This window comes from Thalassophryne amazonica, chromosome 10 (assembly GCF_902500255.1).
Source record: "Thalassophryne amazonica chromosome 10, fThaAma1.1, whole genome shotgun sequence".
Taxonomy (NCBI): Eukaryota; Metazoa; Chordata; class Actinopteri; order Batrachoidiformes; family Batrachoididae; genus Thalassophryne; species Thalassophryne amazonica.
Genome location: NC_047112.1, coordinates 114,591,664 through 114,713,559, shown reverse-complemented (window position 1 = coordinate 114,713,559; position 121,896 = coordinate 114,591,664). Strand labels below are relative to the sequence as shown.

The 121,896-nt window shown below is 43.6% G+C and overlaps 2 protein-coding genes across 3 annotated transcripts; one reads left to right on the top strand and one right to left on the bottom strand.

Annotated features, from left to right (window-relative positions):
• Window positions 1-15,456: 15,456 nt before the first annotated feature.
• Window positions 15,457-64,975, bottom strand: med8 (mediator complex subunit 8). 2 transcript variants are annotated; one of them, XM_034180732.1, is made up of 7 exons: window positions 64,955-64,975; window positions 51,075-51,196; window positions 42,878-43,022; window positions 33,732-33,872; window positions 20,980-21,067; window positions 20,665-20,904; window positions 15,457-15,579 (listed from the first exon to the last, which is right to left on the bottom strand). In XM_034180732.1, the coding sequence occupies exons 1-7, from the start codon at window positions 64,961-64,963 to the stop codon at window positions 15,509-15,511; spliced, it is 816 nt and encodes a 271-aa protein (XP_034036623.1). In that variant the 5' UTR covers window positions 64,964-64,975; the 3' UTR covers window positions 15,457-15,508. The 2 variants fall into 2 exon arrangements, with proteins under 2 accessions (XP_034036623.1, XP_034036624.1); XM_034180733.1 differs by lacking the exon at window positions 33,732-33,872.
• A 48,587-nt stretch (window positions 64,976-113,562) lies between these two features.
• Window positions 113,563-114,687, top strand: LOC117518193 (zinc finger protein 648-like). Its single transcript, XM_034179250.1, has one exon. It carries the CDS (start codon window positions 113,563-113,565, stop codon window positions 114,685-114,687), a length of 1,125 nt encoding a protein of 374 aa, XP_034035141.1.
• The last annotated feature ends 7,209 nt before the right edge of the window (window positions 114,688-121,896 follow it).

Below are 121,896 nucleotides of genomic sequence, written 5' to 3'. Positions count from 1 at the left end.
ACCTATGTTTTGTGGTAGGCAAGCTATCACAACATTTTGCAAACCCCACAGATGAAAACTGAATTACATTGAAACATGTACTGCGTTATCTAAGAGGTACCACAGACAAGCAGCTGACTTTTAGGAAGAGCAGCGATGGTTTAGGCCTCTGGGCATATAGTGACGCAGATTGGGGGGCAGACACCAGCGACAGACGGAGCACGTCTGGTTACTGTGTGAGCATGAGCGAAGACAGCGCACTGGTATCCCGGAGAAGTAAAAAGCAACCCACAGTAGCGTTATCCACATGTGAAGCCGAATACATGGCTTTAGCTCTGACAATACAGGAGTGTATCTATTTGGAGCAATTACTGAAGGGTATCAATTCCTATGAATATGCAGGGATGAGATTTTTCTGCGGATCCGCGGATTTCCGCAGATTTGACAGTCCTGGGGGTCGATTTTGTGAAACATCCAAATCCGTTGAGAAAATTTTAGGGGGGGGGAAGAATGCAAAAAAAAAAAAAAAAAAAATTTATGCCAGGAGTACCTTTAGGGGCTTTCACAGTGGCGTATTCATAGAGCTGCTCATTGCAGCGTTGTGTTTCATTTAAATACAGCCGAAATACGCACGTACTCAGCCTTTAACAGTGTTCGTTAAAGTGTATTATTATTTATTTTTTATGCAGCGAGTGCACGTTTATTTTAGAGTCACAGCTCTTTTCAGCTCTGATCAGACTGATCGATCAGGGCGTTTGATGAGCGCACCGACATGCAGCGAGTGCACGTTTATTATAAAGAGTTGCAGCTCTGATTAGACACACAGAAAGAGAGACACAGAGAGAGAGAGAGAGAGAGGGTTTATTTTATTTTATGGAGTCTGATAGAGGAGCTCTAATTTCCTGCTTTTAAACTCAGATAAAACTGAAGTTATTGTACTTGGCCTCACAAATCTTAGAAACATGGTGTCTAACCAGATCCTTACTGTGGATGGCATTACCCTGACCTCTAGTAATACTGTGAGAAATCTTGGAGTCATTTTTGATCAGGATATGTCCTTCAATGCACATATTAAGCAAATATGTAGGACTGCTTTTTTGCATTTACGCAATATCTCTGAAATCAGAAAGGTCTTGTCTCAGAGTGATGCTGAAAAACTAATTCATGCATTTAGTTCCTCTAGGCTGGACTATTGTAATTCATTATTATCAGGTTGTCCTAAAAGTTCCCTGAAAAGCCTTCAGTTAATTCAAAATGCTGCAGCTAGAGTACTGACGGGGACTAGAAGGAGAGAGCATATCTCACCCATATTGGCCTCTCTTCATTGGCTTCCTGTTAATTCTAGAATAGAATTTAAAATTCTTCTTCTTACTTATAAGGTTTTGAATAATCAGGTCCCATCTTATCTTAGGGACCTCGTAGTACCATATCACCCCAATGAGCGCTTCGCTCTCAGACTGCAGGCTTACTTGTAGTTCCTAGGGTTTGTAAGAGTAGAAAGGGAGGCAGAGCCTTCAGCTTTCAGGCTCCTCTCCTGTCGAACCAGCTCCCAATTCGGATTAGGGAGACAGACACCCTCTCTACTTTTAAGATTAGGCTTAGAACTTTCCTTTTTGCTAAAGCTTATAGTTAGGGCCGGATCAGGTGACCCTGAACCATCCCTTAGTTATGCTGCTATAGACTTAGACTGCTGGGGGGTTCCCATGATGCACTGATGACTTTCTCTTTTTGCTCTGTATGCACCACTCTGCATTTAATCATTAGTGATTGATGCTGAAGCTTCTGGGGAAAACCTGGTCTTGTTAGGAGAGACGGCATCCATCCCACTTTGGATGGAGCAGCTCTCATTTCTAGAAATTTTATTAAACCCTCCAAATTGTGACTATCCAGGGTTGGGACCAGGAAGCAGAGTTGCAGTCTTACACACCTCTCTGCAGCTTCTCTCCCCCTGCCATCCCCCCCCATTACCCCATCCCCGTAGAGACGGTGCCTGCTCCCAGACCACCAACAAAGTAAAAATCTATTGAAGCATAAAAATTCAAAAAGAAAAAATAATATAGCACCTTCAACTGCACCACAGACTAAAAGAGTTAAATGTGGTCTATTAAACATTAGGTCTCTCTCTTCTAAGTCCCTGTTGGTAAATGATATAATAATTGATCAACATATTGATTTATTCTGCCTTACAGAAACCTGGTTACAGCAGGATAAATATGTTAGTTTAAATGAGTCAACACCCCCGAGTCACACTAACTGTCAGAATGCTCGTAGCACGGGCCGGGGGGGAGGATTAGCAGCAATCTTCCATTCCAGCTTATTAATTAATCAAAAACCCAGACAGAGCTTTAATTCATTTGAAAGCTTGACTCTTAGTCTTGTCCATCCAAATTGGAAGCCCAAAAAACAGTTTTATTTGTTGTTATCTATCGTCCACCTGGTCGTTACTGTGAGTTTCTCTGTGAATTTTCAGACCTTTTGTCTGACTTAGTGCTTAGCTCAGATAATTATAGTGGGCGATTTTAACATCCACATAGATGCTGAGAATGACAGCCTCAACACTGCATTTAATCTATTATTAGACTCAATTGGCTTTGCTCAAAATGTAAATGAGTCCACCCACCACTTTAATCATACTTTAGATCTTGTTTTGACTTATGGTATGGAAATTGAAGACTTAACAGTATTCCCTGAAAACCCCCTTCTGTCTGATCATTTCTTAATAACATTTACATTTACTTTAATGGACTACCCAGCAGTGGGGAATAAGTTTCATTACAGTAGAAGTCTTTCTGAAAGCGCTGTAATTAGGTTTAAGGATATGATTCCTTCTTTGTTATGTTCTCCAATGCCATATACCAACACAGTGCAGAGTAGCTACCTAAACTTTGTGAGTGAGATAGATTATCTAGTCAGTAGTTTTACATCCTCACTGAGCACAACTTTGGATTCTGTAGCTCCTCTGAAAAAGAGAGCCTTAAATCAGAAGTGCCTGACTCAGTGGTATAACTCACAAACTCGCAGCTTAAAGCAGATAACCCATACGTTGGAGAGGAAATGGCGTCTCACTAATTTAGAAGATCTTCACTTAGCCTGGAAAAAGAGTCTGTTGCTCTATAAAAAAGCCCTCCGTAAAGCTAGGACATCTTACTACTCATCACTAATTGAAGAAAATAAGAACAACCCCAGGTTTCTTTTCAGCACTGTAGCCAGGCTGACAAAGAGTCAGAGCTCTATTGAGCCGAGTATTCCTTTAACTAGTAATGACTTCATGACTTTCTTTGCTAATAAAATTTTAATTATTAGAGAAAAAATTACTCATAACCATCCCAAAGACATATCGTTATCTTTGGCTGTTTTCAGTAATGCTGGTATTTGGTTTGACTCTTTCTCTCCAATTGTTCTGTCTGAGTTATTTTCATTAGTCACTTCCTCCAAACCATCAACATGTTTATTAGACCCCATTCGTACCAGGCTGCTCAAGGAAGCCCTACCATTAATTAATGCTTCGATCTTAAATATGATCAATCTATCTTTGTTAGTTGGCTATGTACCACAGCCTTTTAAGGTGGCAGTAATTAAACCATTACTTAAAAAGCCATCACTTGACCCAACTATCTTAGCTAATTATAGGCCAATCTCCAACCTTCCTTTTCTCTCAAAAATTCTTGAAAGGGTAGTTGTAAAACAGCTAACTGATCATCTGCAGAGGAATGGTCTATTTGAAGAGTTTCAGTCAGGTTTTAGAATTCATCATAGTACAGAAACAGCATTAGTGAAGGTTACAAATTATCTTTTTATGGCCTCAGACAGTGGACTCATCTCTGTGCTTGTCCTGTTAGACCTCAGTGCTGCTTTTGATACTATTGACCATAAAATTTTATTACAGAGACTGAGCATGCCATAGGTATTAAAGGTACTGCGCTGCGGTGGTTTGAATCATATTTATCTAATAGATTACAATTTGTTCATGTAAATGGGGAATCTTCTTCACAGACTAAGGTTAATTATGGAGTTCCACAAGGTTCTGTGCTAGGACCAATTTTATTCACTTTATACATGCTTCCCTTAGACAGTATTAATAGAAAGCATTGCTTAAATTTTCATTGTTACGCAGATGATGCCCAGCTTTATCTATCCATGAAGCCAGAGGACACACACCAATTAGTTAAACTGCAGGAATGTCTTACAGACATAAAGACATGGATGACCTCTAATTTCCTGCTTTTAAATTCAGATAAAACTGAAGTTATTGCTCTCAGACTGCAGGCTTACTTGTAGTTCCTAGGGTTTGTAAGAGTAGAATGGGAGGCAGAGCCTTCAGCTTTCAGGCTCCTCTCCTGTGGAACCAGCTCCCAATTCGGATCAGGGAGACAGACACCCTCTCTACTTTTAAGATTAGGCTTAAAACTTTCCTTTTTGCTAAAGCTTATAGTTAGGGCTGGATCAGGTGACCCTGAACCATCCCTTAGTTATGCTGCTATAGACGTAGACTGCTGGGGGGTTCCCATGATGCACTGAGTGTTTCTTTCTCTTTTTGCTCTGTATGCACCACTCTGCATTTAATCATTAGTGATTGATCTCTGCTCCCCTCCACAGCATGTCTTTTTCCTGGTTCTCTCCCTCAGCCCCAACCAGTCCCAGCAGAAGACTGCCCCTCACTGAGCCTGGTTCTGCTGGAGGTTTCTTCCTGTTAAAAGGGAGTTTTTCCTTCCCACTGTCGCAAGTGCTTGCTCATAGGGGGTCGTTTTGACCGTTGGGGTTTTTCTGTAATTATTGTATGGCTTTTGCCTTACAATATAAAGCGCCTTGGGGCAACTGTTGTTGTGATTTGGCGCTATATAAATAAAATTGATTTGATTTATAGTCGTTTTTAATATCATTTTAGTGCAATTTACATGTTTTAAAACAGCAAAAATGCTTTGGCTCCGCCCTGGACCCGCGGCCCCTGGACCCTGGCTTATTTTCCTCTGAAAATCTAATTTGCCAACCTCATCCCTGAATATGTGAAAACAGTTGTTCATGAGGATAACCAGGGCACTATTGCACTTGTTAGGAATCCTGTGTGCAAAGGTGCAAACACGTTGACATCAAGTATCATTTCATTAGGTCAACCATTAAAGAAGGGAAGATAACACTTGTTTACTGTCCAACAGATGAGATGATTGCAGATGCTATGACCAAGCCTGTCTCAAAGGTTAAATTGATGAGATTTCCGGGAGTCATGTTTGGTGTAAGTTTCTGATGTAGTGTATGTTAAGTACATAGGTATGTACTATAAATGTTTTGACATCTGTCATTTATTTTTTTGAGTCATTTTGATTGTTAAAAACTGTACAGTATACAAGTCATTCATAAGTGGGAGTGTTGACATATGTATGTATGACTGACAATGTATTCTGTACACGGTATTCCTGTTCCTCTCCACAAGAGGGTGCTATTGTTTTCTTTATAAGGTAAAAGTTACTGGTGACGTCACACCTCATATAAAAATGAGTGTTAGGCTTTTTGAGCTCTCTCTCGGTTCTCTCTCAACATGATGGCTCATGAAGAGCAGTGAGGTATTGTTTTGCCTAAATAAATATGCCAGAAAGGCTGAAGAAATATTTCGTCTCATCTACCTTTCTATGTTGCTAACTGTTGTCCCGCTGCTGTTAGTAATACACCTGCTAACACTGTTCCCTATGATTTGGTCTACCAACCTCTAGACCAAGGTTCTTTTTAAGTTTATGCTTTACATCGGTGTCCTTTAACAAAGCCTCTCCTAGTGCACCCAACTATACAGCATACTGGTTTAATCTGGGGAAGTAACCTGTGATGGACTGGTGTTCTGTCCAGGTTGAGTCAGTCTCTCAGCTGCATGCACTACATTCTGGAACCAAACACCAACCCAACAGGCCTCAGCTCCTGGACAGGAAGAAGCAAGCCCTATGTACTGTAGTGTCCAGAATAATAGTAGTGCTATGTGACTAAAAACATTAATCCAGGTTTTGAGTATATTTCTTATTGTTACCTGGGAAACAAGGTACCAGTAGATTCAGTAGATTCTCACAAATCCAACAAGACCAAGCGTTCATGATATGCACACTCTTAAGGCTATGAAATTGGGCTATTAATAAAAAAAAGTAGAAAAGGGGGTGTTCACAATAATAGTAGCATCTGCTGTTGACGCTACAAACTCAAAACTATTATGTTCAAACTGCTTTTTTAGCAATCCTGTGAATCACTAAACTAGTATTTAGTTGTATAACCACAGTTTTTCATTTCTTCACATCTGTGAGGCATTGGTTTGGAACCAAGATTTTGTTCGTTTACTAGTGTGCTTGGGGTCATTGTCTTGTTGAAACACCCATTTCAAGGGCATGTCCTCTTCAGCATAAGGCAACATGACCTCTTCAAGTATTTTGACATAACCAAACTGATCCATGATACCTGGTATGTGATATATAGGCCCAACACCATAGTAGGAGAAACATGCCCATATCATGATACTTGCACCACCATGCTTCACTGTCTTCACTGTGAACTGTGGCGTGAATTCAGAGTTTGGGGATCATCTCACAAACTGTCTGCGGCCCTTGGACCCAAAAAGAACAATTTTACTCTCATCAGTCCACAAAATATTCCTCCATTTCTCTTTAGGCCAGTTGATGTGTTCTTTGGCAAATTGTAACCTCTTCTGCACGTCTTTTATTTAACAGAGGGACTTTGCGGGGGATTCTTGCAAATAAATTAGCTTCACACAGGCGTCTTCTAACTGTCACAGCACTTACAGGTAACTCCAGACTGTCTTTGATCATCCTGGAGCTGATCAATGGGTGAGCCTTTGCCATTCTGGTTATTCTTCTATCCATTTTGATGGTTGTTTTCTGTTTTCTTCCACGCGTCTTTTTTTTTTTTTTTTTGTCCATTTTAAAGCATTGGAGATCATTGTAGATGAACAGCCTATAATTAGTCTGGGAAAATACAATAAACAGTCGTCACTATAAGCACAGCTTCATGGTTTCATTTGAGCTCCACTGTGTGGTTAGAACCCAAATATGTTCTACAGTGGAAATTCTTCATATTGCATATAGGCAAAGATTGACCCAGAATGCATTGCTTTGTAAACCGCCAGCGTGTTTCTTCCCGTTAGCTGATTTTCCCGTCGCATTCTTGAGTGCATGACCTACGTTTTGTTACGTGTCTATGGGAAAGCTGTGCAAGTTTATCCAATTTTGCAAGAGTGTGACCATGAAAGCTTCAAGAGGAAGTGACAGGACAGTTGCAGCGTGGACATGGGGATCAGAAGTCACTAGAAGTGACTACTTCAGCGTTAACCAGTTTACTGACTGTTGTCAAACACATCAAGCAGATGTTTAATCAAATCAATTTTATTTATATAGCGCCAAATCACAACAGTCGCCCCAAGGCACTTTATATTGTAAGGCAAAAGCCAAACAATAATTACAGAAAAACCCCAACGGTGAAAACGACCCCCTTTGAGCAAGCACTTGGCGACAGTGGGAAGGAAAACTCCCTCTTAACAGGAAGAAACCTTCAGCAGAACCAGGCTCAGGGAGGGGCAGTCTTCTGCTGGGACTGGTTGGGGCTGAGGGAGAGAACCAGGAAAAAGACATGCTGTGGAAAACAGCAGAGATCAATCACTAATGATTAAATGCAGAGTGGTGCAAACAGAGCAAAAAGAGAAAGAAACACTCAGTGCATCATGGGAACCCCCATGATGCACTGATGGGTTTAATGACCATCATGTGGAACCTGGAACTACTGAAGTTCCCAAAGCACTCATTGGACAGCAGGACAATGTCCGCCATGGCTGCTGTGGACCGCTTCAGGTAAAATCAGTGGGTTGTGGTTGTGTTTGAAGCTATTTGTTACAGTTTGTCCAGTCTGGGTGACACTTACTTCATGTATTTTTAAACTTTGTCTGTGCTTTTAGAAAAATGACTGCAAATCTCAGCAAATTCAGGCTAACAGCAGTGTGACAGAATTTACCTGTGCACTGCTCAGTGTGTGTGATGTGCACATACTCAGGGAAATGTTGCCATATGAAAGATCAATCAATCAATCAATTTTTTTTTTATATAGCGCCAAATCACAACAAACAGTTGCCCCAAGGCGCTTTATATTGTAAGGCAAGGCCATACAATAATGATGTAAAACCCCAACGGTCAAAACGACCCCCTGTGAGCAAGCACTTGGCTACAGTGGGAAGGAAAAACTCCCTTTTAACAGGAAGAAACCTCCAGCAGAACCAGGCTCAGGGAGGGGCAGTCTTCTGCTGGGACTGGTTGGGGCTGAGGGAGAGAACCAGGAAAAAGACATGCTGTGGAGGGGAGCAGAGATCGATCACTAATGATTAAATGCAGAGTGGTGCATACAGAGCAAAAAGAGAAAGAAACAGTGCATCATGGGAACCCCCCAGCAGTCTACGTCTATAGCAGCATAACTAAGGGATGGTTCAGGGTCACCTGATCCAGCCCTAACTATAAGCTTTAGCAAAAAGGAAAGTTTTAAGCCTAATCTTAAAAGTAGAGAGGGTGTCTGTCTCCCTGATCTGAATTGGGAGCTGGTTCCACAGGAGAGGAGCTTGAAAGCTGAAGGCTCTGCCTCCCATTCTACTCTTACAAACCCTAGGAACTACAAGTAAGCCTGCAGTCTGAGAGCGAAGCGCTCTATTGGGGTGATATGGTACTACGAGGTCCCTAAGATAAGATGGGACCTGATTATTCAAAACCTTATAAGTAAGAAGAAGAATTTTAAATTCTATTCTAGAATTAACAGGAAGCCAATGAAGAGAGGCCAATATGGGTGAGATATGCTCTCTCCTTCTAGTCCCCGTCAGCACTCTAGCTGCAGCATTTTGAATTAACTGAAGGCTTTTTAGGGAACTTTTAGGACAACCTGATAATAATGAATTACAATAGTCCAGCCTAGAGGAAATAAATGCATGAATTAGTTTTTCAGCATCACTCTGAGACAAGACCTTTCTGATTTTAGAGATATTGCGTAAATGCAAAAAAGCAGTCCTACATAGTTGTTTAATATGCGCTTTGAATGACATATCCTGATCAAAAATGACTCCAAGATTTCTCACAGTATTACTAGAGGTCAGGGTAATGCCATCCAGAGTAAGGATCTGGTTAGACACCATGTTTCTAAGATTTGTGGGGCCAAGAACAATAACTTCAGTTTTATCTGAGTTTAAAAGCAGGAAATTAGAGGTCATCCATGTCTTTATGTCTGTAAGACAATCCTGCAGTTTAGCTAATTGGTGTGTGTCCTCTGGCTTCATGGATAGATAAAGCTGGGTATCATCTGCGTAACAATGAAAATTTAAGCAATACCGTCTAATAATAGTGCCTAAGGGAAGCATATATAAAGTGAATAAAATTGGTCCTAGCACAGAACCTTGTGGAACTCCATAATTAACTTTAGTCTGTGAAGAAGATTCCCCATTTACATGAACAAATTGTAATCTATTAGACAAATATGATTCAAACCACCGCAGCGCAGTGCCTTTAATACCTATGGCATGCTCTAATCTCTGTAATAAAATTTTATGGTCAACAGTATCAAAAGCAGCACTGAGGTCTAACAGAACAAGCACAGAGATGAGTCCACTGTCCGAGGCCATAAGAAGATCATTTGTAACCTTCACTAATGCTGTTTCTGTACTATGATGAATTCTAAAACCTGACTGAAACTCTTCAAATAGACCATTCCTCTGCAGATGATCAGTTAGCTGTTTTACAACTACCCTTTCAAGAATTTTTGAGAGAAAAGGAAGGTTGGAGATTGGCCTATAATTAGCTAAGATAGCTGGGTCAAGTGATGGCTTTTTAAGTAATGGTTTAATTACTGCCACCTTAAAAGCCTGTGGTACATAGCCAACTAACAAAGATAGATTGATCATATTTAAGATCGAAGCATTAAATAATGGTAGGGCTTCCTTGAGCAGCCTGGTAGGAATGGGGTCTAATAAACATGTTGATGGTTTGGATGAAGTAACTAATGAAAATAACTCAGACAGAACAATCGGAGAGAAAGAGTCTAACCAAATACCGGCATCACTGAAAGCAGCCAAAGATAACGATACGTCTTTGGGATGGTTATGAGTAATTTTTTCTCTAATAGTTAAATTTTGTTAGCAAAGAAAGTCATGAACTCATTACTAGTTAAAGATAATGGAATACTCAGCTCAATAGAGCTCTGACTCTTTGTCAGCCTGGCTACAGTGCTGAAAGAAACCTGGGGTTGTTCTTATTTTCTTCAATTAGTGATGAGTAGAAAGATGTCCTAGCTTTACGGAGGGCTTTTTTATAGAGCAACAGACTCTTTTTCCAGGCTAAGTGAAGATCTTCTAAATTAGTGAGACGCCATTTCCTCTCCAACTTACGGGTTATCTGCTTTAAGCTACGAGTTTGAGAGTTATACCATGGAGTCAGACACTTCTGATTTAAAGCTCTCTTTTTCAGAGGAGCTACAGCATCCAAAGTTGTCTTCAATGAGGATGTAAAACTATTGACGAGATACTCTATCTCCCTTACAGAGTTTAGGTAGCTACTCTGCACTGTGTTGTTATATGGCATTAGAGAACATAAAGAAGGAATCATATCCTTAAACCTAGTTACAGCGCTTTCTGAAAGACTTCTAGTGTAATGAAACTTATTCCCTACTGCTGGGTAGTCCATCAGAGTAAATGTAAATGTTATTAAAAAATGATCAGACAGAAGGGAGTTTTCAGGGAATACTGTTAAGTCTTCTATTTCCATACCATAAGTCAGAACAAGATCTAAGATATGATTAAAGTGGTGGGTGGACTCATTTACTTTTTGAGCAAAGCCAATAGAGTCTAATAATAGATTAAATGCAGTGTTGAGGCTGTCATTCTCAGCATCTGTGTGGATGTTAAAATCGCCCACTATAATTATCTTATCTGAGCTAAGCACTAAGTCAGACAAAAGGTCTGAAAATTCACAGAGAAACTCACAGTAACGACCAGGTGGACGATAGATAATAACAAATAAAACTGGTTTTTGGGACTTCCAATTTGGATGGACAAGACTAAGAGACAAGCTTTCAAATGAATTAAAGCTCTGTCTGGTTTTTGATTAATTAATAAGCTGGAATGGAAGATTGCTGCTAATCCACCGCCCCGGCCCGTGCTACGAGCATTCTGACAGTTAGTGTGACTCGGGGGTGTGACTCATTTAAACTAACATATTCATCCTGCTGTAACCAGGTTTCTGTTAGGCAGAATAAATCAATATGTTGATCAATTATTATATCATTTACCAACAGGGACTTAGAAGAGAGAGACCTAATGTTTAATAGACCACATTTAACTGTTTTAGTCTGTGGTGCAGTAGAAGGTGCTATATTATTTTTTCTTTTGAATTTTTATGCTTAAATAGATTTTTGCTGGTTATTGGTAGTCTGGGAGCAGGCACCGTCTCTACGGGGATGGGGTAATGAGGGGATGGCAGGGGGGAGAGAAGCTGCAGAGAGGTGTATAAGACTACAACTCTGCTTCCTGGTCCCAACCCTGGATAGTCACGGTTTGGAGGATTTAAGAAAATTAGCCAGATTTCTAGAAATGAGAGCTGCTCCATCCAAAGTGGGATGGATGCCGTCTCTCCTAACAAGACCAGGTTTTCCCCAGAAGCTTTGCCAATTATCTATGAAGCCCACCTCATTTTTTGGACACCACTCAGACAGCCAGCAATTCAAGGAGAACATGCGGCTAAACATGTCACTCCCGGTCTGATTGGGGAGGGGCCCAGAGAAAACTACAGAGTCCGACATTGTTTTTGCAAAGTTACACACCGATTTAATGTTAATTTTAGTGACCTCCGATTGGCGTAACCGGGTGTCATTACTGCCGACGTGAATTACAATCTTACCAAATTTACGCTTAGCCTTAACCAGCAGTTTCAAATTTCCTTCAATGTCGCCTGCTCTGGCCCCCGGAAGACAATTGACTATGGTTGCTGGTGTCGCTAACTTCACATTTCTCAAAACAGAGTCGCCAATAACCAGAGTTTGATCCTCGGCGGGTGTGTCGTCGAGTGGGGAAAAACGGTTAGAAATGTGAACGGGTTGGCGGTGTACACGGGGCTTCTGTTTAGGGCTACGCTTCCTCCTCACAGTCACCCAGTCAGCCTGCTTTCCCGGCTGCTCGGGATCTGCCAGGGGGGAACTAACGGCAGCTAAGCTACCTTGGTCCGCACCGACTACAGGGGCCTGGCTAGCTGTAGAATTTTCCACGGTGCGGAGCCGAGTCTCCAATTCGCCCAGCCTGGCCTCCAAAGCTACGAATAAGCTACACTTATTACAAGTACCATTACTGCTAAAGGAGGCCGAGGAATAACTAAACATTTCACACCCAGAGCAGAAAAGTGCGGGAGAGACAGGAGAAGCCGCCATGCTAAATCGGCTAAGAGCTAGTAGCTACGCTAAGCTAGCGGATTCCTAAAAACACGCAAAGTGAATAATGTGTAAATAATTTAGAGGTGATTCAGCAGAATGAGTGCTTTAGTTAAGGCACGTAAAGATTACACTGGGAAACAAATCGTAATCTAGATAACTAGATCAATCTAACTGCGCAGATTAAACAGCTAACAGATACAGAAAAACACCGCTGTGCTCCGGAACAGGAAGTGATACAATACCGCAGTGAGAGCCAACCACCAGTAGAGGCAAGATTTAGTCATCTTCAGCCTAACAACTGTCCCACTAATGTGAAACACACACAGTTCACCACGGCCTGTTTTTTGGAAGCTTTCCATATGTTCTTGCCCGTGGGCTTTCTTCAGAATGTCGACCTGGTCTGCGGATGCTAACGTGACCTTGTGCAGCTTTGAGCTGTCTCCACAGCGCATGTGCACGTGGCAGCTGACATGGCAAGATGTGTGTCCGGCTGGGGACAAAGGGGCACATATAGGTCAGCCATTCTGTGACAGCAACGCGTCCGCACAGAGCCAGGTCCCCCTCACACGTCAGCACGGATACTAACTCTTCTCTGTTTTTAAGCACTCTGACATTATCAGGCCACATCACGCTCAGCGGAACACAAACAGCAGCACGCTGCCTGGACCGCTGGGATCACAATGCTTTCAAATGCTGATTATAACAACAGACACTACCTCGGGTCCCAGACCCTCAGCCGCGCTGAACGGTTCCCCTGCTTCTTCACGTGGGTCCCATTTGGAGCATCAGAACGCCCCCTTAGCTGTTTGTCAGCACGCGGTCACACAACTCAGTTACATCTGTGGATGGCAGGCCTACAGATCAACAGTTGTTGAGGCAGCACTGGATTCAGGCTCTGACTTCACTTCACATAAAAAATAAAAATAAAAAATGACACTGCTGGACCTTGACCATCAACTTATCATGGTGGAGAGGTTTGTGTGTCCCTATGAACCTGTCTGGAGCCTTCATGCTCCTGGTAGGGCCTCCCATGGCAAACGCCTTGGTCTCAAGGGAGGGGCCAGACTAAGAATGGTTTGCAATGGCCCCATGAATAAACAAGGAAGAGGAAACGTGACCCGGCATGGAGGAAGCCCGGGGCTCCCGTCTGGCACTAGGCCTGGACAGAGGGCCCATCAGCGAGTGCCTAGGAGCCAAGCTTGCCACAGAGACTGGTTGGGCACAACCCAAAAAGACAACGTGGACTTTCCAGTTCCACCCTGTGGGCTCACTACCCACAGGAGTAACCGCTGGAGTCTGGTGTGCTGTCCCATGGGTGACAGTGAAAGTCGAGGGCCTCGATGGACAAAACCTGGGTGGCAGAGGCTAGCTCTGGGGGTGTGAAACATCACCTCCCTGTGGGGGAAGGAGCCAGAGCTTGTGCAGGAGGTGGCGTGTTACCAGATTGAAGAGGACCAATGCAAGTTCCGTCCTGGCCGTGGAACAACCAACCAGCTCTTCACTCTCACAAGGATCCTGGAGGGTGCCTGGGAGTATGCCCATCCAGTCTACATGTGTTTTGTGTACTTGAAGAAGAGATACTGTGGGAGGTGCTGCGGGAGTATGGCATGAGGGGTTCCAATCTCAGGGCCATCCAATCTTTGGACTCACAAAGCGAGAACTGTGCTCGAGTTCTTGGCAGTAAGTCGGACTTGTTTCCAGAGGTTGGCCTTCGCCAGGGCTGCACCTTGTATTGTTACCAATCCTGTTTGTGATATTCATGGTCAGGATATCTAGGCGTAGTCGGGTTTCCAGTTTGGTGGGCTCAGGGTCTCATCACTGCTTTTTGCAGATGATGTGGTCCTGTTGGCTTCATCAGCCGGTGACCTCCAGCACTCACTGGATCAGTTCACAGCCGAGTGTGAAGCGACTGGGATGAGGATCAGCACCTCTAAATCTGAACCCATGATTCTCAGCAGGAAGCCAATGGATTACCTAATAAGGGTAGGGAACGAGGTCTTGCTCCAAGTGAAGGAGTTCAAGGACCTTGAGGTCTTGTTTACGAGCAAGGGAAGAATGGAGCGTGAGATTGGCCGGAGAATCAGCACAGTAAAGACGGTATTGCATTCACTTTATTGTACTGTTGTGATGAAAAGGGAGCTGATCCAAAAGGTAAAGCTCTCAATCTACTGGTCAATCTTCATTCCTACTCTCACCTATGGTCAAGAGGGTTGGATCATGACTGAAAGAACTAGATCACAGGTACAAGCTCGCCAAAATGGGCTTCCTTAGGAGGGTGGCTGGTGTCTCCCTTAGAGTTACAGTGAGAAGCTCTGCCATGTGTGAGGAACTCAGAGTAGAGCTGCTGCTCCTTTGTATTGAAAGGAGCCAGCTGAGGTGGTTCGGGCATCTAGTAAGGTTGCCCCCTCGCTGCCTCCCTAGGAAGGTTTTGCAGGCACATCCAGCTGGGACGAGACCCTGGGGAAGACCCAGGACTAGGTGTATAGATTATATCTCCACACTGGCCTGGGAATGCCTCAGTTACGCACACAGTCAGAGGTGGTTAATGTGGCCCGGCAAAGAGAAGTCTGTTGTCCCTTGCTGGAGCTATTGCCCCATGACTTGGTCCCGGATAAGCAGTTGAAGATGATGATGATGATGATGGGCCCTGACAAAGGTCATTACCTCAAACATAATAGTTTTAAGAAGCTTTTATTTTGAAATACTGGCAGAGGACCTGGTCAATAAGGGGTTGGGGTCCTGGTGCCCCCTGCAGTATGCACTTAGCTGATCCAGATTTGTTTCCCGTCCGTTTGTGACTGTCCAAACTCAGTGGCACAGCTCATCAGGTGGAGCAGGACAAATGGAAAACATGCAGTCCTTCATGACCAGGACACAAACATAACTCTACTGCCATCTACTGGCTGAAATAGTGCACTTGAAGGATGCAATCAGGATGAAATCATTGTCTCAGTTTCATTAGTTAGTTTCATTTTGAAAAGAAGTAAAATAACATCACAGAGAGGTGAAGAACAACAACTATTGACAAATAACACAAAGGAGAAATATCCACGCTGGATAGGTGAGGGGTTGGAGGAGTTTGGAGGGGGCTCGGGTGAGGTCACCGGGTGTAGGGATGCATGGAGGCTGAGGCAGACTTTATGTTCGTCTTGATGCTGCTTGGCATTTTTCCTGAAAGACAAACACAAACACATCAACACTTCTGAAATCTTCAGACAAACACGATGAAACCAACAACAGTACGAGAGCAGTCACAGAAACAAGTGTGGACTCGTTGTGAGCAGTTACGCCAAGTGTGGGTTGGACACCAAAACACCTCTTGTGGAAACACCAGAGGACATGTCCAGCAGTTAGCTCTGTGGCAGCCTGATGCTGTAAATGCAGTCTGTGACGTGTGCTGACATTTTGTGGAAAACCGTTTCCGTCAGCTGTTCTAATTTTGTGACTGAGAACAGACGAGAGTAATGGTGAGTAGAATGACTGAGCTGGATGTGTAGAATGCTGAAAACAGTGCTAACTGAAGGAGCAGAGACCAGTTAGCTGTCCAAACTGACAGGACAGTCTGATGGCTTGTGCTGTAACCACGCATACCCGCCTGCCGAGCTCCGCCCACCAGTAGTCTGAACCACGACTTTCTACTGACCCAGTGTTGGTTTGATCACTTTGGACTCTCGAGAACAATGATCTGTGCCTCTAGTCCTTAAAGTGGGTGGTCCTTAGAGGATCTTGGTGACACCTGATCACACTCAAATTCAAGCTCGTCATCGACACATGAATTAGGGATGTCCGGTTCGAATTTGGTGAAAATCGATCAAGTTTCTTCAAACTATCGTGGGCACCAGAAGATACGACTGACGCACAGACAGACGGGATGCATTTCTACACCCTCCTCCTGGTCTTTGGCCCGGCTTTGGAATACAAGTACAGTCACAAGACAGTACATCTGGTCAGCTTCACCTCAGATCTGTGGGTTTCAGACTTCTGGCATTTACAACCAACAGTAACAATTTACTTTACTGCTGAAATTCTGGCCAGTTACTGTAACCCCCTTAAAAAAAACAAAACAAAACAAAAAAAAAACAATGGGGGGGGGGGGGGGTACACATTTGTTTACAGGCTGGTTAAAAAAGGCCATAAAGTTAAGCACACTTAGGGGTGTGGTCACTTTAAGTGACAGCCAATGAGCTGAGCTGCTGTGGGGTGTCGTTGCTATTGGACATAATATGGTTTGTAGTCTTAATGGATCATCTCAGATGTCTGTGCGGCAGCATTGGCATTGAGTGATATTAGCGTGCGATTTAATTTTGGGTGCTAAATAAATACTGTTAGCACTTTTAGTAGCGATCAGTATCTTGATCTATTAGGCTCCATTACTTAGGAAATAAGCAGGTCCTAATTTTTTAAATGCCCAAATAATTATGGTAACCACCACTCATTCCCCCCAAAAACATGATTTAAAATATATACTTTTGTTAAACTTCGGCCATATAAAGTTAAGTTTGCTGTAAGTTTGTCAGCTTAGCCTGTCAGTAATTTGTAGGCCACAGTTCTTGGATTTATTGGTTTACAGATTTTTCTGGGAGTCGAGGGCTAGGGTTAGTAGAAAAATAAATGGTCTGAAGAGTTGGTCAGTAAAAAAAAAAAAAAAAAAAAAAAATCATCATCATTAAATTATTGACCAGGTCCAAAGTTTTATGCATTTACTCTAATGAAAAAACAAAAATCTGCTGCATAGTTGTGGCATTTCATCTGAACGCTCCTTGATTTTTTGCCAGCTTTAAAATCAACTCAGTGACACAAAATCACAATTACGAAATCTTTGCAACTAATCCACAGTTCACACCATAGAAAAATGTGGAAGACTGATTTAAATGTTAATGTGTCGATGCAGCTTTTGGCCACCTAAGAGGTTTTCAATTTCAAGTTCAAGAGGTCAGAACAATGCATTAATGATGTGGGCCAAGTGTGTGAAGGCAGTCATTCCTGGTGGAGCCATGGAGCTATCCATGGATACACATGATAGAGGGAAAAATCAGATTGTTGGGCTGAAAATGAAAAAAAAAAAAAGAGGAAATCTACGTATCTGCAGAAAACTTGCATATCTGATGATGTCCAGGAGCTGAGTCTCAACTTCCACTGACATCCTCATCCCAATATTGGGGCTTCAAAAAACCTGCAGGTGATGTCTCACAGGGACAAAACCACATTTTCTCTCTCTCTTTCTCACTCTCACTCTCTCTCACTCACTCACATGGCAAACACGGTACCAGTACATTCAGCAGATTCTCACAAATCCAACGACACCAACCATTCATGATATGCACACTCTTAAGGCTATGAAATTGGGCTATTAGTAAAAAAAAAAAAAAAAAAATATATATATATATATATATATATATATATATATATATATATATATATATATATATATATAAGGGGGTGTTCACAATAATAGTAGTATTCAGTCAGTGAGTTCGTCAATTTCAACAGGTGTGAATCAGGTGTCCCCTATTTAAGGATGAAGCCAGCACCTGTTGAACATGCTTTTCTCTTTGAAAGCCTGAGGAAAATGGGACATTCAAGACATTGTTCAGCAGAACAGCGTAGTTTGATTAAAAAGTTGATTGGAGAGGGGAAAACTTATACGCAGGTGCAAAAAATTATAGGCTGTTCATCTACAGTGATCTAACAATGCTTTAAAAGGAAAAAAAAACAAACAAACAAAAAAAAACAGACACGTGGAAGAAAATGGAAAACAACCATCAAAATAGAAAGAAAAATAACCAGAATGGCAAAGGCTCACCCACTGATCAGCTCCAGGATGATCAAAGACAGTCTGAAGTGCTGTGACAGTTAGAAGACGCCTGTGTGAAGCTAATTTATTTGCAAGAATCCCCCGCAAAGTCCCTCTGTTAAATAAAAGACGTGTGCAGAAGAGGTTACAATTTGCCAAAGAACACATCAACTGGCCTAAAGAGAAATGGAGGAATATTTTGTGGACTGATGAGAGTAAAATTGTTCTTTTTGGGTCCAAGGGCCGCAGACAGTTTGTGAGACGACCCCCAAACACTGAATTCAAGCCACAGTTCACAGTGAAGACAGTGAAGCATGGTGGTGTAAGCATCATGACATGGGCATGTTTCTCGTACTATGGTGTTGGGCCTATATATCGTATACCAGGTATCATGGATCAGTTTGGATATGTCAAAATACTTGAAGATTGTCATGTTGCCAAGGACATGCCCTTGAAATGGGTGTTTCAACAAGACAATGACCCCAAGCACACTAGTAAACGAGCAAAATCTTGGTTCCAAACCAACAAAATTAATGCCTCACAGATGTGAAGAAATCATGAAAAAACTGTGGTTATACAACTAAATACTAGTTTAGTGATTCACAGGATTGCTAAAAAAGCAGTTTGAACATAATAGTTTTGAGTTTGTAGCATCAACAGCAGATGCTACTATTATTGTGAACACCCCCTTTTCTACTTTTTTTTACTAATAGCCCAATTTCATAGCCTTAAGAGTGTGCATATCATGAATGCTTGGTCTTGTTGGATTTGTGAGAATCTACTGAATCTACTGGTACCTTGTTTTCCATGTAACAATAAGAAATATACTCAAAACCTGGATTAATCTTTTTAGTCACATAGCACTGCTATTATTCTGAACACTACTGCATATATTTGCATTAATAGAACAAAAACATAGTTTTATGTCATATTTGCCACAGTCACCAGATCGCAGGTTTAATGCAATAACGTGACTGTCCTGAGTTGTAAATCTTGTCCACAAAATGGTGGGTCACAAATTCCTGACAATCCCTTTCAAATGATGACAGAAAACAGAAAAATACAGGGCTGTGAAATGAAAATTGTGAAATCCAAGGAAAATTTGTAGGGGGTCTGGGGGCACAGCCCTCCCTTTTCAGTATCAACAGGAAGAAAAAAAATCTCAAAAAAGTGCCTATTTAAATTATTCTAGATTCAACCTTTCATTGAATAGTCAATGATAATGTTGAAATAACAAAATATGACGTGGAAGTAGGACCTGGAATGATTTTCCTTTTAATTGTAAACCAAATTATGCATTAACTCAGAAGAATTAAACTACATGAACTTCATGACAACTGAAAACACCGTTAAAGCATTTCAAAACCACAGCTAAAGCTTGTAGAATATTTTTAGAATAATGGTAAAATATCAATAACATAGCTCATAGCAAAAAAGTTCACTTATGTTGTGTAAATTCCTGTAAGTCCATTCAAAGCCACAATGTCTTTATTTCAATGCAAGAAAGTCTACAATAATAAAATAATAATAATAAAAGTCACAATCTTGTCTAAAATCCTGTTTGAACAGCACAATGTTTATTTACCAGGGAGAGAAAAATTCTTACCGTGTTTCCTGATGACACAAGATGCAGTTTCGCTTTTCCTGTTTTTTTTAATCTTTGGGATGTGTTCATGAAGCCAGGGACAATTCCATGGATTCTTGTTTCCTTATCACACTTTTTCAAACAGTCTTTCTCGCCATCTTCCCTCTGTCTGATGTCGCTCCATGACACAGACATGCTGCAAAATTATTCTTTTAAACACTTGAGAGCTGTAAAAGTTTGTGATGTTCACAGGCTACTTTTTAGCTTAAGCATCTTGCAGCAGCCACACAGCGTTGTCGTAGCAACCAACTAGTCCCGCTTTACGACAACTGTCATAACAGCCACACTTTGAGGGAGACATTTTTCTCCGTGGAGTTCCGCAGACACTGATCTGTATCTGTTATACAGATCAGTGTCTGCGGATTTATAAAACTTGCACGATGTAAAAAAAAACAAAACACTTTGCGATAGGCATTTTAAAAACTCAGTGATGATCACAATTACAGAGTACAACACTAACAACACCCCGCAATGATGAAATCCACGGAATTCCTTGAATCCGGGGAGTTTTCACAACCCTGAAATACTGTGGAAAGGATCTCCGTGTTCCCCTCTAGTTCTTATTCATCTCTCTGTGTGGCACAAGCAGTTAACAAGAAGGATCCTAGTTCCAGGACACCCTTTCCCTATTCTCTTTGTGCCAGAACAACATGAGAATCCATACTGGATCCAACCCACTGTGGTGACCCAAACAAAAAGGGAGAAGCCAAAAGCAATTAGCAACATCAACACTAGCAACACCAGCAAAACATGTTTTTGTTTTCTACCATTATATTTCACCAAAACCTAACTGGGGAGTGTGTTATAGGTCTGCTACCTGGTTGTCCTTGCTGTTGTGGAACCACAGGTCCTGCAATCCCTGACTGCTGCCCTGAGCCACCACCAATGGTGACTTGTTGTAAGGTTGGACCGCCACTTATCATTGGTCCTTGTCCCGCATGACTAGGGGCCACTGGTCCTGGGGGTCTACATTTTGAAAGCCCCTTTCCAAAGGCAACTGCTCCAACCAATGCACTGGTGTCAGCGGGGTTAAAAGATGGCTTGTTTTGCCGTAGAGCTGGGAAAGAAAAAAAAAGTATAAAAAAATATTTTCACATGCAAAAACAGGTTAAGATGATGATGATCCATTTACCTGCAGCTTCCATGTCTTTGTCATCACGAGGATTGTTCAGCTTTTCCAACAAATTAGAGCACAGCTTATTCAACGTCTGGATCTGTTTCTGTGGAGGAAAATGTCACCAGAAGACTTAATAACATCAATAACATATATTAACTGATGTACATAAAGTGTACATCAGTTAATGAAGGTATGCTTCATTTACCAAGTCCACATCACCAGCCAAGGTTTTGCTTTACGCTAACTCAAGGACCACAACTCTGACAAACAATGCACAAAGTCTTTCAACATTGACCAACGCCACCAGATGAATGAGAAGCCTGCAAACACTCATTTCATTTGTTTCAGTATCACTAAAGCTTCTCCTGGACAATCCAGAGGGATGCACCAAAAGATTACCAGAAGGATAAACGGGACAAATTCCAGTATAGTCCAGTCACACAACATGGTGAACAAAGCACAACCCCAAAATCAGAATAAGATTGGACAGTATGGAAAATGGGGGGAAAAAGAGCAGCAGTGATTCTGACGTTGACATTTATTTAATTACAGACAGGACAACACAAAGAGGTTTCCTTTTTTTTGTGATCAACTTATTTTGAGCCGTTCTGTTAGGCTGATCCTCCTGCTGGGATGTTAGACATTTCAAGTTCTCGTAGGTGATTCTCCAGTCAATTGTGAACCACCAAATGTAGGCTGTGAAACAGCAGACGGTGGGGAAAGCTCCAAGGGTTTGCAGCACTGGAGCTGAGCTCCTCCAGGCAAATGGAGATGCTGTTCTCCTGGCATTGCAAGCAGTTTTTGTTTCAATTTGGGGACAGAGGTATCATCCCAAAAGACTGGAAGAAAGGAGTTGTTGTCCCAGTCTGGAAAGGAAAGGGTGATCTATGGACTGGAACAACTAAAGTGGTATCACACTGCTCTCTGTGCTGGAGAAGGTGCTTGGGAGAATTATTCTACATAGGATTTTATTTCCAGTTACTTGCTGCTCAGTCTGACTTCACACCCAAAAAGTCAACCATCAACCACATTTTAATAAGTGTGATTTTGGCCATGGTTCTTTGCAGCCTATGTTGATTTGTATGATTCAGTTGATTGGACTGCTCTATGGGAAATCCTGAGAATTTGTGGGATCTCCAAGAACACTGAGTGCTGTAAAGAGTGGAGGCAGAGACACTGAATTTCTCCCAGGGAAAACTGGCGTTCATCAGGGTTGTGTTCTAACTCCTACACTGTTCCAAGCATGCATGGACTGGATGTTGTCAGGTTGTGGAGACCAGTGCCTTAGGTGCTTTTAAAGTTTAAATGACTTCGACTTCATGGACAATACGGTGATCTTTGCAGAATCAAGGAATACTTAGACTGCAGTACTTGAGAAGCTGAATAAGGAATCAGAGTGTGTGGGTTTGCAAGTTTCCTGGTGAAGATTCAGGCTTTTAATGGCTTACTGGGCTCAACCATCAGAAGTGTATCTGTATGTGGTAAAAGTGTTGAACTTGTTGTAGAGACATTCACTTATCTCAGCAGCAGCTTTCACATCTCCGGGTCCTCAGCCTTTGAGATCGAGATGTGCCGAGCCGAGGGAGGACTGAACAACATGACGTGATTGATCGGATCATGACAGCTAGTACAGTCTCACAGCACCCGGGGGTTTAGGCCACAATCCCGGACTGAGCGGGTACGACGGTCAAGGGTGATGGCACAGACCTAACTGATTTGAAAATACCCACATGTACGGACATGTACAAGCACCCAGCTTGACCAGCAGAGCGTCTTCTGTTAAGCTGTGAGGAAGTGGCAGGTGAGAATTTAAAAATAATTTGTGATGCTACAGCACTGTGAATGTTCGGCTAACATTAGCCTAGCCTGTTAGCTGCTCAATTAACCGAGCTGGTGAACGCCTTAATTTGAATATGGGTCTCGGTAGACCTCCAGTCTATTTTTTATTCTTTACCAACTGAAGCTACAGCTTGTTTTGTTACTCCTGAGGCCATGAAAACTCAACTTGAAATAACTTAGGTCCGGGGGTGTTTGTCCGTTTCTTTTCTTTTTCTTTTTAAATGTTTATTGTTTTTTATATTCTAAGAAATATATACATTTTTTATTTGTCCTTTCATTTGTCCCACAGACACACTTCAGAAACTCCCAGTGATACATCTGGAGTCCAGCTGGGACACCAGAGGCCAAAACCAACAGAGAGATATCTGATTAAATGTCTCGAGCAAACCAACCCCTGTTTTTAAATGAATTAAAAGGTTTTTAAATCGCAGTGTATTGTATTAATTGTTCCCTTAAAGACTTTGTTTTAATTTATATTTTAACATTAAATGAATGAACCACTAAACATGCCCATGAGGTCAAAGGTCAGTCAGGAAATTTGTACAGGCAAAAGCCTGCCCCTGCTGTCCATTTTAAAACATTCATGCTCACTAGTTAATTACATATCAACAGCTGGAACAACTGAGAAATCAGTTGTTCCAGCACAGCCTCTTAAAAAGCATTGATAATTAATACAACTGTCCCCTTTTTTATAGTTTAGTTTTAGTTCACTTTTGAGGAGTCACGTACTTTTTTGTTGTTGTTGTTTCTGATCACACTGTAATTGGTTTGAATGTACTCTGAAGGCATAAATATTCTGTCTCAGATAACCCACGCGGATCCTCTTTGTCTTAAAACTTTATTTTAGTGTACGTTGAGTGGTTGTAAGATGGTAGCATCAGCAGCTACATCATTTAGTCCTTTTACTCGCACTGCGCATGCCCTGTCGGCTTGTTCTCTAGTTTCTAAGAGAGCGTGACAGCGTCGCGAACAGGCCTGGCATACGTATTACAGTGTAAAGTGGAGGCTCGTGTACAAAGAATTCACTTAATCATTTCAAACCCAATGCAAAGACCACAATTAAAATACAGATTCATGTCTGTGGATATGTGTGTCAAAAAAAAGATGCAGCTGATCAGTGAACTTAAGTCCGCACCGTCAGGCTGCTTCAAAATGCTGTCACACGCGCGATGTCTCATTCAATCAATCAATCAATTCAATCAATTTTATTTATATAGCGCCAAATCATAACAAACAGTTGCCCCAAGGCGCTTTATATTGTAAGGCACTTGGCGACAGTGGGAAGGAAAAACTCCCTTTTAACAGGAAGAAACCTCCAGCAGAACCAGGCTCAGGGAGAGGCAGTCTTCTGCTGGGACTGGTTGGGGCTGAGGGAGAGAACCAGGAAAAAGACATGCTGTGGAGGGGAGCAGAGATCAATCACTAATGATTAAATGCAGAGTGGTGCATACAGAGCAAAAAGAGAAAGAAACACTCAGTGCATCATGGGAACCCCCCAGCAGTCTAAGTCTATAGCAGCATAACTAAGGGATGGTTCAGGGTCACCTGATCCAGCCCTAACTATAAGCTTTAGCAAAAAGGAACGTTTTAAGCCTAATCTTAAAAGTAGAGAGGGTGTCTGTCTCCCTGATCTGAATTGGGAGCTGGTTCCACAGGAGAGGAGCCTGAAAGCTGAAGGCTCTGCCTCCCATTCTACTCTTACAAACCCTAGGAACTACAAGTAAGCCTGCAGTCTGAGAGCAAAGCGCTCTATTGGGGTGATATGGTACTATGAGGTCCCTAAGATAAGATGGGACCTGATTATTCAAAACCTTATAAGTAAGAAGAAGAATTTTAAATTCTATTCTAGAATTAACAGGAAGCCAATGAAGAGAGGCCAATATGGGTGAGATAGGCTCTCTCCTTCTAGTCCCCGTTAGTACTCTAGCTGCGGCATTTTGAATTAACTTAAGGCTTTTCAGGGAACTTTTAGGACAACCTGATAATAATGAATTACAATAGTCCAGCCTAGAGGAAATAAATGCATGAATTAATTTTTCAGCATCACTCTGAGACAAGACCTTTCTAATTTTAGAGATGTTGCGTAAATGCAAAAAAGCAGTCCTACATATTTGTTTAATATGCGCATTGAATGACATATCCTGATCAAAAATGACTCCAAGATTTCTCACAGTAGTACTAGAGGTCAGGGTAATGCCATCCAGAGTAAGGATCTGGTTAGACACCATGTTTCTAAGATTTGTGGGGCCAAGTACAATAACTTCAGTTTTATCTGAGTTTAAAAGCAGGAAATTAGAGGTCATCCATGTCTTTATGTCTGTAAGACAATCCTGCAGTTTAGCTAATTAGTGTGTGTCCTCTGGCTTCATGGATAGATAAAGCTGGGTATCATCTGCGTAACAATGAAAATTTAAGCAATGCCGTCTAATAATACTGCCTAAGGGAAGCATGTATAAAGTGAATAAAATTGGTCCTAGCACAGAACCTTGTGGAACTAAATATGATTCAAACCACCACAGCGCAGTGCCTTTAATACCTATGGCACGCTCTAATCTCTGTAATAAAATTTTATGGTCAACAGTATCAAAAGCAGCACTGAGGTCTAACAGAACAAGCACAGAGATGAGTCCACTGTCTGAGGCCATAAGAAGATCATTTGTAACCTTCACTAATGCTGTTTCTGTACTATGATGAATTCTAAAACCTGACTGAAACTCTTCAAATAGACCATTCCTCTGCAGATGATCAGTTAGCTGTTTTACAACTACCCTTTCAAGAATTTTTGAGAGAAAAGGAAGGTTGGAGATTGGCCTATAATTAGCTAAGATAGCTGGGTCAAGTGATGGCTTTTTAAGTAATGGTTTAATTACTGCCACCTTAAAAGCCTGTGGTACATAGCCAACTAATAAAGATAGATTGATCATATTTAAGATCGAAGCATTAAATAATGGTAGGGCTTCCTTGAGCAGCCTGGTAGGAATGGGGTCTAATAGACATGTTGATGGTTTGGATGAAGTAACTAATGAAAAGAACTCAGACAGAACAATCGGAGACAAAGAGTCTAACCAAATATCGGCATCACTGAAAGCAGCCAAAGATAACGATACGTCTTTGGGATGGTTATGAGTAATTTTTTCTCTAATAGTTAAAATTTTATTAGCAAAGAAAGTCATGAAGTCATTACTAGTTAAAGTTAAAGGAATACTTGGCTCAATAGAGCTCTGACTCTGTCAGCCTGGCTACAGTGCTGAAAAGAAACCTGGGGTTGTTCTTATTTTCTTCAATTAGTGTCCTAGCTTTACGGAGGGCTTTTTTTATAGAGCAACAGACTCTTTTTCCAGGCTAAGTGAAGATCTTCTGAATTAGTGAGACGCCATTTCCTCTCCAACTTACGGGTTATCTGCTTTAAGCTGCGAGTTTGTGAGTTATACCACAGAGTCAGGCACTTCTGATTTAAAGCTCTCTTTTTCAGAGGAGCTACAGCATCCAAAGTTGTCTTCAATGAGGATATAAAACTATTGACGAGATACTCTATCTCACTTACAGAGTTTAGGTAGCTACTCTGCACTGTGTTTGTATATGGCATTAGAGAACATAAAGAAGGAATTATATCCTTAAACCTAGTTACAGCACTTTCTGAAAGACTTCTAGTGTAATGAAACTTATTCCCCACTGCTGGGTAGTCCATCAGAGTAAATGTAAATGTTATTAAGAAATGATCAGACAGAAGGGAGTTTTCAGGGAATACTGTTAAGTCTTCAATTTCCATACCATAAGTCAGAACAAGATCTAAGATATGATTAAAGTGGTGGGTGGACTCATTTACATTTTGAGCAAAGCCAATTGAGTCTAATAATAGATTAAATGCAGTGTTGAGGCTGTCATTCTCAGCATCTGTGTGGATGTTAAAATCGCCCACTATAATTATCTTATCTGAGCTAAGCATTAAGTCAGACAAAAGGTCTGAAAATTCACAGAGAAACTCACAGTAACGACCAGGTGGACGATAGATAATAACAAATAAAACTGGTTTTTGGGACTTCCAATTTGGATGGACAAGACTAAGAGTCAAGCTTTCAAATGAATTAAAGCTCTGTCTGGGTTTTTGATTAATTAATAAGCTGGAATGGAAGATTGCTGCTAATCCTCCACCTCGGCCCGTGCTATGAGCATTCTGGCAGTTAGTGTGACTCGGGGGAGTTGACTCATTTAAACTAACATATTCATCCTGCTGTAACCAGGTTTCTGTAAGGCAGAATAAATCAATATGTTGATCAATTATTATATCATTTTCTAACAGGGACTTAGAAGAGAGAGACCTAATGTTTAATAGACCACATTTAACTGTTGTAGTCTGTGGTGCAGTTGAAGGTCCTTATACCTGTATCTCTCATTCCCTTATCTCTGTTATTCCTTGGCGCGCCTTAGCATTGTCTCACGCACCGTTTACCAGGACCACAGCTCGCCGCCCGTTTCTTCTCTTAATCCCTAGGGTCTAATAACGTCAGCATGTACCGTTAATAGCCCAAACAGGACACCGACCGTTGTATTCTTAAACATCTTTTTCTTTTTTCTTAAACATCTCACAACTTAACAAAAAACATGCACTGTCACCAGCAACACAAACAATAACAGTAGCAACTCCCTGTTCAGCAAAAGTTCTATTAGGAAAACCTCATCAACATCAGTCTGTTAATTTACGCACCAGAACCTTAAGAGCACCTCCATCAAACTCTGGACTCCAATTTCATGAGCCTAAGCCCGGCAGAAATGTAAGAAAAAGGTTTTCTGCTCACCTTTTTAGTTGTGGCCACGACAGTCCAGAGTTGAAGGAACCACCCGTCAGATTCAGTAAAACTGCCGTGGATTTTCACCAAATCTTACTCAAAGTGCACGTCTTCCTGGATTTCGGCACCACTGTTTTGGGTCAGAATTCTCAATTTTTACCAGGCTGTCAGAGGGCGCACTCAGAATACTCAAAAACTGATGGAAACAGGCTACAATTTTAGATGTTGTATTATATAGATGCCTTCATTGGGGAGGTGATGGTCTAGTGGTTAAAACGTTGGGCTTGAGACCAAATTATTTCAAATCCCAGCCTGACTGTAAAATCAGTTGCTCCCGGTGTGTAGTGGGCACCTCACATCGGGGTGAATGCGAGGCACAGATGTGTAAATCGCTTTGAGCGTCTGATGCAGATGGAAAAGCGCTTTATGAATGCAGTCCAATTACCATTTCACTGAATAGCTCATGACTACATCAGCTGACAACCCACCCACTCTGCCTGCTGCTTAGGACCTGCACTCCAGCTCCGCCTCCAGATGGGCAGGCCATTCCCCTCAATGTGGATCAGTAAAGTCGTGTGATTATGGTTGAAAGATGCTGCAATTTGACCTTTATCTGCGGTGAGTGCACACGCTGTATTAAACGGTACATATAAAAGTAAAACTGTGTTGTGTTCGTGTAGCGTGATAAGGATATCAATAGGCTTTTTGCTTAACGATTCCCTTATCGGTCCTTCAGAGCAGCCATTGTTTTTGAGGGTCTTTGTCAGGAAAATGATCATTTCTCTACGCTGATTGCAGACCCTGCAGTAGATCTGTAATCCACTGGGCCACTGGACTTTATCTTAATTTTTCCCAGCTAAAACCCTAAAGAACATATGTCTGTGAGTAATATTTACCTTTTTTACGTTAAACCGACCTGTTATGGTCTTCTGAAACAGTTGATAGATGTATTCTATAACTTAAAAACGGGACCAATGCTAGCGCGTTAGCATGTCTATGGCGTTTTCAATGTTAAAGTTAGCACTAGCGGTTGGCATTTCAGCACGTTTGTGTGCATTTGTTTTCTGTATAATAATTATTGGCTCAGCGCTTGTTGTTGTTGTAAAAGAGTCAAATGTATTAAAAATTGTAATTTTTTTTCATATAATAGCAATAGCAACAACAACAACAATAGTAATAATAACTCTTCAGAAGCAGCAAGCCCACTTCTTAACTCCTCCCAAAGCCATTAAAATATGTCAATTATGACTGAGTCACTTTTGTGCAGATTAAAGTCACTAAGTGGGATCTTGTCTTGCGGCAGTCAAGAAACAAGAATCATCCTCCGTTCCGTTGGCACAGCTTCAAATGCTACGCGGCTCCAGTCAGAATTAATAACTTCAAAACAAATATCCCCTTTAAATAAAATGACACCTCTTTCCAAACACTGTACAGAAAATAAACTACAATCGACTAAAACTTTTTTTTTTCTTCCCAAAATGAGACGTCCTGTGTTCTTTATGAATTAAACTGACGCTGACGTGCAGCACAGCCAGCTGCAAGAGCTCAGCTCAGAGGTATGGAAAGACATTCATGCCAATGTCTGAAAGTAAATGCTTTTGACAAAAAACTACAGATTTTGTTTTTCTCTATTTATATTCAGAGAGCCACCATGTAGACTTTATTATGTCCAGAGTTTAAGGATCCAGTGACCAATTTCATAATTATTTACTTTAAGACTAAAAATGTTGTTGACATAGAAAACCTTTAAAACCTATTCACAGAGAAAATTCACAAGCGGTATTGATAAGGGAATCGATAAAGAATCGCATCAATAAGGGTATCGATATTGATAAAATCTTATCAATACCCATCCCTAACCACGTTCCATGCTCCCGCAGAATCTTGCGCACATTGAAATGTATGTTGTCAATGCGTGGAGCATGCATTTGGCCGTTTCCGTCACCGATCTTCGGCAATGTTCTTTAGCATCTTTAAATGCGTGGGAAGCTGCAGGAAACAAAGACGAACAAGACGCAAATCTTACAGAACACTTTGAAACTCGAACTGAAATATGTTCAAACTACAGTAGTGTTCAGAATAATAGTAGTGCTATGTGACTAAAAAGATTCATCCAGGTTTTGAGTATATTTCTTATTGTTACATGGGAAACAAGGTACCAGTAGATTCAGTAGATTCTCACAAATCCAACAAGACCAAGCATTCATGATTTGCACACTCTTAAGGCTATGAAATTGGGCTATTAGTAAAAAAAAAGTAGAAAAGGGGGTGTTCACAATAATAGTAGCATCTGCTGTTGACGCTACAAACTCAAAACTATTATGTTCAAACTGCTTTTTTAGCAATCCTGTGAATCACTCCTCTTCAGCATAAGGCAACATGACCTCTTCAAGTATTTTGACATATCCAAACTGATCCATGATACCTGGTACATGTCCTTTATTTAACAGAGGGACTTTGCGGGGGATTCTTGCAAATAAATTAGCTTCACACAGGCGTCTTCTAACTGTCACAGCACTTACAGGTAACTCCAGACTGTCTTTGATCATCCTGGAGCTGATCAGTGGGTGAGCCTTTGCCATTCTGGTTATTCTTCTATCCATTTTGATGGTTGTTTTCCATTTTCTTCCACGTGTCTCTGGTTTTTTGTCCATTTTAAAGCACTGGAGATCATTGTAGATGAACAGCCTATAATTTTTTTGCACCTGCGTATACGTTTTCCCCTCTCCAATCAATTTTTTAATCAAACTACACTGTTCTTCTGAACAATGTCTTGAACGTCCCATTTTCTTCAGGCTTTCAAAGAGAAAAGCATGTTCAACAGGTGCTGGCTTTATCCTTAAACAGGGGACACCTGAGTCACACCTGTTTGTTCCACAAAATTGACGAACTCACTGAATGCCACACTACTATTATTGTGAACACCCCCTTTTCTACTTTTTTTTACTAATAGCCCAGTTTCATAGCCTTAAGAGTGTGCATATCATGAATGCTTGGTCTTGTTGAATTTGTGAGAATCTGCTGAATCTACTGGTACCTTGTTTCCCATGTAACAATAAGAAATGTACTCAAAACCTGGATTTATCTTTTTGGTCACATAGCACTACTATTATTCTGAACACTACTGTACATCCACCCAAACCCGGACAACAACCAGGAAAGAGTTTTGCTAAAGGAATTGGCCAGAAGAGGAAGCTTAGTGATGATGAGTTAAGGGAGACAGACAGGCTATATGAAAGAAACATGAGGAAGAGAGGTTTTGTACCAACCTGGCCACAGAAATGGCCGTGGCTTGGTCATGACCAAGAGAAGAATGAGGTTTTCTGGCAAATCTGCAGGGCCTGTCCGTCGTATGCTGACAAGTATATGCTTGGTCCTGGTAGACCCTGGCTGTTTTGAAACTAGTTTAAAAGTCTAACCAGCTTGCCTTTGTAGAAACCCCACGGTGACAACATTAGCAAAGGAGCCAAGCATATTTTTTTTTCAATTTTTAGATCTATAACTCTAATCCAGACAAGGCATACTTTTTAGTTTTGATATGGACCTACATGTGTATTTTACATTTCTGACTGTGAGTTAGCCAACTCTAAGGGTTGCTAAAAAATGGCCTCTAAATTTTATGGGAGTCACTATTTTTTACACTTTCATTCTTTTTCTGGATTGGTTTATATTATATAGGCAGTTTTATTTGCAGGAATTCACGGTGGACTATCATGAACTCTCACGTGCAAAACCATGGGCCAGTGCTCCTACACTGTGGGCCACTAACTTCTAAATTCTATTGGCCCTGTGGGCCAGTGGGGCAAACTGGTTTATGTCAAGCTCTGAATTATGTTTTTAAATGTTTGGATGACATAGCCATCCTTAGCCTATTGCACAAAGACACATGTACACCAGCTTATCACTCAGAAATAGAGAATTTCGTTCAGTTGTGTGACAGCAACCATTTATCTTAAATATTTCTAAGACTAAGGAGATGGTCTTGGACCCTAGGTCTGTAGGGGACCAAAGTCTGGTGGTCATACACAACACACATATAAGCCAGGTTTGCTCATACAAGTACCTAGGAGGAGACATGAAGGTATTATTAGTATTATATGGCGGTCGCAAATTAGCCATGAGACATACTGCCCCAACAATCTAAGCTCCCCCCCCCCACACACACAGACACACACACAGTTTATTTTAATATTTTTTACTTCAAGAAGAGTGAGTAAGTATTGTCTTGATATTACAAATGACCCGTATTGCCATTTTTTTGAAGAACAGTAAGTGATTTTACTGAACTCATGTAATTATTGACCCAGATGTCTACAAAGTAATTCATCCGGTAAGACAATGGAACATTATAGGATGTGGAGTGATTTACTATTTTATGATCCAGAACATGTTTTGCTTTGTTTAACATTGAAATCCTTCTTGATAATTTGTTGTTGGTTTATTGATTTTCTCGTCTATTCTTACCCCAAGGAATTTATTTTTATGAATCCTTTCAATTTGCACCCAATCTATCTGTATTTGCACTTCCTCATTCCTTCTGCAGTTCCCAAATAACAGTTTTGTATTAAGTTTAATGACAATTTGTTTGTGATATTCATGGACAGGATATCGAGGCGTAGATGGAGGGGGTTTCTGGTTTGGTGGGCTCAGAGTCTCATCAATGCTTTTTGCAAATGATGTGGTCCTGTTGGCTTCATTGGCCAGTGACCTCCAACACTTGGCTTCATTGGCCAGTGACCTCCAACACTCACTGGATTGGTTCGCAGCCAAGTGTGAAGCGGCTGGGATGAGGATCAGCACCTATAAATCTGAGGCTATGGTTCTCAGCAGGAAAACAATATACTGCCTACTCTGGGTAGGAAATACGGCCTCGCCCCAAGTGAAGGAGTTCAAGTACCTCTGGGTCTTGTTCACGAGCAATGGGACGATGGAGCGTGAGACTGACCGGAGAATCGGTGGGGAGCTCAGAGTAGAGTCGCTGCTCCTTTGCATTGAAAGGAGCCAGCTGAGGTGGTTCGGGCATCTGGTAAGGATGCCTCCTGGGCGCCTCCATCTGGGAGGAGACCCCGGGGAAGACCCAGGACTAGGTGGAGAGACTATATCTCCATACTGGCCTGGGAACGCCTTGGGATCCCCCAGTCAGAGGTCGTCAATGTGGCACGGGAAAGGGAAGTCTGGGGTTCCCTGCTGGAGCTGTTATCCCCGCAACCCGAAAAGCAGTTAAAGATGAGTGACAATTTGTTTCAGTGAAAACACATTTTCAGTTTGTTCATTTCTTCATTGATTTCCTCCAGCATTTCCTCCAGAACTATCTGCCAAGCTACAAAACTGCTCCATCCCAGTAAAGGCAGAACACTACTAGAGGAATGATTTTGAATAAGCCGAGGTTTTTTTTTTCTTATCAAAATGGGTGCTGCACTCACTGCACTTTATTGTCTGGAATAGCCTCAAGATTTCCCAGTAATTTTGGATTACAGCTTTTTTGTTTTTCACCACTTTCATCCCTGATATGTTTAGAAATACAACTGAACTTTCTTCTGTTGATTCTTGGCACTCTAGGGAAGTTTTTTTGTAACTCACTGCTGGCTATCTGGCTCCATTTCCGGGCAAGTGGAAGAGGCGGGTGATCTCCTGTGAGCTTTGGGATGGCAACACCCGCTTCTCATTGAGGAGAAATATATGCTTTCACGCCAGACACTCCAAAAGTCTCTAATAACACCAGGAAAAGCTGCTAGATTTCTTGCCAATCACTTTATTGGGAAAAACGTCACCAGAGGGGTCTGAATAGTTGATCAATGTAGCGACAAAGTCGCTCTTCTTCTATGGTATTTCTTCTTTAGCATTTAATGGCAGCCGGCATCATTACTGGTGCATTGCTGCCACCTTCTGCATCAGTCCATTATAGCAGCACTTAATCCTCTCAATGAGTCCAGATTTTTTTTTATTCTTTCATGCGACTGACTGGAACTCAGCCTGTGATGGACCAGTTGATCACAATCGACCAGTTGGACACGCCAGTTCTAACTCAATACTGGACCGATTATCATGGTTCCAAGTCCCAAGAAAAAGTTGAACCAAAATGCCAGAGTTCCTGATTAACACTCTGGCTCAAACAGCTTGGCAGAAGAATCCACAACTGACCTGTGCAGCTTCAGGACCAATCCGTGCAGCCTCAGCACTGAGCTGTTTCTCCTGCTCCTCCACCTCTGGATCAGGTTTGGTACGCAGGTAGTCTGGCACAATCTCATGGCTGAACACAGGTACCCGTTGCTCAGTTAGTTTCTGTGTAATTACAAACACAGAGGGAGTGAACAGCAATACCATAAGAAATTCTTTTTCTTCCCCATTTATTATAATTTTTCATAAAATGTGATGTTAATCAGTGAAATGACCTGGTGGAGTGGGTGGTTGCAAAGAAAACCTGCACCCTCTTGGCCCTTTCTGGAATCAGTTTGAGTCCTCTGCTCTTGAGGTTGGTAAGGTTTGACCTTACTTGTGTGAAGTGCCTTGAGGCAGCTTTGTTATGATTTGGCATTATATAAATATAAGAAATGTAAATGTAATGAGTCATTACAATTATTTTGATGCTTCCATGAGAGGCATATTAAATGTTATTATTAATAATATTTAAATTTGTTACATTATTTTGATGCCCCGTAGTGAGGCATAGCAATATTAAAAATGTTAATAATAATGTTTAATAACAAACTTAATAAATTTATTACATTATTTTGGTGTTTTGTGTGATGCCATTTGATATTAAATATTAATAAATCTTAAAATTGTTACATTATTGGGTGCCCCGTGTGGCGCAATATTATGAAAATATAAATTTGTTACAGTGCTACCAGTGAGGTAAAGGCAACTGCATCTGCCTGCGAGTGAGTAAGGGACACAGTGGAGAATCCAGGAACTCCAAAAATAGTAATCAGCAGACAAGGCTCCAGCCTGACTCCAAGAACGTGAGATATAGTAACATCAAAATAAGAAATACAAAAAAGCTGAAGTTTGGGGCAAAGAAAAAAATGTGACTTAAATCACAGTGAGAGGAGTTTCTATCACACAGATCATAAACAGTGATACATTTGGGATAATTTCGACTTTGATAAATGCAGCTCGTGTACTTTAAATTGAATAAATGAAGGTCTTGCCCAAGATGATGACGTATAAATTCTGCCAATTGCTCCCACAAGCCTTCCGTGAACTCCAGACCCTTATTCCCGATTACAGATAGTTTTATTGACTGGATGATTGTCCATAAGTTCAAAGAGGTCCTCCCAAGGATGTTTAGGGGGCTGCATGCGGAGCTCCAGACAAACAGTAGATGCACAATGTCAAATTTGAAAGAAACAAAGTAAACAAGATGGAGGCAGGGTGGCAGGCCATAGTAGGAAGACATATACATATACAGTGCATCAGGAATTCACAGTGCTTCACTTTTTCCACATTTTATGTTACAGCCTTATTCCAAAATGGATGAAATTCACTTTTTTCCATTAAAAAATCCAAACACACAATACCCCATGACAATTTGAAAAAGTTTTTTTTTCTTGATATTTTTGTAAATTTATTAAAAATAAAAAAGAAATCACATTTGTACGAGGTCTGTTAGAAAAGTATCCGACCTTTATATTTTTTTCAAAAACCTGACGGATTTGAATCACGTGTGTTTGCATGAGCAAACCTTGAACCTTCGTGCGCATGCATGAATTTTTTCACACCTGTCGGTTGCGTCATTTGCTTGTAAGCAGCCCTTGGGTGAGGATGGGTGGAGTCTCTCATCGTTTTTTTTGCAAGGAAATGGCGGAACGGCTGGAGCAGCGCGACTGCATCAAATTTTGCCAGAAACTGGGCGACAGCCAAGTGGAAACCATTCGGATTATTCAGACGGCTTTCAGTGATGATCCTATGGGCATCACACAGATTAAGGAGCGGTACAACTGGTTTAAAGACGGCCGCACAACGGTGGAGAGCGAGCCACGCTCCGGGCAGCCATCAACATGCTGAAATGACTAGATCATTTCCAAAGTGAATGCTGTGGTGATGTGGGACCGTGACTATCCAAGAAATTGCGGAAGAGGTGGACATCAGCACTTTTTCAGTACATTCCACTGTGACAGAAGATTTTGCCATGAAAAGAGTTGCAGCAAAATTCATCGGCACAAAGCTGATGGCGCAGCAAAAGCGCCTTCGTGTTGAAGCCTCACAGGACATTCAGGTGCATCCTGTTTTCTACTGATCATCCTTGACGATGATCAATGGAAAAAGCATTAACTGGATTCCACCTGGTGCAAATTCAGCTGATCTGACATGATTTGGAAAGGCACGCACCTGTCTACATACGAGGGCTGTCAATAAAGTAACGGTCCTTTTTATTTTTTTCAAAAACTATATGGATTTCATTCATATGTTTTTACGTCAGACATGCTTGAACCCTCGTGCGCATGCGTGAGTTTTTCCACGCCTGTCGGTGACGTCATTCGCCTGTGAGCACTCCTTGTGGGAGAAGTCGTCCAGCCCCTCGTCGGAATTCCTTTGTCTGAGAAGTTGCTGAGAGACTGGCGCGTTGTTTGATCAAAATTTTTTCTAAACCTGTGAGACACATCGAAGTGGACATGGTTCGAAAAATTAAGCTGGTTTTCAGTGAAAATTTTAACAGCTGATGAGAGATTTTGAGGTGATTGTCGCTTTAAGGACTTTTCACGGTGCGAGACGTCGCTCAGCGCTCTCAGGCGGCGTCATCAGCCTGTTTCAAGCTTAAAACCTCCACATTTCAGGTTCTATTGATCCAGGACGTCGTGAGAGAACAGAGAAGTTTCAGAAGAAGTCGGTTTCAGCATTTTATCCGGATATTCCACTGTTAAAGGAGATTTTTTTTAAATGAAAGACGTGCGGACGGGTCCGCGCGTCGGGACGCAGCCGACGCGGTGCGGCGGCACAGGACAAACACCTCCGTGTTGATAACCATTTGTAAAATCCAGGCGGCTTTTGATGGCTTTCAGTGGAGTGAGTATATGAGAAATTGTTTAACAGGCAGGACATGTTCCAACTTGTCCTTAAGGCTTTCAACAGAGGTGTTTTTCCTGTGGCGGAGCGTCGCGGCGGCTGCGTCCCGACGCGCGGACCCGTCCGCACGTCTTTCATTAAAAAAATCTCCTTTAACAGTGGAATATCCAGATAAAATGCTGAAACCGACTTCTTCTGAAACTTCTCTGTTCTCTCACGACGTCCTGGATCAATAGAGCCTGAAATGTGGAGGTTTTCAGCTTGAACAGGCTGATGACGCCGCCTGAGAGCGCTGAGCGACGTCTCGCACCGTGAAAAGTCCTTAAAGCGACAGAATCACCTCAAAATCTCTCATCAGCCGTTAAAATTTTCACTGAAAACCAGCTTAATTTTTCAAACCGTGTCCACTTCGATGTGTCTCACAGGTTTAGAAAAAATTTTGATCAAACAACGCGCCAGTCTCTCAGCAACTTCTCAGACAAAGGAATTCCGACGAGGGGCTGGACGACTCCTCCCACAAGGAGTGCTCACAGGCGAATGACGTCACCGACAGGCGTGGAAAAACTCACGCATGTGCACGAGGGTTCAAGCATGTCTGACGTAAAAACATATGAATGAAATCCATATAGTTTTTGAAAAAAATAAAAAGGACCGTAACTTTATTGACAGCCCTCATATAAGGTTTCACAGTGAACAGTGCATGTCAGAGCACAAACCAAACATGAAGTCAAAGTGTCTGTATACCTCCAAGACAGGACTGGTTCAAGGAACAAATCTGGGGAAGAGTACAGAAACATTTCTAAGCACAGTGGCCTCCATCAGCAAACTGAAGAAGTTTGGACCCACCGGGAGTCTTCCTAGAGCTGACCACCTGTCTAAACTGAGCGATCAGGGGAGAAGGGCCTTAGTCAGGGAGGTGACCAAGAACCCGATGGTCATTCCAGCATTCCACAGAGGAACGCTGGAGCCAATCCTTAGTAAAAAGCACATGGCAGCCCGTCTGGACTTTGCAAAAAGACACCTGAAGGACTCTCAGAACATGAGAAACAAAATTCCCTGGTCTGATGAGACAAAGATTGAACTCTTTGGTGTGAATGCCAGGCACCATGTTTGGAGGAAACCAGGCACCATCCCTACAGTGAAGCATGGTGGTGGCAGCATCATGCTGTGGGGATTTTTTCAGCAGCAGGAACTGGGAGACTAGTCAGGAATGAGACAAATGAATGCAGCAATGTACAGAGACATATTGGATGGAAACCTGCTCCAGAGCGCTCTTGACCTCAGACTGGGGCAACTGGGGCAACGGTTCTTCTTTCAACAGTGCAACGACCCTAAACACACAGCCAAGATATCAAAGGAGTGGCTTCAGGACAACTCTGTGAATGTCCTTGAGTGGCCCACCCAGAGCCCAGACTTGAATCCAACTGAACATCTCTGGAAAAATCTGGAAATGGATGTGCACAGATGCTCCCCACCCAACCTGATGGAGCTTGAGAGGTGCAAAGAGGAAAGAACAAAACTGCCCAAAGACAGGTGTGTCAAGCTTGTGGCATATTCAAGAAGACTTGAGGCTGTAATTGCTGCCAAAGGTGCATCAACAAAGTACTGAGCAAAGGGTGTGAATACTTATGCTGCGCTTACACATAATGGTAACAAGCCACAAATGCCACTAAGTATACATTCTCGGCCGCTGATCACGAATGTGAGGATTTGAGGCAGAGGCGTCAGGTGTCCTCAGGAACTGCTGCAACCGGTTACCACGTGATACGATTAATGGCACGTGTTGCTGGCAAATTATCAGGAACCATTACGCACGGTCAATAATAACGTTCCGCACCGTTACGTTGCCACGCTGTGAATGAGGCGAATTATCTCCACACACACGCACACGCCCACCAATATTCATCTTACCATCAGCTGCTGAACAATTCAGATGGCTCCAGTTTGCGCCTCAAAATCTAGATTGATCCACAGCAGAAGAACTTTGTGATTGCATGCTTAGTTGGGCTCTGTGCCATGGAGTGGCACAGAGAGGAGGAGGAGATGGAGAGAGCCAGATGTGTGGCTCCACACGGCTCTCGTCTCGCTCATTTTTCCAAACATCAGGCACAGCAGCAGCAGCAGATGGAACACCTGCAGGAGCGAGCTGAGGAGCACTGGAACGAGACTTTTTGGAATCACTGTCCTCCTTTAACATACTGCAGCAATGAAACTGAATGTGGTGCAGCAGGGTTTAAGAAGAACGCAGTCATGCTCTATTAAGGATCACCACTAATCAAGATGGATCAATACGCTCAGTTGCAACCTCCATGACATGAGGTGAAATGAAGGTGGTGCGTGACATTTGTAGAAGATTTTTTTGACCGCCAAAAACATGCTCCATGAAAAATCACAAATATCGCACCAACATGCACTTTATTCATGTTGCCATTATGACATGTCAGTAGAATTTTGAGGGGAAACATCAATTTACTCCATTTTGTGAACTGGCAGAACCGCGCTGCTTGTCCAGGGCAAGAAGGATAATCAAGGGCACTTCATATCCCTTTAACAAACCGTTTTCCCTCCTGCCCTCAGGTATACGGTACTGTAGCCTGAGGTAGAAAACACGCAGATTGAGGGGGAACTTTTATCCAACCGCCATAAAACGGTTACAGTTGTGCTCAAATGTTGACATACCCTGGCAGTAGGGCTGCTCGATTATGGAAAAAAATCTGTATCACGATTATTTAGGTAAATATTGAAATCACGATTATTCAAGCGATTATTTTTTTTAGTTACACAACGCATTTATTCAGCATTTCTCTCACGCTAAAAAAAAAAAAAATTGTTATAGACAATGTGCGCAAAACCTCCAAACTGAAAATGTACTGTACCGTACCTGTATAAAACATAAAATGAATAAAATATTAAAAATATCATATTATATATTATTTTCTGTTTTCCTCTCCCTTCCCTGTTGTCACTGACCAGTTGGTCAGTGTCTTTGGGCATCTCCCTGACTTGTGCTACTAGGACATAGTGCGGCTGCATTGTTTTTGTTTCAATTTATGTTCATTAGTTTGTGTTTTTGTCATCATTCCCTTGACCACGTCTCCTTATCTCCTTTTGGAGAAATTTATCCGTTCATTTATTGTTAAAATATTAAATGAAACAGCTTTTTTAAAATAATAAAATAATTGCTGTTGAAAGAACCTTTTATTTAGTTATGCTGAATTCTCGGGACCAGATGGTCTCTTCTACAGCTTTGAACTCTGGTGCTGTTTCTTTCAACTGGACGTGGTGTTCAGCTCATCAATGGAAGTTTGGTTGTCTGCATAGCAAATGTTCCTGATTAGCACAAATAAAAATATTTCTTTAACTATAAAGAAACACTAAAGTTTATATATAAAAAAGGGAAAAAAACGGGGAAAAAACAATGGAAAAAAACGCCTGAAAAAATAAGTTATTTAAAGTTAAGCTTTTGTGGTGTCTGAAAAAAGCTGTAGCTTTATTTGATAAAAACAAAAAAGTCTGAACCATTTACAAATTAAAGCGTTCACTCAGATCAACTGTGCTAAAAGGCTAAGCTAATGTTAGCCGATCATTAAACTTTCACAGTTCAGTAAACGTCACGTTTTATTTTTACATTATTCTCACCTCGATAAAGCTGCAGAACTAAACTCCGTTGGTCAAACTGGGACTTCGCATATATCCAAAAAGTGGGAGATTTCGGACTGAGTGGGTTTGCTCCATCCCTCCAGCTGCCTGCCTCGGTCTACCCAGGAATGATGCCTGAAGGTCGGCTTCTCCGTGCGGATTGGCTCGCTGTCGCGGTTCGATCGATATCCCACCAAGTCGGCAGTCCTCCCTCGGTCGGCGTCACTCCGAAAAGTAGCTGAAAAAAAGTTTCTCCCAGCAGGGTGATGGGAGAATCGTTCTACTGCTGTTTTTTAAAGCTATTTTGTGGTTCAGGCGACACACATTCAAGAAGGCGATCGCTAAACTTTTTTCAGGTTGTGGAAACAGCCAGAGTGTGACGTAGCCCCCCTTGCCGCTTCCGAAGCGACGCGTCTGACGTCATGCATCTTGGGACACGTTGACGGACTGGCCTGACGAAAGGCCCTTAAATCGTTTCACTCGATTATACGTGTTTGGAGATCGTTTGATACAAATATCAATATCGCAATCGAAATTCGGTTAATTGCACAGCCCTACCTGGCAGAGTTTGTTTTTCTTTTCTTTTTTGGCCATTTTTAAGAGAATATGAAAGATAACACAAAAGCCTTTCCTTTCACTCATGGTTAGTGGTTGTGTGAAGCCATTTATTGTCAAACAACTGTGTTGAGGCTTTTTAACTCATAACAACAGGTTGGTAACGGTTGGTAATGAACCAAATTACCCTGAACAAAAGTTTAAAGACCCTGGTAATTTTGGCCTGATAACATGCACACAAGTTGACACAAACAGGTTTGAATGGCTACTAAAGGTAACCATCCTCATCTGTGACCTGTTTGCTTATAATCAATGTGTGTAAAAAGTCAGTGAGTTTCTGGGCTCCTGACATCTTTGCATCTTTCAACTTTTGAGCACAACTGTAAATACAAATTGATATAAAGAACTGGTATACATAGAATGTTGGACATCGAATACACTATAGCATCTGGGAGCAACTTTATCCTTGTAGCATGGACATATGGGCAATATCTTGTCCTTTATTTATTTCTTGTATGCTGTTTATATACAGATACAAAGAGTTATCGATTAGGTTTAGTTCTTTTTTAAACCCAATTCATCACTATCATACACCTTGGACTTTTATTCTGTGCTTTCATTCTGTGTTTTCATTTATTTGTGCAGTGCATCAATATTTTTTTATGTGACAGCATCTCTGATGTTTTATAATGAACAACAATAAAAATGAGTAGAAGTCTTTGGAATAAGGCTGTAACATAAGATGTGGAAAAAGCAAAGCGCTGTGAATACTTTCTGGATGCACGCTGACTAAGAAGGAAAGAGGTGATTATTAGGTAAAGGACCAAGAGCAGAAGTGGAAACACATTTGAAGCGAAGTAAAAAATGATACCATATTTTAAGAGAGGCGACTACAACAGAATCATTTGTGTATGAGACAGGAACACAGGGAGAGATGAAAATAATAAGGCAGGCAGAGAGGTAGACAAACACGACTGAGCTTCTAACCTTCTAACTGACACCAAGTTGCATGAGGAACTTTTAGCCATTAAATGTATTTTTGAATGTTAGCTGCCCAGGAATAAAACATCAAATTACATAAAGACAGACCTCCACAGAGCAGACATTTTTACACAATGATTTGTGCACTCTTGGACTTTTACTGCGCCACATAAATGAGGAAATCATTTGATGGATAGATTTAAAAGAAAGTTTTGGGTAAGAGAAAAGGAATACACTGAAAAAGGTATAACGACCTAGGTGAAATATTCATACTGAAAAGCTGACCTTATGCTGGCCAATAAAGGGGTCATATCTGAAGCCTGCGGAGCCTGAGGTGAACCAGTTACATTCACTCCCAAATACTTAAAACCAGAATGAGTCAGATGGAAAGGAAGATCGGCTTGTCTGACTTGTGTTTATAAGGAAACAGTCACTTTGATTTGTGACATATAAAAGTAAATAGTCTGCATACAGAACAACCCTTTGGTCTATACAAGGGACGGGTTACGAGGGCTGAGACACCGCAGGTTTTCCTTGAAACAAATCTTCTCAGTAGGTGGGTTTGCTGATGAATTTCATCCCTGAACATAAACACCTGATCATTAATGAAATCACCTGCTGAGGTGATTGGTCGCAAGGAACACATGCAGTGTCTCGGCCCTTCATGGCACATGACTGCCCACCCCTGCTCTATACTCCCACGAGTCACATCCTGGAACAAGGAAGAGGTTCTGAGACTACCTGATAGTGGCAAAAAATAAAGGGGAGAGGGGACAACCTTGGTGTGTACTACGTGACAGAGTAAAATAGTCTGATTTTACATTATTGGTACAGACAGAAGCTGGGGGGCAGGGGTATACAAGAGACGAACACAAGAAATAAATCTATTGCCTAAACCAAATTTCTTCAAGACTGCAAAAGGTACTTCTATTCCACTCAATTAAATGCTTTTTTAGCATTCTATGAAATTACCACCTCAGGGAGCTGACTATGGTGTTTGGAGTACAGTAAAAAAAAAAAAAAAAAAAAAAAAAAAAGGTATGTATATTAAGCAGAGGAATCATTTTAAAAGGCTAAGGTGATGGGAAATGATTTGAGATACCCACGGCTAAATCCTCATCTCGGTCAGGACACAGAAGCAACGGTATGATGACCTGGTTGCGAAAAGACGGCGTTTTCTCATTCCTGAGCAGTTTGTTGATAGTGTTCAGCTGACCAGAAAGAAGTGCAAAGTTATCCAAAACTGACGGCCTGGAGAACAGAAAGAGATCACATCTGAGCTTGACATTCTGAAATATTCACACAAGCCTCGGATCATTGACTGAGATTTTTAGTCAGAATTAAATAAATAATTGAAATAATGTGGCAATGTCCATTTCATAAAAGCTCTCTCAGTGACACACACACACACACACACACACACACACACACACACACACACACACACACACACACACACACACACACACACACACACACACACACACACACACACACACACACACACACACACACACACACACACACACACACACACACACACACACACACACACACACACTAAAACTGTCATATAATGGATTCAGGTGGAACAGTGACTTTTGTCCATTATAATCAAAATCAGTTTATTTATTTATATGGATCCCCATTAACTGCAGCAGAACTGCAGCTATTCTTCCTGGGGTCCACACAGATTTACAAACACAATGAACATAAAACACAAAATGCATTCAAAAGTATAAAAGTAAATCAAATAAAAAGTAAAAGAATTCCAATCAAATTAATCATCATACATGGTCAAGTCTATACACATATGAAAAAAATAGTCTATATATGTGTAAAGGTACACCAATAGATACGACCTCACCATGTATAGATAAGATTATTAAACCCAGATTACTTGTTATGTTAATAAATGCAGTTTTAGAAGTTTAAAAAACCAAAACAAAAAAAAAACATTCATTTGAAGTGACTTTGATATGATCTGGTAATAAATTCCATTCATCTATACCCATAAACATGACAGTGTTCTTAATGGCATTAATTCTAGCTACAGGTAGTGTAAAGTTTCCACAGCACGTCTGTGGAAACTTATGTTATCTATCTATGATTTTCTGAACTAAAAGAAAAATTCCTAAACAAAATACAAGGTGACTTAGTGACAATAATCTTTCTAGTAAAAATGATCAGCGAATATAAAAGTCTGTCTTTGACTAACAGCCAGTTTAAATTTTTATGCATTGTAACAATATTTGTCCTATAGTTGCACTTAAGTACTATACAAGCAGCCCTGTTTTGAATAATCTGTAATTTATTTATCATTTCTCCAGTGGCATTTGACCAACCTGCTGGGCAATAGTCCAGGTATACTAATATTAATGCTTTAATAGCATTATTCGTTGTAGTACAACTTAAAAACCTTGCATGTCTTCTCATAATCGATATACATTTTTTACAAAAATATTATTTATATGTTTTTTCCATGATAATTTTGAGTCTACCATTACACCCGGCAGCTTGGTCTCATGTACTTGGTCTCATGTACTTGATTTATTATCATGTTATAAATTGTAATGTTTAATATGGGTTTTTCATAATAACACAACTGGAGCCAATAATCATACAGTTAGTCTTTACTGTATTTAACACTAGCATGTTAAATGTTACCCAGTCAACTACATTGTGCAATTCCATAGTTAAAACAGTTTCTAATTCATTGCATGAGCATGCTGATGTGTAAACGGTTGAATCATCAGCATACATCACTACACTAACTATCTAAAATATATGGTAAATCATTTGGGAAAATTGTAAATAATAATGGACCAAAGCAACTCCCTTGTGGCACTCCACATACTATACTCCTGCTGCTAGAGAAGCTGCCATTAAAAAGCACTGTCTTTGTTCAGTTAGATCGATAGTTATAAAAACAAGTAAGAGCTGATAGCTCAAAACTGTAACAAGCAAGTTTTTCCATTAACAAATCATGGTCAATGATATCAAAAGCAGCAGAGAAACATGAAGGCTCTCAACTGTAAAATAAAGCCTATAAATGAATTTCTGGAGCTATGCAAGCAGAAGGAGCTCTTTTTATTGGAAGACTGAGTTTTTTTCCCCACTGTGTGCTCTCTGAGCTGCAGCGCTGTTCTGCATGAAGGGGCAAGGGGGCAGTTCAGCACAAACAGCCTGGCTGCATTTTAGAAAACTACCTGAGAGCAGAGAACATTATAATAGCATAACGCCGTTGTTCCATTGTCTGGGGAGAACCCTGAATACCTATAAATATTGGGGAAAAATGGCAGCTTTAAAAGTCTGAGAACTGATGGCAGGGCACAGAAAAAAAAAATGCACTGATCTTAATGAAAGCAGAAGTCTGAAACAATTGTGAAATTGACTATAAGTCAATAGCTGCATTCGAAGATGCTAGCGAAGTTGCGGTAGGCCGCTTGTGCGCATGCCCCACCAACATAGCAATGCGCCTGGTCGGGCACAACAAACCGCAACGCCATCTGGAATCTGTTTAGGGAGTTGAAGTACTTCCATGGCCGAGAAACGGACAATTAAAAGCAACAGAGTATTTAAAAAATAGGAATGTTGCAATCACGGGTTACACCCATTCTGGCATCCCTTCATTGGCTTGCTGTCTCCGTGAGATCAGATTTTAAGGTTCTGCCTATAAAACTGTTCACAGACTGGCACCTCCCTACCTGGTTGACCCCTATGTACCTGCTCGGCCCTTGCATTCGCAGGGTGCGGGACTTCTTTAGTTCCTAGGGTGAATAAAAAGTCTACAGATTACAGAGCTTCCTCTTATCGTGCCCCTGCTCTGTGGAATGATATCCCTGAGCAAATAAGGCCGTCGGATTCTGTTGAGATTTTTAAGTCTAGACTCAAGACCCATTTGTTTTCCCAGTCTTATCATTAGTATATTATGTTTTTTATATTCTTTTTTTATTATTCTTTATGTTTTTACTCTTTTACTGTGCCTTTTGATCTTAATTCATGTTGTTTTGTTTCTCAAATTGGGTTGTGTGAAGCACCTTGAGGCGACTGTCGTGAATTGGCGCTACACAAATAAATAAATTTGAATTTGTACAGAAAGCAGGAGCTGTTAGGATTTGGCAGAGAGAGCAGATGAGATTGGCCTGCCGGCGAGAAAAGATGACAATCATGAACAAGAAAAGACAGACACAGAACTGTTTCCACAATGGTCACTCGTACGCAAGTTGGCTCTTTTTGTCTGCCTTACGACACATCTTCACCCACTGAGATCTTAATTTAGCTCGACAGGTTTTGTGAGGAAATGGGTGAAATGTAATGCCTTGAAGCCATCCATGCTTCAGGAGGCCTGTATTCTTGTTGATCATTTTTTGTTTCCTTGTGACCGATTTGCAAATGCCCAACAGTTATACCCAGCATGTTAAAAGAGTTTTTATTGTTATGTGCACAGTAAAAACAGGCAGTTATACCAAACAATGAAATTCATAGTCTGTTCATTCTCCCTAGAAAATTTGCATGTAGAAAGTTCATCAGATGATTAAAAAAGAAAACATAAAATACACATTATTAGACTGAGCCATGTATTATATACACTATTTAAAGGATGTACAGTTTAGAAGATGTGCAGTTTATGCAGTATTGGCAATTTTGTACAATATTGTATAGTTTTAAGCAGCATTCCTGCTGTGCAGGAGTCGTAAGGTGCATGGATACATAAATAGTGAAGAGACATATTACACTAAGAATGATGCTGCATCAGATGCTTTGAGCATCTGATGCAGATGGAAAAGCGCTATATAAATGCAGTCCATGTACCATTTACTCGTATATACACTCAACAAAAATATAAACGCAACACTTTTGGTTTTGCTCCCATTTTGTATGAGATGAACTCAAAGATCTAAAACTTTTTCCACATATACAGTATCACCATTTCCCTCAAATATTGTTCACAAACCAGTCTAAATCTGTGATAGTGAGCAATTCTCCTTTGCTGAGATAATCCATCCCACCTCACAGGTGTGCCATATCAAGATGCTGATTAGACACCATGATTAGTGCACAGGTGTGCCTTAGACTGTTCACAATAAAAGGCCACTCTGAAAGGTGCAGTTTTGTTTTATTGGTGGGGGGATACCAGTCAGTATCTGGTGTGACCACCATTTGCCTCATGCAGTGCAACACATCTCCTTCGCATAGAGTTGATCAGGTTGTCAATTGTGGCCTGTGGAATGTTGGTCCACTCCTCTTCAATGGCTGTGCGAAGTTGCTGGATACTGGCAGGAACTGGTACACACTGTCATATACGCCGGTCCAGAGCATCCCAAACATGCTCAATGGGTGACATGTCCGGTGAGTATGCCGGCCATGCAAGAACTGGGACATTTTCAGCTTCCAAGAATTGTGTACAGATGCTTGCAACATGGGGCCGTGCATTATCCTGCTGCAACATGAGGTGATGTTCTTGGATGTATGGCACAACAATGGGCCTCAGGATCGTGTCACGGTATCTCTGTGCATTCAAAATGCCATCAATAAAATGCACCTGTGTTCTTCGTCCATAACAGACGCCTGCCCATACCATAATCCCACTACCACCATGGGCCACTCGATCCACAACATTGACATCAGAAAACCGCTCACCCACACGACGCCACACACGCTGTCTGCCATCTGCCCTGGACAGTGTGAACCGGGATTCATCCGTGAAGAGAACACCTCTCCAACGTGCCAAACGCCAGCGAATGTGAGCAATTGCCCACTCAAGTTGGTTACGACGACGAACTGGAGTCAGGTCGAGACCCCGATGAGGACGACGAGCATGCAGATGAGCTTCCCTGAGACGGTTTCTGACAGTTTGTGCAGACATTCTTTGGTTATGCAAACCGATTGTTTCAGCAGCTGTCCGAGTGGCTGGTCTCAGACGATCTTGGAGGTGAACATGCTGGATGTGGAGGTCCTGGGCTGGTGTGGTTACACGTGGTCTGCGGTTGTGAGGCTGGTTGGATGTACTGCCAAATTCTCTGAAACGCCTTTGGAGACGGCTTATAGTAGAGAAATGAACATTCAATACACGAGCAACAGCTCTGGTTGACATTCCTGCTGTCAGCATGCCAATTGCACGCTCCCTCAAATCTTGCGACATCTGTGGCATTGTGCTGTGTGATAAAACTGCACCTTTCAGAGTGGCCTTTTATTGTGGGCAGTCTAAGGCACACCTGTGCACTAATCATGGTGTCTAATCAGCATCTTGATATGGCACACCTGAGGTGGGATGGATTATCTCAGCAAAGGAGAAGTGCTCACTATCACAGATTTAGACTGGTTTGTGAACAATATTTGAGGGAAATGGTGATATTGTGTATGTGGAAAAAGTTTTAGATCTTTGAGTTCATCTCATACAAAATGGGAGCAAAACCAAAAGTGTTGCTTTCATATTTTTGTTGAGTGTATAAATGCAGTCCATTTAATAATGATAAGAATGGCAGTGAAATAACAGTCAGTCAGGTGGTGGAGGGGTCAGTGTGTAATGCTACATTTACACATAACGACGACAAGTCACGAATGCCACGGAGTGCACATTCTTGGCCGCTGATCACGAATGTGATTATTCGGAGCAGAGGCGTCAGGTGTCCTCAGGAACTGCTGCAACCTGTTACCACACGTTACGATTAACGGCACGTGTTGCTGGAGAATTATCAGGAACCATTACGCACGGTCAAGAATAGTGTTCCGCGCTGTTGCGCTATTGCGCGTAACAGCGCATCGTTAAGGTCTGTCACGTTGTGAATTGTCTCCACACACACACCCATATTCATCCATCCGAATTCAGATCGCTCCAGTTTTTCAGAAGAACTTTGACTGCATGCGTAGTTGGGGTCTGTGCCATGGAGGAGGGAGGAGAGGAGGGGGAGGACAGAGCCAGATGTGTGGCTTCATGCGGCTCTCGTCTCGTGCATTTTCCCAAACATCAGGCACATGCAGCAGGTGGAACACCTGCAGGAGTGTGTGGAAGAGCACTGAAATTAGACTTTTAGCCGACTTGGTGTCAGCAATCAAACTGATTGCGGTGCAGCAGGGTTTAATTGTGCACGCACTTCTTCCTCCGCTGCACTGGAAAAGGTGCAGAGATGTCTGGCTGCACGTGAGTCTCCTCTCGCTCCTCTAGTTGCTCAGATTCGTTCTCCCGCTCATCAATTACAACAGCAGGTGGAACACCTGCAGGAGCGTCCTGAGGAGCTTCAGCAGGAACTGTGGAACGACGCTTGGAGCCAAGTTTAATTGTGCGCACGTGACAGAAAACTGATTCGTCGTGGCGTGCAGTGAAATGTGACTGCCACGTTACAAGTCGTGTCAAAACTTGAGTTTCCGTGTCACTTCGTAATAACGCGGGACAGTTTGGGCTCCAAGAACCATCACAGGAACCACTACGAACGTTGTCACGTTGTATTAAGGATCAATACTCATCAAGACGGATCAATATGCTAGGACTACAGAGGTTTGTGCAAGAGACAGATTGAACATGCCAGCAAACACATCAGCTAGCTCTGATGAGCAAACCCTAAGTGTGCAGCCGGAAATGTTATCTGGGATGTTTCCATGGATTTGTTCTGCTCAGAACCCTGCACACATCTGCTGACGTCACTATGAGTGATGACTCCTGTATGCTCTTCTTGCCCAATATCCTTCCCTGCTGATTAGTATCTTGGGCCTCAAAGCGACTGTCAAACTCGTTCAGTTCTTCTGACAGTGTGGCTTGGCTGGATGTGACTGCGCTGCTCCTCTGCCAGAAGTCTGTGATGTGCTGGAGTCCTTCCCACATGCGTTGAGGGTCAGAAGTGCAATGTCTACAATCTAATTCTTTCGAAAAAAAGTATCAAATTTAAGCATAGTCTGTCATTTCTGAAACTGAATTGTCCCACAGCAGTGACCTGGACTTCCAAGCTCTGGATAGCCAAAAACTGCCCAGGTCTCAACTTTTACATCCAGGTATTGCAAAAGCTGTTGGGGTCTGCATTGTTGCTGGGATTTTGGGTTGTCCCAGGATCTCTTGTTCACCTGTCCTGTCTTATCTCCCCTGGGTCAGTGGTGTGGTGTGCGAGTCTGTGTGAATGGGTGCCTTTCTGAGTCCTTGTGTCTTGTCATGATGGTACCTGTGTCACCTGCCTAGTGCATGCGTGGACCAGTGTATGGGTGTGGAGATGTGAGTTAGCGTGTATGCGCCTGCTGAGGTTTGGTAGGAGGCACTATATGGATGTGAGGTGTTTGTCCTCGGCTGCACGCAGTCAGTCTCAGTTACACCTGGTGGCGGTGCATGTCATCTGTCAATGTCAGTGGGCCCCACCCCCTGTGATCGGGTGTGGTTTCCCTTGTTGTCCGTTCTTGATGAATTATGTTCCTTATGTATTTATTGCTTTCTATTCTTACCTGTTAGTTCCTGATCCGCAGTTTGGCTCTGTGCTTCAGGATAGCGTGCAGCGTTTTGACAGGTGTTCGCGGTGAGGGCCCCGCTTCTCTCACATGCTCCATGTCCCACCTTTTGTGCTTCTGTTTTTTTATTTCTTCTTCTCATTTGTTGTTTTGCGATTCTGTTCCAGGTTTACAGTTCTAACGTGATGGTCACAGTTACCTTGTTGTTTCACTTGTAATTCGCTTATGTCACTTTGTTTGCTCATGCTCCCTGCTCTCACGGAATCCTCACACCTGTGTGCAATCAGTGAACTTGTATTTAAGTTACCCTTTTGTTTTTGCCAGTTGCTGGTCGGTTAGCTCTGATTCCCCGTGTGTCTCCTGTTTTACTCTGCTGGTTTTCCTCCTCTCTGGGGCGTTAACCGTAACAAAAGCTGCATGTGAGCACAAGTGACATACCGCAGCATCCCTAACATCTTCGAATGCAGTTATTGAGGCTCCAATCTTGTACACAAGACTCAGCCCCCTAGTGGCCACAATCAGAATCAAAATGCACCAAAAGCTGAGTGTGTGCAAACTCTGAAAGAGGTGACCTCTGTAATGAAGTCTTTTCCAAGACACTGTGTACATAATGAGCACTCACACACTGAAACCCACACTGTCCAATTCATTCCTAGACTTGCCACCAGAAAACACAGAGACTGAGTCAATCTGGATATCGGGGATAATGTCTAAGAGTATTACTGCATCGAGAGAAACCTGCTTTATTGTCCAAAGTGAGCAGAACAACACTGTGTACGTTCAACTGAACATCACTCAGGAGATTCTCCTGAAGCTCAGTGGGACACAACGTTCTGACCACTACTCATAAATGATTTTAAATGCTTTACTCACCACGTTAACCGATCATACTCATTTTCTAACTTATAAACGAAACTGTGAAGAGCATTCTTGACATGTGCCACTCGAGAGATGAGTGATTCCACCGATGCCTCCAACTGCTTCTCTTCTCTTTGCTGAAAGACAAAAATTAAAAGTTCAAAACTGCAACCAAGCACACCCAACTATCAGATCACTGACAAAAGCCTTCTGTTTGGTGTTTAAGCTAGCTTACATTTGATAAAAACAAATTTGTTTACTTTCCCAAGCACATAAAAACAATTCTATGCCTCAATCCTATTGTCCCATACAGCCCTGAACCATCACAGACTGAAATGGGAAGTGAGTGTAGAAGGGTGTAAAGGGTGTGACGGGTGGAATAGTGTTGCATCGCTCACTGCCTGCTTGCATCGATTTTTTCCAAAGCACCTTGAATGCACCAAGGACAGTCCGAGACAGTTGTTTTTGAGGGTGTTTATTGAGAAAATGATTATTTCTCTACACTGACTGCAGACTGCAGCGGGTCTGTTTGAAGCAACGAAGCAGTGCTTCGACTCGCTGTTCACTGGTTCTCTGCTTCGCTGGTTTTCAGAGGCAACAAGTCCACTTGCGTGAGCACCAGCCAGTGCATAAACTGAAGCCGTCCATCAGGTAAAGGAAATAATAATAACTAGGACTGCAAGCAGTCATATATGGGCCCTTGTGTTCGCACCACTGTCTCCCCAGGTCACCGCAGCCCCTTGTGACCAGATGTGGGCAGGTGCATACAGGGGCAGACACTCATCACATAGTTCAAGTTTCAACCAAATCAGATAATGCATGAAGGAGTTATGACAAGTTGATGATTCATCCACCAGGGGGCGCTCAGAGCACAGAGGGAGCAGGTGTGTTCAGGGACTGACCCTCATCAGACATGTGAAGTTTAAAAATCAATCAGACAAAGCATGAAGGAGTTATCATGACTTGATGTTCCATGGCGAAGGGTCAAAATAGCGGCACCATAGCAGCCACACCCTTCGACATAGAAAAGAGCTTTTGATTAACTTTTGATCGGTATAGTCTTTGAATGATCTGGAAGAAATCTGAAGTGCATTGGACAAACTCTCTAGGAAGAGTTTGTTCAAAGACAATGTGTGCAAATCACACCAAAATGACATGGTAATTCATAATGGCCAACTTCCTGTTTGGAGTAGATCAATGGTGCAAGAGACTTTTTTGTACATCTATGCAAGTCACACATGTACCAATTTTCATCTCCCTACTCCAAAAAACCCATATGGGGAGGGGTTATTGAAAGTTGCAAGGGGGCGTTATAGAGGCATTTTGCTCCGCCCCTGGGTGACGCCCCTATCACATATAAGAGATTATCATTTGTGATCTGTGTATCAATTTTCATGATGATATGAAAAAAATTAAAGCCATCAAAAGGAATAATGTATTTTAATGGCGAAGGATCTATATTTGGCACACCGCCACACAGACACCATTACTCGTCGCTTCACAGCGATCATCACATACATTCACCAACTTGTTCTGCATGTTTTAGAAGTGGAATGAAATTGATGGGGTTAACTATGTGACATCAGTACCTGTTAAAGTATACATAGGACTTTTCCTCTTACCACCGGGGGCGCCATGACTTAGGTGGGAAGTTAATATATGGCAATCTTCAGGGAGGAGCCCTCATCATGTCCAGCAAGTTAGAAGGATCTACGATGAAGTATGTGGGCGTGACAGCCGTTCGAAGTGAAACAGCGTGTTCTGAAACGCTCGCCAAAGTTTGTGGAATCCTTGCAGCCATGTCTTCAGACCTACAGAAATTCTTTTGATAACTTTTGATCAGCATGGGGTCCTGATGATGTGTACCAAATTTGAAGACAATTGGATGAAATCCCTATGATGTGTTTATTCATATATAAGTAGTGGAAATTGCCAAAAAGGCAAAAATTACCTCAAATTCGAATCTTTAAATCAAAATGGCCGACTTTCTTGCGCACCCCAGCATGGTAAATATTTTTTCATGAGGCTATAACAAAAATACCAATGGGGATGGCTTTTTTGAAAATTTGTAGGGGGCACTATTTCGCTGCCTGACTGGAAAAATCAATAAGGGCCATTGGGCAACGTCTTTAATCCTCTACTGCTCCCGATGTGTAGTGTGCGCCTTGTATAGCAGCACCCTCACATCGGGGTGAATGTGAGACATTATTTGTAGAGCCAGACCGATATATCGGCCGGCCGATATTATCGGTCGATATAAGCCCTTTTCAAAGTACTCACTATCAGCCGAAAGTTTACCGAATGAACGCAGATAATTTCTCATAAACAGAACAGTTACTGAAATAATGTTTGTGTCGGCAATGTAAAATGTCCTTGCACCGTTTGTCCAGTACATGGAGCTCTGACTCCATTCAACTGAGAGCTGCTTACACCCCTGCTTAAATGTGTTCATCACCGGCCCCCGAGTTTTGAGTTGTTTTTTTTTGTAATATTATTTTGTCTTTTCCTTAGAGATTAATGCAACTCTGCATAGATTTTTTTTGTACTAGACAGTTCTTTGTTACTAACATACTACAGGGTCTTGTGAAAAGAATCTTATTTTACTGTTACAAATATGATAGTTTCCTCACGTTATATCGTGTTTTCTTGTTAAAATGTTCTACTAGCACTAAAACCAACCTCTGCTTGCACTAAGGTTGTTTGAAAGCTTTTTGTTCTTGAAAGTTGCAAAATAGAAAAATAAAGGAGTGTTGTGAAAATAATGCTTCCTTAGTGTTTGTGTTTCTTTCCTCTCACAGTTACTTGTCTGCAACTGAAAAAGTTTTTCTACCTGTAATATAACCTATATCTAAGTTGCAGCAACAAAAGGTACAAGACCAGATGTATTTCACAACTCTTTTTAAGGATATGTATTTGCTAATTTCACAAAGGTTAAATTCTTGATTGCATTTTTTGAACGTGAAAATTCTTCTGTTATAAAGTTAATCAATATGAGGACAAAGCTTCAGCTTTTAGCTCTAACCCTTTTTTTTAAGGGTCCAAAAAAGGACATTTTATTCATAAAAAAAACAAAACAAATAATAATATCGGCTGATTTATCAGACATGGGCAAATCAGCCGATTTATCAATTATCTGCATTTTTTTCATCCAAATATCGTTATCGGCATCGGCCTCAAAAAAATCCATATCGTCGGGCTCTAATTATTTGTAAAGCGCTTTGATACAGATGGAAAACCACTATATAAATGCAGTCCAATTACCCCCTCCTCTCCTCCCACTCAGCAGTAAACAAAGCAGAGAGCAGGCACCACTAGAGAGGTTTCACAGACATGGTTTCTCTCCGGTATCAGAAAATCCCACAGGTTGGATCAGGAAATTTCGATCCGCAAATCGTAGATACCGGGTTCTGATACCAATCGGGGACTGGATCGGCCCCAACCCTACGCAAAAGCTTTGGGGAGGGGGAGTGGGGGGTCGAGTGCCTTAATTGAGAATGTGGCATCAACTCAGAACATGGCGCCATTTTAGTTCCAACTGCAGTGAACTAGTGAATGAACCTTTAATGTTTTCAACATTTCTGTAAATCATTTAACCACATACTCGTACAGCAAAACATCCAGGTACAAGTGCTGTCAAAATAAATATAGTTAAGCTACCAAATTTACATAAATGTACAATTTATGATTATTTATTTAATTAATTTAAAGTCTGATTTATGCAGTTGCAGCTAGGGATGGGTATTAAGATTTTATTGATACCATTATCTATTCCACTTAGATCCGATTCCTTATCGATACCTCTTGTGAATTTTCTGTGTATTAAAAGTAGGCATAAATATCTTTCCATACCTCTGAGCTGAGCTCTTGCAGCTGACTGTGCTGCACGTCAGGATGTAATTCATCAAGAATGCAGGACGTCTCATTTTGGGAGGAAAAAACGTTTTAGTCGATTATAGTTTACTGTGTGTATTACAGCGTTTGGAAAGAGGTGTCATCTTATTTAAAGCGCCGATTCCCTTTGAAATTATTAATTCCGGGTTGACACTGTCTCGACAGACAGCCGCACAGCGTTTGGAGCTGTGCCAAGGGAACAGAGGATGATTCCCGCTTCTTAACTGCAACAACGCAGGAGTCCCAGTTAGTGACTTTAATCCACACAAAAGTAGGGATGGATATCAGGAACCAGTTCTTTTCGGGTATCGTTAAGAAATGATTCAATCCACCAACATCAATAGCCTTTTTGCTTAACGATTCCCTTATCGGTCCTTCAGAGTGGCTGTTGTTTTTGGGGATGTTCTTCAGGAAAATGATAATTTCTCTACATTGATTACAGACCCACTGCAACCTTTTCTACAGTGTGGCTTTGCGTTGAACCTTGAACCAATGAAGCAGTGCTTCGATCTGCTGCTTCATTGGTTCTTTGTTTTATTTCACTTTATCTTAATTTTTCCCCGTAAAGAGCATATGTCTGTGAGTAATACTGACCTTTTTTATATTAAACCGACCTGTTATGGTCTTCTGAAACAGTTGATAGATGTATTTTATAACTTAAAAACAGGACCAATGCTAACGTGTTAGCATGTCTGTGGCTTTTTCAAAGTTAAAGGTAGCATTAAGCTGTTCGCATCTCAGCACGTTTGTTTGCATTTGTTTTCTGTATAATAATTAATGGCTCAGCATTTGTTGTCATAAAAGAGTCAAATGTAATATTTTTTATTTCTATATTAATAATAATAATAATAATAGCAACAATATTGGTAATAATAACTAATAATGCTACAATACAATTTTAGAGAAAGAGACAAAAATAACCAGATAAAACAAAACAACAGAAAAGATAAAACCAACTAACAATGAACATAAATAAATATTGAAATAAATAAGTGTTTCTTGTGAACACCTAGTGACTTTTACACCTCCACTTCATCCCTGTTTGAGTTTAATGACAATATTTTTTGGTCAAACCATATTTTCAATTTGTTAATTTCCTCAGTGATTTCCTCCAGAACTATTTTCCAAGCTAGAAAACGGCTGCATCCTAGTAAGAGCAGAATACTACTGGAATGAATTTGAATAAGGAAAGTTGTTTTTTTTTCCCCTCACTAAATGGATGCTACACTCACCGCATTGTCTGGAATAGTCCCAGATTGCATTTCAGAGCTTCTAGAATTCAGACATTTTTGTGCAGGTGGTGTTGTGGGGGTAAGTTTGGGTTTCAGCTTTTTTTTGTTTTTCACCACTTTCACCCCTGAATGTCAATCGTGAGTCACTTTGTGCAGATTAAAGTCACTAACTGGGACTCCTGTCTTGTTATGAGAAAGAAACGAGAATCGTCCTCCGTTCTGTTCACACAGCTCCAAACGGTGCGCGGCTCTCTGCCAAGTCAAATTAAAACGATAGAGTCCAGTCGGAATTAATAACTTCAAAGCGAAACACCGTTCAAATCAAATGACACCTCTTTCCAAACGTTATAATACAAACAAATTGTAATCGATCAAAACATTTTTTTTTCCTCCCAAAATGAGACGTCCTGCGCTGACGTGCCGCAGCCGTCTGAGCTCAGCTCAGAGGTACAGAGAGACATTCATGTCAAAATGTCTGAAAGGAAATGCTTTTGACAAAAACTACAAATTTTATTTATTTTTAATTTATGTCCAGAGATCAAGGATCCAGTGACCAATTTAAAATGTTGACATAGAAAACCTGTAAAGCCTACTTTTAGTACACAGAACATTCACAAGAGGTATCGATAAGGAATCGGCTCGATAATGACATCAATAATGGCACTGATAGATAAAATCTTATCAATACTCATCCCTACACAAGTGATTCACGATTTACATATTTTAATGGCTTTGAGAGGGGTTAAAAAGCAGACGTTCCGCTTCTGAAGAGCAGCGAATCAAATAACCAATGAGCTAGCGGATCGAAGCACCGCTTCATTTGTTCAAGCTTCAAAATGGAGTCGTGCTGCAGAAGCGGTTGATCACAGACCCTCTGCGGGGTCTGCAATCAACGTAGAGAAATAATCATTTTCCAGACAAACACCCTCAAAAACAACGGCCGCTCTGAAGGACAGATAAGGGAATCAAAAAGGCTACTGATATCGGTGGATCAAACCATTTCTTAACGATACCCAAAAAGAACCAGTTCTTGATACCCAACCCTAGTTGCAGCTCTGTAACTACGGGTCATGCACTGTCACGTGTGACAGTTGTAAAGTTCTCCGTCTCTGGATTATGCTTTATTATGGACTAATCTGACCCTCAACAAGCTGTACATTTTCCTCGTTTACCAACTTCGTGCTGTAAGAGAGCGAGAGTGTGAAAAGGGGGGTGAGACTAACGCACAGGTTGAGTGTGCAGTGTCGGGACAAACCATTCGAAAAATGGGGTGTCCACTAGGGATGCACCGATCCACAATTTTTCACTTCCGATCCGATCCCGATACCTGAATTTGGATAACTGCCGATACGGATACTTTTCTGATCCAATACCAGAGCTCTGTTTGCTTTAATATTGTTATTATCATTATTGTTGATTTTATATGAGGATTTTCTTAAAAAGGAGACCTGTAAGTTGAGCTACAATTTGCCTGAAGGCGCATCTAAGATGAAAGCCTAATTTTGATGTTTTGGTGAAAGAATTAAGTACTTTTTTTATAGACTTTTGTTGCCTTATTTTTATAGACTTAAAAAGAAAAGACAACACTGTCTATCTCTCCTTCTCAAGATTCAATTTCATTGGAGGTTTACTGATATGGGGGACATATGTTTACACTGTCAAAGCAAGTGTTACAGAGTAAAAATTAAAAATTCAATTTTGATTTATTTTCATTTATATCGCTCCAAATCACAACCGAGTTGCCTCAAGGCACTTCACACAAGTAAGGTCTAACCTTACTAACTAAAATTAAGTCCCGTCTCTCTGCCTGTCTCTCTCCCTCTCACCGTCTGTCTCCCTCTCTCTCTGTCTGTCTGTCTCTCGCTCGCTCCCTTTCTCTCTCCCTCCGTCGCTCTCTCTGTCTTTTGCTGTTTTGTGCTGCGCAAACTTCAAACTTTTTGGAAACACGAAGCCTTTCAACTGTAAAAATAAGTGTATCATCAGCGATGCTCACGCGCAGGATTTTACTGGAAATTATTTCCCATTCAACAGACAGAACCTCTGTTCACTGCCCTCCTCGGCTGCACGCTGAGCTAGCTTTTCATAGCGTTTTACAGCCTTGGGACAGTGAAGTGGCTAATTATTTAGCACACATTTTTCGGAAAATCCGTGCACGACAGACAGACAATGAGTGTGAGAGCCGAGCAGATACTTGCCGCTACTCGCAGCTAAAACACTGCGGAAGAGAGCTCTCTCAAACAGGGTAAGACTAACACATGGGTTGAGTGGGCAGGGTCAGCATAAACCATTCAAAAAATGGGGGTGGTTGAGTGTGCAGTATCGGCACAAACCATTCGAAGAAAGGGGATGTCAGCGCTCGGTGGCAAGTATGCTGTGGCCGAAAACAGCCGGTGTCAGGGGCTCAGCACTCACACCGTGTCCCGATAAGATGACCTACATGTCGCTTGTATGTGCAGCTTGTCTTGCTGCTCCAACAAAATAGCTAGAAAGATCTGTGGGGAAATGACATATTTCCCCCACAGATATGTAATTTCTTGCTTATTTGAAATATACCCAAGATTTTACTTTCTAGGTAGTCCTTGCATTTTCTTCTTTTTGTTTTGTAATTATTAATTCATATGCCTCTGTATTTTGACAACACGTTTATGAAAATGTATAGTCCCTACAAGACGTATGTTTTTCTATATTGTTTTATTGTGTCCAAAAAAAAAAAAAATCTTGTCTTGCTGACGGCCACAAGCTTCAGGAAAGAAGAACCAGGGCTGTGAATCCTGCGGAATGACATGAACTGAGTGCCATACACTTATGGTAATTCACATTAGAAGGGGAATTTCCCAACTTCAAAATTTTACTGTATTGTTTATTCTCTGTTTCTAAGAAAAAAAAAATCCCTCATTTTTTTCTGCTGTCAAGGACGATAAACTATTTTCTTTTACAGAGTGGCTATATGCCCAACCGCTGGCTCAATAAAGTAAATATGCGAGCATATACACCCAACCACAACCAACCAATGAGCGCGCTTGTAAGCTCACTTCCAGTTTCAACAGGAGGGAAAAAAGCGGATATTTTTTCACCGGCTGTGGGAGGGTTCATACCCCGCGGAGGGGCTGTGATCTAAAGCGGTTCTGTTTGGATCATCACACCCAGGGAACTGTGTCAAAATAACACCATCTTACAGCCAACAAGCAGCATTTTGTTCAAAAACTTGTCGTCGTTAACAGGCTTCTGTTCAAAATGCTTATGAAGTTTGTCTGTTTTGATCCATTGCGGTGTTTTAAGATAACAAACTTTATTGATCTCACAGAGGGGAAATTTACATGTTACATCAGCTCTTAAAAACACACAAGATGGGTGCAGGGTGCGCGCGCACACACACACACACGAAGTCTGTTAGAAAAGTATCCGACCTTTTTATTTTTTGCAAAAACCTGATGGATTTGAATCACGTGTGCTTGCATGAGCCAACCTTGAACCTTCATGCGCATGCGTGAATTTTTTCACGCCTGTCGATTGCGTCAGTTGCTGGCAAGCAGCCTTTGTGTGAGGACGTGTGTTGTGCTCTTGGCGGATTTTCATTGCAAGGAAAATGGCTGAACGACTGGAGCATCACTACTGCATCAAATTTTGCCAGAAACTGGGCGACAGCCAGGTGGAAACCATTCGGATGATTCAGACGGCTTTCAGTGGCTTTTCAGTCGTGCGACTATCAGAGAAATTGTGGAAGAGGTGGGCATCATTTTTCGGAGTCCAGCATGTCCTGAGAGACTTCAACACGGAGTTGCTTTTGCTCCACTGTTAGCAGCTTCGGCACGAATTTCACCGCCACTCTTTTCATGGCCAAATCTCCTGTTACAGTGGAATGTGTCGAAATGTGCTGATGTCCACCTCTTCCGCAATTTCTTGAATAGTCACACAACGGTCCCGCATCACCACAGTGTTCACTTTGGAAATGATCTGGTCATTTCAGCATGTTAATGGCTCTCCACTAGGGCTGCAACAAACGATTATTTGGGTAATCGATTAATCTGATGGGGTTTCGACACGATTAATCGATTAATCGGATTAGCTGGGAATTTTTTTTAAATGTGCCAGGGAAACAATTTTTCTCTCCTTCCATCCAACAACAGAACATTATTTGAAAACTTAAAATAGTTGAAAATCAACAAATTGTCAAATGTCCCTTGGCTGTTGAAATATAAAATAAAGAATAAAACAGTTTATAATAAAGAACAAAAATAACTATTTCAAATGGCATTGCTTTATCAAAGGGCTGAGTTGCCATAAAACAACACTGAAACATACAGATGTTATAAAATATATGGTGAAAAAAAAGAGGTATTTTTTAGAGATGTACCGAATCCTGATTTTTAAGGTTCTACCCAATACCGAATCCACTGCTTAAGATTTGGCCGAATCCGAAACCGAATCCTACCCTGATCATCAGCTAGTACATCATAATGCAATGAAAACCATTGCACAGTGTATTTCCTTTCCTTAACAGTAAGATAAAACATAGGCGATAACTTCTACCATTATTTTTTTTTATTTGAATATAGTCACACTTACAGAACACCACTGAAATGTTAAGCTTAAAACCATTCAGTGTACAGGCTACAGGTGTTCTGTTCATTCCAAAGAAGAAAGAAAGCGAGCAAAAAGGTTATCTTCTCTTAAGCCTGGTTCACACGACAGGATTTTAAAATTATCTTTAGGTTTCCAAAACCTGAGAGACCACACATGTGAAGATAAAAAAACCATGGCTCTAACAGGTTTGGTGGTACAGTGTGTGGTGTTCAGCCACACGGTAAGGACAACACCGCCACACACGAACAGATTTCACGCACGGACATTCACAGCTCAGACAGGAAATCTCGCAAAATCTCTCGAGATTAAACGTGACTTCAGAGTAAACAAACAGATATACTCTGTGGACTATTTAAAACAGAGGGGAAAAAACAATACAAAAAGAAAAAGAAAAGGCGTTCTTTAAAGTAGTGGAGACAGCGTGACCACCGGACTGTCTGGTAAGTCAGAACAGCTGTTTTGATTTTATTTTCCGCTCCGTACATCCAGTACCTCGCTTTCTGATTGGCTGAACGTCACATTCAGCAGGCTGTGTACTTGTTTTGGTCGGACGACAACACACACACTGCGATATCGAGTCAAAAAAATCCAACATGTTGAATATCCCCGATTTGCGATCGGAGTGCTCCTGATGCCCTTCCAAGCAGATGAGAGCGCTCTGAACACACCACACACAGCAGGAATATCTGATAAGATTATCTTTAGAGTCATCACGATTGTAGGGGCGTCCTTAAGATTGTCGGAAGGGGAAGATCGGGACCGATATCGGCCTAATTATCCTGCTGTGTGAACCCGGCCTTAAACATTAACTACGTAATCATGTTGTGCTTACGCGCGGTCGGATTCGGTTCGGTTGGCGCTCTAGGGTTCGGCCAAAACCGAACCCCATCAACAAGGCCAATGTTCGGCCGAATCCGAAACTGAATCTTGGATTCGGCACATCTCTAGTATTTTTATTGCTGCAAATGAGCAATTAGCATAACCAGTTAACCATAAAACCTAAATCAAAAACTGTAGCCTGACTCATTATATGTGCAACATTCTCTATATAACGTGTAAACTATGTGGTCATTTCACAATGACACACGTGACTCATCCCACATCTCTGTCTGTCTGTCTCTCTGTCTGTCTGTCTGTGAGGGAACGAGAGACTCTTCACTCTCATACCGTATTTGAGCAAACTTTGGAAACATGAAGGCTTTCAACTGTAAAATAAAGCCTATAAATAAATTTCTGGAGCTATACAAGCAGAAGCAGCTCGTTTTATGTGAAGACTTTGACAGAGTTTTTTTGTGTTGCAGCGCTGCTCGGCTCTCTGTCTGCGGGGGAGGGGGAGCGGCCAGTTCTGCACAGCCTGGCTGGATTTTAGAAAAACTACCTGATAGCACTGCCAAACTACCTGTGACGGCGCTGTCAGAACACTGTGGCGCGGCGTCGTTGTTCCATTGTCTGGGGAGAACTCGGTGTTATCATGTTTTCTGATTGTCTGCTGCATGGAGTGTGGCAGGAAAAACCGAAGACGCTTTCTCGCGAGGTGCGAGAAGAATTTGAACGTTTTAAACCAAAAAAAATAAATAAAAAAATGCCACCTGTCCAGTCGGACAACGATTTAGAGCTATTACTTGTCCGATTTTACACTAGTCCCGGACAATCGGACAAGCGTTAATGTCGATGGTAGGACTTTGACAACATTAATTAATAGACTGTCGGTGCTGTTACTGTTCTTTTTCTTTTTCTCTCACTCTCTGCCCCTCACCTCACTGCTCTGGGAGACGTGCAGACAGCCTGAGCCTGACTAGCAGACAGCCTGAGTCTGACTAGATCCAACCGTCAGGCTTCATATCACTGCCTGACTTGTCATACTGAGACGTTACAACTGCTTACACAAAAATAAACAAACATTTGTTAACTTACCCAGACACTGAGCTCTCCCCTTCCTCGTTGATGACTCCGATATGCTTTCATTTGAGATGCTGCATCAATACCGTCGTACTCCCGTGCCATGCGAGGTCCGACTTGCAAATGTTGCAGTTAACAAGCGTCTTTGCATTGTTTAACGTAAAGTGCTCCCACACTTTTGAAGTCTTAACTTTCTTTTGTCTACTTGCATCTGCCATATTCTAACTGTGTAGTTCGGGGTGGCCAAGTTCAGTCCTCGAGAGCCACCTTCCTGACACTCTTAGTTGTCTCCCTGCTCCAACACACCTGAATCCAATGAAAGGCTCATTAAAAGTCTGCTAACGAGCCTTTCATTGGATTCAGGTGTGTTGGAGCAGGGAGACAACTAAGAGTGTCAGGAAGGTGGCTCTCGAGGACCGAACTTGGCCACCCCTGGTGTAGTTCTACGAAACAGAGTCTGATCTGCTTTGTGCACTGGTCGCTACTGGCGTCAGAAGTGGCCAGCAGCTTCTGACGTCATACTCGCTCGACACAACGCATCGATGACGCAATGTGTTGCCAACGACTGTTGTCATCGAATTTTATCGATTTTATCGATTCGTTGCTGCAGCCCTACTCTCCACCATTGTGCGGAAGTCTTTAAACAGGTTGTACCGCTCCTTAATCTGTGTGATGCCCATAGGATCGTCACTAAAAGCCGCCTGAATCTTCCGAATGGTTTCCACCTGGCTGTCACCCAGTTTCTGGCAAAATTTGATGCAGTATCGCTGCTCCAGTTGTTCTGCCAGTTTACTTGCAATGAAAATCCGCCGAGAACACAACACACGACCTCACACAAAGGCTGTGTGGAAGCCTTATGGACAAGTTGGAACATGCCCTGCTGTTAAACAATTTCTCAGATACTCACTCAACTGAAAGCCACCAAAAGCCGCCTGGATTTTACAAATGGTTATCAACACAGAGGTGTTTTTCCTGTGGCGGGCGCACCGAGCCGACGCGCCAATCCGTCCGCACGTCTTTCATTAAAAACAAATCTCCTTTAACAGTGGAATGTCCGGATAAACTGCTGATTCCGACCTCTTCTGAAAGTTCTCTGTTCTCTCACGACGTCCTGGGTCAACAGAGGCTTAAATTTGGAGGTTTTCAGCTTGAAACAGGATGACGACGTCGCTTCGGAGCGCTGCGCGACGTCCTGCTCCGTGGGAAGTCCTTACAGCGATAGAAACAATTCAAAATCTCTCATCAGCTGTTAAAATTTACACTGAAAACCAGCTGAATTTCTCGAATGGTCTCCACTCGGATGTGCCTCACAGTTCTTGAAAAATTTTGATCAAGCACAGCGCCAATCTCTCAGCAACTTCTCAAAGGAATTCCGACGAGGGGGCTGGACCACTCCTTCCACAAGGCGTGCTCACAGGCGAATGACGTCACCGACAGGCGTAAAAAACTCACGCATGCGCACGAGGGTTCAAGCTTGGCTGATGTAATCACACGTGATTCAAATCCATATATAGTTTTTTTAATAAAACTGTTGGTTTCTTTTCTAATAGACCTCGTATATATAGTTTCACTGCAAAGCAGCCTTTATGAACAATTAAGTCCCATTAAAAAATAGTTTCTCATCTTTGACATCACTAAAAAAGTGATGAGGGAGGCATTTTATTATTATTTTGTTAGAAACAGCTTGCACATATAAGCGACAGTAGCCTAAAGTTTTCATTGCAAAGCAGCCTTAGGAACAATTAGCTCCCACCCCCAAACAAAAAAAAAGGTTATAATTGACACTGTTGTGAGAGGTATTTTTTTTAAGTTGATCATCCTTGACATCGATGAGGGATTTTACTGCCATAATTTTGGTTTCTGTATTTTATTTTGCATTATGCATATTTTACATGGTATTTGGGAGGTATTTTTTTCGCCATTGAGCGCTCGGTAAACGTCGGCCGTCTTCGGCCACAGCACAATCGCCACCGAGCGCTGACACCACGTTCCTCCGTTGTGTCGACACTGCACTCCGCGCGGGCGAGATTATAGAGATAAACAGTCCTCACATAATCATCTATCTGTGCAGTTAATGTCCTCACGGGTTAATCACTAACACGGGCTAAAAGCCATCAAATTATCAGAATTTTCAACATCGGGTGGGTGAAGTCCTCGCACTTAGCCTACTTACTAAAAGTGCGCATTAACTACAACCAAAAACCACAACTTTATCAACAACTAAACAGCATTATCGAAAAAGTAGATAATATGCTGTGAACCATATTTACTTTAAATTAACAGCGTTACCTGCATCATCGAAGAAGTAAAAAAAAACCCCTCAAACCTTGTTTCTTCTTCTTCTTCTTCTTCTTCTTGGGCTTGCTGATCTTCTTCTTTCTGTTCAATGCGGGTTCGGAACTCGTGTACTGGTGCATTACCGCCGCCGGAGTGTGGAACAGGAATTACAATCTGACCAAATTCAAATTCTAACAGCCCTGTCTCTTTCAGAAACGGAAAAAAACAAAAAAACAAAACAAAAAAACCCCCAAATGAATAAAAATTATACAGAACTTCTTTGCAATGTATTATGTAGAGCTAATGCCATTTTATTTACATTAAACTGAGAAAATAATCAGACTTGCTTGATGATATTGGGCAATGCAGATGCTCTGTGGTTTCTGGATTATTACAGTAGTCGCAGTTTCCATCAACATGTTTCTGCATTAAAACAAGGTATTGTTTCATTTTGTGTGACCAACTTGCAATGTTGTTATTGCCACTTCTTCCTGTTTGCACTTCCCCACCTTCCTTTGAATCTTGTACAAATGTCTCCCAGGAATGTTCATTACCCCAGATGTGTTGCCATTTATCAAACATTTTAGCCTTAATTATACTTCTTAATTCAGCTTTACTATACTTTACATCAATTTCAATTTCATTTTTTCTTCGAGCCTTCTTAGCATACTTGTCAACCAACTCCTTCCCCCCAGTGCAGTTTGAACTGGTTAACTAAAGGAAAGTTATTGTGACCGCAGGACCTTTGTGGCTGGGACAGCGGTAGGATCGTACCCAGACGGCTCGCACTAAAGACCATTCCTCTACCAGGTCAGCCAAAGGGGAAATCCCCGTTAGCCAAGCTAGCGGGAACGTCTTTTCAATCAGGACCCGGGACCTTCATCCCGCTACATCAGGGGTGGGCAATCATGTGCCATAAAGGGCCGAGACATTGCAGGTTTTCCTTGCTACCAGTCACCTTCACAGGTGATTTCATTAATGTTCAGGTGTCTCAGCAGGTGATTTCATTGATGACCAGGTGTTTATGTGCAGGGGAGAAGCTCATCAGCAACCCACCTGGTGAGGTGATTGGTTGCAAGGAAAACCTGCAGTGTCTCGGCCCTCGTTGCCCACCCCTGCGCTACATTATGTCTACCTGACCTTTTAAGATTGTTGACTAACTGTAAAATTTCCATCAAAATGTCGTTCCTTGACTCAGACTGGGAGGTCCGGAGGCCGACAATAGCTGAACTAGAGTCTGCGGCAATCACTGCATGCATACTGTACGTGTGCTACTCGCTTTCCATGTCAATGCCAACCATATGGCTACAAGCTCAGCAACGTGTATTTATTTTACCTATTGCTAGGCCCATCTCAGGAATAACATGTGCCACTACCTCCCTCTTATTTGTCCTTCATGAACTGTCTGCAAACATCATCACATCCTCAACTAGCCCTCAACTAGCCCTAGTAACCAAGGTGACACAGCTGGATATACCACAGTGGGGCTCAATTTTAGTGAACACACCCCCCATACATTGCACCTTTTCTTTTATTGTACAAACAAAGCTTTGGATTGGCGCAGTCCTCCTCTCCTGGCAGTCCCGTAAGACTGACTGGGTCATATGATATTCAGTATGTTGACATTGCCAATCATTAGTGATTGATCTCTGCTCCCCTCCACAGCATGTCTTTTTCCTGGTTCTCTCCCTCAGCCCCAACCAGTCCCAGCAAAAGACTGCCCCTCCCTGAGCCTGGTTCTGCTGGAGGTTTCTTCCTGTTAAAAGGGAGTTTTTCCTTCCCACTGTCACCAAGTGCTTGCTCACAGGGGGTCGTTTTGACCGTTGGGGTTTTTACATAATTATTGTATGGCCTTGCCTTACAATATAAAGCACCTTGGGGCAACTGTTTGTTGTGATTTGGCGCTATATAAATACAATTGATTGATTGATTGATACACCAGCACCAACTGATCCCTTCTCAGGTGCAGGGGCATCTTCCCCACCTCAACGTGGATTGTTGTCACTGGTGAAGTTTTCACTGCTCCACTACATATCCTCATTGCTTGGTTGTGTGTAACCTCTAATTATTACCTCCGGCAACGAAGTTGAGGCGAGATAAAAATTAGAGGTTATTGCCCCTGTTTGTTTGCTTGTTTGTTTGTGAACAGCCTGGAACCCGCAATTTTTCATATATCACTATGACATTTTTACAGAGGATTCATATCCTGATAGGCAAGAAATTATTCAGTTTTCAAGGTGATAGATGAAAGGTCAAAGTCAGGAAAATTCTTGGAAAATTGGAGAAATCCCTATCCTTTAACATTGTATGAATTTTCAAAAAATCATAACTCTGTGAAAAAAGATCAAATTTCTTACATATTTGACAGCATTATGTAGGATGGTATCCTTTACCAACTGACAAAGTTTGATCTGTAATCTGATCCAGATTACAGATTTTGTGGCCATTGAAAACCCCATTTAATGGAGTTCCCTGAATGGCTTCCCTGACCAACTGAAGGAGTCCTTCTGGGATATGCTATCTTGGAGGACTCCAAAGGCAGTTTGCAAGGTACCGACAGGCCCGAAGGGCAGCAGCCTCTGCTGTGGGGGAGGCAAAGCAGCAGGTGTGGGAGGAGTTCGGAGCAACCATGGAGAAGGACTTTTGGTCGGCACCAAGGTGCTTCTGGCGGACCGTGAGGCATCTCAGGAAGGGAAAACGGGGAACCATCCTAGCTGTCTACAGTAAGGATGGAACTCTGTTGACCTTAACTGAGGATGTAATCCAGTGCTGGAAGGAACACTTTGAAGAACTCCTGCATCAGACCGGAGCACCCTATATAGTAGTGGCAGAGCTGGAAGCTGATGGAGGATTTTCATCAATTTCCCTAGTGGAAGTCACTGAGGTAGTCAAACAACTCCGCAGTGGCAAGGCCCCGGGGGCTGATGAGATCCGTCCAGAAATGCTGAAGGCTCTGGCTGTGGAGGGATTGTCTTGGATGAGTAGTCTCTTCAACATTGCATTGACCTAACATTGCATTTGCCTAAGGAGTGGCAAACTGGGGTGATGGTCCCCATATTTAAAAAGGGGGACCAGAGAGTGTGTGCCAATTACATGGGCATCACACTACTCAGCCTCCCTAGTAAAGTCTACTCCAGGGTGCTGGAAAGGAGGGTTCGGCCGATAGTCGAACCTCTGATTGAAGAGGAACAATGTGGAATAAAGAGCTGGTCGTGGAACAACCGACCAGCTCTTTATTCTCACAAGGATCCTGGAGGGTACCTGGGAGTATGCCCACCCAGTCTACATGTCTTTTGTGGACTTAGAGAAGGCGTATGACCGGGTACCCCGGGAGATACTGTGGGAGGTGCTGCGGAAGTATAGAGTGAGGGGGTCCCTTCTCAGGGCCATCCAATCTCTGTACTCACAAAGCGAGAGCTGTGTTTGGGTGCTTGGTAGTGAGTCGGATTCATTTCTGGTGGAGGTTGGCCTCCGCCAGGGCTGCCCCTTGTCACCAATCCTGTTTGTGATATTCATGGACAGGATATTGAGGCATAGTCGGGGGGACGAGGTTTTCCGGTTTGGTGGGCTCAGGGTCTCATCACTGCTTTTTGCAGAGGATGTGGTCCTGTTGGCTTCATCGGCTGGTGACCTCCAACACTCACTGGATCAGTTCACAACCGAGTGTGAAGCGGCTGGGATGAGGATCAGCACCTCTAAATCTGAGGCCATGGATCTCAGCAGGAAACCGAGGGATTGCCTACTCCGGGTAGGTAATGCTGCCTTGCCCCAAGTGAAGGAGTTCAAGTACCTCGGGGTCTTGTTCACAAGTGAGGGGATGATGGAGAGTGAGATTGGCCGGAGAATCGGCGCAGCAGGGGCGGTATTGCATTCACTCTACCGTACTCTTATGACGAAAAGGGAGCTGAGCCAAAAGGCGAAGCTCTCGATCTACTTGTCAGTCTTCATTCCTACTCTTACCTATGGTCATGAGTGTTGGGTCATGACCGAAAGAACCAGATTGCGGGTACAAGCGGCCAAAATGGGCTTCATCAGGAGGGTGGCTGGTGTCTCCCTTAGAGATAGGGTGAGAAGTTCAGTCATTCGTTCATTCGTGGGGAGCTCGAGCAGAGTCGCTTCTCCTTCACGTTGAAAGGAGCCAGCTGAGGGGGTTCGGGCATCTGGTAAGGATGCCTCCTGGGCGCCTCCCAAGGGAGGTGTTCCAGGCACATCCATCTGGGAGGAGACCCCCAGGAAGACCCAGGACTAGGTGGAGAGATTATATTTCCACACTGGCCTGGGAATGCCTCGGGATCCCCCAGTCAGAGGTGGTCAATGTGGCACAGGAAAGGGAAGTCTGGGGTCCCCTGCTGGAGCTGTTGCCCCATGACCCAAATCCGGAAAAGCGGTTGGTGATGAGTGATCTTAAACAAACGTGCCTCAAACGGTCTCATATTTGAAGGTGAGGTGCAGACTGGAACTCACTATTGCGTGACAAAGTTTGAACCGGATCTGATCGGGATTGTGGATTTTGTGGACACTTGAATTTAATATTGAAAAGCCCGTTTGGTATACATTTTGTATTATATCTCAATCAAAAGTGCCTTAATCACTCTCATTTGTGACAATAAGGTGCAAACTGGCACTTTCAATGAACAGAGTAAGTTTGATCCATGCCTAATACGTATTGCGGATTTAGTGGATATTTGATTTTAATATGGAAAAGCCCCTTTGAGCTATATTTTTTATTATATTTTGGCTTATGAAAAGCCACTTCTAATAGAACTTTGACCTTGAAAATTTTTTTCCAAGAGAAAAATTTGTGGAATTGGAAACTAGTGTTGCCAGGGGTTTGTGCTCTATGAGCGTGGTGCTCTAGTCTAATAATGGTTTAGCAGCTGAACCATATGAACCATATATGGAAGATATCCTAGGATATCTCCCTCCAGTGGGGGGGTTGTTACCCAGGGGGAAAGATACATCATCGGGATCATCGGGTATTTCGAGTCTTATCACCAGACACCATGCTCTGGGCAACCCAGCCGGGGATGATCAGGCCCAGACTTGTGTCCATTTAGCTCACTTCATCACTCATCACCCCTCTTAATCTAGAGCCACCAAGAAGCTTTTTCAGCTGCTTCCAAGATGTTCTTGATGGATCTCTGTCTCTGCGGTTCACAGATGCCTAAAAGTCCTAGGACCCAGTATAAAGAACACCCTGCAAAGCTCCTACATCCCACTTCAAAAGGTTCACAGTGAGCCTTCCACCCCTGCTTCTGACACTCTGCTACCAGAGTCATATTTGCTCTGTTCCTTTCTTGTGTCTTTTCCATCCTGTTTTCCCAGGGGACTGTCAATTCCAGCAACACTACTTGGTCAGTTGCCTTGAACATCATAACCATGTCTTGTCTAAGAGTGGTAGTTGGTGGTGACCAGTTACCACTAGTGGTGGTGTCCGGGAACTTCAGCTGCCTGTCAAGATCAACCAAGATCAACTTTGTTTGTACCAGGGCTTCTCCATGGAACAAACAAAGTTTGCCAACAGAATCACCCCTCTCTCAAGGCCTTTGGGCAGCAGCTTAGGATGTGTTCCAGTGAGCCCCTCCTCTGGCAGAGCTGGCAAGTTGGTGTGTCTGCCAGGCCCCAAGTGAACAGGTTGGAAGGACATGGTAGGACATCATGTACCAAGTGGACCAAGAACTTGAATCTGTGTGGCTCCATTCTCCAACTCTAACCAGGTGATCTTCCTGATATGCTCCCACTTGTTCCAGGCTCCCTGTATGGTTATGTTCACCATTCTGCTGAAACGACTCTCCTCCACTTCCAGACGCACCTCCTCCTGGATGAGCTTTTGCTTGTCCTTTCCCCCAACCTTGCTATAGCACTGTTTTAGGATACTCCTGAGCCAGGCCTTCCCAGTTGCCACAGTGCCAACCAGAATATTATGGTGCATCGTCGCCTCTGCTCGGTTGACTGCCTCCTTGGCATGCCACTTCCTTACTGTTCTGACCTCCACTCCAGCTGAAGCCACCTTGGCATCAATGGAGTCTTGGTAGAGCAGGATCTTTTTGGCACTGGTGACCTTGAACTTCTCCTCAAGACTGCTAAATGGAAGCTGCAGCTTTGTGTTATGCCCATTAAAGAGCAATGCTGCTGAGACTACACAGCAGGCCCAGCCACCTGTGGAGAAAGTTATTTACCTTCCTCTCAAAGCTCTCCACAGTGGTAATCAGAACTTCATAGATGAGCAGTGGCCAGAGGAGTAGGGGCAGGATACCAATGTTGATATATCCAGACTTTAATTTTTCAGGACGGCCTGACCTGTCCACAGTGGAAAGATACAAGCTGAGGTCATTGTTGGTTGCTTGGCATGTGTCTGTGTCCTTAATGGTTGCCAGTGAAGAGTCTGCCCAAGCTCTTAAATGGCTTCTCTGTCACTGATGGAATTTTGGTGTCTTCCAAAGAGAAATGGAAATTATCCACTGCCTTGCCTTTCCTGAGGACCAGAGACCTTGGATTTTGCAGGCTTGAAGCTCATTCTGGCCAAAGTAATGAGCCGTTCAAGTCCTTGAAGGATCAACCTGCACCCAGGCACTGATGTTGTGGTAACCGTCAGGTCATCCTTACATGCTCTGATCAGAGGTTGCCGTGTGCGAGATTTGGACAGGGGGCCTGTGCACTCTACTTCCGCAGGTGTCACGAACATATTCAAGGCTAGTGGGAGCACGGAAACAGAAATTAAACAACCAGTGATAATTCCCTTCATCGAGGTGATGCCATGCTGATGTTGATGTCCCAGACGGCACCCTGAGATTAAAGTTGTTATAATAGTTGAGGGTGAGGTTTAAATCTTCTCTCAAACATGGCATTTGGTCAGGGTCAATTCCACTAGCTTGTGTGGTATTGAGTCATAAGAATTTGCAAGGTGACAAAGTACTGCCAGGTCTCCTTTGCTCTCCTTCGTGCCTCCCTGAAGAGTTGAGTAATCACACCATCACTTTATTAGTTAGTTTATTAGTTGTTTATTAGTTTATTAGTTGTTCTATGCAACCTGGCATGCTAGGGACCCCTCCCTTCTGTACAGAGGTGTCTATAAAGTTGTTCTGTAGAACGTATCCAGTGAGCCATTCTATAAAGTTGTTCTGTAGAACGTATCCAGTGAGCCAGTTGGCAATGATCTTAAAGAAGGTCTTGCATTCCATACTGAGGAGTGAGACTGTCCTGAATTGCTCAGTGTTGCTTTCATTCTCCTCCTTAGAAATCCAAACCACCTATACCTCCAATACTGCAGCACCTTCCCTTTCATGCAGATCATCCTGAGAAGCCTCCACAGCCACTTCAGAAGTGTTGGGTACTTGTATGGCACTCCATTTGGACCTAGTGCTGAAGATGCTCTGGCTGATTTGGTGACCTCAGCCACCTCTTTTAGTGATGGTTCCTTGATGTTAAACAGGGTGTTGAGTTCAGGTGGGGAAATGAGGGCTGCACAGTGGCAAAGATCTTGATCACTCATATTGTTGCTGTAAGTACCGCTTATAAAATGGTTGATAGGGACAAGAGAGGTGACCACTGGACTTCTGCCCCAGCAGCTTCCTTGTGAATCCGAATGGGTTTGATTTGAAAGCACTGCATTTGTGAGCCTTCTCCTTACTCTTTTTCTTGTGCCACTCAGTACGCCAAAGAATAATCAGCCTTCCTCTAAACTCAACTCTGAGTTCTGCTAGAGCACACAAGTCTTTCTGTACTGGCTTGTGAGTGTCTTGACACCAAAAGTCTCTGACGCCATATTGACAGGAAGACTCTGGACATGCACTGTTTTTCAACAGCAGCCAGAGCAGTCTGGTTTGTGATTTCATTTCCAAGAACTCAACCGCTCCTCTCATTCTAGCTAAACAACTACTTACTCAATTACAACCCCAATTCCAGTGAAGTTGGGACGTTGTGGGAAATGGAAATAAAAACAGAATACAATGATTTGCAAATCCTCTTTAACCTATATTCAATTGAATACACCACAAAGACAAGATATTTAATGTTCAAACTGATAAACTTTATTGTTTTTGTGCAAATATCTGTTCATTTTGAAATGGATGCCTGCAACACATTTCAAAAAAGCTGGGACAGGGGCAACAATGCTCAAAGAACACCCATTTGGAACATTCCACAGTTAAACAGGTTAATTGGGAACCGGTGAGTGTCATGACTGGGTATAAAAGGAGCATCCCCAAAAGGCTCAGCCGTTCACAAGCAAAGATGGGGCGAGGCTCACCACTTTGTGAACAACTGAGTTAAAAAAAATACTCCAACAGTTTAAGAACAATGTTTCTCAATGTTCAATTGCAAGGAATTTAGGGATTCTATCATCTACAGTCCGTAATATAGTCAGAAGATTCAGAGAATCTGGAAAACTTGCTACACATAAGTGGCAAGGCCGAAAACCAACATTGAATGTCCGTGACCTTTGATCCCTCAGGTGGCACTGCATTAAAAACTGACATCATTGTGTAAAGGATCTTACCACGTGGGCTCAGGAACACTTCAGAAAACCATCTTCAGTTAACACAATTCGTCGTTACATCTACAAGTGCAAGTTAAAACTCTACCATGCAAAGCAAAAGCCAAACATCAACAACATCCAGAAACACCGCCGCCTTCTCTAGGCCCGAGCTCATTTGAAATGGACAGACGCAAAGTGGAAAAGTGTGCTGTGGTCTGATGAGTACACATTTCAAATTGTTTTTGGAAATCATGGACGTCGTGTCCTCTGGACAAAAGAGGAAAAAGACCATCCAGATTGTTACCAGCGCAAAGTTCAAAAGCCAGCATCTGTGATGGTATGGGGGTGTGTTAGTGCCCATGGTATGGACAACTTACACATCTGTGATGGTATGGGGGTGTGTTAGTGCCCATGGCATGGACAACTTACACATCTGTGATGGCACCATCAATGCTGAAAGGTACATCCAGGTTTTGGAGCAACACATGCTGCCATCCAAGCAACGTCTTTTTCAGGGCGTCCCTGCTTATTTCAGCAAGACAATGCCAAGACACATTCTGCACGTGTTACAACAGCGTGACTTCATAGTAAAAGAGTGCAGGTACTAGACTGGCCTGCCTGCAGTCCAGATCTGTTGCCCATTGAAAATGTGAGGCGCATTATGAAGCGCAAAATACGACAATGGAGACTCCGGACTGTTGAACAACTGAAGTTGTACATCAAGCAAGAATGGGAAAGAATTCCACCTACAAAGCTTCAACAATTAGATTAGTGTCCTCAGTTCCCAAACACTTATTGAGTGTCGTTAGAAGGAAAGGTGATGTAACACAGTGGTAAACATACCACTGTCCCAGCTTTTTTGAACCATGTTGCAGGCATCCATTTCAAAATGAGCAAATATTTGCAAAAAAAATAAGGTTTGTCAGTTTGAACATTAACTATCTTGTCTTTGTGGTGTATTCAATTGAATATAGGTTGAAGAGGATTTGCAAATCATTGTATTCTGTTTTTATTTACATTTTACACAACATCCCAACTTCACTGGAATTGGGGTTGTAAGTGTGAACTAGCGTGTTGTCCATGGGGATCCATGGGCTCTAGATTGGGTAGTGTTTATAAAATAGGTAGCTGACATTTTTCAAGGGTGGCAATAAATTAAGCAATTAGTTGGAATGATGTGTCAGTCTAGAATGTTTTAGAACTTAAGACCTCAACAATTTTTAGAAGAACTCAACCATTTTATTTCCTGGTAATTTTGTGTGGAGGCAAAATCTCAAACTTTGGACCTCTGGCTGTCTGTGGAAGGAGGTTGACTGTCAAAAGTAACAGGTTTATTATAGAAAGCGCTTTGGACACACCAAATGAACAGCATACAGCAAGTGTCTGAGCGTGTGTGTGAATCAGCACGTAGAGTGCACCCTTATGTACACATGTCAGGTGGTGTTTGTATGTAAGTTCTCATGAGCTCATCTCCCCAAACTGATAGTGGGAGCTATCTGAAAATGACTTCATCTGGAAACAGGTTGTGGAGAGACGAATTCCCACAAAAAATGTTTTGTCTCAAGGCTGCAGTTAGGCATCGATCAGAACAGACTCTGTGTCACTCTGGGTCAGACAGAAAATGTGGCTATCAATCGTTCTGAACAGTCTCTGGATTAAGCAAGAACATTTCACAGTGCATTCCCACAGTGATGAACACAATATCAAATAAACATGGCATCACATGAAGACAATTATTTTGTTTTTACATATGTAATTTTTAATGTTAATTTACTGTCTTAATGTATTTCTAAATTGTTTAGATTGTTATTATCATATACACACTATTATTATTAATTTTATTTCTTCTATTTTATCATTTGATTTTTAAATGGACCACAATGGAAATACAGTGGGGAAAATAAGTATTTGACCCCCTGTCAGTTTTGTAGGTTTTCCCACATATAAAGAATGGAGAGGCCTGTATTTTTTATCGTAGGTACACTTCAACTGTGAGAGACAGATAAAAAAAAAAAAAAAAAAAAAAAAAAAATCCAGCAAATCACATTGTATGATTTTTAAATAATTCATTTGCATTTTAACAGTGGGCAAAATCAAGAAACACTCACTGGAAAACAAAGTGTGGCAATGAGAAATCATACACAGGAAAGCACTAGAAATAATGAAGAAGAGGGGGAAAAAGCTCCACAACATTCAGGATACACATGGAAGGAACACTGGGGAATAAATACACATTGAAAGTATGTGTACTTGTATCCCACCTTGATGGGATACAGGTGAGGGTAAACATTAACTGGAAACAGGTTGAAGAGGATTTGCAATCATTGTATTCTGTTTTTATTCACATTTTACACAATGTCCCAACTTTGGAATTGGGGTTGTATCTCACTATGCACGCTGACGAAACATGTGACATCTACAAAAAGCACAACCTGCTTATTTGAGCCTATACCAACAAACTGTTTAAGGATCTGTGACCCACTCTTGGGCCGACTGCGCTGGAGATTGTTACTCTCTCACTAACCTCTGGATCTGTTCCTAAATGTTTCAAATCTGCAACCATTACTTAAGAAATCTAATCTTTACCCTGGTGTACTGAAAAACTACAGGCTGATATCAAATCCGTCATTTTGCTCAAAAATTCTGGAAAAAAAGTGGTAACGCAGCAGTCTGCTTTTCAGTCTGATTTAGCACCAGGTTCTCCACAAACATGAGTTGTGTGGGAGGAGAGGGGCGGCCGCATATCCGGCCGTGCCCCAGTCCAGTCACGAGCGGCTCTGCTCACCGGGCCCCCCCCTCGGGGGGGAGGCCCAGCTATCAGGGGCCAACCGAAAATCCACGGCGCTTCGGTATCGCTTCGTCTAGGCAGGATTCTGACTTAGAGGCGTTCAGTCATAATCCCACAGATGGTAGCTTTGCACCATTGGCTCCTCAGCCAAGCACATACACCAAATGTCTGAATCTGCGGTTCCTCTCGTACTGAGTAGGATTACTATTGAAACAACACATCATCAGTAGGGTAAAACTAACCTGCAGCAGTCTGCTTTTAGGAATATCATTCCACAGAGACGGCTCTCACTAAACTAGTTAATGACCTTTTGTGAGCAATGGATTCGGACACCACTACGGTTGTGGTACTATTAGATCTTAGTACTGCATTTGATACCGTGGATCATCATATTTTACTCGATAAGGTGGAGAATTATTTTGGGATTACTGGAAGTGCCCTTGCATGGTTGACGTCATACCTGACCAGTCATTCTGAATGTGTTTTGCACAATAACACTACCTCTAGCCTTAGTGACATGAAATTCGGGGTCCTAGGCCCCTTGCCTTTCTCCCTTTATCATGCACCCCTCTGTCATATTCTGCAGCATTGTGGGATTGCCTTTCATTGCTATGCTAATGACACTCAATTGTACATGCCGATAACTGCTGGTACTTTCATTCATATAACATCCCTGAAGATTGCCTTGCTTCAGTGAGAAGCTGGATGTCTAGTAATTTCTTGCTTTTGAACTCTGATAATATTGAAATGATGGTTCTTGGTTGGCATCAGTTTGGCCAGCTAGCGCTTAGTTTAGGTTTGTGTGCTATACATCATACGGACAAAGTGAGGAACCTTGTGGTAATTTTTGATCCTATGTTGTCCTTTGACATCCAAATTAGAGACACTATGACGAATGCTTTCTTCCATCTGCGAAATATAGTGAAGATCCATCCTATCCTGTCTACGGCTGATGTCGAGACCCTGATACATGCATTTGTTTCCTCTAGATTGGATTATTGCAATGTTTTTTTTTCTGGGTTGCTGCAGTCCAGAATCAGGGATCTTCAATTGGTTCAAAATGCTACTGCCAGACTCTTGACACGAAGCAGAAGGTTTGACCACATTACTCCCATTTTGGTGTCTCTTCACTGGCTGCCTGTCTCTGCGAGATCAGATTTTAAGGTCCTGCTACTGGCCTACAAAACTGTTCATGGACTGGCACTACTTAAGCCCTATGTACCGGCCTGGGCTCTGCGCTCACAGGACGCAGGATTGCTCTGTGTCCCTAGGGTGAATAAAAAGTCTGTGGGACATAGAGCCTTTTCCTATCGTGCCGCGGTCCTGTGGAATGATCTCCCTGTATTAGTGAGACAGTCAGACTCTGTGGAGACGTTTAAGTTGCATCTGAAGACGCATTTGTTTTCTATTCGATATGATTAATATATTGTTTACTATGCTTTTATTCTTTTATTTTTTTTTACCTTTTAATCTTTTTAAATCATGTTTTTAACCTTTTGATCATGCTCTTTGATTTTCTGATTTAATTTGTTTTGGTTTTTATTGTTATTTTATGTGAAGCGCCTTGAGACGTCTCTGTCATGATTTGGCGCTCTATAAGTTTAATAAATTGAATTGTTGAATTGAAATTTAATTGAATTGACCACAGTCTCTGACTTCTGATCTTCATCAGGGACATGTTCTGATTCCTGCTCTGTGTTCCTTGGTCTTATTCCTTATTCTGCATTTATCAGTGTTATAATTTTTCAATACATTAAATTACAAATTGCCTGTGGTTTCCTATTAATTACTGTAATTATTTAAAAAAAAAAAAACCCTTGTCTATTGATGATTGCTAACATTCCACTTTCTTTCAGCTGCTGATTTCCCATAGAATTCCAGCCTTTAATTAGTCTGTCCCCATAAGATTTCAGATCCTTTTACTGTTTAATTTAATTAATCTGTTGTGTGGGCCGCTGAAGAGGAGGTACTGCTGGCCCACCACCACCAGATGGCGCCCTGCTTGAAGTGCGGGCTTCAAGCACGAGAGGGTGTCATAGCAACCGGGAGTGACAGCTGTTACTCGTCATCAGCATCAGCTGTCACTCATCCACATCATCACTACCACGTTAAAGGCCGGACTGCAACTCCACCTCCCCGCCGAGAAATCAGCTACCATTCAGGTAATTTTCTCTGGTGACTCAAAACATTGAGTAATAATCTGAACTTCTTTGCAGCCGTTTTCCTGTGGTGTGTCCTTATCTGTGGGATTGGCGTTTGGTGTGATCAGCGACGGCTTCGCTTCACACCCAAACCAGATAAGTGGTTAAACAGGAGCTGCACGAGTGTGTGATTGAAGGTGGAGGTGTTCCCTCCTAACTGAACACAAACTGTGGGATTACTGAGTGTGCGTACTCACACTCATCAAACTGTTTCTGTTCTCTGCCAGCAGTACCGGGTCTGACTGCTGAAGACAGCGGCCACCTGGGGCGCAGGGCTTGGTGGCTCCGGTGTTCTTTAGCTCCGTTGGTGGTGGAAGCTGTGTGGGATCCAGCTCTTCTCTCGCCAGGCGTCTTCTATCGTCGAGCCTGCCCACACGTCACCTGGTGTATGATTGACAGTCCACCATATTGTTATTGTCTGTACGTCGTTGTGCGATTCACAACATTAAATTGTTACTTTTGGCTTATCCATTGTCCGTTCATTAACGCCCCCTGTTGTGGGTCCGTGTCACGACACTTTCACAACATAATCTGCGTGTAATGTTTCACATCATCTGAATAGATTTATATCAGCAGTTCTTTCACACTGATTGTCTTTTTTTATCCTAATCTCTTTTTTTTGTATGTCTGCACCTTCTTCAGTCTGTCTTTTTTCTTGTTGAGTTTCCTCCACTATGACAGTTACACACTTACACGTCACTGACACATTAACACACTGGAAAAATAGCCTGTCCAATTTACATGATTTCCGTAAATATTTACATCTCAAATAGAAACATTTGGACACATTTGATAAGGCCCAACCGATGTACATGCAGTGGTTTGCAAAAGTATTCAGCCCCTTGGTATTCATGTATTTTAATCTGTTTATGCCATTTCAAACACAAAAAGTAAATCAAGCTTCTCAATATAAAAAAATCAAAAATTATCTTCCTTAAACTCAAACTCAAAGCACATCTCTACAATTTGATATATATTAATTAAAAATATAAAAGCCAAGGTGATGGGTTGCATAAGTAATCAGCCACTTTGGTATAATACCTGTAAATAATCAGTTTTATTGCCAGTTTTCTTCAGACAAGTCAGGGGATGGATACATGAATATTTCCAAGTTACTGAATATGTCTTGGATTTTATTTACATCAATTATGAAGAAATACAAACAGTTTGGCACTCTGTGGTAAATCTGTGTGGAGTAGACAGTTCTCAAAAACTGAGTGACTGTGCAAGAAGAAGAAGAGTGAGGAAAGCCACCAAGACACCCAAAAGAAGTTACAGGCTTCTGTGGCTGTGATTGGAGAAATTGTGCACAGTGCATGTTTTGCATTTTGTATCCCCAGTTATACAGCTTCATTATGAAGTGGACCAGAGGAGGATTTTCTTTCACCAAAACATCAGATCTAGGTTTGCATCTCAGATGTACCTTCTGGCAAATTGTAGCTGGATTTTCAGGTCTTTTAAAGTAAATCCTCCACTGTACCACTTCATCATGAAGCAGTATAACTGGGGATACAAAATGCAAAACATGCACTGTGCACAATTTCTCCAATCACAGCCACAGGGCCCCACCCTTGGTGTTTAGTAATGTGTTCTCCGCCCTCTGATCGGTTATGAGTTGTTTGTCTGTATATGTCTGTGTCATGTAATGTTGCAGTCTTGTGTGCTTTATGTTTTATATCTTGATCTGATTTTGTTTTCCACTCACCTTTTTCATCTTTGTGCACTCCTTGATTTTCCCCACGTGTCCCTTCTGCTCCGTTTACCCTTGTCATACGTGTTGTTAATCAGTTCAGTTTGCTTTTAAACCACACATTGTCATTGTTTACTCTCTGTCATAGAGGTTCATAGAGGTATATATGTTGGGAAGGTGTCGTAGCACGGACCCACAACAGGGGGCGCAAATGAACGGACAATGAGTAAGCCAAAAGGTAACAATTTAATGTTGTGATATTACACAACGAAACGTGTCTTAATGTTCACAGTCAATAAACACCAGGTGACGTGTGGGCAGGCTCGAAGATAGAAGACGCCCGACGAGAGAGAAGCCGCGTCCCACACGGCCTCCACCACCAACGGCCTGAAGAACACCGGAGCCGCCAAGTCCCGAGTCCCCAGGTGGCCTCTGTCTTCGGCTGTCGACCCTGGTACTGCTGGCAGAAAACAGAAAGATAATGTGTGAGTGTGAGTCCGCACACTCAGTAATTAACAGTCCAGACACCGTTAGGAGGGAGCACCTCCACCTCCAAATCACACACACTCGTGCAGCTCCTGATCAACCACTTGTCTGGGACGGGGTGCGAGGTGAAGCCGTCACTGTCACACCAAAACGCCAATCCTCCAGACAAGGAAACACTTCAGGAAAACGGCTGCAACAGAAGTTCAGTTGGTTACACAATGTGTCAGTCAGCAGAGAAATTACCTTAGTACTGGTAGTCGATTTCTCGGCGGGGAGGTGGAGTTGCAGTCCGGCTTATATGGTGGTGTAGATGAGTGACAGCTGGAGTAATGAGTGACAGCTGTCACCTCCTCTGGGTCTGGCGCCCTCTTGTGCTTGGAGCCCGCACTCCAAGCAGGGCGCCCTCTGGTGGTAGTGGGCCAGCAGTACCTCCTCTTCAGCGGCCCACAAAACAGGACCCCCCCCTCAACGGGCGCCTCCTGGCGCCCGACCAGGCTTGTCCGGGTGTCGTCTGTAGAAAACGGCCAGGAGGGCCGGGTCCAGGATGAAGCTCCTCTTCACCCAGGAGCGTTCCTCAGGTCCATACCCCTCCCAGTCCACCAGATATTGGAACCCCCGGCCCTTACGACGGACGTCCAGGAGCCTGCGGACCGTCCAAGCAGGCTCCCCGTCGATGAGCCGGGCAGGAGGTGGCGTAGGGCCAGGTGCACAGAGGGGCGAGGTGTGGTGTGGCTTGATACGGGACACGTGGAAAACAGGGTGGACCCGCAGTGAAGCCGGGAGTCGGAGCTTCACTGCGGCCGGGTTGATGATCTTGAGGATGGGGAATGGGCCGATGTATCTGTCCTTTAATTTGGGTGAGTCCACACAGAGGGGGATGTCCTTTGTTGACAGCCACACCTCCTGCCCGGGCTGGTATGTGGGGCCGGGGAACGTCGGCGGTCCGCATGGGTTTTGGCCCTCGTCCGGGCCTTTAATAGGGCAGAGCGGGCGGTCCGCCACACCCGGCGGCACCTCCTGAGGTGGGCCTGGACCGAGGGCACACCGACCTCTCCCTCCACCAGCGGGAACAATGGGGGCTGGAACCCCAAACATGCCTCAAAAGGGGAGAGGCCGGTAGCAGACGAGATTTGGCTGTTATGGGCATACTCGATCCAGGCCAGATGGTGACTCCAGGCCGCCGGGTGCGCGGAGGTGACGCAGCGAAGGGCCTGTTCCAACTCCTGGTTAGCCCGCTCTGCCTGGCCGTTGGTCTGGGGGTGGTACCCGGACGAGAGACTCACGGTGGCCCCCAGCTCCTTACAGAAACTCTTCCACACCTGTGAAGAGAACTGGGGACCACGATCTGAAACGATGTCCGATGGTATCCCATGCAGCCGCATGACGTGGTGGACCAGGAGGTCAGCCGTCTCCTGGGCCGTCGGGAGCTTCGGGAGGGCCACGAAGTGGGCCGCCTTGGAGAACCGGTCCACTATCGTGAGAATCACGGTGTTGGCCTGGGACGGCGGGAGGCCCGTGATGAAGTCCAGGCCGATGTGAGACCAGGGGCGATGAGGCACTGGCAGGGGTTGGAGGAGTCCCGTCGTCCTCCGATGGTCTGCCTTGCCCCTGGCGCAGATGGTACAGGCCTGGACGTAGTCCCGGACGTCGGTTTCCAGGGACGCCCACCAGAAGCGCTGCTGGACTACTGCCACGGTCCTACGCACTCCGGGATGACAGGAGAGCTTGGACCCGTGACAGAAGTCCAATACGGCAGCTCTTGCCTCTGGTGGGACGTACAGTCTGTTCTTGGGGCCAGTCCCCGGGTCCGGGCTCCTTGTCAGGGCCTCCCGGACGGTCTTCTCCACGTCCCAGGTGAGGGTGGCCACGACAGTGGACTCGGGGATGATGGTCTCGGTGGGGTTCGACAGCCCCGCTTTGGCTTCTTCTTCGTGCACCCGGGACAATGCATCTGGTTTTTGGTTCTTGGTCCCGGGGCGATACGTGATCTGGAAGTCAAAGCGCCCGAAGAACAGAGACCAGCGGGCTTGCCTGGGGTTCAGCCGCTTGGCGGTCCGGATGTACTCCAGGTTCCGATGGTCCGTGAAAACCGTGAAGGGCAACGATGCCCCCTCCAGCAGGTGTCTCCACTCTTCAAGAGCCTCCTTCACCGCAAGAAGTTCCCGATTGCCGACGTCATAGTTCCGTTCAGCTGGGGTCAACCTGCGGGAATAAAAGGCACAAGGATGGAGGACTTTATCAGCCTCCACGCTCTGGGACAGCACGGCTCCTATCCCTGAGTCAGAGGCGTCCACTTCTACTATGTACTGGCGATCAGGATCAGGCTGCACCAGAACTGGTGCAGTCGAGAACCGACGTTTCAACTCCTGGAACGCGGCTTCGCACCGATCCGACCAGGCGAAGGGGACCTTGGTGGAGGTCAGGGCAGTCAGGGGGCTAACTACCTGACTGTAACCTTTAATGAACCTCCTGTAGAAATTTGCAAAGCCTAGGAATTGCTGTAGTTTCCTGCGGCTTATCGGTTGGGGCCAATCTCTCACCGCCGCAACCTTAGCCGGATCAGGGGCGACGGAGTTGGAGGAGATGATGAACCCCAGGAAGGACAAAGAAGTGCGGTGGAACTCGCACTTCTCGCCCTTCACAAACAGCCGGTTCTCCAACAACCGCTGTAGGACCTGACGTACATGCTGGACATGGGTCTCAGGGTCCGGGGAAAAGATGAGTATATCGTCCAGATATACGAAGACGAACCGATGCAGGAAGTCCCGCAAGACGTCATTTACCAAAGCTTGGAACGTCGCGGGGGCGTTAGTGAGGCCGAACGGCATGACCAGGTACTCAAAATGACCTAACGGGGTGTTGAATGCCGTCTTCCATTCGTCTCCCTTCCGGACCCGAACCAGGTGGTACGCGTTTCTAAGATCCAATTTTGTGAAAATTTGGGCTCCATGCAGGGGCGTGAACACTGAATCCAACAGAGGTAACGGGTATCGGTTGCGAACCGTGATCTCGTTCAGCCCTCTGTAATCAATGCATGGACGGAGTCCGCCGTCTTTCTTGCCCACAAAAAAGAAACCAGCACCCATCGGGAAGGTGGAGTTCTGGATCAGCCCGGCAGCTAAGGAGTCCCGGATGTAGGTCTCCATTGATTCGCGTTCCGGACGTGAGAGGTTGTACAACCTACTGGACGGGTACTCAGCGCCCGGGACCAAATCGATGGCACAATCATACGGTCGGTGCGGGGGAAGAGTGAGTGCCAGATCTTTGCTGAAAACGTCAGCAAGATCGTGGTACTCCCTTGGCACCGCCGATAGATTGGGGGGAACTTTGACCTCCTCATTAGCCGTGGTGCCGGGAGGAACCGAGGATCCTAAGCACTCCCGGTGGCAGGTTTCGCTCCACTGCGTCACAACCCCAGACGGCCAATCAATCCGGGGATTGTGCTTCACCATCCATGGAAAGCCTAAAATCACTCGGGAGGTAGAAGGTGTTACATGGAACACTATCTCCTCCCTGTGATTCCCAGACACAACCAAAGTCACTGGTTGTGTCTGATGTGTGATTAATGGAAGCAGGGTGCCATCTAGTGCTCGCACCTGCAATGGTGCCGGCAGAGCCACCAGAGGGAGCCCTACTTCCTTTACCCATCTGCTGTCCAGCAGATTCCCTTCAGACCCTGTGTCTATCAGTGCTGGGGCATGAAGGGTTAAATCTCCACAAAGGATTGTTACTGGGATTCGTGCAGATTTGCGGGGTTTTCCCGCGTGCGTGTTATGACCCACCCTTAGCCCAGTTTCTAAGGACGGGCGTTGTAGATTGACCATTTTAGGGCAGTCCTTCTGCATGTGCTCGCAAGAGCCGCAGACAAAACACTCCCCGCGGGCCAGCCTCCTTTGTCTGATTTTTGATCTTAATTTGGCCCTGCTCGTGTCCCTAGCCTCCTCAGCAGGGGGAGCCGTAGCCACACGGAGCTCTCTGGCAGTGAAGCGTGGGGACGACGTCACCTTGTCGGAACCGGAAGGGGGAGGGACGGCTCGTGCCTGGTCACGCCCCCCGGCCTGCTCCCGACGATGCTCATTTAAACGGTTGTCTAAACGTATAACCAAATCGATCAGCCCGTCGAATTCCCGCGGTTCATCCTTGGCCAGTAGGTGCTCCTTAAGGACCGGGGACAGTCCATTTACAAAGGCGGCGCGGAGCGCAACGTTATTCCAGCCGGACCTCGCTGTCGCGATGCGGAAGTCGACTGCATACTCGGCTGCGCTACGGCGCCCCTGTCTCATCGACAGCAGCACGTTCGAAGCGGTCTCGCCTCTGTTGGGATGATCAAACACTTGTTTGAATTCCCGTACGAACCCAGTATAAGACGTTAGGAGCCGTGAATTCTGCTCCCAAAGCGCCGTAGCCCATGCGCGTGCCTTTCCTCGAAGCAAATTAATAACATAAGCCACCCGGCTAGCGTCTGATGCATACATGACGGGGCGCTGTGAAAAGACGAGCGAACACTGCATGAGGAAGTCCGCGCACGTCTCGACACAGCCCCCGTACGGTTCCGGAGGGCTTATGTATGCTTCAGGGGACGGTGGGGGGGTTCGTTGAACGACCAGTGGAACGTCTAATACGGACCCAGGACCAGCCAGAGGAGTGGCTGCAGCAGCGCCCTGATCGCGCGCTTCCACCCTGGCGGTGAGAGCCTCCACCCTCCGATTAAGGAGGACACTCTGCTCGGTCACAAATACTAACCGGGCCTTGAAGGCGGTTAAGATCTGCTGCAGCTCACTCAACCCGCCTCCTGCTGACGCCTGCGCTCCTGGCTCTTCCATTGGCCGTTCAAGCTGGAGTTGACGCCCCTCGGAGTCCATGACGATGGCCGAGAAATCCTGTTGGGAAGGTGTCGTAGCACGGACCCACAACAGGGGGCGCAAATGAACGGACAATGAGTAAGCCAAAAGGTAACAATTTAATGTTGTGATATTACACAACGAAACGTGTCTTAATGTTCACAGTCAATAAACACCAGGTGACGTGTGGGCAGGCTCGAAGATAGAAGACGCCCGACGAGAGAGAAGCCGCGTCCCACACGGCCTCCACCACCAACGGCCTGAAGAACACCGGAGCCGCCAAGTCCCGAGTCCCCAGGTGGCCTCTGTCTTCGGCTGTCGACCCTGGTACTGCTGGCAGAAAACAGAAAGATAATGTGTGAGTGTGAGTCCGCACACTCAGTAATTAACAGTCCAGACACCGTTAGGAGGGAGCACCTCCACCTCCAAATCACACACACTCGTGCAGCTCCTGATCAACCACTTGTCTGGGACGGGGTGCGAGGTGAAGCCGTCACTGTCACACCAAAACGCCAATCCTCCAGACAAGGAAACACTTCAGGAAAACGGCTGCAACAGAAGTTCAGTTGGTTACACAATGTGTCAGTCAGCAGAGAAATTACCTTAGTACTGGTAGTCGATTTCTCGGCGGGGAGGTGGAGTTGCAGTCCGGCTTATATGGTGGTGTAGATGAGTGACAGCTGGAGTAATGAGTGACAGCTGTCACCTCCTCTGGGTCTGGCGCCCTCTTGTGCTTGGAGCCCGCACTCCAAGCAGGGCGCCCTCTGGTGGTAGTGGGCCAGCAGTACCTCCTCTTCAGCGGCCCACACAACAATATACATACATATACACACACACACACACACACACACACACACACTGGAGCTGGTGATTGTGTCTGATTGATTTCTACTTTGTTCTCTGTCTGAGATGCAGCCTGATGGAGTATCGGTTGCACTGGCATCACAAAGCAAACAAAGTTAGAGAATGAAGGTGACAAGATACCTCCAGGATCAGGATGTCTCTCTACTGCAGTCCAGGCAGGAGCAGAGGAGCAGCGGGAGCATGAGTGCCTGTCAAGAGTCAGAGCAACATTTGAGGGATCCATCCATCCGTCCGGTCATCCATCCATCCATCCATCCATGCACCAAATTTTTCAGTCTATCCAACATTCACCAGGACTGGGACGTGTGTAGTCTCTCACTCTACACTCATCCATCCCGGACTCGGCTATTGAGTTAGCATGCTATTCAATGTGGTGCCTCGATAGGGCCAGTAACTCCGGTAAGAACAAAGGAGGAGGGTTATGTATCCACAACAACTGGTGTAACAACACAGCAACGGTAGCCAGCCACTGTTCCCCAGACCTGGAATATCATTTTTACTCTTCTTCAACCGTTTATCCAAGATTAGGGTTAGGGTTAGGTTTAGGGTTAGATTAGGTCGCAGGGTCAAGTGCTCCAGCAGGGAACCCCAGACTTCCCTTTCCCGCGCCACACTGACCACCTCTGACTGGCCGTTCACAGACCAGTGTGGAGATATACCCCCCCCACACACACACACCCACTGCTTTGCCTCCCCCATAGCAGAGGCTGCCGCCCTTCAGGCCTGTCAGTACCTTGCAACTGCTTCCAGTGTCCTCTGAGATAACATATCCCGAAAGGACTCCTTCTTCAGTCGGACAGCTTCCCTGACCACAGGTGTCCACCACAGTGTTCGAGGGTTGCTGCCCCTTAAGACACCTAAGACCTTCAGAACACAGCCCCCTCCCCTGACAGCTTCAGCAATGGAAGCTTTGAACATTGCCCATTCTGGTTCAATGCTCCCAACCTCCACAGGGATGTTAAAAAAGCTCCACCAGAGGTGTGAGTTGAAGATCTGTTGGGCAGTGGGCTCCTCCAGACATTCCCAGTTCACCCGCACTTTCTGTTTGAGCTTTCCAGGTCTGTCCAAAGTCCTCCCCCATCCTCTGAGCCAACTCACCACCAGATGGTGATCAGTTGCAAACAACAGTCAGAGTTTCACCCCTGCCCCTCGAAGGCACAGGGAGGCAACTCTCTCATCTACCACGGTAAACTCCAACGTAGCAGCGCTCAGCCGGGGACTCATGAGTATCCTCAAATTTCAAATTCATTAATTTCTATAGTGCCAACTCATGATGAGATCGCCTCAAGGTGCTTTACACAACACAATACCGAAAACAGAGAAATATTTAATTAAAAAAAATGTAAAATCACAATAAAAAGACAAACCATAAAAGAACACAAGAATAAAAACACATAATAACACAATAAAACTAATGATAAAACAAGGAAAACAAATGGGTTTCAGTCTTAATTTAAAAGTCTCCATATTATCCGACTGCTGTATATGTACCGGGAGATCATTCCACAGAGAGGGGGCATGGTAGGAGAAAGTTCTGTGACTGGCAGACTTTTTATTCACTCTGGGAACACACAAAGGTCCTGCACCCTGTGAGTGAGGAGCCTGAGCGGGTACATAGGGCTTGACCAGGTCAGCCAGATTGGGAGGTGCAAGTCAAGGAACAATTTTAAAAGCCAATAACAGAACCTTAAAATCTGATCTTGCAGTGACAGGAAACCAGTGAAGGGATGCCAAAATGGGCGTAATATGGTCAAACTTTCTGCCTTGAGTCAAAAGTCTGGCAGCAGCATTTTGAATTAGTTGAAGACCCCTAATATTGGACTGCAGGAAACCAGAAAACAGCATTAAATAGTCCAATCTTGAAGAAACAAATCATGTATCACAGTCTCAGCATCAGCCATAGACAGGATGGGACAAATCTTCCCTACATTTTGCAAATGGAAGAAAGCAGTCCTCGTAATGTCTCTAATTTGGAGGGCAAAAGACAACGTAGGATCAAAAATTACCCCAATATTAATCACTTTGTCCATATGAAGTATAACACACGAACCCAAGATAAATGCCAGCTGGTCAAATTGATGCCAATGTCTCTCTGGACCAAGAACCATCATTTCAGTCTTATGAGAGTTTAAAAGTAGAAAGTTATTAGAGATCCAACTTCTCACTGATGCAAGGCAATTTTCTAAAGATTTTATGTGAGTAAGACAACCAGTAATTATTGGCATGTACAGTTGAGTATCATCAGCATAGCAATGAAAGGCAATCTCAAAATGCAGCAGTATATTCCCAAGGGGTGCTACAGAAAGGAAGAAGAGCAGGGGGCCTAAAACGGTTCCCTGCGGAACCCCAAACTTCATGTCCCTAAGATCAGAGGTAGTGTTATTGTACAGAACATAGTGAGAATGACCGTCAACCACATAAGGGCAGTTCCAGTTATCTCAAAATGATTCTCCAGCCTATCAAGTAAAATATGATGATTCCCAGTATCAAACGCAGCACTAAGATCCAACAGCACCAAAACTGTAGTTGTGTCTGAGTACATTGCTCGCAGGTCATTCACTGAAGGCCAGTCTCTGTGGAGTGATATTTTCTAAAAGCAGACTGCAGTGGCTCAAAAAGATTATTCTTAGTCAGGTGGTCCACGAGCTGCCGCAAAACCACTTTTTTTTTTTAGAACAAAATGATTTTATAAAAAAAGATTTTATATTAGCCTATAATTTTTCAATACACTAGGGTCGAGATTGGGTTTCTTAAGTAATGGTTTAATCACTACAGATTTGAAACATTTAGGAACAGATCCAGAAGTTAGTGAGGTATTTATAATTTCCAGCACAGTTGGCCCAAGAATGGGCCATAGGTCCTTAAACAGTTTTGTTGGTATTGGATCAAATAAGCAGATTGTACTTTTTGTAGATGTCACGAGTTTCATCAGTGCGCCTAGCAAGATACTATTAAAATCTGTAAATCTAGGTAACACCTCAGTGGTAGCATCCACCTACATAGCAGGGTGCGGTGGTTGGACCAAGGCATGCTGAGATATGCTCAACATTATATCTTCAATTTTCTTCTTGAAATAATCCAAGAAGTCCTGTGCTGAAAAGGGAGAACGACTAACAGGTGGCCGTCCATGAGTGAGAAAAGCTACCATGTCAAACCAAAACCTTGAGTTATGCTTGATTTTACTGATCAAATCAGAATAATAGGCCTACTTTGTAACCATTGAACCAAGGTGACTGTGCCTTGGGAAGGCGTGGCCTTAAAAGAGGAGGTGCGACCTCATCAAGTGTAGCCTTGAGTGCTGAATTCAAGCCATCTGCAAGACTGTCTACTGATTGAGCATTCTCCAAACCTGAAGCTAGAATTTCAGGCAGTCTAGCTTTGAGTTGAGCTAGACTGCATTAAACCCTCATAGTTGAGGGTTTAATGCATTGCCGCAGTTGTAGACAAGGTTGTCGCTCCATTAAATGTGTCAACGTAAAAGTAAACCTAATAAATGAGCGGTCAGAGACCACGAAGGCAAGAGGCAAGATGTCAATGTTTGTGACAGCAAAGTCACGTGCGAGAACAAAATCCAGGGTATGTCCACTAATGTGCGTCGAATCCTGAATGCATTGCTGGTATCCTATCACATCCAGAAGTTCCATCAATGATTTGCAAAGGGGATCAGAGGGCTTATTTATATGAATGTTAAAGTCAATCAAAATAGTGTTTTTGTGTGTCTCTAGTGTGTCAGCAAGTCCACACTTGCTGACACACTAGAGATGAATGCACCAAATTCATCTAAGAATTCAGAATATGGGCCGGGGGCCTATAAACAGTGACAAAATAACATGACTGTTTTCCATACTTCTGACCCTGACAATACACAGCATCATGGGCAGAGCAGAGAATCAGATGCTCAAACAAATTATATTTATCACCCCAACAGCCAACAAGGTAAACCTAGATTTGGAAATAAAAGCAACACCCCTGCTTTGCTTCGCACCACGAGACACGCGACTAAATGTATACGCCAGGGGCAGACCTCATTCAAAGGAAATACAGCTGTGGGTTTGAGTCAGGTTTCACATAACCCAATCATATCCAAGTGATGATCCCTAATTAGATATTAATCAAAAGCGATTTCAAGGACAGTGATCTGATGTTAATGAGACCCAGACTAAGGACCACTGTGGGATTGACAGAATTACATATTTGAACAGGCTTAAGTATCTTAAAATCCACTCCACATTTTCCATCTAGTGCTCGGGGAGTGTCAGAAACCGCTGTTGTGACATCAGGACTACATGTCCCAGAATCCACAGCGCTCTGATGACGTGAGTACCGAGTGCCAGTGTGCTCAGCTGACCAGATAACCAGCACAGACGACCCAGTCTGATGGAATACAAACTTTCTCCACGAGCCTCTGTGGATGCAGCAAGGCCAGCGGAGCAAACCAAGCTCTCTGATAGCGAGACTGTCCGAAGGACATTATTGTTCACTGTATTCAGTTTGGGACTCCGGCAAGGATGGTCGCATTCCTCCCCTTTCCTCTCCTCCTTTCTATTCTATATCTCTGCTCTGACCTTCAAAGTCCCAGCTTCACCAGACTGTGAATTCTTCAAATTAAGATTTGGATTAACCATGGAATTGATCAGATGGTCTCTCATCGCTATTGACACCATTTTTTTTGACAAGGAAATCAGGGCTGGGGGACCCTGCGTGCCCTGATGGATCCTACACAGTGGGCTATGCTCTCGATGCCTGAGAGAGATGGAGTGTGACATGCTTGGCTCCACTCTCTGTGGAAGATGTTGAGGATTTATTACTATTCGCTTTTACGGTGGGAGGTTTTGCACTGATTGGTTTGTGCGCTGCCCTGACCCACAGGAATATTAGCAAGACATCTCATCCCCTCATCTGTCTGTCATGATTAATGAGTTGGGCAATGTTGTGTAGCTCAGACTGCGTAAACTCTTGAACTTAAACACAAAATGGATACCATCTTGGAGCATATCGCAGCATTGCTGAGGACTGGAGAATATTCTTCATAAATTTGGAATCTAGACGGTCAGAGGTGCAGTAAATGGAATTCTGTATCTCTCCACCTAACATCAACATGGCAGCCTTATCGGTTCCTGAAGGCAAAATACCCTGCTCTTCCCCCAGAAGGATCTATGACCTTGGTGAAGGAATTCGGCTCCCCCTTCTTATCTATCTACCCCCCTCCAGCCTGCTGTTGCCTAGCAATGTCAGACTTTACACATACAAGGACAGAAACTGACAGAAACTTAACTGCACACGATGCATGTCTCCCTCCCTCCATCCCCATTACCCCAAGTGTCTCTCCACTCCCCTCACCCTGGCTTCCTCCCTGCCCCATCAAAGGCAGTGCAGTTTTTACTACTGCAGCCTTCAACTCCACAAGCTGGGTGGCCTTCACCCACTTTGCCTCAATTCGGATGACAGACTGCTTCATGTTCAGTGCACATAAACAATGTCAATGTGTCTTTAATTCTGATCTGTGCCATTATTATGGTAAACAAGTAATAATTGTGGATGTATCTTGTCTGCAAGGTTGGGTAGGATTACTTAGAAATGTAATCCAAAAGTCCACATGTATTCTTTCAAAGTAATCCTACCCAACCTTGCTCTGAGGTAATTGGAGTGTAAACGTAATTTCGTTGTTGTTGCACTCGTGTAATGACAATGACAATAAATCTCATCTCATCTCATTGTTGTTCAAGCTCCGCAGCTCAGCTGCAGAGTAGCTTAGCATCACGCTAGCCGAAGGAGTGAAGTGCAGCGTCATGCAGTGCAAAAAAGGCACTAAACAATCAAAAATGGTTACAAACTTACACTGAACCACTAAGAAACACGTCAAGTTGACTCACAGCGGGGGGGATGTCATGGGATCGATTCCTGTTTGTGGCCTTTCTGTGTGGAGTTTGCATGTTCTCCCCATGTTTGCGTGGGTTTCCTCCGAGTGCTCCGGTTTCCTCCCGCGTTTAAGGACATGCAGGTTAGATGAATTAGAAACGTAATGATTGTCCAGGTCTTTCTTGCAAAAGAGCTCTCAATCTCAATGGGACTAACCTGGTTAAATAAAAATAAATAAATAAATAAAAAGTTACATACCCAAAGAAAAAAATTGCACTCAAACCACTAAAAATTAAGTTACAAAAGAAGCAACTGGAGAAAAACTGTAGAGAAGTGGTGAACACACAACACCAGCTTACACAGCAGCCTACTGTGTAGAAGTAGCAGTAGGAGCATACCTACCCGGTGCCTCACACCCTGGGCAACTCCAGAGAAGAATAAGGTCCAACCCCCAACAAGGAGAGTGGTTCCAGAGCCGAGGCTGTGTGTGGAGGCGAGACACCAGATCAAACCGGTATCACTCCACCTCCCGCATAAGCTCCTTCCACCACATGCCCCTTTCACACCAGCGCAAACATAGAGCTGCGTATTGTGGCGTACCGTCTATGCAGAGATGAGCAGCTCTACACCCACCTTAAGTAGCTCTATGCCGAGTTTTTACTCCCTATGCAGCAGTATGTTGAGGGCTACGCACGTAGGATGGAAAAAATTAAACATGTTTAATTTTTTTAAACATGTTTAATTTTTTTCAGTGTAGAGCACTGGACACAAAAAGTACAAAGTTTTAAGCAGGTTTGCACCGCATGGCATTACTGCATGCAAGTCTGTGCAACACGGCACTCCTGTACACATCCAAAGATTGAGTGCGTGCATCCAGAGTGAATCAGCTGGAGAACAGGATCACGCAGCCGCAGCGACTCTGTGTGCTCAGAACAGCTGATCTAACTGATAGACGTGTGTGTGCTCAGAACAGGGAATTGAACCTCAACTCAGAAATCCAGAAACAGAACAGAAACAGAAACTTGGTCCCTCGCTCTCTCTCTGTCTCTCTCTCTCTCTCTCTCTCTGCCTCTCTCTCTCAGGTCTGATATGTCTGATTCAAACCTGAATAAGTGCTCTGACTCATTAAAAGCGCCATGGCTGCATGTCGGTGTGCTCATCAGACGCCCTGATCAATCAGGTCTGATCAAATCAGTGGACCTGATCAGAGCAACCGGAGCTTTAAAAGTTCAGACTCACAGTGCTTCATTCACAGCAGTCTTTACCAGGGGCGTCGGACTGGGGGGATAAAGGGTACTATGTACCCAGGGCCCAGAGCATGGGGGGGGGGGGCACAAAAATCTGGCATTAAATACATTTTTGTGTTGCATGTTATTAATGTCCATACAATTCAAAAAAGAATATAATTACAATGAATGTATAAATGTTGCAAAACATAATTCTGCTCTAACAATAATATTGAAAGATCTCTTCCCACCCATGCACAGTTGTACAATGGTTTAGTCCATGCGCACAGGTGGCACGCTGCCACACACACACACACACACACACACACACACACACACACACACACACACACACACACACACACACACACACACACACACACACACACACACACATCCCAAATGGGATCTCACAGAAAGAGGAGGTGTTTAGTAGTGCTGAAACAACTAATCGATTTAACTGATTATTAAAATAGTTGTCAACTAATTTAATCAATTAGTTGTTAAATAGCTTTGTTTTACCACAAATGTTTTGTTTCTTCCATATAAATCAACCGTTTCTGCAGCGCAGCTTTGCTTTGAACCTTGAACCAATCAAAGCAGTGATTCGCAGATCAAAGCAGTGCTTCGATCTGGTGCTTTGTTGATTCAGTGTTTTATTTCGCTTAATCTTAATTTTTCCCCACTAAACCTCAAATAGCATATGTCTGTGAGTAATATTTACCTTTTTATGTCAATCTGACCTGTTATGGTGTTCTGAAACAGTTGATAGATGTATTTTAGAACTTAAAAACGGGACCAATGCTAATGCATTAGCATGTCTATGGCATTTTCAATGTTGAAGTTAGCATTAAGCTGTTGCTGCTGTCAGCAAATTTGTTTTCCATCCATCCATCCATCCATTTTCTTCCACTTTATCCGGAGTCGGGTCGCGGGGGCAGCAGCTCAAGCAAAGCCGCCCAGACCTCCCGATCCACACACACCTCCCCCAGCTCCTCCGGGGGAACCCCAAGGCGTTCCCAAGCCAGCCAAGAGATGTAGTCCCTCCAGCGTGTCCTGGGTCTTCCCCGGGGCCTCCTCCCAGTGGGACGTGCCCGAAACACCTCTCCAGCGAGGCGTCCAGGGGGCATCCAGAAAAGATGCCCGAGCCACCTCAACTGACTCCTTTTGACATGGAGGAGCAGCGGCTCGACTCCGAGCTCCTCCCGAGTGACCGAGCTCCTCACCCTATCTCTAAGGGAGGGCCCAGCCACCCTGCGGAGGAAACTGACCATATACATGACCATAGGTGAGGATCAGAACATAGATCGATCGGTAAATCGAGAGCTTTGCCCCCCTACTCAGCTCTCTCTTCATCACGACGGTCCGATACAGCGACCGCATCACTGCAGATGCTGCACCGATCCGTCTATCGATCTCAAGCTCCATCCGTCCCTCACTCGTGAACAAGACCCCGAGATACTTAAACTCCTCCACTTGAGGCAAGGACACTCCACCGACCTGAAGAGGGCAAAGCACCTTTTTTCCAGTCGAGAACCATGGCCTCGGATTTGGAGGTGCTGATTTTCATCCCGGACGCTTCACACTCAGCTACAAACCGCCCCAGTGCGTGCTGAAGGTCCTGATTTGATGAAGCCAACAGAACCACATCGTCCGCAAACAGCAGAGACAAGATTCTGTGGTTCCCAAACCAGACCCCCTCTACACCCTGGCTGCGCCTAGAAATTCTGTCCATAAAAATAATGAACAGAACTGGTGACAAAGGGCTGCCCTGGAGGAGGCCAACGTGCACTGGAAACAGGTTTGACTTACTACCGGCAATGCGAACCAAGCTCCTGCTGCGGTCGTACAGGGACCGGATAGCCGTTAGCAAAGGACCCTGGACCCCGTACTCCTGGATCACTCCCCACAGGGTGCCCCGAGGGACACGGTCGAACGCCTTCTCCAGATCCACAAAACACATGTGGACTGGTTGGGCGAACTCCCATGAACCCTCGAGCACCCGATGGAGCGTGTAGAGCTGGTCCAATGTGCCGTGACCAGGACGAAAACCACACTGCTCCTCCTGAATCCGAGGTTTGACCATCGGTCGAATTCTCCTCTCCAGTACTCTGGAATAGACCTTACCGGGGAGGCTGAGGAGTGATCCCCTATAGTTGGAACACACCCTCCGGTCCCCCTTCTTAAACAGAGGGACCACCACCCCGGTCTGCCAATCCAGAGGCACTGTCCCCAATCGCCACGCGATGTTGCAGAGGCATGTCAGCCAAGACAGCCCCACAACATCCAGAGACTTAAGGTACTCAGGACGGATTTCATCCACCCCAGGGGCCTTGCCACGGAGGAGCTTTCTAACCACCTCGGTGACTTCGGCCTGGGTAATGGATGAGTCCACCTCTGAGTCCCCAGTCTCTGCTTCCTCTTCGGAAGACGTGACGATGGGATTGACGAGATCCTCGAAGTACTCCTTCCACCGCCCGACAACATCCCCAGTCAGGGTCAACAGCTCCCCACCTGCACCGTAAACAGTGCTGGTGGAGAGCTGCTTCCGCCTCCTGAGGCGTCGGACGGTTTGCCAGAATCTCTTCGAGGCCGACCAATAGTCCTCCTCCATAGCCTCCCCGAACTCCTCCCAGACCCGGGTTTTTGCCTCTGCGACCGCACGGGCTGCGGCATGCTTGGCCTGCCGGTACCTGTCAGCTGCCTCTGGGGTCCCACCTACCAACAAAGATAAGTAGGACTCCTTCTTCAGCTTGACGGCATCCCTTACTTCCGGTGTCCACCACCGGGATCGGGGATTGCCGCTGCGACAGGCACCAGAGACCTTGCGACCACAGCTACGAGCAGCCGCATCGACAATGGAGGTGGAGAACATGGTCCACTCGGACTCCATGTCTCCAACCTCCCCCGGGATCTGGGAGAAGCTCTCCCGGAGGTGGGAGTTGAAGACTTTGCTGACAGAGGGTTCCGCAAGTCATTCCCAGCAGACCCTCACGATACGTTTGGGCCTGCCAGGTCTGACCGGCTTCCTACCCTCCCAGCGGATCCAATTCACCACCAGGTGGTGATCAGTCGACAGCTCTGCCTCTCTCTTCACTCGAGTGTCCGAGACACGTGGCCAAAGGTCAGATGATACGACTACAAAGTCGATCATCGACCTCCGGCTCAGGGTGTCCTGGTGCCACGTGCACTTATGGACACCCTTGTGCTCGAACATGGTGTTCGTGATGGACAAACTGTGACTAGCACAGAAGTCCAACAACTGAACACCACTCGGGTTCAGATCGGGGAGGCCGTGCTTCCCGATCACCCCCCTTCAGGTCTCACTGTCGCCGCCCACGTGGGTATTGAAATCCCCCAGGAGAACAATGGAGTCCCCAGTCGGAGCGCTATCTAGTACCCCTCCCAGGGACTCCAGGAAGGTCAGGTACTCTGCACTGCCGCTCGGCCTGTAGGCCGAGACAACGGTGAGAGACCTGTCCCCGACCCGAAGGCGTAGGGACGCGACCCTCTCGTTCACCGACGTGAACTCCAACACTTGGCGACTGAGCTGGGGAGCAATAAGCAATGCGACCCCAGCTCTCCGCCTCTCCCCGTGGGCGACGCCAGAAAAATGAAGCGTCCAGCCCCTCTCCAGGAGTTGGGTACCAGAGCCCAAGCTGTGCATGGAGGTGAGCCCGACTATCTCTAGTCGGTATTTCTTAACCTCCCGCACAAGCTCAGGCTCCTTCCCCCCTAGCGAGATGACATTCCACGTCCCAACAGCCAGGGGCTGTGAGCATGGACCGAGCCGCCGGGCCACCCGCCCTCGACCACCACCCAATCCTCTCTGCACCTGACCCCCATGGCCCCCTCTGCAGGTGGTGAACCCACAGGAGGGCGGGCTGAGCCCGGCCAGGCCCCATGGGCTAAGGCCCGACCACCAGGCGCTCGCGTGAGCCCCAACCCCAGGTCTGGCTCCAGCGTGGGACCCCGGCACCGCCATACCGGGCGACGTCTTGGTCCTTGATCTTTTACTGGTCATGGAGGTTCTGAACTGCCCTTAGTCTGACCCGTCACCTAGGACCTGTTTGCCTTGGGAGACCCTACAGGGAGCACAAAGCCCCCGACAACATAGCTCCTAGGATCATCCGGGTACGCAAACTCCCCCACCACGATAAGGTGGCAGCCAGAGGGGGAGCACATTTGTTTTCTGTATAATAATTCATTGCTCAGCGTTTGTTGTCATAAAAGAGTCAAATGTATTACAAATTGTAATATTTTATTCATTTATTTTATTTATATATCAATAATAATAATAATAATAGCAACAACAACAATAATAGTAATAATAACTAATAATGCCACAATACAGTTTTAGAGAAACGGACAAAAAGAATCTGATAAAACAAAACAGAAAAGATTAAACCAACTAACAATGAACATAAATAAATATAGAAATAACTGTTTCCAGTGAACACCTAGTGACTCTTACACCTCCACTTCATCCCTGTTTTATTTAAGTTTAATGATAATTTGTTTCAGTCAAACCACATCTAAGCTGTGTTTTTACACAAGAAAAAAATGCAGTAAACTGCACATTTGTGTCGTTTTTCATGAAAATATCTTATTAAATATAACATATTACACTTTAGTCAGGCCTTTAAAATACGTTTGTGGACTCTTGCTGTAATATGTTGTCAGTGGTTGACATAGTTGCTGTAGGCATCTAAAAATGCTCATAATCGGGTGAAACCTGATGGAAATCTCTCTGTGGTGTGTTGGTGATGTATGTATGTGCAAAATAAAACAAAATACTACTCCAGATATGTTTTTGACGAGAATATAACATAACTTTGTTACAAGGTCAAACGTTGATGTTGCGTGATAAAGGTCTTTTAATAATAACTCACTTAAAGAAATAATAGCAAAACTCACATGTAAGTAAAAAAAACCAAAACAAAACGATTAATCGATAAAATAATCAACTGATGAACTGATTACTAAAATAATCGTTAGTTGCAGCCCTGGTGTTTAGGCTGAAGTAAAATACATCTTTCCTAAAAAATCAAAGTCCGGATTTCAAAAAAGAAGAGAAAAAAGGACAGGGAAAGAAAACTAAATGAGGCACAGCAGCTGCTAACCAAATTCTTTGAAAAGAGAGGTGAGCTTGAAAGCTAGCTATATTGAGTTGGGGGGTCTGGGGGAACAAGTTGCACCATTTTTCTAGAAAATGTTGTAATTTGGAATGCATTTTAACAGATGGGAATGGTGCAATTTGGTGCATTCCTGTGCATTTTAACAGACGGGAATGCACCAAATTGCACCATTTTCTAGAAAATGGTGCAATTTTGTCCCTTAGACCCCCCAACTCAATATTGCTCCCCCAACTTTAAAAAGGGTTCTGACTTTCACTGCCACCCATGGGACAGCGCACCCGACACCAGCGGTTCAGTTCCCCCTGCAGGTAGTGAGCCCACAGGGTGGAGATGGAAGGTCCACATTGCCTTTTTGGGCTGTGCCTGACCGGGCTCCGTGGCAAGCCTAGCCACCAGGTGCTCGCTGACAGGTCCTCCATCCAGGTCTGGCTCCAGACAGGGGCCCCGGGCTTCCTCTGGGCCGGGTCACATTTGCTCTGCCTCATTTTGCCATGTTGTCTTGTGAACCATTCTTAGTCTGGTCCCTTGCCTGAGACCAATTTGCCATGGGAGACCCTACCAGGAGCACAAAGGCTCCAGACAGCACAGCTCTCAGGTCACAGGGACACACAAAGCTCTCCACCACAATAAGGTAAAGGTTCCCGGAGAGGACCTGGAATATGTGACTGTGAAATATGTGGAATATGTGACAGCTGATGGTGTGGTGTAGAGAAAATAACCTGCTCCTGAACAGATCCAAGACCAAGGAGCTAATCATAGACTTCAGGAGAAACAAAATAGACATTCAGCCCATTATCATTGGTGTGGGGGGGGACTTTGTGGAAAGGGTCAGGGACTTCCGTTTCCTGGGAGTCCACATAGAGGAGATAGTGCCCTGGGACAGAAACACCACAGACTTGGTAAAGAAGGCACAACAAAGACTCCACTTCCTGAGAATCCTCAGGAAAAAAACACTGCTCTACCAAAGACAGTATCCTTATATACTGCCTCTGTACATGGTTTGTCAGCTGCATGGGGCAAACAGGAAAGACCACCAGAGGCTTTAGCAAAATGGCAGACATCATTGGGTGCCCTCTACCTACACTGGGGGACCTTCATGGCTCTGACTGTCTCAGGAGAGCAAACACCATCCCAAAGGACTCATCCCACCCTGGCCACTCTCTCTTTGAGCTACTGCCATCAGGGCCATGAAAGCAAATACAAATAGATTGAAAATTTTTTCTACCCAAACTGCTATTAGAGCTTTGAATGTCACTGGAAACAAATAGCCAGGTCACATGCCACACTTGAGTACAGTATTTTTTTTTGTGCAATATCCATAGTTTTGTATATATTTTTCTCTTTTTTAAAAAAATGCAAGCTGTTTTTTACTATTACACTGTTATATATATATATATAAAATTTGTGCTCTGGACATACCTCTTTCATTTAGTTAAAGGCAGCTTGGGACCCCCCGAGAGGGCAGTCGCATCTCCTCCTCTCTGCTCTCCTTCTGTGTTTCTCTATCTCTGCTCCAACCTTCAAAAGTCCCAACCAGACTGTGAATTCTTCAAACTATATTTGGATTAACCATGGAATTGATCAGCTGGTCTCTGAATGCTATTGACACCATTTTTTTCAACAAGGAAATCAGGGTTGGGGGACCCTGCTTGCCCAGATGGAACCTACCCTGTGGGCTATGTTCTCGATGGCTGGGAGACGTGGCATGTTGCGTGTTTGCTACCACTCTCTGTGGAAGACGTTGAAGATTTATTTATATTTGGTTTTGTTGTGGGAGCGCTGGTACTGATTGGTCTATGTACTACCCTGTTCTACCGTAGAATTGGCAAGACGGCTGCTACAGAACTACGACCCCTCACCTGTCCGTCATGATTAATGAGTTGGGCAAGATGATACAGTCTCAGATTGTGTTAACCCTTGAACTCAGATGTAAGTTGGATAACATCTTGGAGCAAATGTACAGCTTTGCAAAGGAAGATGTCGGAGAACAGGGTATACTCATAAATTGGATTTGGTTGGGCAGAGGAGCTGCAAATGTGTTTCTCTGCTCAACCCTAAACATGGCAGACTTATCAGCCTCCGAAGGTGAAAATGCCCCACTGTTTTCCTCCAGAAGAATTTCTATGGCCTTGGTGAACCATTCAGCTGCCCTCTTATCTTCTGCCCCTCCATATAGTCTGATGTTGTCAAGGCAACTCCAGACAAAATGAACACACTGACAGAAACTGATACAAACTCATGTGACTGGGTACAAAAAGGAGCATCCCCAAAAGGCTCAGCCATTCACATGCAAAGATGGGGCGAGGATCACCACTTTGTGAACAACTGCGTGAAAAAAATAGTCCAACAGTTTAAGTACAATGTTTCTCAATGTTTAATTGCAAGGAATTTAGGGATTCCATCATCTACCGTCCATAATATAATCAAATCAAATCAAATCAAATCAATTTTATTTATATAACGCCAAATCACAACAAACAGTTGCCCCAAGGCACCTTATATTGTAAGGCAAGGCCATACAATAATTACGGAAAAACCCCAACGGTCAAAACGACCCCCTGTGAGCAAGCACTTGGCAACAGTGGGAAGGAAAAACTCCCTTTTAACAGGAAGAAACCTCCAGCAGAACCAGGCTCAGGGAGGGGCAGTCTTCTGCTGGGACTGGTTGGGGCTGAGGGAGAGAACCAGGAAAAAGACATGCTGTGGATGCTGTGGAGGGGAGCAGAGATCAATCACTAATGATTAAATGCAGAGTGGTGCATACAAAGCAAAAAGAGAAAGAAACACTCAGTGCATCATGGGAACCCCCCAGCAGTCTAAGTCTATAGCAGCATAACTAAGGGATGGTTCAGGGTCACCTGATCCAGCCCTAACTATAAGCTTTAGCAAAAAGGAAAGTTTTAAGCCTAATCTTAAAAGTAGAGAGGGTGTCTGTCTCCCTGATCTGAATTGGGAGCTGGTTCCACAGGAGAGGAGCCTGAAAGCTGAAGGCTCTGCCTCCCATTCTACTCTTACAAACCCTAGGAACTACAAGTAAGCCTGCAGTCTGAGAACGAAGTGCTCTATTGGGGTGATATGGTACTACGAGGTCCCTAAGATAAGATGGGACCTGATTATTCAAAACCTTATAAGTAAGAAGAAGAATTTTAAATTCTATTCTAGAATTAACAGGAAGCCAATGAAGAGAGGCCAATATGGGTGAGATATGCTCTCTCCTTCTAGTCCCTGTTAGCACTCTAGCTGCAGCATTTTGAATTAACTGAAGGCTTTTCAGGGAACTTTTAGGACAACCTGATAATAATGAATTACAATAGTCCAGCCTAGAGGAAATAAATGCATGAATTAGTTTTTCAGCATCACTCTGAGACAAGACCTTTCTAATTTTAGAGATATTGCGCAAATGCAAAAAAGCAGTCCTACATATTTGTTTAATATGCGCATTGAATGACATATCCTGATCAAAAATGACTCCAAGATTTCTCACAGTATTACTAGAGGTCAGGGTAATGCCATCCAGAGTAAGGGTCTGGTTAGACACCATGTTTCTAAGATTTATGGGGCCAAGTACAATAACTTCAGTTTTATCTGAATTTAAAAGCAGGAAATTAGAGGTCATCCATGTCTTTATGTCTGTAAGACAATCCTGCAGTTTAGCTAATTGGTGTGTGTCCTCTGGCTTCATGGATAGATAAAGCTGGGTATCATCTGCGTAACAATGAAAATTTAAGCAATACCGTCTAATAATACTGCCTAAGGGAAACATGTATAAAGTGAATAAAATTGGTCCTAGCACAGAACCTTGTGGAACTCCATAATTAACCTTAGTCTGTGAAGAAGATTCCCCATTTACATGAACAAATTGTAATCTATTAGATAAATATGATTCAAACCACCGCAGCGCAGTGCCTTTAATACCTATGGCACGCTCTAATCTCTGTAATAAAATTTTATGGTCAACAGTATCAAAAGCAGCACTGAGGTCTAACAGAACAAGCACAGAGATGAGTCCACTGTCTGAGGCCATAAGACGATAATTTGTAACCTTCACTAATGCTGTTTCTGTACTATGATGAATTCTAAAACCTGACTGAAACTCTTCAAATAGACCATTCCTCTGCAGATGATCAGTTAGCTGTTTTTCAACTACCCTTTCAAGAATTTTTGAGAGAAAAGGAAGGTTGGAGATTGGCCTATAATTAGCTAAGATAGCTGGGTCAAGTGATGGCTTTTTAAGTAATGGTTTAATTATTGCCACCTTAAAAGCCTGTGGTACATAGCCAACTAATAAAGATAGATTGATCATATTTAAGATCGAAGCATTAATTAATGGTAGGGCTTCCTTGAGCAGCCTGGTAGGAATGGGGTCTAATAGACATGTTGATGGTTTGGAGGAAGTAACTAATGAAAATAACTCAGACAGAACAATCGGAGAGAAAGAGTCTAACCAAATACCGGCATCACTGAAAGCAGCCAAAGATAATGATACGTCTTTGGGATGGTTATGAGTAATTTTTTCTCTAATAGTTAAAATTTTATTAGCAAAGAAAGTCATGAAGTCATTACTAGTTAAAGTTAAAGGAATACTCGGCTCAATAGAGCTCTGACTCTTTGTCAGCCTGGCTACAGTGCTGAAAAGAAACCTGGGGTTGTTCTTATTTTCTTCAATTAGTGATGAGTAGTAAGATGTCCTAGCTTTACGGAGGGCTTTTTTTTATAGAGCAACAGACTCTTTTTCCAGGCTAAGTGAAGATCTTCTAAATTAGTGAGACGCCATTTCCTCTCCAACTTACGGGTTATCTGCTTTAAGCTGCGAGTTTGTGAGTTATACCACGGAGTTGGTATATGGCATTAGAGAACATAAAGAAGGAATCATATCCTTAAACCTAGTTACAGCACTTTCTGAAAGACTTCTAATGTAATGAAACTTATTCCCCACTGCTGGGTAGTCCATCAGAGTAAATGTAAATGTTATTAAGAAATGATCAGATAGAAGGGAGTTTTCAGGGAATACTGTTAAGTCTTCAATTTCCATACCATAAGTCAGAACAAGATCTAAGATATGATTAAAGTGGTGGGTGGACTCATTTACATTTTGAGCAAAGCCAATTGAGTCTAATAATAGATTAAATGCAGTGTTGAGGCTGTCATTCTCAGCATCTGTGTGGATGTTAAAATCGCCCACTATAATTATCTTATCTGAGCTAAGCACTAAGTCAGACAAAAGGTCTGAAAATTCACAGAGAAACTCACAGTAACGACCAGGTGGACGATAGATAATAACAAATAAAACTGGTTTTTGGGACTTCCAATTTGGATGGACAAGACTAAGAGTCAAGCTTTCAAATGAATTAAAGCTCTGTCTGGGTTTTTGATTAATTAATAAGCTGGAATGGAAGATTGCTGCTAATCCTCCGCCTCGGCCCGTGCTACGAGCATTCTGGCAGTTAGTGTGACTCGGGGGTGTTGACTCATTTAAACTAACATATTCATCCTGCTGTAACCAGGTTTCTGTAAGGCAGAATAAATCAATATGTTATATCATTTACTAACAGGGACTTAGAAGAGAGAGACCTAATGTTTAATAGACCACATTTAACTGATTTAGTCTGTGGTGCAGTTGAAGGTGCTATATTATTTTTTCTTTTTGAATTTTTATGCTTAAATAGATTTTTACTGGTTATTGGTGGTCTGGGAGCAGGCACCGTCTCTACGGGGATGGGGTATTGGGGGGATGGCAGGGGGAGAGAAGCTGCAGAGAGGTGTGTAAGACTACAACTCTGCTTCCTGGTCCCAACCCTGGATAGTCACGATTTGGAGGGTTTAATAAAATTGGCCAGATTTCTAGAGATGAGAGCTGCTCCATCTAAAGTGGGATGGATGCCGTCTCTCCTAACAAGACCAGGATTTCCCCAGAAGCTTTGCCAATTATCTATGAAGCCCACCTCATTTTTTGGACACCACTCAGACAGACAGCAATTAATGGAGAACATGCGGCTAAACATGGCCCAGAGAAAACTACAGAGTTCGACATTGTTTTTGCAAAGTTACACACCAATTCAATATTAATTTTAGTGACCTCCGATTGGTGTAACCGGGTGTCATTACTGCCGACGTGAATTACAATCTTACCAAATTTACGCTTAGCCTTAGCCAGCAGTTTCAAATTTCCTTCAATGTCGCCTGCTCTGGCCCCCGGAAGACATTTGACTATGGTTGCTGGTGTCGCTAACTTCACATTTCTCAAAACAGAGTTGCCAATAACCAGAGTTTGTTCCTCGGTGGGTGTGTCACCGAGTGGGGAAAAACAGTTAGAAATGTGAACGAGTTGGTGGTGTACAGGGGGCTTCTGTTTAGAACTATGCTTCTTCCTCACAGTCACCCAGCCGGCCTGCTTTCCCGACTGCTCGGGATCTGCTGGGGGACAGCTAATGGCGGCTAAGCTACCTTGGTCCGCACCACCTACAGGGGCCTTGCTAGCTGTAGGATTTTCCAAGGTGCGGAGCCGAGTCTCCAATTCGCCCAGCCTGGCCTCCAAAGCTACGAACAAGCTACACTTATTACAAGTACCATTACTGCTAAAGGAGGCCGAGGAATAACTAAAAATTTCACACCCAGAGCAGAAAAGTGCGGGAGAGACAGGAGAAGCCGCCATGCTAAACCGGCTCAGAGCTAATAGCTGCACTAAGCTAGCAGATTCCTAAAAACACACAAAGTGAATAATGTGAAAATAATTTAGAGGTGATTCAGCAGAGAGAGTGCTTTAGTTAAGGCACGTGAAGATTACACTGTGAAATAAATCATTATCTAGTTATCTAGATCAATCTAACTACACAGATTAAACAGCTAACAGATACAGCAAAACTGTTGGGGAAAGTGTATTGACACAGACCCACAACAGGGGGCGCAAATGAACGGTCAATAGATGAGCCAAAAGGTAACAATTTAATGTTGTGAATGTGCACAACGATTATACAGACAATCACAGAATCTGACAGCAGTCAATACACCAAGGTGACGTGTGGGCAGGCTCGAGGATAGAAGACGTCTGTCCTGAGAAGAGCCGGAACCACACGATTTCCACCGCCACAGAACCCGGAGAATACTGGAACCGCCAAGTCCCGAATTCCCAGGTGATCACCGTCCCCGACTGTCGGATCTGGTACTGCTGGCGAGGAGCACAAACAGTGAGATGTGGGTGTGTGCACACCCAGTAACAAAAACAGTCAGAAGGTGGAAAGTCACCTCCACCTCTAATCACACACACGTGCAGCTCCTGTTAACCACTTATCTGGTTGGGGGGTGAAGCGAAGCCGTCGCTGAACACACCAAACGCCAATCCCACATATAAGGCAACACTTACAGGAAAATGGCTGCAAAGAAGTTCAGACTATAAGTCAGTGTTAAGTTCAGACACAGCAGAGAATATTACCTTCACAGGTAGATGGTATCTCGGCAGCGAGGTGGAGATGACATCCGGCTTTTATGGAGTGATGAAATGATGGGTGACAGGTGTCATGAGTTGATGTGTGACAGCTGTCACTCCCGGTTGTGTCCGTGGCGGCAGCGCCCTCTCGTGCCTGAAGCCCGCACTTCAGGCAGGGCGCCCTCTGGTGGTGGGCCAGCAGTACCTCCTCTTCTGGCGGCCCACACAACAAAAACACCACTGTGCTCTGGAACAGGAAGTGATACAATACCGCAGTGAAAGCCAACCACCAGTAGAGGTTCAGGAAAATTAAGAAAAATATAAGAGGGGGAAAAGCCACAGATGTAAGGCGGTTTAAATCCAAGGAAGGTGGACCCAAAAATACCCCTGTGGTGATTACTTTTGATGCCAGTCCTTTTCCAGCTTGTGTCTTTATAGGATGTTTGTCTTTTCTAGTCAGGCCCCATCAAAGATCTCCTTTGCGGTACTTCAAGTGCCACAGATTTGGCCATATGGCAGCTTCCTGTAGTGGGAACAGGCGTTATGCTAAATGTGGAAAGGATCATATCCTAAACTGTGAGGAACTGGCTTCTAAGTGCTGCAATTGTGGATGAGATCATGTGGCTTCCAATAAAGAGTGTGGTCACTTTTTGAAAGCGAGACAAGTTTAGGAGGTCAGAGATCAGGGTAAAATCTCTTATGCAGAAACATTAAAGACAGTAGAAAGGTCAGGGGCTCAGGCCCTGTGGGGAGAACACCTGTAGGTGATTCAATGATGCCCCAGGCAGCAACTTCCTCGTGCTCTCTTGAGGCAAGAAACTGTGATTAATAAGGAGGCCCCTTCTTGCATTTATGGCTGATGTGATCTATGGTGCTCGGGAAAAGAAGTCAAGATCTGATGTTATTAAATTTGTGTTTGAAGCAGCAGTGAGGTTTCTGGGAGTAAAGGATTACTCCACTCAGTCACTGCACGAGTATATGAGGGCAAGTCAGGAGCTCATTGGTCAGGGGTCAAGTACTCAGCCTGAGGGAGGGGATGAGGAGGGGGAAGACATGGATAGTGCTCTCTTCGAAGATGTTGATGATGTCTTTTTTTGGTAGTACACGCGCACACAAACGCCGACCCGGTTGCCTGTGTGTGCACACGCGGGGGACAACGACACGATTTGATTGAGCTTCTAAACACACACACACACACACACAGACACACACACAATCCACTGCGCTCTAAGCCATCTGGATGCATGAAGAACTGTTCACCTGAAAAGCTGACATGATTTTTGGCTGAACTGAGAAACTACACAAAGTCTTTTTTTTCCTTTTGTTATGGAAGTCCGAAGTCAGTGCACAACATCACTGGACTACACATCACAATTTGGACTTTAGCAGCAGTGGAACACCAAAATGTACGTCCTTTTTCTGTTGTTTATAAATTAATAAAATATCAAATGACAAGGATCTATTTTAGCCGTTATATAAAACAAATAATGAATGTTTTTACATTCTTTCAATGGAACGAATAAAATTCAGTGAAAGTTTTCACCTCATGAAATATTCATACCACTGAACTCATAAACATTCATTATTTGTTTCTGTGAAGGCTCTCAGTTGTCCAGGTGGTTTCCATAGTAGAGAAGCTTGAATCTTCGACTGGACTGCTTGACGCGAGGACGTTTCGCTTCAAATCGCAGAAGCTTCCTCAGCTAAAATTCTTGCTCTGGTAGTCTGACTTCTGTCTTGACCCTTGTAGAGAGGAACAAACAGGAGCCACAAAAGTTGGAGTTTTAAACCTAACCAGACCCCTCCTACCGAGAGGCAGACTGCTATAGGCTAGTGACTAAACAACTGCTTTAATTAGCACCTATTGTGCTCTAGTTAGCACCCTCCTAATGACAGGGTAGCTATCTCTCCTAACGATGGGACTGACAGCTCTCCTGACAGCTCTCCTGATGACGTGAATGACTCATTACCATGAACAAAAGACTGAAACTGCTTAGACCTGAGTACCCCATTGTAAACAGGGGACAAAGCGTGTCTCAGACCCCCTTCCCGGTTAAGGCTGGGTTTCAACTGTTTCACATACAATGCCTGCTTCACCCCTATTAAAGCAATTGTTTAGTCACTAGTCAATAGCAGTCTGCCTCTTGGTAGGAGGGATCTGGTTAGGTTTAAAACTCCAGCTTTTGTGGCTCTTGTTTGTTGTTCTCTACAAGGGTCAAGACAGAAGTCAGACTACCAGAGCAAGAATTTTAGCTGAGGAAGCTTCTGCAATTTGATGCGAAACATCCTTGCGTCAAGCAACCCAGTCCAGTCGAAGATTCAAGCTTCTCTGCTATTCATGGTTTGTATACTATTTTCGTGAAACTACTGATTATTTTGTGAACTATCAAAATTGGTATAGAGTTGGTAGGAATACTATGGACTCCATTGCTGTGTTAGATCAAGATGTCAAGAAAGCCGTTATGAATAGAGAAGGTGTGATTGCTGTGTTTCTGGACATTGAAAAGGCATACGATTCACTGTGGAAGGAGGGACTACTAATTAACTTCATGATGCAGGTGTTACAGGTAGAATGTTCTATTGGATTAATGATTTTCTTAATGATAGAACTATTCAAGTTAAAATTGGGGGTGATTTCTCTGAAATGGTTGATGTCATTAATGGTACTCCTCAAGGGTCAGTTATTAGCCCTGTCCTCTTCAACATCATGATCAATGATTTATTTTTGAAAGTGCCTACTCACTTTGGGAAGTCTCTGTTTGCAGATGATGGAGCTATCTGGAAGGGGGTGGGGTTGCAGGTTCTTTTCTGTCAAATGTAAAAGGCTCTGGATCAGGTTGTTCAGTGGGCAAATGACTGAGGTTTTAGGATTTCCTCTGCCAAAAGTAAATTTATGATCTTTGGGAATAAAAGGAAAATACCTACATTAAATCTTCTGTTGTATGATTGCCCTGTAGAAAGAGTTAATGTATTTAAGTTCCTTGGTCTGTGGGTGGAAAGCTTACATGGAAAAGTCATATAGGAAAAAAATTGTGAATAAGTGTGAAAAAGTGATTAACATTATTTGTAGTCTGGCTGGAAGTGACTGGGCTGCTGACAGAGACACCTTGACAATGATCTATCACACCATGATAAGATCCATCTTAGATTATGGTTGCGTGATTTTTGATTCACTTACCAAATCTGTCCTCTTTAAGCTGGACCAGGTTCAGGCTAAGGCTTTCAGAATCTGTGCGGGTGTCTTCAAAATGACTCCTATTCCAGCTTTACTTGTCGAAATGGGGGAACATCTTTGGAAATTAGGAGGAAAAAACTGTGGCTCCATTACTGGGCTAAGCTATGTGGCACTTGCTGTACCTCTGCCTCAAAGTGCCTTTTGGCTAGTTCTTGAGAGTTTTCAGGTAATGGAAAGAAGACAAATTTTTTACATCATATGAAGCAGTTGGTGCAGGATTTTGGGTTGGAGCATGGGAAATTGGCTGGGTCTTTTTGGTCCACTATCCCACTTTGGTTTCTCCCTGTGCCTGAAGTTCTGCTGTCTCTCCTTGAAGAAGGGAGAAATAGTCATTGTAAGGATGTGCGGATGCTTTTGAATGAATTTAGTGGATCCATTAAAATATTCACTGATGGCTCAAAAGATCTTGTTTCTGGGAGAAATGGGATTGGGGTTTTTATTGCAGATGAAGAAGTTTCTTTTTGCATCCATTTACCTGACAACATGTCCATCTTCTCAGCTGAACTTCTGGCGAGTCATAGCGCAATGAAATGGATGGAGAAAAATAACCCTCAGTACAGTGTCATATCCTCTCTGCTGCTGCTTAGGTGGCTCCAGAAGAGGGCACTGTCTCGGGCCCACCCTGATTTGATATTGGAGATCTTGTGTGGTCTTTTAAGAATTGAGAACTCAGGATGCCGTGTGTGTTTTGTGTGAATACCGGGTCACTTGGGAGTTGAGGGTAATGAAGTTGCTAACAAATTAGTTAAAGAGTCCTTGTCAAAAATAAATATAGATCTGAATGTAAAAATGGGAGAGTGCTTTAGTATCTGCAGTGAAAGGCTTGAGAATCAGCAGCAGGAGTGGGACCAGGAGCAGAAAGGATGTCATTATTTTTCCTTGCAACCAACAGTAAAGCGTAAAAAGTGGAAAAGTACACTTGGGTGGAAAGACAAAGTGATCTTAACTAGGCTGAGACTGGGGCATTATGGTTTAGCAAGCAGTTTAAAACTAATGGGAAAACATGCAGATGGCTTGTGTGAGTGTGAGGAATCGGAGACTGTGGATCATGTGCTTTTTTCCTGCAAATTGTACCCTTGCAGTAGACATCAGTTGTTTGCGCATCTGTCTGATCTGGGCCTGTCTGTGTTTTACCTACGAACAGTCCAGGGTTCAGGGGAGAAGTCGGAAGAAGAAAGTGCCTTGTGTTTGATCTACACTGCCACCGTAAAACGTAAGTGAGACATCTTTGCAGCAGCTGACAGGGTGTTTAAAGATACAAGTACTGCGTTGAATTTACTCAGAAGGCTTTGCAGCATTAAAAGTCGAAACTGATTTAGCAGTCGCCAACAGTGTGCCTAGTCAATACTACAAGTTAGCGGGTAGCTGTAACTTCTGCTAACTTTTTTAAGAGTTTATTGGTTAAGTGTTATAAAAGTTAACTTTTCAGTCAGCGGATTAGCGGTTATCGAAGCTAACGTTTCGGTTTGCTGTGCCCACCACTGGATCTGTTTCCTTCTCTGAAAATTCTCTGTCTCATTCCACCATGAAGCTGTGAAACTGATGTATCAGACAGAAGCTGCAGTAGTTTCTCCGGTCACATCCACGGTAACTGTGTAGCTCCTTGTTTTGGGTGGCTGGCGTCACCACTTTCCTTCTTGCACAGTCACACAGTTTTTGAGAAATGTCAGATTAACATAGAGAACCATACTGTTTGATGTAAATCAAGCCCAAGACATATTCAGTGTATAAAAAAATGGCTGTTATTCCGATATTAAAGTGATGTTTTTGTTAAACACCTTGAATTGAAGCTAAATGTTGACACCACAAGCACATGGTGATGGTTTCACCTCCCCTGTGATGGTGGACAGAGGTAAAAATACCCACATGGGTTACATTGGTTTATATTTGACATGTGTTGTGCTTATAAGTCTCAGTTTTATATTACACATATCTACTAAGGATTCTGCATGTGGAATTACTGCCATATATTGTTCTTGTAAGTTCCCAATTTATATAAGTCACATATTGTACAAATTTACTAAGGATCTTATATCTGGTTTGACATGTATTACTTACAAGTTCCAGATAGAACAGATACAAACTTTAAAATTTATGAATATCTTTTCCATATGGGTAAAGATAAGAGATAAACTTATTTTGCCAGCGTACAGAAACAGTAAACAACTGGTTAGCTAAATACACAATTACAGAAAGTGTTAGTATTTAATAGATTTTTTTTTTACAAGTACAACAAATTTATGTGAAATGACTGAAATATACATTGCACAAGATGTTTGACAGCATTGCACATAGAAGGGGGAGGAGCTATACAGTCTGATTGCGACAGGTAGGAGAGACCTCCCGTGGTGTTGTGTGGTGCACCTCGGTGGTCTCAGTGTGTGGCTGAAGGTGCTCTGACAGGACGTCAGTGGGAGGTGCTGTCCAGGATACAAAACCTGTGTGGCTGTCTGACTACATATGGAGCTGAGTGTATCTGAGTCGGGTTTTCAAGTTGTCAGTCAAAGAGTGTGTAACTTTATGACGCAGCAGCAGAGTGTGAGAGCAGTAAGCTGAGACCGGCTGTGAGGATCTCGCTGCTGTTGCTGACCAGCAGAATAGATGCTGACCCATAGACAGCTGCTGCCAAAGTCGGTCTGTTCACACCACCAGACACCTAACCCAGACCTCATCTGAAGCCGGGATATAGGAGTCCTGTAGGCATGTCTGGGACGTTAGCACACGGTCTGATCTGATTTAGAATGAGGTAAGTTTTACATTTCTCAGAAAAATATGATTATTGAGCAATAGTTGTTGGAAGAAAACAACACATCTAGATCAGTGGTGTCCAAACTATTCCAGAAAGGGTCGAGAGGGTGCAGGTTTGTTTGCAGCCACTGACTCCAGGAGGTGATTTCACTGATGAACTCATTCCATCTGCTCAAAGTGATATTAATCAGCGAAATCACCTGCTGAAGTCAGTGGCTGCAAAGAAAACCTGCACCCTCTCGACCCTTTCTGGAATAGTTTGGACACCACTGATCTAGAGGAACATTATGGACAGATTTGAAATTTGCACATCATTTAACTGCATGATTCCAACCTTCTATAGTGACACTCAACAGCAGGGTGTGGGTGGGTCTGGGGGGGGGGGGGGGTGTGTGACTTGGTTGGGAGTGTTGAAGGCACACTCCTACAGTGGGAGGTCTGGGGGCAGCACTTTTAACACTTTTAAAAAGCTATATCCTTTTTCCTTGTGGGCTTGTCCACTGCCCATTAAACAGTGCATCAGACCCCTTTACACTCTTTGTGGGTGGTCAACCCAGCCACCAGGTGCTCACCTGAAAACTTCACCCCCAACCATGGCACCAGGAGGAGGAGCTTGATGATCTGGGAGGGACTTAGAGTTGAGCTGTTGCTTCTTCATATTGAAAGAAGCTGGCTGAGGTGGTTCGGGCATCTATGTGAGGGTGCTCCCTGGTCATCTCTCCATGCACGTTCAACTGGTAGGAGTTCCTGGAGAAGACCCAGTATGTGCTGCAGGGATTCTATTTCCATGATGGCTTGGGAACACCTCAGGATCCCCCGGGAAGAGTTAGAGGAATTGGCCGAGGATAGGAACGTACGGGATGAGCTGCTTGGACTACTGCTACTGCAACCCGGACCCAGACAATCAGCAGAAAAAGAATGATCTTTTTCCTGCATTCTAAGGTAGTCTGGGAAGCAAAATATTCAGTCTCTAGTCATCACTTTTAATACAGGACTTTTATTTTAAACACAGGAAATCTTATACTTCAGCAGTGTTTATCAATTAACCTTTGTTTATGCAAGACTTTTGCCACATTTTATTACACCTTTGGTCAGCGGCTCCCAGTGTGATGGGGGTGTAACCCCCTACAAAACCATCTAGATCTGCAGATTGCCAGCTTTAATTAGACAAGTATGTTTAAAGAGGTTCAGACATATTGTAGTCATTGTACAGTAAAAATGTACCGCTCTTGATAGGATGCTGTATGATGTTTTGTGTATTTTTATTTTATAGGTCTGTGTAAGGAGGATGAGCTTCAGTCTGTCACTCCACAGCTTCAAGAGCCAGCAGGTTATTTCAGGAGCTTATACTGTAAAAGTAACCATGTCTAATGAAATGTGGCCACTGATGTCTGACAACCCAAGTGTCAGTCACCCACTCCAAAACGGACAGAAGACTGACTGTTATCTGGGTACTGTTTGTTTGAAATCGGCTTCAGAGAGCAGTGACGGCGGCTTTCTTTACCTTAACCCCCAAACACCAATGTGCCTCCACGTGGAGAACTTTGCTGGACTTTCACTGGGACAAGAAATGGCAGCTTGTGATGATCAAAACCGTGCCTGTCAAGAAGTTTCACCACACACTAAAAATACAAAAAGCAAGAAAATGAACAGATGTGCCAATGTTCAGCTGGACGTTAAAAAGAAGAAGAGGAGCTGTTGCCTTAAAAAGGGCCACTGGATAAAAACTGACAATTCAGTGCATCAGAGGGCATCAAAGCTGAAAGAGCCAAACGTGGACTCTCAGGAATGTGGCCCAGCCGACGGCATGAGGAAGAACACACTTAAAAACGTACCTTTAGTAGAAACCTGTGAAAACAGCGAGACCCCTCAGATTTTCACAGCAGGTGAAGAACACAGTGAAAGTGGGGCTAAGCTCCGCCCCTTCAAGTGCAGGCACTGCCCCTGGGCATTTAAGAAGTACTGTAACCTGCAGAGCCATTTACAAACACACACAGGCCTCAAGCCACATGTGTGTGACACATGTGGCAAAGCCTACTCTCACCAGGGCACACTGCAGCAGCACAAGTGTGTGCACACTGGAGAAAGACCGTACCACTGCCCCTTCTGCACCAACACCTACATCTGGTCCTCTGATTACAGCAAGCACATCCGCACACACACGGGGGAAAAGCCATACATGTGCAGCACTTGTGGCAAGGATTTCATCCGCTCGTCTGACCTGAGAAAACACGAAAGGAACATGCACACCAACAACAAGCCTTTTCCATGCACACACTGTGGCAAGACCTTCAACAAGCCGCTGTCTCTAAAGCGTCATGAGCGGAAGCACCTGGGAGAGAAGCCTTTCTCTTGCCCCGACTGTGGGAAGACGTTTGCTCTGGCCAGTCGCAGGGCAGAGCACCAGAAGATCCACACAGGCGTGCGTCCATACGTCTGCTCGGTGTGCTCAAAGGGCTTCGCCAAGTCCTCCAATCTAACCGAGCACAAGGCCATTCACAGCGGCTTGCGCCCCCACAAGTGTGCAGAGTGCGGTGTGGCATTCGCCATGGCTTCCCGCCTTATTCGTCATCAGTACATCCACAGCAAAGAGAAACCAGTCAGCTGCACAGGCTGTGGCAAAACCTTCAGCCACGCAGACTCACTGAAGAGTCACCAGGAGCAAACCTGTGCCGGCAGAATCTTCGTCTGCATGGACTGCAACAAATCCTTCCAATATGCCACAAAGCTTGCGCAACATATCCTAGTTCACAAGGACAAGAAAATCTGACTGTTTGCAGGCAGATGCCGCCTACATCCAACAATGCAACAATAATCTGCTCTCAACTCACATCTTGACCATTTCAAGGTTTTTGGGCACCATTATTTATATGTTATATAGGGCTGGGCAAGTTAATGCGTTATTATCACGTTAACGCATTAATTAATTAACACCAACAATTTTTTCATTGCACGTTAACGCAGTTGTTATTTTTTTCTAAGAGTCTGTTGCTCACAGACTTTTATTTTGCAAAAGTCTGCAGCACTCACATGAACCGGTGTGATGAGTCACTGACACTGGAACAGAAAAGAATTGGTGGATAAACCAACCAACATGGAGAAGGGCACGGAGCTTTTACATGGACATTTTAATTTTAAAGTTCTTCCAATGGCTTAGTCGACAGAACCAGATTTAATTGGAGGCACTGCTAATCTGGATTTTGTTATCACTGAAGTACTTCGAGTCTTCAATATCACCTAAATGCAGCACACACAGCTGATGCCAAGAGATCATTCAACGAAACACACTGCGGCACGAGGCTTCGGCAGGAGGCTTCGGCAGACTACGTTAGATGCAGCGTGTGGGAGAACTATAGATAAACAAAGGCAAGAGAGGCTCACAAAATGCTATTGCAAAATGGACTGCTACAGACTGCAGGCCAGTTAGTGTTGTGGAAGACAGCGGGATGAGAGATATTCTGAGAATCGCAACAAATGACGGCATATATGAGATTCCATCACGACGCACCATCACAAGAAGAATACACCCATTGTATGAAAAGGAGAGGACTGCAAAACCACAGCTTTACAATGTGCACCCTCTGTGGCTCTCACTGGGGATTACTGGACATAACTGGTAACCATAATTACCTCAGAGTGACAGCACATTATATTGAAGAACAGTGGGCGCTGCATTCACATGCTCTGACAGTAATGAAGACAGAGGAGAGACATTATGCTGAAACATGTGCCAGACACTTTATTGAAGGTGCATAACAGGTGAATATGTCAAATAAAGTCACCACACTTAGCACAGATAGTGCAAGAAATATGATAGCTGCTGTGAGACGTCTGCCTTTTGATCATATTCCCTGCTTTGCACACAGTCGCCAGCGTTCTGTCACAGTATCTCTGCATAACAGTGCATTTGACGATGTCCTGGCAAAATGCGGGAAAGTGGTGGGGCACTATAAACACAGTCCAGCAAGTGCTGCAGAATTAGAGCAACAACAAGTTCAACATGGACAGAAGGAGGAGTCACTTATGCAGGACGTTCCAACAAGATGGAATTCAACTCTGGACATGATGAAAAGTATCCGCAGAAACGAACAGCCGCTGAGGGACGTCCTCACCACAAACACCAACATTCTCATGCCAACTACAACTGAAATGGAAAAACTGCAGAGGTTGGAAACCCTACCGGAGCCTTGCCGGTATGTTTTACATCATATTTCTCACTGTTCTGGCTGAGTGCATGTAAGAGAGGAACAGTGCAAATAGGCCTATGTGTGTGTGTGTGCATGTAAAAATGCAGCATGAATATGTAGAGAATATTTTTGTGGATAAGTGAATCCAATTTACTTTGACTGAAGTGGAGTTGATTTTCTGTTGCAGGTATGAGACTGAACTTTTGGGAGGAGAAAAGTACCTGTCATGCTCCGTGGCTCTGCCTGCTTTATACCATCTCTCTCGGGTGATGGGGAGCTCAAATTATGACTCTGCCTATGTGGCCACGTTCAGGTCTACATTCAGAAAAGACCTGGAGACACACAAGGAAAATGCCAACATTGTATATCTGAAGATTGCTACTGCATTAGACCCTAGATTCAAGGACCTGAAGTGTACTCCCAGAGCTGAGAGGAATGAGGTGTGGGCCTCGGTCACTAACTTAGTCAAGGAACACAGGGTTATTGTCAAGAAAACTGTGGAAGAAAAAACATCAGAGCCACCAAAGAAAAAGTTAACCCCATTGGCTGCTTCATCTGAATCTGATTCTGAACAGGAAGAAGACTCAATTGAGAACAGTGTCTGTCGATACAGAGCAGAGCCTGCCATCAGTCCAGAGTCCTGTCCATTAGAGTGGTGGTCCAACATGCAGCTATATCTGCAAAACTACATATATATTTGTAGCAGTTATGCCATATTTTTATGCATAAAGACATCCCCCTGATAAATTAGTGTTTTGTTTTTGGATACATTAAAGGTAAAACTAAGTGGCAAATGAAGTCAGTTTTTCCTATCAAAAGTAAATTTTGTGGATGTCAGTATCTTTGTATTTATTTTTCACAACAGAGGAAAGGTGGCCCAAAAAATTGTTATTAGTTGGAAGACTACCCCATCCAGCTGGTGAGCATGTGTTATGTCTTCTCCAGACTATCAGCTGTTTGATAACATGACTCATGTGTGTCACGTGCACCCGGGGCACAGTGACTCAGTCCAGAAAGTGATTTACTAAGCCCCAGTATCAAGTGGATGACAAATATTACTTGTTAAAGCTCATACATTTATTTTTCCATGAATTATTTCTGTAATTTGTGTATATAAACAACTGTTTTCACGTTTGAACAGAAATGATGACAGTTGTATTTATAATAGTTTCTAAATTACTTATATCACTATATAAGACACTCACACATTACATAGCTGGTTTGCTGGTTTATAGTTTGTATATGCATCAGAGGTGTCCAATCCAGCTTCAGAAAGTAAAAGTCCAGCCACATATTTGTTCCATCTTCCCAATAAACCAGCTGATTGTAATTAGTTCAGTTCTTCAGGTGGGTGGACGAGTTAATTATTGAGATCACTTGTTTTAGGTGCACAGGTAGAAGCAACACGTGGGAGGTTTTTTACTTTCTGAAGCCAGATTTGACACCTCTAGTTTTGTGGTATGAGTCATAACAGTATTTGGACCCTCTGCCTGTTTGTTTTTGTTGATTTAGCTACCATCCTGTTCCCCCATGGACCATATTATTGAACGAAGTGCACACTCTGTGTTTTTGTTATGCTAACATCTTCAGCTGCAAATAAAAGTGGTTTTGACTATTTTATCAGTATGTTTTCTGTTCAGGGGTTGTCTGAATCTCGGTTTAGCAGGATTTGATCGAAATCTGGCTTGGATAGGTTTCTTTCTGAATCTGAATGTGTTTTCTATCTGGCTTGAGGCAGATTTGAGCTGGATTTCAGCAGGATTCGCCATAGTCTGAATGTAAATGTGACAAGGATTCAGCGAGTTTGGGGATCATGACATGAAACTTCCTCACTCCGTCTGTGTGCCCACAGTGTGCTCACCACTGTGGCAGCATTCAATGTGGTTACAATGGTGAGGACAACAAACAACCTTATTTCTCTAGGACACCTTCTCACCAAGAAAATCCACCAGGTGTGTTCCCTTCCATGTGTCACACATGGAAGCTGTCATGTCCATATTGAGTTTGGAGGCGTGTGTAAGATGAGCTGGTGTCACAGACTGAACGGTATCCCCTAAAAATCAGTCCCCTTTTGAATACTGTGCATACATCTGCCTCTACTGGTGGTTGGCTCTCACTGCGGTATTGTATCACTTCCTGTTCCGGAGCACAGTGGTGTTTTGCTGTATCTGTTAGCTGTTTAATCTGCGCAGTTAGATTGATCTAGTTACCTAGATAACGATTTGCTTCACAGTGTAATCTTCACGTGCCTTAACTAAAGCACTCCCTCTGCTGAATCACCTCTAAATTATTTACACATTATTCACTTTGTGTGTTTTTAGGAATCTGCTAGCTTAGCGCAGCTACTAGCTCTTAGCCGGTTTAGCATGGCGGCTTCTCCTGTCTCTCCCGCACATTTCTGCTCTGGGTGTGAAATGTTTAGTTATTCCTCGGCCTCCTTTAGCAGTAATGGTACTTGTAATAAGTGTAGCTTATTCGTAGCTTTGGAGGCCAGGCTGGGAGAATTGGAGACTTGGCTCCGCACCGTGGAAAATTCTACAGCTAGCCAGGCCCCTGTAGTCAGTGCGGACCAAGGTAGCTTAGCCGCCGTTAGTTTCCCTCTGGCAGATCCCGAGCAGCCGGGAAAGCAGGCCGACTGGGTGACTGTGAGGAGGAAGCGTAGCCCTAAACAGAAGCCCCGTGTACACCACCAACCCGTTCACATCTCTAACCGTTTTTCCCCACTCGGCGACACACCCGCCGAGGATCAAACTCTGGTTATTGGCGACTCTGTTTTGAGAAATGTAAAGTTAGCGACACCAGCAACCATAGTCAATTGTCTTCCGGGGGCCAGAGCAGGCGACATTGAAGGAAATTTGAAACTGCTGGCTAAGGCTAAGCGTAAATTTGGTAAGATTGTAATTCACGTCGGCAGTAATGACACCCAGTTACGCCAATCGGAGGTCACTAAAATTAAAATTGAATTGGTGTGTAAATTTGCAAAAACAATGTCGGACTCTGTAGTTTTCTCTGGGCCCCTCCCCAATCAGACCGGGAGTGACATGTTTAGCCGCATGTTCTCCTTGAATTGCTGTCTGTCTGAGTGGTGTCCAAAAAATGAGGTGGGCTTCATAGATAATTGGCAAAGCTTCTGGGGAAAACCTGGTCTTGTTAGGAGAGACGGCATCCATCCCACTTTGGATGGAGCAGCTCTCATTTCTAGAAATCTGGCCAATTTTCTTAAATCCTCCAAACCGTGACTATCCAGGGTTGGGACCAGGAAGCAGAGTCTTACACACCTCTCTGCAGCTTCTCTCCCCCTGCCATCCCCTCATTACCCCATCCCCGTAGAGACGGTGCCTGCTCCCAGACCACCAATAACCAGCAAAAATCTATTTAAGCATAAAAAAGAAAACAGAAACCTGGTTACAGCAGGATGAATATGTTAGTTTAAATGAGTCAACACCCCCGAGTCACACTAACTGCCAGAATGCTCGTAGCACGGGCCGAGGCGGAGGATTAGCAGCAATCTTCCATTCCAGCTTATTAATTAATCAAAAACCCAGACAGAGCTTTAATTCATTTGAAAGCTTGACTCTTAGTCTTGTCCATCTAAATTGGAAGTCCCAAAAACCAGTTTTATTTGTTGTTATCTATTGTCCTCCTGGTCGTTACTGTGAGTTTCTCTGTGAATTTTCAGACCTTTTGTCTGACTTAGTGCTTAGCTCAGATAAGATAATTATAGTGGGAGATTTTAACATCCACACAGATGCTGAGAATGACAGCCTCAACACTGCATTTAATCTATTATTAGACTCAATTGGCTTTGCTCAAAATGTAAATGAGTCCACCCACCACTTTAATCATATCTTAGATCTTGTTCTGACTTAAGGTATGGAAATTGAAGACTTAACAGTATTCCCTGAAAACTCCCTTCTGTCTGATCATTTCTTAATAACATTTACTCTGATGGACTACCCAGCAGTGGGGAATAAGTTTCATTACACTAGAAGTCTTTCAGAAAGCGCTGTAACTAGGTTTAAGGATATACTTCCTTCTTTATGTTCTCTAATGCCATATACCAACACAGTGCAGAGTAGCTACCTAAACTCTGTAAGTGAGATAGAGTATCTCGTCAATAGTTTTACATCCTCATTAAAGACAACTTTGGATGCTGTAGCTCCTCTGAAAAAGAGAGCTTTAAATCAGAAGTGCCTGACTCTGTGGTATAACTCACAAACTCGCAGCTTAAAGCAGATAACCCGTAAGTTGGAGAGGAAATGGCATCTCACTAATTTAGAAGATCTTCACTTAGCCTGGAAAAAGAGTCTGTTGCTCTATAAAAAAGCCCTCCGTAAAGCTAGGACATCTTACTACTCATCATTAATTGAAGAAAATAAGAACAACCCCAGGTTTCTTTTCAGCACTGTAGCCAGGCTGACAAAGAGTCAGAGCTCTATTGAGCCGAGTATTCCTTTAACTTTAACTAGTAATGACTTCATGACTTTCTTTGCTAATAAAATTTTAACTATTAGAGAAAAAATTACTCATAACCATCCCAAAGACATATCGTTATCTTTGGCTGCTTTCAGTGATGCCGGTATTTCGTTAGACTCTTTCTCTCAGATTGTTCTGTCTGAGTTATTTTCATTAGTTACTTCATCCAAACCATCAACATGTATATTAGACCCCATTCCTACCAGGCTGCTCAAGGAAGCCCTACCATTATTTAATGCTTCGATCTTAAATATGATCAATCTATCTTTATTAGTTGGCTATGTACCACAGGCTTTTAAGGTGGCAGTAATTAAACCATTACTTAAAAAGCCTTCACTTGACCCAGCTATCTTAGCTAATTATAGGCCAATCTCCAACCTTCCTTTTCTCTCAAAAATTCTTGAAAGGGTAGTTGTAAAACAGCTAACTGATCATCTGCAGAGGAATGGTCTATTTGAAGAGTTTCAGTCAGGTTTTAGAATTCATCATAGTACAGAAACAGCATTAGTGAAGGTTACAAATTATCTTCTTATGGCCTCAGACAGTGGACTCATCTCTGTGCTTGTTCTGTTAGACCTCAGTGCTGCTTTTGATACTGTTGACCATAAAATTTTATTACAGAGATTAGAGCATGCCATAGGTATTAAAGGCACTGTGCTGCGGTGGTTTGAATCATATTTATCTAATAGATTACAATTTGTTCATGTAAATGGGGAATCTTCTTCACAGACTAAGGTTAATTATGGAGTTCCACAAGGTTCTGTGCTAGGACCAATTTTATTCACTTTATACATGTTTCCCTTAGGCAGTATTATTAGACGGCATTGCTTAAATTTTCATTGTTACGCAGATGATACGCAGCTTTATCTATCCATGAAGCCAGAGGACACACACCAATTAGCTAAACTGCAGGATTGTCTTACAGACATAAAGACATGGATGACCTCTAATTTCCTGCTTTTAAACTCAGATAAAACTGAAGTTATTGTACTTGGCCCCACAAATCTTAGAAACATGGTGTCTAACCAGATCCTTACTCTGGATGGCATTACCCTGACCTCTAGTAATACTGTGAGAAATCTTGGAGTCATTTTTGATCAGGATATGTCATTCAATGCGCATATTAAACAAATATGTCGGACTGCTTTTTTGCATTTGCGCAATATCTCTAAAATTAGAAAGGTCTTGTCTCAGAGTGATGCTGAAAACTAATTCATGCATTTATTTCCTCTAGGCTGGACTATTGTAATTCATTATTATCAGGTTGTCCTAAAAGTTCCCTAAAAAGCCTTCAGTTAATTCAAAATGCTGCAGCT

Excerpts from the sequence above, each read along its gene's own strand:
- med8 (XM_034180732.1), bottom strand. Across the intron at positions 21,068-33,731 it reads TTGGTCCTGAAGCTGCACAG|AAACAGATCCAGACGTTGAA; the intron begins GTCAGTTGTGGA and ends TTTCCTCCACAG. Across the intron at positions 15,580-20,664 it reads ACAACAGCAAGGACAACCAG|GAAAAATGCCAAGCAGCATC; the intron begins GTAGCAGACCTA and ends TTTGTCTTTCAG.
- LOC117518193 (XM_034179250.1), top strand. The coding sequence starts at position 113,563 with ATGAACAGATGTGCCAATGTTCAGCTGGACGTTAAAAAGAAGAAGAGG.